General features: G+C 33.8%; 9 protein-coding genes, 1 long non-coding RNA gene and 1 other non-coding gene across 20 annotated transcripts; 3 read left to right on the top strand and 8 right to left on the bottom strand.

Moving 5' to 3' along the window:
* The first annotated feature begins 6294 nt into the window (after nucleotides 1–6294).
* Nucleotides 6295–7187, top strand: LOC109007762 (E3 ubiquitin-protein ligase RHA2A). Its single transcript, XM_018987592.2, has one exon. The coding sequence runs from the start codon at nucleotides 6415–6417 to the stop codon at nucleotides 6916–6918; it is 504 nt and encodes a 167-aa protein (XP_018843137.1). The 5' UTR covers nucleotides 6295–6414; the 3' UTR covers nucleotides 6919–7187.
* Nucleotides 7188–10008: 2821 nt separating this feature from the next.
* LOC109007757 (eukaryotic translation initiation factor 3 subunit J-like) lies at nucleotides 10009–20043 on the top strand. Its single transcript, XM_018987578.2, has 7 exons — nucleotides 10009–10324; nucleotides 10839–10909; nucleotides 12487–12605; nucleotides 17579–17715; nucleotides 19037–19184; nucleotides 19275–19434; nucleotides 19635–20043. Exons 2-7 carry the CDS (start codon nucleotides 10897–10899, stop codon nucleotides 19724–19726), a joined length of 669 nt encoding a protein of 222 aa, XP_018843123.1. The 5' UTR covers nucleotides 10009–10324; nucleotides 10839–10896; the 3' UTR covers nucleotides 19727–20043.
* A 10269-nt stretch (nucleotides 20044–30312) lies between these two features.
* On the top strand, nucleotides 30313–30386 carry TRNAN-GUU. Its single transcript has one exon. It is a non-coding gene; the product is annotated as a tRNA-Asn (tRNA).
* Nucleotides 30387–64354: 33968 nt separating this feature from the next.
* On the bottom strand, nucleotides 64355–69630 carry LOC108997604. The gene is made up of 3 exons (XR_004798048.1): nucleotides 69152–69630; nucleotides 65727–67665; nucleotides 64355–64688 (listed from the first exon to the last, which is right to left on the bottom strand). It is a non-coding gene; the product is annotated as an uncharacterized LOC108997604 (long non-coding RNA).
* An 8785-nt stretch (nucleotides 69631–78415) lies between these two features.
* Nucleotides 78416–81828, bottom strand: LOC109007647 (zinc finger CCCH domain-containing protein 15-like). Its single transcript, XM_018987409.2, has 3 exons — nucleotides 81749–81828; nucleotides 80568–81280; nucleotides 78416–78818 (listed from the first exon to the last, which is right to left on the bottom strand). Exons 2-3 carry the CDS (start codon nucleotides 81258–81260, stop codon nucleotides 78495–78497), a joined length of 1017 nt encoding a protein of 338 aa, XP_018842954.2. The 5' UTR covers nucleotides 81261–81280; nucleotides 81749–81828; the 3' UTR covers nucleotides 78416–78494.
* Nucleotides 81829–84920: 3092 nt separating this feature from the next.
* Nucleotides 84921–90574, bottom strand: LOC109007733 (zinc finger protein CONSTANS-LIKE 10-like). 4 transcript variants are annotated; one of them, XM_018987559.2, is made up of 6 exons: nucleotides 90468–90574; nucleotides 89094–89780; nucleotides 88259–88621; nucleotides 87222–87449; nucleotides 85988–86301; nucleotides 84921–85206 (listed from the first exon to the last, which is right to left on the bottom strand). In XM_018987559.2, exons 2-6 carry the CDS (start codon nucleotides 89616–89618, stop codon nucleotides 85080–85082), a joined length of 1557 nt encoding a protein of 518 aa, XP_018843104.1. In that variant the 5' UTR covers nucleotides 89619–89780; nucleotides 90468–90574; the 3' UTR covers nucleotides 84921–85079. The 4 variants fall into 4 exon arrangements, with proteins under 4 accessions (XP_018843104.1, XP_018843095.1, XP_018843087.1 ...); XM_018987550.2 differs by having other exon boundaries at nucleotides 89094–89755; XM_018987542.2 differs by having other exon boundaries at nucleotides 89094–89748.
* Nucleotides 90575–94135: 3561 nt separating this feature from the next.
* On the bottom strand, nucleotides 94136–104204 carry LOC109007697. The gene is made up of 7 exons (XM_018987488.2): nucleotides 104132–104204; nucleotides 103978–104053; nucleotides 103611–103675; nucleotides 103355–103503; nucleotides 102389–102599; nucleotides 95746–95918; nucleotides 94136–94551 (listed from the first exon to the last, which is right to left on the bottom strand). The coding sequence occupies exons 1-6, from the start codon at nucleotides 104132–104134 to the stop codon at nucleotides 95751–95753; spliced, it is 672 nt and encodes a 223-aa protein (XP_018843033.1). The 5' UTR covers nucleotides 104135–104204; the 3' UTR covers nucleotides 94136–94551; nucleotides 95746–95750.
* A 1202-nt stretch (nucleotides 104205–105406) lies between these two features.
* LOC109007679 (amino-acid permease BAT1 homolog) lies at nucleotides 105407–116091 on the bottom strand. Of its 3 annotated transcripts, XM_035684802.1 has the most exons (9): nucleotides 115906–116090; nucleotides 115148–115408; nucleotides 108917–109177; nucleotides 108228–108246; nucleotides 107899–108118; nucleotides 107610–107791; nucleotides 107114–107403; nucleotides 106894–107023; nucleotides 105407–105895 (listed from the first exon to the last, which is right to left on the bottom strand). In XM_035684802.1, the coding sequence occupies exons 1-9, from the start codon at nucleotides 116040–116042 to the stop codon at nucleotides 105548–105550; spliced, it is 1848 nt and encodes a 615-aa protein (XP_035540695.1). In that variant the 5' UTR covers nucleotides 116043–116090; the 3' UTR covers nucleotides 105407–105547. The 3 variants fall into 3 exon arrangements, with proteins under 3 accessions (XP_035540695.1, XP_035540696.1, XP_018843000.1); XM_035684803.1 differs by lacking the exon at nucleotides 108917–109177 and having other exon boundaries at nucleotides 115906–116091; XM_018987455.2 differs by lacking the exons at nucleotides 115148–115408; nucleotides 115906–116090 and adding an exon at nucleotides 109328–109818.
* A 5198-nt stretch (nucleotides 116092–121289) lies between these two features.
* LOC109007525 lies at nucleotides 121290–121706 on the bottom strand. The gene has a single exon (XM_018987215.1). It carries the CDS (start codon nucleotides 121704–121706, stop codon nucleotides 121290–121292), a length of 417 nt encoding a protein of 138 aa, XP_018842760.1.
* A 1836-nt stretch (nucleotides 121707–123542) lies between these two features.
* Nucleotides 123543–129463, bottom strand: LOC109007687 (lipid phosphate phosphatase 2-like). 4 transcript variants are annotated; one of them, XM_018987471.2, is made up of 9 exons: nucleotides 129287–129463; nucleotides 127211–127295; nucleotides 126011–126237; nucleotides 125812–125899; nucleotides 125602–125711; nucleotides 125416–125509; nucleotides 124908–125096; nucleotides 124710–124769; nucleotides 123543–123966 (listed from the first exon to the last, which is right to left on the bottom strand). In XM_018987471.2, the coding sequence occupies exons 3-9, from the start codon at nucleotides 126224–126226 to the stop codon at nucleotides 123746–123748; spliced, it is 978 nt and encodes a 325-aa protein (XP_018843016.1). In that variant the 5' UTR covers nucleotides 126227–126237; nucleotides 127211–127295; nucleotides 129287–129463; the 3' UTR covers nucleotides 123543–123745. The 4 variants fall into 4 exon arrangements, with proteins under 4 accessions (XP_018843016.1, XP_035539981.1, XP_018843009.1 ...); XM_035684088.1 differs by having other exon boundaries at nucleotides 126011–126232; XM_018987464.2 differs by lacking the exon at nucleotides 127211–127295.
* Nucleotides 129464–132720: 3257 nt separating this feature from the next.
* LOC109007669 (lipid phosphate phosphatase 1-like) lies at nucleotides 132721–136408 on the bottom strand. Of its 2 annotated transcripts, none has more exons than XM_018987439.2 (8): nucleotides 136039–136408; nucleotides 135428–135652; nucleotides 135013–135100; nucleotides 134813–134922; nucleotides 134263–134353; nucleotides 133716–133904; nucleotides 133571–133630; nucleotides 132721–133139 (listed from the first exon to the last, which is right to left on the bottom strand). In XM_018987439.2, the coding sequence occupies exons 1-8, from the start codon at nucleotides 136096–136098 to the stop codon at nucleotides 132937–132939; spliced, it is 1026 nt and encodes a 341-aa protein (XP_018842984.1). In that variant the 5' UTR covers nucleotides 136099–136408; the 3' UTR covers nucleotides 132721–132936. The 2 variants fall into 2 exon arrangements, with proteins under 2 accessions (XP_018842984.1, XP_018842989.1); XM_018987444.2 differs by having other exon boundaries at nucleotides 133716–133892.
* Nucleotides 136409–144179: the final 7771 nt, after the last annotated feature.

Below are 144179 nucleotides of genomic sequence, written 5' to 3'. Positions count from 1 at the left end.
TTTGAAAAAGTTAAATTATTTATTATATTTTATGTTGAAATTTAAAAAAATTATAATAATAAATTGAAATGAATTGAGAGATGTTTAGTAACCAAACGAAGCCGAATCGACCCACGTTGAGGGTCAAGTGACAAGTAGGGGTTTTCTAGTGCAAATTATTACTGTGCAACCTCGATGTTGTAAAATTAGGAAATGCATTTTTAACATCTTATATATTTTAATTTTTTTTTCTTTACTTTATAATTAAGAAAATAATTATTAGTGTATTAATTTTTTTTATATCTTTTAAAAATATTTTAAAATGAAAAAAAACATAAATTAAAAATTAAAAAAATAAAAAGATAAATTTATACTAAACCATATATTCAGCAGTCAATACTGAACAATAGTCTAGCACTACTTTAAAATTAATGAGTCGAAGGTGGCATGAATGATGAGGAGATCACGTCGTACGTGTCGGCAAGTGGATGGAGCATTAATATCATGTTGCGTTGCTTGTGCTGGTCGCACTTAATTAGCTTAATTCATGTGATCATCATGAGTGCTCATTATTTTCGGCATGAATTTAGGTTCATGTATGAAGCAAGTCGTGATCAAGTATTAATAATTTGGACTATTTAATTAACAAGTTACTTAAAATTTGGGTTTACAAAACATATTAATATTAATATATTAAATGATCAGTAATCCAAATAATTATATATATACATCGATATCTTTAATCTTTTTCAAAAGAAAATGTGGTTTAATTTGAAGCTGACCGATATGAGACTAATTTTGGGATTGATTGATTCTTGGGCTGAGAAATTCTGAAAAATGAATAGGGTGGAGGAGATCATCTTGCATATTGGAGGATATATATACCCTAGGGGGTGATATTGCATGGTTGGTGCAATTAAAGATAAGGGATTAAGAGAATTATCACATTCATCGAGCAATATGATAAAAATCAATATAGTGGGGTCATGAGATCTCTCAACCTAGAGATGGGTCGGGGAATCGATCTCCACTCGACATCCCTCCATTAACATGCAATGTGGGGCGAGGAAAGGCGGGGCAAGCGATCCACAATGTGTGAAAGAGATCTTCTCTCTTCCATGAGCGTGGCTTTCTTTATATTTTATATTTTCTTTTTTATCTTGGTATTGTACTAAAATGATCATCGATTAGTTAGAGTTCTCAAAAATTGAAGCTGATATTTTGATGTTTGACAAAGTAAAATCGCAATCTTGAAAAGAATTGTAGTACGTCAAAACACTGCCTAAGCTTTCTTTCACATGGTGCATCTTGATCATCATCTACTTGTTTAATTATATATTATAGTTCAATTATATATAGATCATCACTTAATCCTTGATTAATGGTGTTATTTTTTTTTAATCTCCATGTTTGTCTAATCATAACCTTAACTAATAATCGACCAGCTTGTGCTCTAAGAAACTAAGATCCACTGATTTGTGAGCAAGTCAATGTTTTACAGTACTGATTAATGAGGCATGATACTTGTGGGGTAGAAGCCAAGCCTTTCTGCCACCCACAACCATATTTATATATATTGGAAAATAGTTTTCTTATGTGCAAACAAGTTTAAGTATGAATCTGCGTATTAATACTGTTGTCTTCATATTCTAAATTTAAATTATCACTATTTTTAATAAAGTCTACTTTCCGACCAATCATATTGAATGAGTGTATAAATTAGTACGCATAATTGTTTACAACTAGATTTTTTCATTGGAAAATGCTAGTCCCACCAAGAGTACTGAGTATTGAGAGAATTCATCGATTTTTTTTTCTTTTTTTATTTAATGATTAAGTAAGTATTTTTTTAATATATATTATGAATTTTTTTTTACAAAATATTTAAAAAAATATTTAAAAAATTAAAATAAAAAGTATTTTGCACTATCGATACAATGGACCTCAACTTGCAAAAACACACATAATTATTATGAAAAACGGGAAGATAATTGATTATGACATTCCAATCAAAACCCATGCAATGCAAAGGTGGCAAGTGAGCCCCCCCTTGCCCCGGCCCTCCCTCAATGGGAAATTGGAAATTTCCAAGTAAATATATATATATATATATATATATATATATATAACAAGTTGTAGTTTCTTAAATATAGAAATATAAATATAGAGGATTTTTAATGGCACCAAGCATTTGGTCGGCAGATACGCGGATCTTCTTGGACGGTAGAGATTGAATGATTGAGGAGGCATGTCGTTTTCAAGTCTGAAGCATAATTATTTGGTTTGGTTTGGTTTGGTTTGGTTTAATCCTGTAATTTAGAAGATAAATCACCTGAGATCACGGAGAAATCTTTGTGTCAGAGTTGGTTCCTGTCTTAATTAATTATTGTCTTAATCCTCCACCGCCCAACCCCTTAGCTCTCTGTCTTTTTCTTCGTAATTTATTCATCACATTATGTTTGATCATATACGCTTGTTGGAAATCTTCTTGACATGAGTCTCTTTTGCTTATTGATTTTGCCACCTCCCCCACCTTTCCAAATCATCAACTAATGTATAGGTTAATCCTTTGCTTTATTTTCTTTAAGGGTGATGCTAGCCTGCCGCCAAGCAGTGACTGACGGGCGTGACACGCTAGGCTAAACTCATCTGTTTTATTTTTTACATTTTTTTATTTCATATTTTTTTAACATCTTTAAACATTTTTAAAAAACAATATATAGTCAATTCCTTAATTAGTAAATAAAAATAAATATATGAGCGGTCAAAATGAAAAGGCAAAGTGAAAGAATAAATTAGCATTATTCTTTTCTTAAATTTGATCCATTCTTTTTATAAAAACTTTTAATATTTTGTTATTAATATTAAAATAAAAACTTCAAAATTGTTATGAATATGAAACCGGATTTCAATTTTTTAAATTTTGAAATAGAATAACTCTTTTTTTTTTTATTTTCCAACGATTAATTAAATTTTAATATACAGAATTACTTACAATTAAATTTTTTCATATAAACATGATCATCAACAAGAACATGATCCACATGAAATTGCTCAATATTAATTATTAATACTGCTTCAATAATATTGAAATAATAATTATATTTATAACCTGATCTCTGTAACGCACATATACCTGCAAAATAGCTAGGCTACCTCCACCAATCTCATCATAGTCATTCTCATTATCTTATCCCTTCCCAAAACCATAACTAGATAGCTAGCTAGAATATATAACATGCATATATATATATATATATTGATCTCTGAGAATTATTATTGGAGTGGAGTGCCCAAATCAATCTATATGTAGTCGAATTAATTTTGGATTTTTTTTTTAATGTACGTAAGTTGGTTGTCTTGATCTCTATAGCTAGCTAGCTAGCTAGCGTGCACATGCAATGCAAGTACTGCTTATGTATATGCCTCTTGTCTGGTTGATTTAATATTCACTACCACCCATCAGGCAGCATATATTCTTACTCAGATGTACTAATTAATTATTTGTTTGAAGTTGATTTATATTATATATATATTATAAACATAAAACACCAAGTGGTTTTACCTAAAAAAACGGTGGAAATTAAGGAAACAGGCCGCTGGATAGCTAGCTAGCTAGGGAGATCATGAATTTCATGATCAGGATCAGAATCAGCATATATATATATATATATATAATTATCATAGTATATATGTATGTATATATGTGCATGTGCTGCTACACATTCTTTATTTTTTTTAAACATTTTTTAAATGTTTTAAATATTTTTTAAAAAAATCATAAATTTATTAAAAAAATATTTCCTTAATCATTAAATAAAAAATAAAAAATAAATGGTGGAGAAGTCTCCGTGGGAATATCATATATATATATATATATATATATTGGCATCTTTTTTTTTTTTGATGGGATATATATTGGCATCTGGATGCAGTAATTAATAATATTGCAAGTGGATCGATATATGAAGTACCCCACTTGTGATTTTACCCTCATATAAAAGAGATTAAGTAATGGACGTCAAGATCATCAGAGTGAGAACAAAATAGGGATGGAAATTCGTGCAAGTTAAGACTTTGACCTAAGAAACCGTCCAAAAACTGATGAAAAAAACCCAGCAGCCCCGTGCATGCATTGCAGCTTATGATCATGTTAATTAAAAGTCATAAATTAAACTAATTCCAACTTAGGAAATCATGAGTAGTGATGCAACTTTGATATATATATGATAATTTGCTCATGATTCATGAAGCTGCGTGCCACTTATCATTCCCAGTTTTTCATCTTCATCATGTGGTGCTGTCTATGCCACATTAGTTCCTTTTTATTTAGTTTTCTTATATATTCATGTTCTAATATATATATATATATATATATATATATATGCTTGCTTAATTTTCTCTTTTTGAATATTGGAGTATTTTTTGGGAGAGAGAGAGAGAGAGATCAGAGCAGTGAAGAAAAGGACAAGATATCATCGATGAGCAGTATAAAGATCCAAAAAAAAGCAAAAAAGGGCAATGGATGAGAAAATGAATCAAATTTAAAATGTGAAATGTTTGGCGATTTGCAATTTGGTAATATATGGGTGAAACTTGAAAGCGATGTCTATGGCTCTGCAGGACTCTGATCATTTTGTGTACTGTATTTCTGCACATGCATGCAGCGGCCTGCCTTTTCAGCTCTTATGAAATCCTTCAAATATTCCTCTTACCGCCTTCTATTTGCTTTCTTTCACTCAACACACCATATGGTGTGGGGCTTAGTACTGTCCCTCCAGTTTTTATTTTTAATATTGAAGGACGGTCCTTGTGACTTCTCATCATCACTAGTAGACTAGTAGTAGTACTAGCACTTAATCAATTGGCATATGATTAGAACTTGTGAAAAACGAACAGAGTAATGCATCTTTTGGTTATCTATGAGGATTAATCTTTCACATTTTGGTTATCTTCAAACAAAATGTGTCTCGCAACAAGACTTCCTTTACAAAAATTGTGATAGCCCGATCCCTTACATTAATTATTATATATATTTCATTGTCCTACAATTGTGGAGTTGATATTGCCACACAGAAATCACTACCCATCTTATTACCCTTTATATTTTTTTAACTCACCCAATTTCATCAACCTTACTTTGCTTACAATTTAACCTTTGGCACGAGGAGTTTTTTTAGAAGAACGTAAAAGTTCTTTGCGTGCTGCATACTATGATCTCAAATCCTAATATTTCAACGGGTTCGTTATGTTTACATTGTGTATTCTGATATCTAAAGTTAAGGAGACAAGTCGAGATATTTCTCAACACTGTAACTCAATCAGAATTAATATAATTTTATTTATTCAAGTAGTGACCCATTTTTCAACTTAAAAAATAGTAGTTATTCATGACTTGAACAAAGGGTGAAAACTCATAGAAAATCTCTCTTTCTACAAAACTAACAAACTTTACCCATTAACATTAACTCTCTCTCTTTTTTGAAACACATTAACACATTAACTCTTAATATCGTAAATCATTGTCATCTCTTGTGTTTCTTTTGTTTTTTGTTTTCATAAGCATCCAAGAAATTTAAACCACGTAGCAATGGTCCCTCTCCCTTAGTATAAGGAGAAATGGTTAATTGTCCTTTTCAGCTTCATCCCCAGAAGATTACAAAAGGTCCATCCATCGATCCTCCGAATGTTAACAAAATAACATGTAATTTAGAAAAATGCTCCAAGTCTACATACAGAACCGTGTGGTCACATTTCCCATGCTCATATTCCCACATTACTTGTTTAATTATAAGAAATTATTATATTATTTATATAAAATTTTTATTTATTATCATTAAAATAATAAATTTGCATAAATTCTTTTCTAAAAAGAAAGGAGCAGTAGAAACGAAACGAGAAAGTTGAAAGGACAGCCGGACCCCAGCACACATGGCCTGTGGACTCAATCGAACCCGAACTCTGGCACTGTTTGGCTCTGTATTATTATTAGGAAAAATTATATTCACGGTCTTTATACTGTATATTATATATAATTTTTTATATTTTTTTTATTAAATATATAATGTATAGATAATAAATAGAATTAAAATTAATAAAATTAAGTAAAAATTAAAATTAAAATTAAATAAAAATAATATATGATGTGAGAAGATATATATTCATCGTTCACACAGTATCTGTACCCTTTTCCCTATCTCCACGTAAACCCCGGGGCCCACACCTCCCCACCCCCCGCCCCACTTTGCATCTTTCTTTTACTCTCTCTCTCTCTCTCTCTCTTATATATAACCCCAAACAACCATTCCTCTCCTTCTCATCGTCCTTCTATCTCTCTGTAGTCTCTGCTCGTCCTTCTATCTCTGCTCTTTCTCTTCTATCCTCCAAAAGCAAAAAAAAAAAAAAAAAACTATAAATAAGTGAAAAATTAGTGAGATGGGATTGCAGAGCCAGCTGAACGACGTGTCATCGGATTCGATCCCACTTCTACTTCTGGCGCTCTTCGCCAAGTGCGTCAGCTACCTCCGTTCTGTCGTCTCCGGCCTATTCCACTCTCTCGGTCTCTCCCGATTCAACCCAGACAGCGCCGTAGACGATGGTTTCGTGGCCGCCGTTGGGTCGGGCCTTGCCGGCCTAATCGTCTTGGCCGATCAGCTCAACCTCAACCGGGTGTTTTCCTTCGAGTACGTCGACAGCGAGGAGTCGGACCTCGTCGGCCGGCCCGATTGCGTCGTGTGCCTCTCCGCGTTGAGGGATGGGGACCAGGTGCGACGGCTAGCGTGCCTCCACGTCTTCCACAAGGAGTGCTTCGATGGCTGGCTCAACCACCTCAAGTTCACGTGCCCTATTTGTCGGTCGCCGCAGGTGTGTGATGAGCGCGTGTCACTCACCGACCGTCGCGTCGGTGGAGACCTCCTCGCGTGGTTCTCCGTGCGGTGATTATGCACAACGAAGGATCATGATGTGGTCGTCATCCCAACCGTCGGTGGTTTTTTTCTTTCTGAAATTTACAGTTTTAACCTTGCTTTTATTATTTTTGAGGGTTGGTGGCACTTGCAGTTTTGAACGTCGAACTTTATTTTTATTTATTTTTCGTTCCTGTATTTTTGAAGAACCCGTTTAGCTGGGCTTCTTTTGTAACCGCTGTAAATTCTCCCATCTTTTGTAGTGCTTATATAATAAAGGAAGATGGCTCTCTTCTCTCTCTCTCTCGATTTGCATTCAGTCTAGCAACAATCATTTGTTTAGGCGATGATGATTGGTTGGCAAATATACCATACGTTCACAATTTATGATCTTTTAAGTCCTCAAGTTTTGATTGGATTATTATATTTTATATAAAAATTTTAAAAAATTGTAACGATAAGATAAGATTTTCATGAACTGAAATTGGATCAAAACCCAGATGGGGGCTAAAAGCAAACATCGTCTTGGATTATGGGTGTAAATTCATCTATTTTTTTTAGATCTTAGTGTATGATGTAAATTGTAATCAACACTCTAAATTGGAGGAAGTAAATAAGGTCCAGTTTATTATTAGAAAATATCTCATTTTATTATTATAATTTTTTAAAATTTTTATATAATAAAATAAATAATTTAATTTTTTAAAATTTTTAAATAAAAATAATATTTTATTTAATTTTTTAACTTTAATCTTAATTCATATTATCTGTAAAAAAAAAAAAAAACAAATTTGGAAATCATATTGTATAAGAGGTGAGAATTTAAGGAATATATGCGTACTTATTCAAGAGGATAAGGTAAAAAAGTGAATAACCATACTTACTACAAATATAGATTTGTCAACTATTTAGTAAAATTAAAAATAGAAAAAAAAGGGTAGTTTCAATTGATTGGTTGATTGATCTGGCGAGTAGCAGCGAGACTGGATTTGGACTGTTTTGAACTTTTGATTTGTCATTCATCACCATATGAAAACCTCCGTCAAAGTAGTTGCTATATAAGTCGGTGATACATGCATGATCTGTACAGCACATGGGCCCCTTTAATTGGGGCCTCCATAAATTAAAAGCATCCTCTCTTTTTTTTTTTTTTTTTTTACTCTATACGTTTGGATAGTGATGTGATTTGAAAAGATTTGTGAGTAATAAATATAACTTTAGACATAGTTTTAATAGTAAAATAAGATGAAATAAGATAATTTATAAATATTAGTAAAATGATTTCTAAATTGTAATGAAATAATTTGAATTAGACTGTTCATGAGGTTTTGGAAAAGGAGAAAAAAATTTAAATAAAAATATTATAAAATTTAAATATGATTAGAATATAATTTTTATTTTGAAAAAGTTGAATTATTTTTTGTGTCTTGTTTGAAAGTTTTAAAAAGTTGTAATGATTAAATGAAAAATTTTAAAATTTAAAAGTAAAAAACATTTATAGTAATATTTGGATATTGAAAAGATATGAGATGAACGTGATCTTACTATCCAAACTGGGTACGTTTGGAATTAAAACTCCTCTCAACTCATCATTACAACTTTTTTAAATCTCAATACAAAATATAATAAATAATTCAACTTTTTTAAATCTTAAAATAATAATAATAATAATAAATAATATTCTAACAATATTTTATTTCTTAACTCAACTCAACTCAACTCATTTCAACATTCAAACGCAGCTGCCTAAAGTTCTAAAGATGATTTATATGACAATTCTTTAAAATTTTTGTAAAAGGTGCGTTCAATGGCCTTCTGGCCCAATGGCATGATTCATGGTTCTTAAAGACTATTAGATCCATGGTTGAGGATTCAAAATTCCCTTTCTCCAAACTACTAGGGATGACGTCTTTAAAAATATAAACTAGCAAAAAATAAATAAATAAATACCTTTCGAAGAAGCTGGGGAGAAGATGTTATACTATTAATGGTAATTTTTTTTTATAAGCGTATACTATTAATGATAATAGAGATAGTAAAATTAAACTCTTAAACAATAATATCAGTGTTAACGAAATTGACTTATTTTAGATGTCAAATTCAAATAATGTTGTCTAATAAAAAGAAATTTCTTATTTTATATATATATATATGAGTTTTGCTATGTACAACTAAGCTTGTGTACTAATTTACGTATTAATATTGTTGCCTTCATATTCTAAATTCAAATTAGTATTATTTTTAATAAAATCTACTTTCTGACAAATCATATTGAATAAATGTACGTATTAATGTACAGAATTGTTTACAATTAAATTTTTCCTATATAGATAAGGAATTGAGGACATAAGAATTCTGAACATTTGTCATAAGAGAGATGTCAAAAACCTTTAGATTACAAGACAATTAATAGATTGCAAAATCAACTGCAGCCTAAAATACCTGAACATAAATATACAGGTTTGATGGAATATTTTGAAATTTTGAATACAATAAAATTACTCGTAACTATACCTTTCATGATTACACTTTTTCTTCCCGTTAATTACAATAAATTAGATGTGTATATATTACGAAAAATTATACTCAACCGTCCTATTCCACATACCTATTGAAAGATAAAAAATAAAAATAAAAATAAATGTGTGATGTAAGACTGCTGAGTAGAATAACTCATATATTATATAGTGCAAGCCGATCATAGAGCATACGATGAAGTTTCTCTCAATTTCACTTGAAAAATGGTATTATTTATTTAGAAATAATATTTACAGTTGTTGAGTGCGCAAACGTCGTGCAATCACTTTAAAATAAATGAATAAATACAGAATCCAGATAAAAAAAAAAAAATCATAATTTTTTAATAGTAAACTTCATTCTTTTTCAAAATGATTATACGATACTTGAATATCCACAATTATATGTAACATTAGTCATTTGTAATACAAGTCATGAAAATGAAATATCTTGATCATCATATTTGACATTTTTAATAATTATTGAATTAAAAAGAAATATAGGTGGGTGCAACACTGCAAGTTATAATGAATGCGCCGAAACAAAGGCCCAGCCCACTTACCAAAGGGCAATCTGATAAAAACGGGCCGAGCAGCTACCCCTCGTTCCTTTCTTATTGAGTTCTTTCAGCTTTCCCAGCCGTCGCTTACTTTCTCTCCGCGTCTTTTGGTCTGCCGCCGTTTCCCCTCTGTGTCTCTCCCTCTCCACCGCCGACCAGCTCACACGTCTCCGTTGCTGGAAAACGGCGTTGGTTTTGTCAAAACCCGAACCCGACACATTCTCTCTTCGGCTGGCTGCCCCTTCCCTTTCTCTTTTCCTCAGCCGAACACGCCACCTCTGGCCACAACCAACTTGGTTGATCGCACACCTGATTTCGGATTGCTAATCCCTCATATATTTTTGGACCATCGAGAGAATTCAAGGTAAATTCTATCATCTACTCCCTAATTCCATGAAGTTTGCTTGATGTATTGATGTAAATTTATTTTTTATATCTTGGACTTATTTTTTATGAGATCACTATAGACTTTAGATTGGCTTTGGGGATGGGTATGAACGGTTGGGATGATTGGAGGGAGGACTTAACATTTGGGATTTTAGTGCTTTTAAAGGATTTAAGTACTAAGGATTTTGTCGATTCAAAAATTTCCTTATATAAATTTTGGATCTTCATTTTATGAAAGGCGGATGGTAGAGGCTGAGTTATGATGTGAATGAGAGTATTTGGAGTTATTTTATGGGGGAGAAATCTGATTTAAGACCTTTAAAAGGGCTGGTTATGCCGGGGATGAGAATATGCCTCTATAGGGATTGTGGCGTTTTACTATTGTAAAGACCTGATATTTATCAATTGTATTATTACTTATCAAAAAATTTATCAATTGTATTATTATTATTTTTAATTATTTCCTTAATGTTTACATCTTTTTTATGCAGTATCACGCTTTGCTACGTAGAAACTATTTTTCTCCTAACAACTGGGTGACACAACTAGATGGAGGACTGGGGTAATTTTTTCTGCCCTCATTACCGAATTGGCATGCCATCAATTTGCTATACCTTTGCAATTAATAGATCTTGGTAGCTTTTTACAATTTGAGGATCAGAGAATCTTACTTTGGGATTCATTGGAACTGTAAAATAGTAGTACACATTTTACTTATATATATATTCTACTTATAAAAAAAATATATATATAGTAATGGTACCTTTTTTACTAGTTAGAATGATTATTCACTAGGTCAGCATCATAGCGTTTTCTTTTCTTTTGAATTGATGTGGTATGAGCAGTTCCCCACCCTCCCATCAATTCAATGGTCTCTATGTCATGCAAGAGTAGGATTTCTTTCTGATTCTTTTGCTTACTAGACTAAGTAAAGATGTAATCATGGTTGGTTACTACTGCTGCTTTATATTCCTTCCCCCTTGCCCCATCGAGAAATAGAGCTGACTATTTTAAGTCAAAGGGTCAAGAAACTCAAGGTCACTGTTCCACTTTTCGTGCGACTTCCTCACGGTCACTTTAAATTATCCCTTTTTCTTTAGGGTTGGGGAGACTGCTTTGTTAGGTCATAGTGGGGGTTACTCCTCAGGGGTGTGAATACAAAGGGCCCTGCTTGGTGAGGTTCCACGTCATCAAATACATGAACAGAAGGTCGCATATGTGCTCATATATTGCGATTGAGGATGCTGTAGTATAGCCAGATTCGTTGCATACTTTATAGAGCTTGTTGAATGCCTTAATGCCAATTTTTATATGTTTGGGAAATGAAGCTTTCTTGAGGCTTGCTGTCTATATGCTCCTAGTTGTGGATGTGGGTTTGGCTGTGGTGTGGCTAATGTGTGTTTTACTTCTGTAATATTTTTTATGATGAGGAACTTGTAGATATGCAAATGCAACATGTCTTTTACCTCGTGAGACCCTGGATCTATGTAGTGCGCCACATCACACTAATCAAGTAAATTGTTGGCTTTTCACCAATAAGACTTGGCCCCTAGAAATTGTTGTCCCAAGGGTTCGTACCTTAGACCTGGAGGGAGCATAGCCCCAAGACCAAGACCTTTATCACTTGAGCCAATCCTTAGGATTAAATGCATTCCAAAACTGAATTAGGATCCTGTGCTGCATTTGAATTCTGCCATTGTCACTAGACCTGCATTAAACAGAGCATTTGGAATGAATCCATGATTAATACTAGTCAAACAGGTTGATTGTAGATTTCTCTTATGTAGTCGCTGTAAATCCTCACTAAAAATTACTTCAAGGTTTAGATGGGACCTAACTTATCTCCGCTTCCTTTCAACTTCATATGTTATAACATGGAAGTGTCTCGTATTCTTGACATGTAAATCTACATTTAACTCTTTGTTAATTGATGGTTCATATTGGCTGATTGGTATGGATGGGATTTAAAGAAGTTGCTATAACTGGGTAATGTTATTTTATAGAAACAGAGTGCCATTATGTAATTAGTTCAGATTAATCCTAATTTATTCCCCTGGTAATTTTGTCTTGAAGTTTATCATTTGTTTTTCTGTTGGAGTCTGCTATCTAGTTTTACCAAGGCATATGGCTTAATTACAGAGGATGAGCAAATTCCACCTGTTCTTGCAAAGGAGCAACCTAAAAACAAATGGGATGATGAAGATGCGGATGACAATGATGTGAAGGATTCATGGGAAGATGACGATGAACCTAAACCGGTATGATTTATAACTGGACTGTGGTCTCTTGGCATTGTTTTCACTTGTCAGAATTGTCGATTGGAATACAGGACTAAGTATTGGTTGATTAATTATATGTCTTAAACGATTCATTTGCTGGATATTGAGGGAATGTTGAATTTGTGTTATTAATTGAACAATTTGTGGAACCATGGACATTGCATCATTTTTATGAAAGATACAGTTTCTTTTGGCCATTTCTATCTGATCAATTTAGTTGAAAGAATAAAAACATTTCTTGAATTGCTAGCTATTTTAGAGTTTGGCATTTGGTGTAACATATGGTTCGTATTTGGAAATGGATACACAAATTTTACTTTTTCTTGTATATTTCTATTATATGCAACGAGGGATTGTTGTTTTATGGGATAGTGAAGGCTCCGTAATGTGCGATTGTCTTGTTGTAAGGGGTATAGTCTATAGATCTTTTGAGTTTTATGTCTGTGAGTTGGCATTTTCTTTATCATGGCTGAAACATTTGAAATTGAAATAAACTATCTTCCATTTAAAAAAACTTAATACTATAAGCTTCCTAGGCAATGTTGGTATTTTGTTTAGAACATCTATGTGCAAGGGACTTGAGTATCACTGAGAGGTTTGGGTACATGACATGTATCTCTAGAATTTTAGTAGGCACAATACCCTATAATGCCCCAATGGAAAGCCCAAACCACATGGCCTATAGTCCAAAAGTACTAGTCAATGGTATAATTGGAGTCTCATTGGAACCTTATAAAGAGCAATAACTTATCTTTCCCAAGCAATGTGGGATTCTATATATCACCTACCCTTATCCTTCTCATATGGGGTATCACAATTTCCTCCCCTTAAATTTTCGAAGTCCTTGTCGGGACAATACATCGTAGGTGACACGGCTCAAGTCCAATATTTCTGGTTGGGATAGACTCTGATATCATTTGTAACACCCCAATGGAAGGCCCAATCCACATGACATATATTCTAAAAGGACTAGTCAATAATATAATTAGAGTCCCATTGAAACACTATAAAGAGCAAGAACTTCTCATTTCCAAGCAATATGAGATCCCATACACACCACCTACCCTAATCTTTATCATATGAGATATCACATATCCATAAAAAATCAAGGGTGCTTTGGTTGAAAGAGGAAGATAGTTGTACTAAGTTTTTTCACAAGATGACTAATTCACAAAGGCACAATAACACTATTGGGGTACTTCATTTTGGTACCAATGTGCTTCACACCCCTGATGAGATTCAAGATCACATAGTGCAGTATTATGAGGATCTTCTAACCGAGACAGAGGAGTGGCATCCTAAGTTGGATGGTCTGAATTTTGACCAGCTGAATTCCTGTGCAGTCAGCTGGTTGGAGAGACCTTTTGAAGAAAATGAGGTGCATCAGGTGGTGAATGGAATTTGTAAAGACAAAGCTTTGGGCCTGGATGGCTTCTCCATGGCTTTTTTTCAATAGTGTTGGGATATAGTGAAAGTAGAAGTTATGCGGGTATTTCAAGATTTCCATTCTTGTCAGAAGTTTGAGAAGTCCCTAAATGCTACATTCATTGCACTCATCCCTAAGATAGCCGGTGCTCATGAGTTGAAGGATTTCCGTCCTATTAGTTTGATAGGTGGGATCTATAAAATTATATCGAAGGTGTTAGCTAATCGTATGAGTACGATGATGGATAAATTCATTTCTAAACCTCAAAACGCTTTCCTTAAGGGACGTCAAATTTTGGACTTGGTTCTGATTACTAATGAGTGTCTGGATAGCCGTATGAGGATTGGTATTCCGGGAGTTCTTTGCAAGCTTGATATGGAAAATATATACGACCACGTGTGCTGGGATTTCCTCTTTTATATGCTAAGAAGATGCGGCTTTGGGGATAGGTGGTGTGGATGGGTTAGACATTGTGTTTCGACCGCTTGGTTCTCTACTTTAGTTAATGGCAACTCTTGTTGTTTTTTTCAGAGTTCGAGGGGTTTGAGACAAGGGGATCCGTTATCCCATTTTCTTTTTGTTTTAGTGATGGAAGCATTGAGTCGTATGGTGGAGGCTGTTGTAGGGGGGTTTTCTCTCTGGTTTTTCGGTGGGTAATATTAACAAGGGTACCACTTCAATCTCTCATTTATTATTTGCGGATGATACTCTCATTTTTTGTGATGCTGATAGTGGACAGGTTCAAGCTTAAGGGCGATCTTATTGTGCTTTGAAGCTGTCTCAGGCCTCAAAGTGAATTTGGGCAAGTCAGAATTGATACCGGTAGGAGATGTGAAGAATATTAACCTTTTAGCGGATTTGTTGGGCTGCAAAATTGTTTCTCTTCCATTGCAATATCTTGGGCTTTCGTTGGGGGTGTTGTTCAAAGTAAAGAACATATGGGATGGTGTTGTAGAAAAGGTTGAGAAAAGACTGTCAGGTTGGAAGCGTCTATATTTATCAGAAGGGGGAAGACTAACCCTCATTAAAAACACCCTTTCCAACCTTCCCATTTATTATCTTTCCTTATTCCCTTTACCGTTTGGAGTGGCAAACCGGATTGAGAAGTTGTTTAGAGCATTCTTATGGGGTGGCATGGGAGAGGAAAATAAATTGCACCTTGTGAGTTGGCATAGGGTGTGTTGCCTGATTGCGAATGGAGGCCTGGCGGTGCGAAACTTGAGTAATTTTAATAAGGCACTGTTAGGGAAGTGGCTATGGATGTATCAAATGGAAGGGGACTCATTGTGGAGAGAGGTTATTGATCGAAAGTACGGAGGTGATTGGGGGGATGGTGCTCTAAGGAGGGTAGGGGATCTTATGGTGTGTGTTTATGGAAATATATTAGAAAGGGGTGGGACAGTTTTTTAAAACATACTAAGTTTGAGGTGATTTGGGGGGGGGGGGTTCTACGGGGATCTTATGGTGTGTGTTTATGGAAATATATTAGAAGGGGGTGGGAAAGTTTTTTAAAACATACTAAGTTTGAGGTTGGAGAGGGTGCAAGAATTCGTTTTTGGTTTGATGAATGGTGTGGTGAGAGAGCCCTTCATTCTATCTTACCGGTTGTTTTCAGCTTGGCTGGAAATCAGCAAGCCGCTGTTTTAGAGATTTTGAGCCTTGCTAATGGGTCTGTGCAGTTACTTTCATCAGAAATGTACAGGATTGGGAACTTAATGGGATTGCAGATGTTTTCAGTTTCTTGTATTCTCTGAATTTAGGAGGAAATGAGGGGGATCAAATGTTGTGGAAACACACAGGGAGCAAAAAAATTTCTGTTAAATCTTATTATAAGGTGTTGTATATGGCCAGCAACAATTCCCTTTTCCGTGGAAGAGTATTTGGAGGGCGTCTATGCCGTCTATGCCGTCTAAAGTTGTTTTTTTCGCTTGGACAGCTGCACTTGGTAAGATTTTGACGATTGACAATTTGAGGAAACGTGGCATGGTTGTTGTGGAGTGGTGTTTCATGTGTAAGAAAAATGGTGAATCGATTAATCATTTACTCTTACATTGTGAGGTGGCTAGGGAGTTATGGGTTGGGGTTCTTAGTAGAGTTGGGTTGAGTTGGGTTATGCCAATGAGGGTGGTGGACTTACTAGCATGCTGGAATAGGCAGCACAAAAGCTCTTAGTTGGCAGCGGCGTGGAGGATGATTCCGTTGTGTATTATGTGGTGTTTATGGATATAATGGAACGAGCGGTGCTTCAACGACCAAGAGCGAACTGTTGAAGATATCTGGAAATTGTTTGTGTCTTCTTTGCTGCAGTGGTTCTCGGCTATTGTCCTCAAGGGAGGAAATGCTCATGAGTTTTTGTTTTCTTTTCAAGTTTCTAGAATGTAATTAGGTGCTTCTTTTGTATACTTCCTGTGTACATGGGCTTTGCCTAGTTTCATTAAATAAAGGTTTTCTTACTTATAAAAAAAAAACTTCTCAAGATTCGATGGTATTCTATTAATGATCTCATGGGGATAAGTACACCATCAAACCTCTTATGAGGAACCTTAGGCTTTACGAGTTAGCAGTGTATTGGGGAAAGAAACTGGTGTTCCGTCCAAGAGATTCATACACTCTGCTCCCTAGTAGTCTGGCTACATTGGCTTAGACTTTAAGTCAGCAATTAGGTTCTAAAGGCTCCATCCCGCATGATGAAGTGCGAGTGTCTAATCTGAAGAATCTTAGTGCACATTTGTTGGATTATATGAAACAGGATATTCCTGATATGGGTTACTTGTAGGACTGCCGATACTTGTTTTGTGTTCTTATATTTAAACTAGGGGTCAGACTACCAGATAATGAGGGGTAATTGGTTGTCTTTATTGTTCGGCCCAATTAAACCATCAGTGTAAAGAGCCAAGGAAGGTGGAGCACTGGCTCTCATTTCCAAAGTTCTTGAAACTTATAATACTTGAGGTTATGATTAGAGTGTGTTTGTTAGCTGTAAACTATTCCTCATTTTCTTGTCACATGTGTGAGTATGATGCATATTCACTTTCCAGATTAGAAAAATATTTTGTTTGTCACTAGGCTGTTTGAAAGAGATCCAATTTTGAATTAGCGACTGCTGCCATGTGCTCAATTCTTGAACATGATAATATCCGGGTTGCCTAATTATTAAAAATTATAAAATATTAGGGTTGCGTGTAACTGCAGTGTTTTCTCCCAGCACTAACATGGACATAAACAGAAAAACAAATTAAGTAGGTGAGGCATAGCAAATAAAGTAGTCTAGTGCAGTGATTGCGTGGGTGCTTCATTGCCTATGTTGTATATCGTTCCTTTATTTTAGAAAAAATTATTGATTTAGCTCTGGAAGTTTCCAATGTCTTCTACTGTGAACTTGTTGTATGCATATGTTTTATCGGACAACGGATCAGAATATGCTATTATGCGGTCATGGTGTTAGAGCAATGTAAAATGCCTGTTTATGACGTTTTGCTTTTTCATTTTAACGCAAAGTCTGTTGTGCTATATGTGATGGGTTCAGGCACCTGAATCAAAACCTCCTGCTGAAAAGGCCCCAAAGAAACCCACAGTGAAAGCTACTGAAAAGAAAGGAAAAACAGTTGTAGCAGTAAAGGAAGAGCCACTAGATCCTGTAGCCGAGAAACTTCGCCAACAAAGGTAAAGGTTAAAGGTTCAAATACTTCTTTCTACTATAATGGATTTTTCTTTTTGGGGAGCAGTAAATTAATTGTACGTAAAATATTGTTTATCTGATGATCGGCAATGTGATTCGCAAAAACAATATAAAGTTATGGAGCAGGGTGATGTATATTATTTGCTACTCCATGTGCCTTATGCAGTGTCATCCTTTAATTTTAAATTGTTTTTTGGTGAATTGTTTTTTGGTGACCGTAAAGATTGTGAACCTGTCAGATATATCACATTGTTTTGGATTAGGGTTTTCTTTAATACTTCTATCTGGTTCTTAGGAGCTCAGGCTTAACCCAGATTGTAGCTGTTGATGCAATTTCGTTTCTCTCTGTATTCTGCCTGTCTTATAAACCAAAAAGGTTCAAACTCATCTCCTATGCATGAAAAAACAAAGAACATTCAGAATGCAATTTATATGAAATTGTATCAACTGAGTTTTAATAGTTTCAGGCGAAGTTTTCAACCGAACTGACCCTTATTTGAGCTGTGATCACCCTAGCTGGATTGAAGCTTTTCTAGATCTTCATGTGTGCAAATAGCATCAAAGGTGTTGATGTTTGACATGTCCACATGTTAGACTTGGACATGGCTAAGCTATCTATGGGATAAACTATGATAAGGTGACCGTTTTTACAGTTATTGTTGGGTACTTGGCATTCACTTTAAAAGACTCTGTATGATCAAGTTACTTGTTCCTGCTTTGCTGCTTTGGACCTATAACTAAAATGTAAAACCCATTACAGCTACCTTCCATCTCTATGCCTGAAGAGTTTCTTATATAACTCTTAACAAAATGAAACCACAAAAACCTAATGCAGTTTTTGGCATTCTGAACTTGTTGGGCAACCTTGTTTGTCTCCCCCTAATCCTGATCAGCGTGCATAGTTGAAGTTGGATTTTGCTGATAGATCTAAATGGTTGACTCAATCTGTTTTTGCCTTGTGTTTATAGCTAGCACAATGTTCTGTTTCAAGTTGTGGACTTGCATGATTGTTTATTTTCCTATTGAAGTTTTCCTTTGTCTTCGTAGTCCTGTGCTTTCTCTTGTGTAAACCTTGTGTACTTGAGTTGCACTTTTAATAAAATCAACTTATTTATCAAAAAATTGAAGTTATTTCTTTATTGGAGCAAAATAAGTTTGAAAAAAAAAAAAAAAACCAAATGCAGCTTTTCAGCATGCTCTAATCCCATCTTGCTAAGAGCTTATGTGCTGATTTCAATAGACAATTTAATATGGAGGCTTCGAAAAACTTAATAGTATGCAATATTTGGCATTTTTCCCGTACAGGCTGGTGGAAGAAGCAGATTTTAGCTCCACTAAGGAACTGTTTGGTAAGACAGGTGATGAGAAGACCCTTGATAATTTTATTCCCAAATCAGAAAGTGATTTCTTGGAATATGCAGAGCTTATTTCACATAAGCTGCGTGCACATGAGGTGTGTTAAAATTTTCTTCTCTTTTCGACCAAAGGTCAAGGGAATTTCAAACTTTGCTAATATAAATATATATATGCTTCCTTGATACAGAAAAGTTATCATTATATTGGTTTACTCAAAGCTGTAATGAGACTATCGATGACTGCTTTGAAAGCCGCAGATGCAAAAGAAGTTTCATCTTCTGTCACGGCAATTACAAATGAAAAGCTAAAAGCAGAGAAGGAAGTGAATGCTGGTAAAAAAAAGACAGGTATTTTTGTATACTCAAACCTGGGCTGGATGCTTGGGAGCACTTATTGGATTGGTCTCGCCATTGTTTCTGTTTTTTGTGTTTTGAGCCTTTTATTTTGGCAACACCATTGCTTTTAATGTCCTAGATTGTTCTTTCATAAGGAATTTATTTATGAACAATTTATCAATCGGTGCTCAACTGATTTTCCTTGCTTGCAGGTTCCAAAAAAAGGCAGATCCATGTTGAAAAGCCAGACGACGATTTAGTTGTTACTGCCTATGATGCTCTGGATGATGATGATTTCATGTGAGTGTTTCAGTTCGTTCCATCTAAAGAAAAGGGATTCTCAGTATTTTGAAAACTGAAATAGAGAAAAGATCCTTCGGCATTTCCCTCCACAGATTGATACAAGTGCTATTGCTTTATTTTGTTTAATAATAGAGTTTGTCAGATTGCCATTTACATGTCATGGTAAATTTTGTTAGTTTTGGATGCTAGATCATCCACATTTGTCTACATATACCAAGTGCTGCGTTTTGCATGAGTCCTTCAAAGATATACGATGACTATGAAAAAAATGAAAAGACTGCTATTTATTGAGATTTGAGAGTGCTTGTTGAAGTCCCAGATCGTGTTGTCGAACTTTGTGGTTGGATGAATATAATGTGTATGGTTAAACGGCACTTTGAATAATTTTCATAACTATGCATAGAAAAGTTGGAAGCATGAAATGAGATGCATTTCAAACTTGGAAGTTCTTAACAGTAGCCTGAAATAACTGATTGAAAAACATATGTATAGATAGATAGATATGGCCAATAAGAAATAAATAATATAGCACTTAAATACACATTGCATGTCTATTTTTTGGGGGTCTTTTTGATAGTGCATTGCACGCTCCCTGTGCCCGGACTTGAGCAAAAGCTCTTACGGCCATGGGCGGAGGAGATGGACCAGTATGGTCTCAAGCATCAGGTACAGAATCTCAACAATAAGACTGAGCTTTGGCTATTATTTGTAATTCGATTGGTGACCAACAATTTCAAGCTGAACAAACAACTTTTTTGTGAAGTAAAGAGTACTTCATTGGCTCCTGCCTTCTTGTAGCAAAATGGCAACGTTGTATCTTTCCACATCCAAGGAGAGGCCTTAGGTTTTGATCATCTAAGGGAAGATTTTTATGCTCGCTGATATAGAAGGTTTTCACATAAATAATATGTTATGAAAAATTCTATTAAGCAGTTCTAAACTACACACCTCCTTTTTTATTTTTATTTTTACTTTTTCTTTAATAGGTGTGTGGTGTAGGACTGCTGAGTAGAAGAACTCATATGTTATAGGTATCGATAAGTGGGACTTACAAATAATTCTCTGTGTGATGTTATAAATTTTTTGGCCAGACTTAACTCCTGTATATTGAATTAAATTTTACAGGATAATTTCCGTGAAAGTGAGGGTCTAGAATCATAATTCCTTTCCTATGGATTCTAACTTCTCTCTCTTTATCAGGAAGAAACTGACAGTACTGCAAAAATATTTGACCTATATTAAAACCACACCCGTAATTACTGATTCTACAGTGTATGGTACATTCGCATATTCCTTTCATAATTTTTCTGATCAGCAGTCAGTTGATAAAGTAATGCTAAAGTGCATACAAATTTAAAAAGTGAATCATAAAATGAGTAGCTGATGGACCAAAAAGCTTGTGGGCATTGCATCAGCATGCATGACAGTTTTCTCTGCAAACCGGTCCCTTTTTTCCTTCACAATATGATGCAACAAGTGAATAATATTTAAGTAAATTTCTCAAATAATATTAAATGCTCAATAAATATGCTTATCTCTCTCACTTTAAATTCTAAAATTCAATTAAAACTTTTAAAAAATCTGAAAGTAGAGATCAGTAGAAGAAGATCATATTGATTCTACCTCTCAACATATATATTCCATGAATCTTAAGCACTAAACCTTCCTTCCAACAAAAAAAAAAAAAAAAAAAGCTTCATTGATTAGTTATTTATGATAGGGTGATGATTAAGTATCATTATAAAATTGAGGAAGGTCATGAGCGGTGTCTGATGTTAGTGCGTGCCGTTCATATAACGGAAAAAAGCAACCTTTTCCTGCTCTTGGAGAAGAGAAATCTCTCACTTTTATAGCTATAGCTCGGTTCGCCATAATGGATAATCATTCATTTAAGTTCTATCTTTTGCCACATATGCTGATTCTCATGTGCTCTGAAATCATTGCTGCAGCAGTTTAGTACTAATATAAGCTTTCTTCACAGTTCACACCCCTCTCCCCTCCCCAATTTGTCAAACATGTTTTGGTTGGTACTCACATTGCACCTTTTATTCTCTCTTTCTCTTTAACTTATTCAATATTGAAAATCAAAGGGGGAATAAAGTCCAAAAGTGAGAAAAGAAAGTGGAATTTTCCATGCTTCCAAACTTTACCAAATTAGCTAGATTTCACTTTTTTCGTTGACCAAGTTGGATCATGAGGATCTCTAAAATTGCTCGGCATTTCGACCAACTCTAGCTAAATCTGATCCAGGAGAGAAGAAAAGAGAGATTCATGCAAAGAAAGGAAACTCATGAAGTCATTAACTTATCTTAACTTCAACTTCATAAACAAAGCAAATACATGAAAGGTGTAAGGGATGCATGCCCAGCAGCATTACAGACTATTGCATTCCTCCAAAACTTAACACAAATGGAAGATCAAACTCTCCCTTCCAAACACAACCTTACCAAACCACAGCTAGCTAGCTAGCTACTTCGTATGCATCTCTTACATCCCATGTTTCGAACATTAAGGGAAAAAGAAAGGGGAAAAAAAAAACAGAGCAGGCAAAGACTTGAAAAGTACAATAACACATGGTTAAACAAAGGGGAAAAAGAGAAGAAAAAGACAATAATTAGACCTAAAGTTAAAGGTAAATTCGGACCATTACCCTCAATTCCCCGCAATGCAATAATGAGACGCTCTCCCGATTCTGCCCATTTGATCATCAATAGGCTAGAAACTCAGGAGAGCGCAATTGCAAAGCCTTGTTTAGGAGTTCTTTTGCTATCAGTTTTCAACCATATTTACAAAAGAACCATTCTCTGCAGTGCCGCCACAGCCCCCGAACCCGACTGCCGCTTCCTTCAACCCCACCACCCAACTCTACAAACCCCTGCCAATGGCCACCACTCATCTTTGATGTTTGCTTAGTTAGAAAAAGAAATAATGATAGTCCTAAAGCTGAGATCACGAGCTGATCTCAGAGTATATATGGAAGTAGTGCAGCAGCTACTATAGCTAACTAGCAAAGAAAGAGAGAGTGGGAAAGAGTGTTTTGAGTATAGGGCTGAGGGGACATTATGCATGGGTCGTATATAAAGGCGAAGTTGTAGCTTTTGGTTCAACTTGAGTGGGATTTTTTTTTCTCTACTTTTCTAATTTGGTAAATATTTAATGTGCATATGATAAAGTGAGGTTGAAATTCTTGGTCCAAGCTCTCGTTAGGGGCATGTTTGTGGGGAATGTAAACAACTCCACTAACTCGGTTCTCAAGGATCTTGGAGTTTTCATATTATTCTCATTGAGGTGAAAAAGATAGCACCGAGGGAGAAAAAAGAGGAGGGAGGTGCATGGGGATGGCTACAATGAGAGCACTCTCATCATAGTTGTGATGAACTCTCAGAACTTCCAATCAAATTTTAATTAATTAATCTCTCAAAAACATAATATATGTAAATGAAGGATAAAAGGGATAGTCGACATCATAGAGAGAGAGAGAGAGAGAGGGAGAGAGAGTCCATCTCTATTAGCATGAGAGAGTTCACACAGTAGAGTTGCTCGATCTAGGTGGCTTTGATTTGTCAATATATGTGAACGAGGATTGCTTACAGCCAAGAAAGGGAGAGGGGTGGGTGGGGTGAGAAAATTTTCACTGGGCGCAGGAAATGATGAGAAGTTTTCATGGCCAACCTTTTAGATTTTATTACCCTATTATTGAGGCTCGGAGTCGGAAAAGATGTAATATCTGTAGGATATGGTGGGGGCATTTGCCTAGGTGGGTGTGCATTTTAGAAAGCAAACCAATATTGGACCAAGTTTCAGCTCATGGCCCTGCATGCCTATATCTGTTCAGTATGCATTGATGATTGAGCAATGAACATCTATTATTACCCAAATAAATAGCAATGAAAAAAGTGTTGATCACTTATATTTGTTGGATATTATGAAAGAAAAATTATAAGAGTTGCAGTGATCAGCCTGTTAAATATCAAATATATATATATATATATGTAATTCTCATGCATATTATACATACGTATCTCTACTCTAAAAAAAAATACAGAAAAAAGAAGAAGAAAAAAATAGTTTCATTAATGCGCCGAACCCAAAAATAGCTTTATTTTTTGTGAAAATATGCAATAATAATTTAAGAGAAATATTATGCATCAGTTACTATTCATTCTCACATATCATACCAATAATTTTTTCATAGGATGTGAGAGTATTTTTATAAGGTGTGAAAATGTTTTTTATAAGGTGTAAGGTATGAGGTGGTGAATAGTAATTACTGAGAAGAATTTTTCATAATTTAAATATATAGAATTTCGATCTATCCCTGTATATTATCTTTGTTGGAAACATTATATTATATGCTTTTGTCCTTTGTCCTTTGTCCTTTGCGAGTATGGTAGCTAATTTAGAAAGCGACTTCCAATCTAATAGAATTAACAAAACAATATGGGTAAGCAAAATGTCTCTTTTATCAAATCACAAACGGATGAAATGTCAATTCTTCTAAATCAAAGGTAGGTAATTAATTGGTATATATAATTTCGCTTTTTACAAAACACATAAACGTACGGCACTTTCAATTAATGGCACAATTATTATTACTTTAATTGATATATTTGCTTAATTATGTAGCTAATCATGTGTCATTTCATAGACCATATGTTGGCAAAAAGAAACTATCCCATACATCATACATATATATATATATATTAGCAAAGTGCGAGCTAATTATGTTTTGCATTTTATTGATGTTATATAATCGGTTTGATTAATAGACCATATTCAAAAGAGTTTTATTATCTTGGCTTAGAAGGAACACTAGCTATATGCTTAAAACATGCAAGTCGGATGTATTGGCAAAAAGAAATAGCTTATATATACATATATAGACATACATCATATGCTAATAATAAATATTGTGTTTTGTTTTATATTATGATTATACTAGATAAGCTATCTAGTATATATATATATAAAATCAAAACTATAATAAACACCGTCAAATTTTCTAAAATTGCCATTATAAAGAATGATATTTATTAAAAATTATCTTTTAGATGTTCAATTAGATGGATACGTTAGTGAGATCGATACTCAGATATATAGCCTCGTTTGTTTTCGCATATGAGATGAGATGAGATGAGTTGAGATTAAAATTAGAAAGTTGAATAAAATATTATTAGAATGTATTTTTTAATATGATTTTTGTTTTGAAATTTGAAAAAGTTAAATTGTTTATTTTATTTTGTATTGGAAGTTGAAAAAGTTGTAATTATTAGATGAGATGAGATGTTTTCTGAAAACAAACGAAACCAATACTTTTCCATTAATAGATATGCATTTTAGAATATACAAGTAGTCCTTCAAATCTAAATTTTATACGTAGTAATGTTTTGTTTTGAGGTATTTGTTAGGATCTCTCATCCGATTTATTGTACTTTGAACTTTAGTTTCTCTAAATTATTGAAAGAGAAAAATGGAAATTAGATGTTTCATTTTGTCTAAATAATAGCAAAATTTGGTGATGAAGTAAAGATCATGCATAGAGATTCAAATCTCCTTTATCTGATCTTTGAAATTAAAATAACTTGTTAACAAAGTTATGCCTGCTTGCTTTGTCAAAATGGGTGGGGTAGACAGCCTTGAATTTGAAGAAATAATTGTGTAAAAGTCATTATCCGGAGAGACACACAGAAACATCCTTTTAGGTTTGATAGAGGCCGGCCATGGAAGAAGCTAGCTAATGGCCTGGGTATATAAATAAACAAACAGATCATGTAAATGGATCAGCTAAATCACTTTACCGTGGATTTGTCCATTCGCTCGCTAGATATCAAAAGAAAGCAAAGGCATAAAATAAAAGCTAGCCTATGCATAAGTCAGCGATTAAAATCCGCTTTTTCTTTTTGCTGTTCAAGTGATCACCCTCTATTTCTTTTCTTTTGATCTTCCTTTCTCTTTTTTCTTTTCACTTATTTGTTTAATTACTTTAGGTTTAGACGGGTTTATACCTTTTTCTTTTGTTTGTTAACCGATAGAAGCGGTAATTGATATAAGTTCAAACATGATCTTAGAATAATGTTACAAGCCACATGACTCTCATCTTTTTAGGTAAAATGTTGTATTTTTATTAATAGTACTCTTGAGTCAAGCATCCTTTATTTAAAAAAAAAAAAACAAAAGAAAAATTTTAAGGTTGCTGGATGATACCATTTCATTGTAGAGGATGGTGATCATGTAATTAGTAGAATTTTTCATGATTTGAAGAAGTATATATAGAATCTCTCGGATTTTATTTTACCCATGAGTAACAAGGTGTAGGTCGAGCTGATCACCGCCAAAAGTTCTTAGGGATCTGTAATTAGCTTGTTATTATAATTTATTATGTTAGCATTGATATCTATATATCTTTGTTGGGCAGCAAACAACAGAGATCTATACAGTTCTAAGCAAAACATGAAAAGACCGGAGATACCACTTAAGATATATAATAACAACAAGAACATGATGGACATGAACATCGTCTAATCTTTGTTGGGCACCGAACGAAAGAGATCGAGATCTAGACATGAGTTTGACAAAAACATTCAAGAAAAGACCTCAAACACTACCTAAAATATTAACAACAATATCTTTAGAGTACGTCATGTAATGCCAGACACGATCTCAATTATTACATAATTGTCTACGTAATTGTAAACTAATGGTTGGTGTATCAGTTTAAGAATACGTTTTACATAACGCTTAAGGTCTGATTTGTTTTTAAGACTAAAATTTAAAATTTTAAAATCCACTTATCTCATTATTACTAAAGGTGGGCAGCGGTTTCTACCCCACCCCACGATAGCTGGGCGGGGTATGAAACCCCTCCACCCGCATGGTGCGGGGCAGGGGGCGGGGAGGGGGTGCCACCTTCCCGCACCATGCGGGTAGCACTCCTAATCAATACAATATTTTTAAATTTTTATATAAAATAAAATAAAAAATTTAATTTTTTTAAATCTCAAAATAAAATAAATTACTTAACTATTGTTCACATAATAGGATGAGATGTTCTAATATTTCTTCTCATCTTGTTTCGTATCATCATTTCATTCTGTAGAACCTCGTACAGTCTTATGATGCGGTAACTACGTACAACTTGGACACCACCGTAGCTCGTGTCTCACATGATCACTAATTTCCCTGTTCAGAGTTGACTTCCTATGCTCCACATCATACTGCAATAACATATCACGGGACCCACCACACGAAGCCCAATAAGTTTAGACCTATGCACACGTCGCAGCAGTTACATCCATATCTATCTAGTGCTCCACTTTCCAATCAGTATAATCTCAGCCGTCCAATTGCATCAACAGTTATGCTTGATTGACACCTAGGGCCCCTCCATCAGTCACGTCAGTACTACGCCAATTCCGCGAAAGAAAACATGATTAACGGTGATTAAAAGAAATTAAAACTAATTTTTTAGCTAAAACCAAAAGCCGCCACGTGGCCGTAAATACCCACCACCTAAAAAATAACGGAATGATTGGATAATCGATGGGCACTCATGTATGTACGCCCAACGCCATCGCCAATGTTGTCTCGTGTGGGAAATCCTAGAAAGTGGAATGTGTCCCGTGACAGCCAGACACAGAGCGGCGCGTGAGGCCTCGAAAGTGTGTCTCAGCTAACAACAAAGTAGGGGACTGGGACCCAATGCAGATCGGGCCCCGTTTCGTTTTAGGCTTCGTTTGGAACCAAAACTACACTTTTGTTGGGTGAAATTCTATACTTTTGTCATTTTATTTATTTATTTATTTTTAGAGAATTGTTATATTTACAAAAATAAAAAAAATAATTACATAAAAAAATCTCGTATTTATTTATAAAATTATTTTTATAAAATTTATTTGTAATTAGAATATTTCTCTTATTTTTAATTATATCCTAAAATATGAAATTTTGGAATTGGCATATTAAATCAATAAATTAAAAATATTACTAATTATTAAAGAAAATTGACAATTTTGAGTTTGCATTACCAATTTTGTTACTTAAAATAAACGATGATAAATGATATGTAAAATTTAAATTCTTAATTTTTATATTAAAAACTTGAAAAAAGTAATATAGTATAATACTGATTGGTCTTGAATCATTTTAATGATTTTGATTTTTCTGAATAAATTTTTGGTATTTTTCGATTTGGTACGATAAACTCCACATTATTGGCATATATACATGATGAATTTGCACCGAATAAACTTACAATGGTATCTTTAAAATATGGGAATGTGATTGCTTAGAAAAAAATATATATGTGAATGTGTGCTCTACTAGTTTGCTTTTCGTGGGTCCGGTTGCTTCTTTTCTTGTCTTTAGACTTTGAGTGATTTGTCATCTTTGATTTGGCGCATCATGGTAGAGGGATATACCATACGTTGATAGTACTGCATCCTATAGCTAGGTTGTCAGTTTCAAAGTGTTGGAATAGAATTGAATGGATCCAGACCATTGCTAAAAATAAGTAAAGAGATCAAATAAAGAATTTAGTCTAAAGGAGATATAATAAGTTATTTTTATAATTAATCTCAACTCAATTAATCTTATTTTATTTTATCTAATTATTATAATTTTTTAAAATTTTAATACAAAATAAAATAAATAATTCAACTTTTTTAAATCTTAAAACAAAAATAATATTAAAAAATATATTTTAACAATATTTTATTTAACTTTTTAATTTTAATCTCAACTCTTCTCATCTCATATGCGAAAACAAACGAGACCTCAGACTTCAAAAATGAATTAGGTTTACAATGCAAGTTGGACTCAATTACTCTAAAGAAATATACATTTTTATAAGGCGGAAATCCTCACAACTGTGACAAGAGGTCCAGAGAAGCTCTTTACGTCCAAACTCCACCACACATAGCAACTCTAAATAATCTTCTCTAAATTCTTCAATTGTATTGTGAGATCAAATGTGAGGTTATGAGAAATTATAAAATCGTCAATTATAATAGATTTTGTCTCCAAACAACTCATAGACGTATGTATTATGCCGAACTACGTAAATTCTTGTAGTTCTGTTTATTAAATTTTATTTGCTTATTTATTTTATGGATGAATTTGAAAAGTACCGTATCGAAGCCCAAATCATTATCGTTGGTCGAAGATAATTATTTCTTCCCTTTCAATCTGTTATGTAATTTTTGGCATTAATACAAAGCATGGTTAACTAGGCTACCACTTTCTTTGTGCTCAATATTTCTTATTTTCTACCTATTCCAAACAAATAAGAAAAATTCTATTCCTAAGCCTCATACACCACACACCAATCTTTTTATGATTTCTTTAATTTTATTCTCTTACTAAATGTGTGGTATATGGATTATGAGTAGAATAATTCAATTATTTTAAGAATAATAAAACCAAAAAAAACTTTAAAAAAATTTTAAAAAAATAAAAAAATTTTGATATGTGGTGTATGGGCTTATGAATAGAAATGCTCAACAAATAAATATATGCGGAGTGCTACGGTACCGATACATCATATCAATAGTGTCTTTTTTTTAATTTTTAAGTATTAAAAAAGGGAGACTGCTACGTCTATCGAGAATTTTTAACAAACGTGTAAATTTTCTTTTTTAGCATTTTTCACAAATATTTTTTTAAACTGAAACATTTTTTTAATAGAAATTAACAAAATCATTAAAAAATATATACTTAACCATTACGGATATTCTCGGTTGGACTAGCATTTTTCTTAAAAAAACATACTATCAATCGTATGCATTGATACTCTAAACATTTTCTTAAATATATATAGTAATAATAGCAATATCCAGTACAACAATGTTATCTATTACATGTATGTGGCATTTTTTTCTAATCATGTGAAGTCGTGTCTTTGATAATTATTATGGGGCATTGCTTTAATTATTATGAAATAAAATTTAGAATCTAAGCTAACTATATATATATATATATATATATGGTCATATATAGGTCATATTTGCTCTAATCTAATTAGAGTTGTCAAAGTATATATGTTTTATTTCTTTGATAATTGTTTATGTGAACTAATTATATTCGTATTAATTAAACTCGGTTCGATCATGAACCCTATAAATTTAAATTGATTTTTGGTTGATTTATCCAAATATATACTTTAATTTTATAGCTGAACGCATATATACTAATTTAATTAAGATAAAAAAAAGTATTATAATTCTCAAGATTTGCAAGCACCATATATATATATATCACACGTGGTACGTACGTACCTTCGGCCATGTTGGCATTGTTCAAGTTAATTACAAGTTTTTACAATGCAATATAATTTAAACATATATACTCATCCTGCGCTCTTTAAATTCGAAATAAATAAAGAAACTGATCGAAAAAGGAAAATAATAAAATGAGAAAGAGACCAGAGAAGGGTGCGCCCAATCCAGATTATATCAATATGCATGCGTCGTGCATGCACGTTTACAAACAAATTCTCTGATCTGTCTTTTTGGTTAGCCTAGTTAATAAATTGCAATTTAATAGAGTAGAAAGTAATAGTTTTAATGTTATTTACTCATTCAACAACTCAAAGCTGGAATAGCTCAGTTGGCTAGAGCGTGTGGCTGTTAACCACAAGGTCGGAGGTTCGAGCCCTCCTTCTAGCGCTTTTTTTTTTTTTCAAATGGTCAAGAAATTACACCAACCAGTAACATTAAAGCTGGCTAATTAATTAGTCACATTGCAATAAATTGATGATGCATGGCCTTATTTGAATTATTATAATTTTGATAATGGGAAATTGCAGGACCCATTAATTAAAAAGATCGAGCCCAATATTAACCATCCAGTCGCATGGCATCGATCAGTTTATCATGTAAGAATGATCAGTGAAAGATGGAACGAATCTAGAGATAGTAAACTAACCTGCAGCAACCATTTGAAAAATATAGATAGGGCAATCAAGATAATAATTAGTAGGATTGGATTGAACAAGCTGCTTAAACGAACAGAAGCCCACCTAATTTCATGCAAGGGTGCCGCCTGAAATACGCCCACACTTTCCTCAAAACCTGACTAATTGGTTCAATGATTCAGGCCTTAGACGAAAGTAATGGGTAAACGAAAGACCAGCGGCCTCTCTCTGCATTAACTGATCAACACATGTTGGGATATTTATAACAAATAACAATTATAAATATCCCAATCACACAAACATTCGGCTTTCACACCAGAAATAGATTAGCGGAAGCAAATAACAAAAATTCGACAATCACACAAAAAATACCAAAATTTAAGTGATTCGGCTTAAACAATAGCATACGTCTACTGGTGGAGTCGATTTCAAGGAATTTACTATCACAAAGATGGAGTACAAGAGCACAAATCATTCCACAATCCCCAAAGTCTAAATACATCAATAAGCTCTCAAAATCTCACAAAATGATCAGTTCTCTCTCTTTTTGGCTGCCACTCACACTTTTTCTCTTTATAAAAATATGTTCATATATAAAATGACGCATGAACTAGGTTTTCTGAACGTTCGCTCGAGTGGACTGTCAAGAGAACAATCTACCTAAAATTCACTTGAGCCAGGGACAAAGCACAGTTAGGCCAAGTCTCTGAAATAACGTTTTCAACATGAAATCAAGCCACTATTCCAACACGCACACATATATATATATAAACACACCGGAAAGAATGAAACATTGTTATGGTTTTTCACACCAGAAACCATGTATGCATTATGATATTTATACACAAAATTGTTACAAATGTATAAGAGGATTTACATGTTTGTTACAAGAGATAAACAATAAGAAATAAGTTACCTAACAGATTTCTAACCAACATATAGATAAGAGCTGTTACAGAAATCAAATAGCCGTGAAGAACTAGAAGACTGGAGAGAGTCGAACAACTTGACCTTTATCTTGCTTGACCTTTATCACAACCAGCCTAGTTAGACTCACAGTAGGCATTAATCGAAAATGAACCAGGTGTGTAGAAGAGGTCATAATCCAGGGTGTTCTTCAAATAACGCAATACCTGTTTGGCTGTTGTCCAGTGAGCAAAAGTCAGGGTCTGCATGTGTTGGCAAAGCTGATTTACAAAGTAAGCTATATTCGAACGGGTGAGAGTGACATATTGTAAGGCGCCCATAGTGTGGTGATACTCTAAAGGATCTGGAAGTACCTCACTATCAAATTTGGACAATTTGGAGTTGGAAACATAGGGAGCATGATAAGGACAAATGCCAAGAAGTTTGACACGGTCCAAGAGACCAATGCATATTTTGTCTAGCGAAGATTTAGACCTGAGGAATAATGGTTGGCTTCAATACCCAGAAAATAAGACAACTGATCGAGATCCTTCATAGCAAAATCGAGTTGCAGCTTGGAGATTAGAGAAGTAACAAAGGACTGATCATTAGAGGTCACAAGGATGTCGTCCACGTACACCAGAAAGAAAACATGCACAATATCATAGTGATAAGTGAACGAAAAAGGATCAATATGAGAATTTCTGAAGCCAAGAGACAAAAGGGCAGTGGACAATCTATTAAACCAAGCTCGAGAGGCTTGTTTTAACCATAGATGGACTTATGAAGCTTACACACAAAATCAAGATGCGCAAGATCCTCAAGACCCTTCCGTTGAGTCATATAAACCTCCTCTTCCAAAAAGCCATAGAGGAAACATTAGAAACGTCCAGTTGCCGAATGTCCTAGGTGAAAGAAACGGCAAGAGCGAACCATGTGAACAGTAGAAATATGACTGGGTTGAACATTTCATGGTAGTCAATCCCACTATGCTAGAGATAGCTAACATCAACAAGCCTCGCCTTAAGGCGTTCGACACTCCCATCAGCTCTGCATTAGGACTTAAGAACCCATTTATTGGGAACCATGTTCTTACCTGATGGACGGGGACACAAGGTCCAGGTTTCATTCACCAACAACACCAGAAACTCACTCTCCATAGCCACACGCGACACAGGTATAGACACCGCTTGAGCATAGGTATGAGGCTCGAAGATGATGACACCTACATGCAAGGCTCAAAGAGGGTGACCAGTCCGAGACCTAGTGACAACATGATAGGGAGAGGGTACATATATAGTAGGCGGTAGGGGAGGAGGAGAAGGATCGGGAACTAGAGAAGGTTCAGAAGGAGAAGGCAAAATATGTGGAGGAGAAATGAGTAAGGGCTAAGATATACCTAAGGAGGTCACGTGGCTGCTAGAGTCGATGATAAGGGATTGTACACGAGCAAGAAATACAACTTTGTCAAATATCACATTCCTGGAGATATAGACACGCCGGGAGGAGGGGTCAAAGCACCGAAACCCTTTGTGATTATAATAATAACCAATAAAAAGGCATGGTGTGCTACGATAGGAAAGTTTATTGGGCATGTAGGGACGAAAGAAGGAAAAATATTGACAACCAAATGACCAAAATTAACCAAAATCAGAGGAGGATGAAAGAGATGTTCAAGAGAAGATAAAAAATTTAGAACTTGGGTGGCTAAACGATTAATGATAAAGACAGAGGCTAAGAAGGAATCAACCCAAAATTTCTTGGGTAAGCTAGATTGCAGAAGGAGGGTAAGTCCCATTTCAACATGTGGTGGTGTTTCTGCTCAGCAAGACCATTTTGCTGAGAGATATGAGGACACGATAAGCTTAAAAGTAATGGAAAAAGATTCACCACCATTGTCACTTTCAAATTGCTTAATGGGATAAGTAAATTGTTTTTCCACTAAAAGTTTGAATTTCACAAATGTAGGGAAAACATCGGATTTATTTGAATTGGGAAACAACCAACAAAAGTGACTAAAATCATCAGTAAAAATTAAATAGTAACGACAACCACTCAAGGAAGGAGTGGAAGTGAACCAAACATCTAAGTGAATTAACTACAGAGGAGCAGTAGATTCTCGTGAAGAATCAGAGAATGGCAACTGCTTATACTTCCCTAGCTGATAGGACACACATATGGACTATTTATTGAGCGAATCAGTAACATGAAGGGAGAAACTAGTGAGAACATGACGAAGAGTTGCTTCAGATGGATGCCCCAAACAATAATGCCAAGTGAAGGTAGGAGCCTTAATGCCAACTAGGGGTGTAAACTCAAACTGGAAAACCGGACCGGACCGGACCGGTTTTACCAGTTTTGAACCGGTCCGGTTCGGAACCGGTTTTTAAAACGTAAAAACCGGCCGGTTCTGGTCCGGTTCCGATTCTGGAATTTTTGGACCGGGCCGGACCGGTTGATTAAAAAAAATAAAAAATAAAATTTTTATATATAAGTTTTATATATAATGTATAATTATAAATTTTTATGTGAAATTTTATATATAATGAAATAATTTCTTATTATAATTTATAAATTATTACATAAAATGTTAATACTAAATCACTAAAAGTTTATAACTAATACTAATATATAACTTATAACTATACCAATAATCTAATATTAATAATATTATATAGTCTAATATATTAATAAAAGTATAAAATAGTTTTTTTTAAATCAATATTTTTTTTTTATAAACAAAATTTTAATGACAAATTGTGAAATTTACATTTTAAAAAAAGGGGACCGGACAGGACCGGAAACCGGAAGTATCGGTTTAGGAGGGTAATCGGTGCGTAATCGGTTTTGAAAAATACAAAACCGGTACATACCGGTTCGATCCTATATTTTATCCAAAACCGGACCAGACCGGACCGGTTACACCCCTAATGCCAACGATCATGGTGAGAGCATGGAACTTAGACGGAGATAGTTGACGAAGGTTGATCAAGTACAATCCATTATCACTTGACCCCGTTAGGAGCGTGACCCTCGTTGTGATGTCCTTCACAAAAAAATGAGAACTAGTGAGCTCAAAAAGAACATTATTGTCTTTACAAAATTTATTGGTGGAAAGAAGATGCGCATAAGCTGCAAGACAATAAGCGACATCATTTAAGGCAAGAGTAGAAGATGGAGTTTTTATGGAGGCATTGCTAGTGCGTGAGATGATCAAACCTACCGCATTACCTACGCTCACAAAGTCATCGCCTTCATAGGGTTGAGAAGTCGCATGGTTGGCAACATCCGAAGTGACATGAATATTGGCACCACTATCAGCATACCATTGGTGCTTATTCATATAGGTGGTATTGGCCTTAACAACCGTGGCAGCCAATTCTGTAGGAGGATGGCGCCCCTGATAAGCATAATTCATGCGGTTGAAGCAATCAAGTGCCTGATGATTCTCCGTCCTGCAAGTTTGATAAGGAGATCGAGGGCGAGAGTCACATGGCACAGATGTAGATGTCGAAGAGGGCAAGTGAGGCAGTGAGTGTCGAAACTGAGAAGAAAAAGAGGCTGGGCCATTAGGCTTGGAAGATCTTGAAGATCGGGACCAATTGTTGTTTGCAGGATCCTGGCTTGGAACCAGGTTTGTGAATATAAGGAGCATAGGGTCCAGTCTTGGGTTGAAAGGACTGGTTGTGAAACTTCTACACGAGATTATAATTCAGAAGCTCAGCATGAAAGCTGGAGAAGGGCATCGATTTCTCCTTAGCACGAAGCATGTATGTCGTTACAAATGAGTGAAAAGAGGAATTGAGCCGTTGAGAACGGAGAGAATTGAATTCAAATCTTCAACTAGTTTGCCAATAGCCGACAATTCATTTAAGAGAGACTTGACTATACTAAAAGGTGCAGCAAAATGCGAACCAAGGGCCTGCCAAGCAAGCCATGAGGTCTCAAGACCATAATGGTGGAGACCACCGAAGGAGATAAAGAGGAGACTATCCAGCCAAGCACCGTTTGGTCCTTATACTACCAAACCACATAAGCAGGATTAAGGACACACTGGGCCTTCTAATCATCACTAAAAAATTGAGGTGGACAAGGATCAGAACCATCAACGATTCCCATCAAACCATAGCTCTGAAAAAAAGGAAGCAATTGAGCACTCTAGGCAAGAAAGTTAGCACCATGCATCGAGCTTGATGGAAATAACTTGTGTTGGAAGATGAAAGGCAGCGGAAAAGGAAGATGAAGAACCCAAAGTAGCCATAAGAACAAATGAAGTGTGAGCTTGAGAGGTCTCTGGTACTATGAAAGAATGTGAAATTGTTCTAGTTTTTCACACCAGAAACCGTATATGCATTATCATATTTATACACACAAATCTGTTACAACGTATGAGAGGATTTACATGTTTGTTACAAGAGATAAACTAGCTAACCAATTTCTAACCAACGTATAGATATGAGCTGTTACAAAAATCAAATAGAACCAAGTCGTGATGAACTAGAAGACTGGAAGGAGTCGAACAGCTTGAACTTTATCCTAATTGAGCTTTATCACAACCATCGAAATCTGTCAGAAGGAGATGAGGCGTAACAGAATGATCTTTATTCTTAACAACACACACGTTGACGCACATACATATATATATATATGTTCGATAAAATAAGGTGTTTTTATTTTTTTCTGTGTTGGATAATATTGGAAATGCAATGGAAAACAATCAGAAAGATCGAAGTTATCTAGCACTATCACTACTTGTAATACTGGAACTGTGCAGCCCATACCCATGCATACAAGGTGATTAATTAATTCTGGCCTAGCTCGCATATTGCTAAACTCGTACTGCAATGAATATAAAACACAATGAATATCAACGAATACCGATGCATGAGACCTTTTTGCCAGAAGGTCGTATAGGCAAGCTAGACAAGCAAGAGAAACCAGTTACAACTTATAATTTGTTAACCAGTACATCTCTTTCTTATAAGCCAAATTTGCGATTTATTAACGTTATCAATTCACAAATAGACACCCAGATGATACGGAAAATAAGCTTTGACTCACTTGTGTTATGAGCCTTGGTTTTCTTCGTTTTGTTTCGCAAATTAGGGCATTTCCAGCCATCTCGATCGAGCCACCATGCACACCCGATCAGGGACAGGGGCGGCTCAAAGGGGACTGGAGTAGGCAGCTGCCAAGGTCCCCACCCCATCTATGGCCCCTCAAATGAAAAAAAAAAGAAGGAAGAATTCCATAGATGGATTTTAGTTTTCACATAGTTTTTCATTGGAAGTTTATTTGTTTGTCTAAATCTAATAAAAAAAAATGAAGATAGACTTGAAAAGTCAAAGAAAATCAGAAAATGTGTTTGAATCTTAAATTAAGAAAAAAAGAAATTGATAAAATAGCTCAATACAAAAAGTCGATAAATACTTATAAAAGAATATTTAATTGTTATAATGAATTTTTCTGGTAGGTAATTATTATGATAAAAATATAAATGCCTTCTTCTAATTTTTGCCTAAGGCCTCATTTGACATTGAGCCCGGCCCTGCCTCCTATCCGCCATCGCCAAGTTCATAGCAATATTATGATCTGATTTAATTTATAGTTTGAACTGACACCAAACAATTATGATCTAATCGGAGGCTATAATAAGTTTCAGATTAGTTGTGAACGAAGCGTAAAAAAGTGACGCAACCAATCACATTAATAGAATGAACAAAAAATATGTAAAAATAACTGCACATAAAATTTTTATTAGTAAGAACATTTGACAGGGAATCAACTAATTTTATTTAAATTCCCAAATATTATCCCGACGATTGTCAAAAGAAATTACACTATTATATAAAAATAAAAAGGATAACTAACAAATTAATGGCCAATTAGGCACAAATGGCTTATTCAGGAACTATTAAATAATATTACATACACTTATAATAAGATGTCCAAATTTCGTACAGTTTCTTATAAAATAATGGAGCCACCATTAAAGTAGGTTTTTTTCATATACTTAGACTTGTAGTCTTGTACTCTCTAAAATTGTAAAAGCTGACCGTCTTTACATAATAATTAGTGCATTATTATCCCCCGAGTGGCTGAGGGAATCCTTCCTTCATGGGCTATGGCAGATGCCTTGAGCGTCCTCCTGCCCGTGGAGAGGGAGGAGAGTGGAAATCTTCGATAGGTCTTCCTATAAATACCGAAAGGGGAAATTACCAAACCCTGTAAATGACGATGCTAAAACAAATCTCATTAAATAAATGTAGTACTAAAGAATTATATTCACCATCAAGGAGTCAGCTAATTAATGCCTCAAATCATCACTAAAACTTATTTCCCACGCAATAACTGAAAAATGAGGGGGAAAAAAAAATACACTTGTACTCTCATATATATAATCATAGTTTGTTTGATGAGTGAATGGTCCAATTGTGTGTATAAACAGAGCTTTATTTTCTTGGGAAAACTAAACTCATGAGGTTGAAAATGATCTGATCAAATGAATTCGATCAAAGCTAAAATCAAATCGAAATTAAAGAAGCTCGGGTGATCGATGATTAATTATGTCAGTTTATAGATTTATTTTTGTGAAATCTATTTATAATTGTTAACACTTCTCTTCTTCATGTAAAGTAAGATGAAAGAAGGACGGACCAATTCTTGAAATAGTAAAGTAATTACCTGCAACGATGGCCATTTGCATAAACATGATACAAATGGTGGCAAAAAAGATTAGTAGAATGGAAGCACGGGCGTTAAAGGAACGGGAACACGCCATTATTCTTAAAGGAACGTGAAATACCCTTTCAATTCCTCTTGCCACAGGTACCTTATTTATACAATGCCAAAACAACGTCTTCAATCCATTATTTGGTAGTTTGCTCAAAATATATAAAAGCATACACAAAATCCCAAAACCAAAAACAAAAAAAAAAAAAAACTCTTGCATGTAATGCACTTCGAAAGTGGAGTAGACCTAATTTGTCAATATTTGGAAATTTTACATGACATGGCGAGAATGTGTAAAGAGGGAAGAAATTGAGGACTTCGTAACATGACTTTATGTCATATGATAGATCTACTTTACAATAAAAAATAATTTTACAATTTGACATTCCGTAATAAGATACATCAATTTGTAAGTATTAACATGAGATTCGGCTTGGCATAACATGAGACCGTCCATGGTGGAGTACTGGCCAAAAAGAGAGGAAACAAAGTAAGTATTAACATATTGTGTCGGCCCGAAAATATATTATACACAAAAAGTTCACTAGTAGTCACTACTTTTCCCTATTATTTAGAAATTATTTAAGATCATCTCAAAATTCAAGTGTAGCCTAGAACTTAATGAGTTGAGATAAGTTGAAATGAAAGTTAAAAGTTGAATAAAATATTGTTAGAATATTATTTTTTAATATTATTATTATTTTAAAATTTGAGAAAATTGAATTGTTTATTCTATTTTGTGTGAAAATTAAAAAAAATTATAATAATTAAATGAGATGATTTGAAACCTAAATCTTCTTATGTCTAAGTTTCTCAAATCAATCTTTCTAAGTTTGAAACTATCTTTCTATCCAAACCTAGCTAAGTCTTTATGTCTAGTCTAGTCTTTATGTCTAGTCTTTATGCCTAAGTCTTTATGTCTAACTTTGAATTGACTTGAAGTTTAAAGTAGAATAAAATATTATTAGAATATTAGTTCAAACTCACCCAAAAAGTCTTTATCATGTGTTTGTTTTCCCATTCGATACTCTTAAGATTGGACAGCAAGTTGAGGACATTTTTCCATGAAAATTCGAGAAAATAAGTCATGATTTATGAAATATCCAAGTTATGAACTCTGTGCATATTGACCAACGAATCTTTTGTGCAGTCCAATTCTAATTTTTGGGGAGTCGAAATAAGGTGTTGTTAGTGCGACAATATTCAACATGTTCTAGGCACTAGACAAGGAAAAAAACGTTCTTTGCAAAAATCAATATTCAAAATTAGCATGCTGGTCAGTCAAGAAATATTTGAAATTCAGCAAAAGCTTTGTACCGTTGCTCTCACTTTAGTTGACATTGGATTCCAAAGATTGAGTGCATGCGTCTATTTTCTTGTATGCAACCACAATAATTAAAATAATTTAAGATAAGAAAATTATCAAACATGAATTAATAAAAAAATACTAATTAATTACGTACTATATATACGTTACATTCACCTTTGCATATCATTGATACAGGACATTGTTCAGTAAATGTATTTCATATTATGATCTTTATAAATAATATTAAAACATGTATTTCATATTATGACATTGTTCAGAATTAATATTGATTTTCTATAAGGGTGTGCCTTAAATGATTCACTTGATCATCGATTGCTAACTTTGAAACTCAGTATTGCAAACTGGCTCAACAAAAGAGGAAAGACAGTGGGAGTTGATGGCGTTCGATGCGTTGGTTTTGTTCAAATGAAAGAGAGGAAAGACAGACAGGTTTTATGCGTGTGTTTTTCTTTCACTTTTTCTTCTTGTGAAGGAGAGAAGCAAGCAGCGGGAAGATAATTTTTTAATCTAAGAATAATATTTGGGCAGTCTCTCGGACTCAACAAATTTGGCCAGTGATATAATATGTGACTAAAATTACTATTCATTTGTTGATTCCATTGTTACACTTTATTTTGCACCTTAACTATTCTTTGGCCAAAACTTAACTTTGTTAAACCCACTACTAATGCTCTAACTTTATAAGTTTGCTTGACGTTCATTACACAAACGCTAACTAGCTAACTCATTGGCATGGGTTTACTTCAACCATTGCAAGATAACAAAGGATCATTCGGATTCACTCATGTCTTCCATTTATCTTTGAATAATGCTATTATGTCTGCTATTTTTGTTGAGGAATAATCTCATATTGTCTGTAAATAACATCTAGCTTGAACATATTTAAATGGAATGAACAATCATCTATTATAGAACCGGTTTTATAAGATCAAATGCATAAGATAATCATGCATATTGTTAGGATTAATTAAATATCTAGAGACGCCTATGAAATTGATTAGCGGAAGCAAATAATAAAAATTCAACAATCACATAAAAAGCACCAAAATTTAAGTGATTTTGCTTGAACAATAGTATACGTCTATTGGTGGAGTCGATCTCAAGAAATCTACTATCACAAAGATGGAGTACAAGAGAGATCACAAATCACTCCACAATCCCAAAAACATCAATACACTCAATGAGCTCTCAAAATCTAACAAAAGGATCAGTTCTCTCTCTTCCTGACCGCCACTCACACCTTTTCTCATTACAAAAATATGTTTATATATAAAACGGTGCATGAACTAGGTTTTCTGAACGTTTGCTCAAGTGGACCATTGAGAGAACAATCTACCTGAAGTTCACTCGAGCCAGGGACAAGCCATAGTTAAGCCAAGTCTCTGGAATGACGTTTTCAACAGAAAATCATGCCACCATTCCAACAAACACACACTTATATATAAACACACACATGAAAGAATGAAAAATCGTTCTGGTTTTTAACACCAGAAATCATGTATGCATTATCATATTTATACACAAAATTGTTACACACGTACAAGTGGATTTTCATGTTTGTTACAAGAGATAAGCTATCTAATATATTTCTAACCAACATATAGTTAAGAGTTGTTACGAAAATCAAATAGCCGTGATGAAATAGAAGATTGGAGAAAGTCGAACAACTTGACCTTCATCATAACTAGCGAATTCTGTTAGAATGAGATGAGGCGTAACAGAATGATCTTTATCCTTAACATACGTTTGCAAATTGATAGGGAGATTAGAGATAAACAATTTGTGACGAAGAAAATAGAACCGATTAGCAGTATGCCCCTTAGTAAAAATATTAGCAAGTTGAAGAGAAGTAGAGATGTGATCCAAAAGAATGTCTTGGTTGGCAACTTTCTTACATACAAAGTGGAAATCCACTTCAATGTGTTTAGACAGTGCCTGGAAGATGGGATTAGAAGCAATGATAATGGTACTGATGTTATCACACCAAACAACAAGAGGGGAGTCAAGGGAAATTGTAGCTCACATAAGAGCATATGTAGCCAATAAACCTCAGCCATAACCAAGGTTAAATATCTGTATTTGGCCTCAGTACTAGATTTGGAGACCACAAGTTGCTTTTTCACGGACCAAGAGATAAGGTTGGGACCAACATAGACGCCATAACCACACTTCGATCTTCTATCGTCAAGATCACTAGCCTAGTCAGACTCACAGTAGGCATTAATCAAAAAGGAACCAGCTGTGTAGAAGTTGCCATAATCAAGGGTGTTCTTCAAATAACACAAACTTGTTTAGCTGTTGTCCGGTGAGCAATAATCAGGGTCTACAAGTGTTGGCACCGCTGATTCACGGAGTAAGCTATATTTGGACGGGTGAAAGTGACATATTTGTATGGCACCCACAGTGTGGCGATACACCTGAAACTCACTCTCCATAGCCGCACGCAACGCAGGTATAGACGCCACTTGAGCATAGGTATGAGGCTCGAAGATGATGGCACTTACATGCAAGGCTCGAAGAGGGTGACATGTCGAGTAATATAAATGGAAATTAGGGAAATAGTGGGGCTGAAGGTGACCAATCTAAAACCTAGTGACAACATGATAAGGAGAGGCAGGAGAAGGAGAGGCCGTATACTGAGCTTTAAGGGCGTCGAGAAGGGAGGGTGTAGTAGGAAGGGGAGAGTCTAAGAGAGGCTCGGGTGAGGCAGAGGGTACATATATAGTAGGCGGTAAGGGAGGAGGAGAAGGATCGGGAACTGGACAAGGTTCAGAGGGAGAAGGCAAAATATGAGGAGAGATGAGTAAGAGTTGAGATATACCTGAGGAGATAAGGTGGCAGCTAGAGTCAGTAATAAGGGATTGTACACGAGTAGGAAATACAGCTTTGTCAAAGACCACATTCTTGGAGATATAGACACGCCGGGATGAGGGGTCAAAGCACCGAAACCCTCTGTGTTTAGAATAGTATGCAATAAAAAGGCATGGTGTGCTACGATAGGAAAGTTTATAGGGCATGTATGGACGAAGGAAGGAAAAACACTGACAACTAAAGGATCGAGAATAACCAAAATCGAGAGGAGGATGAAATAGATGTTCAAAAGGAGATAAAAAAAAATTAAGAACCTGGGTGGGTAAACGATCAATGATAAAGACAGAGGTTAAGAATGCATCAACCCAAAATTTCTTGGGTAAGCCAAATTGCGCAAGGAGGGTAAGTCTCATTTCAACATGTGGCAGTGTTTCTGCTCAGCAAGGCCGTTTTACTGAGAGGTATGAGGACACGATAGGCGATGGAAAATCCCATTGGAGCTAAGAAATTGCTTAAAAGTAACAGAACAATATTCACCACCATTGTCACTTTGAAATTGCTTAATGGGATAAGTAAATTATTTTTTCACTAAAAGTTTGAATTTCACAAATGTAGGGAAAACATCGGATTTATTAGAATTGGGAGACAAAAAACAAAAACAACTAAAATCATCAATAAAAATTAAATAGTAACGACAACCACCCAAGGAAGGAGTGGAATTGGACCAAAGGGGACTGGAGAAGGCAGCTGCCAAGGTCCCCACCCCATCTATGGCCCCTCAAATGAGAAAGTAAATGAAAAAAAAAAAAAAGCCAGAAGGAAGAATTCAGGATAAAAATAAAAAGGATAACTAACAAATTAATGGCCAATTACGCACAAATGGCAGATTCAGGAACTATTAAATAATATTACATACACTTATAATAAGATGTCCAAATTTCGTACAGTTTCTTAATAAAATAATGGAGCCGCCATACAAGTAGGTTTTTCTCATATACTTGGACTTGTACTCTCTAAGATTGTAAAAGCTAACCGTCTTTACATGATAATAATTAGTGCATTATTACCCCCGAGTGGATGAGGGAATCCTTCCTTATCCATGGTGAAATTCTGGTGATGCATGTGGAGAGGGACGAGAGTTGACACCGTCGAATGGTCTTCCTATAAAATACCGAAAGAGGAAATTACCAAACCCTGTAAATAACGATGCTAAAACAAATCTCATTAAATAAATGTAGTACTAAAGAATTATATTCACCATCAAGGAGTCAGCTAATTAATGCCTCAAATCATCACTAAAACTTATTTCCCACGCAATAACTGAAAAATAAGAGGGAAAAAATACACTTGTACTCTCATATATATAATTGTAGTTTGTTTGATGAGTGAATGGTCCAATTGTGTGCATAAACAGAGCTTTATTTTCTTGGGAAAACTAAACTCATGAGGTTGAAAATGATCTGATCAAATGAATTCGATCAAAGCTAAAATCAAATTGAAATTAAAGAAGCTCGGGTGATTGATGATTAATCATGTAAGTTTATAGATTTATTTTTGTGAAACCTATTTATAATTGTTAACACTTCTCTTCTTCGTGTAAAGTAAGATGAAAGAAGGATGGACCAATTCTTGAAATAGTAAAGTAATTACCTGCAACGACAGCCATTTGCATAAACATGATACAAATGGTGGCAAAAAAGATTAGTAGAATGGAAGCACGGGCGTTAAAGGAACGAGAACACGCCATTATTCTTAAAGGAACGTGAAATACCCTTTCAATTCCTCTTGCCACAGGTACCTTATTTATATAATGCCAAAACAACGTCTTCGATCCATTATTTGGTAGTATGCTCAAAATATATAAAAGCATACACAAAATCCCAAAACCAAAAACAAAAAAAAAAAAAAGTCTCTTGCGTGTAATGCACTCCGAAAGTGGAGTAGACCTAATTTGTCAATATTTGGAAATTTTACATGACATGGCGAGAATGTGTAAAGTGGGAATAAATTGAGGACTGCGTAACGTGTCTTTATGTAATATGTTAGATCTACTTTACAATAAAAAATAATTTTACAATCTGACATTTCGTAATAAGACACGTCAATTTGTAAGTATTAACATGAGATTCGGCTTGGCATAAGATCGTCCATGATGGAGTACTGGGCCAAAAAGAGAGGAAATAAAGTAAGTATTAACATATTGTGTCGGCCCGAAAGTATATTATACACAAAAAGTTCACTACTTGTCACTACTTTTCACCATTATTCAAATATTGTTTATGATCATCTCAGCATCCAAATGTTAGTGAGTGGAGATGAGATGAGTTGAGATGAAAGTTAAAAGTTAAATAAAATATTATTAGAATATTATTTTTTAATATTATTATTTTTTTGAAATTTTAAAAAAATTGAATTGTTTATTATATTTTGTGTGTAAATTTAAAAAAATTGTAATAATTAGATGAGATGAATTGAGATGATTTGAAACAATCTTTCTATCCAAACCTAGCTAAGTCTTTATGTCTAGTCTTTAGTATTTTTTTTTTTTTTTCAAACAAACATCACACTACTTTTTTTTAATATATCCAAGTCTTTATGATTTGAAACACTACTTTATGTCTAGTCTAGTGTTTATGTCTAAGTCTTTGTCTAAGTTTCTCAAATCATGACTTAAAGTCTTTATGTATTTGTTTTCCCATTCGATACTCTTAAGATTGGACAGCAAGTTGAAAATATTTTTTCATGAAAATTTGGGAAAGTAAGTCATGATTTACGAAAGATCCAAGTTATGAACTCTCACCATTACCCGTAGCCGTGCAAATTGACCAACGAATCTTGTGTGCGGTCCAATTCTAATTTGTGGGGAATCAAAATAAGGTACTGTTAGTGCAACAATATTCAACATGTTTTAGGGTACGTTTGGGTAGTGAGAAGTGTTGAGAATGTTTGTGAATAGTAGTGAAAAAATAATGAAAAAATAATAATAAAATATTGAATAGTAGTAAAAAGTATGTGAAAAGTAATGAATAGTAGTAAAAAGTAGGTGAAAAGTAATAATAAAGTAAAGAATAGTAGTGACAGTACTTGAAGTACTCTCACTTGCCAAACATACCCGACACTAGACAAGGAAAAAAAATATGATCTTTGCAAAAAACAATATTCAAAATTAGCATGTTGGCCGGTCAAGAAATTGTTAAAATTCAACAAAAGCTCTGCACCGTTGCTCGCACTTAAGTTGACATTGGACTCCAAAGATTGAGTGCATGCGTCTATTTTCTTGTATGCAACCACAATAATTAAAATAATTTAAGGTAAGAAAATTATCAAGCATGAATTAAAAAAAATGCTAATTAATTAATTACGCACTATATATACCTTGCATTCACCTTTGCATATGATTGATACAGGACACTGTTCAATACATTTATTTCATATTATGATCTTTATAAATAATATTAAAACATGTTTATTTTTTAAGAATGATACCTCGATTTAGTATGCATTTAAGGTTGCTTCGATGAATCTAAAATAACAAAGTTGCTGGGACGAATTGAAGACCCATAATCATAAGTCTTGGCTAAATCTCAGCCACCTTGAAAGTATTCAGGCAGGCAGCCCCCAACTTCAGACATGCAAGTAGCTCCAGCTCCACCTTTATTAATCTTATTGGCAGGCATGCCTTTTTATATAGGAAAATACTATTATGCCCACTCTATTTGACACCTCTATTTGACCGCTTGTTTTTTTTTTTAATTTTTTTATTATTATTATTTTTTACTTAGTGATTAAGGAAGTGATTTTACATGTATTGATATATTTTTTTTTATTTTTTAAATGTATTTAAATATATTAAAAAAATGTGAAAAAAAAAGAAAAAAAAAAAAAACTACTTTACGCTGGGCGGTAAGCCCAGCAGTCAAGATGGGGCGGCAGAGTAGCCACACCCTTTTATATATATAGTTTCTAATTTGCTTTTCCTGGAATTACTTTGTTATGATCTCTTACTTGTAATTAGTATAGCTTATTCGATCGGCTATCGATCATTTCATTTTCATGGGCTCTAGTTTTGAGATCTTGTGAAAGGCTTTTCTTAGCCGAAAGGGAGGGTTTGAGTTTCATTTTCCCCGCGGCCATCAGCTCTTGCTGCCTTGTAAGAGCACTAAATAAGTGGCCTTATTGAACTTTGATCAAAATCTGATTAGAAAATTTATTTTTATAAATTTAGCTAGCCACCTTTCAATAACATGAAATAACAGGTCCAACAAATCAATCATTATTCTATTAAAATATTGATTTTGAGTTTTCATTTATTTTAATTTTAATATTTATTCGTTATTAAAAAACTACACATTAATTTTCTAGCGTTCATATTATTCCAACAAATAAAGTTTTCTAACGATTTTTTTTTTTTTTTACAGCAGTCTTATTTTTTTAGCTGATATATGGTTGTATTAAAATTTATGGTTGTATTAAAATTTATGATTGTATTATTGTTGTATTAATGTTTATGGTTGAATTAAACTTTATTAAAACTTATGCTTGTATTAAAATTTTTGGCTCTCAAAATTCAAAACCATAGCCCAAAAGAGGAAAAAAAAAAAAAATACACACGGAATCAAGAAAATCGCAAGGAAGAAGAACAAGGCTAGAAACTTAGTAGGCATTCAGTCAAGATGCCAAAATTCTAGAAGAATCCATAAATCAAAGAAGAATCCAGCATAAAGCCTATAATCCAAGAAAAAAAAAAAACAAAGAAAGAAAAATGGAGTTCAGCGTGGCTTACGCTGGCAACTATGGGAGTTGATGGCGTTTCGCGGTTGCAATGGTGGGAGTTGGGGCCTTTAGTGCGTGGGTTTTGTTCAAGTGAAAGAGAGGAAAGGCAGGCAATGAGTTTTGTTCGTGAATTTTTATTTCACTTTTTCTTCTTGCGTAGGAAGGAAATAGGCAGTGAAAAGCTAATTTTTTACTTCAAAAATTATATTTAGCCAACCTTTTGGGCTCAACAAATTTGACTAGTGATATAATAATTTGTGGCTAAAATCACTGTTCATTTATTGATTCTATTATTACACTTCTGTCGAATGTGCTGATGTTGGTGTTACAACTCCACTACATAGGAGTGACCTAGAACCATGCCCGATTGATGACTTAGCGGTGATGGAAAACATTAATGAGCAAACTACAGAAATGGCCTTTATAAATGACTATGACCTAGAGAGTGGTTGTGATGGATCAGAGGATACAGATTGCAATAATAAGGATTCTGATGATGAGGATCTATCGATCGATGAAGATTTCTTGTCAGACTAGACCATCTAACACGCCTAATCAATGTAAGGTGATTTTATTACATATCAAAGTTAAGTTTGATTATGTTTTCTATGAGAAATAATATTCTTTTTCTCAGGTATATGCTACTTCCCTCGGCTAGAAGATCACACTCAGGATCTTTAATGTATTGGTTTTGTTATGGCATTCAATGGTATGTTATTCTTTAGGGTACTAACCAAAGTCGACACCCTTGAGTGGAGGTGTTGCCTATGGGATTGAGTAATATTGGTTATATTTCTCAACCTTATAGTATGGAGGGTATGGGTTCAATGCTACTACGTTCTCTAATGTTGTTGCACCTTCTTTCTTTTGTTTCTACAGGTTTTTTCCAAGTTTTGGCAAGTTGGAGGAAGTTGATGTTAGGTTAAGCATTACTGCAAGAATGATTTGTGGTTCTATTTTGCTTCTACATAGCTTGTGAGAGCAATATATAATCCAGGAGTTTGTGGTTCTGATAAAAAAACCACCTTCTAGTTATATAGGCAAGTGGTGCAAAAATCTTTGTGATTGCGCTCAATTCCTGGATGCATGCCATCATACATTGATTAACCACTTCAATTGGGGCTTGGGGGGAACAATCAATGAGAATTAAGAATAATACACTAATCCCCAGCTTCTTAATTATGTGGCTATCTAAGGGATAGCTTGAGAGTTAATAATTTGAAGCTAAATGAGCAAGTTATTTCTCCATATATTTTAATTACTAATAATCTGGCCATGGACAGCTAAATTATTGGTATGCTAATATCCTGCAACTATAATCAATTAGGAAAAAAAAATAAACCCAAAATTAATATGGTCTTCGTGCATCTGACTTGGTTCAAGAAATACAATCTTTTTGTGAGAACAAGTTCTGGAACCTAGTTCAAGAATATTTAATTTAATTGAGGTTCTTTCAATTACAAATATCTTCTAATAAAATTTGGGAAATGTTTAATGTACATGTATAAATTGGAAATGAGTTAAGATTTGGTAACATTGCACAAAATTAACTCTGATGGAATTAAACTTAGCAATTTATGATGGGCGGGAGATATTGGCTCCCTGGGGGGAAAATAAGGGGTAAAAGTGAAAATTAACCCAGATAAAAAATCTTTCTTGACAGCAAAGTACACAAAACGGGAGTATATGCAGGCCAGTCACTTTGATTTCGTCATTGATGTGCTTAAGCAAGCTGCAGCTGGTTCCTTCAGCCATTTATCAGAAGTTCCTTCTTCTGAAAATATCTTGGAGATAGCTGTCATTAAAGGTTCCAACTTTCAAAAGCTAAGGCCCAAGATCATTCTACCAGCCTTGTCAGAGTATAGAACAATCTACTGCCTTCGTGATGAACTCGGGTGCTTCTAGATGTTGAAGGCCTAAAGGTATGGACATCCCTATCCTAACTTGTTATCAACATGCAAGCTAAAGTTTTCTGGGAGTTTTTTTGTTCAAATTTTAAGTCTCACTACAAGAAACAACCCCTTGTTTTCCACACAAATTCTTTAGCTTCTAAATGCTGAAAGCCTAAAGTTATGGATATCCTTACCCTAACTTGTTATCAACATGCAAGCTAAAGTTTTCTGGGAGTTTTTTTGTTCAAATTTTAAGTCTCACTACAAGAAACAGCCCCTTGTTTTCCACACAAATTCTTTAGCTTCTAAATGCTGAAGGCCTAAAGTTATGGATATCCTTACCTTAACTTGTTATCAACATGCAAGCTAAAGTTTTCTGGGAGTTTTTTTGTTCAAATTTTAAGTCTCACTACAAGAAACAGCCCCTTGTTTTCCACACAAATTCTTTAGCTTCTAAATGCTGAAGGCCTAAAGTTATGGATATCCTTACCCTAACTTGTTATCAACATGCAAGCTAAAGTTTTCTGAAAGTTTTTTGTTCAAATGATAAGTCTTCAGCAACCCTTGTTTTCCACCCAAAATTTGACCTTTACCATACATGAAATGTACATGGATAGATGGATTTTCTAAAGCATTTTCACAGTTTCTTCTGCTGTTTGAAAAAGGTTGGAACTTGAGTGATCATAACCTTTCAGTGGACAGCTTGAGAGGTGGAGCAGTTTTTGGTAGCTTTGTATGGATTAGAAGGTTCATGCGAAACTTTCTTATAGTGGAGGTTAGTGGTTGCTGAGGTCCTGGACTACGACTGAGGTAACCTTTCTAATCATAACCTTTCTTAAAGGTTGCCATTACCATAGTTAGACAGAAAATATTTTCTGCCTAAGACCCAACAACTTGATGATTTCTAGACCAATATGGTGTATCCAAAGAATTTTATACCAATTATATTGATGATTTTGCATTATAGTTACATATATAGAAGCAGTTGATAATATTTCCAAGCAGTACTATAGGTTTAGACATTTCTTATGGTTATTTGTGGAAAAAAAATTAACACTACAATATTTATAACATAGATAAATTATAACATAGCGCGTAATCTTTTGACAGAGATTGGTAATAATATTATAAATAACTTGTATTATCACTGTAAGAGGAAAAGTTAACAAAAGTTGGTTTAATCTATACTTACCAAATTTCTCGATATATCACAATCAACAACTATCAAAAGATGGCTCCAAGTGCAAGAGGTAGAGGGAGTGGGCGAGGTGCGGGTAGTAAACGTGTTTGGGCTGCCACTATTATACAACCACCACAAGATCCAAAACTTAATTCATGGACCCTTAGAGATGATCACAGTGATACTCTATCGGATGACTCAACGCAGCCACCAGATAGAGTATTGGACACTTGTTTCGACAATCCAATAGTGGTTGAGAATCCACATGTAGTACCAATAGTGGCTGAGAATCCACATGTAGTACCAAATAGGAATGACAATGGTAAGTTGGTATACACATAAATACTAATTAATATACTTCTGTTAATTAATTTATAGATCTGGTTATATCTTGTTCGCTCCTTACAACATTGAGTATCCCTCATACAGTTGTGAATGTTGGCTCAGTGCATGTGCCCTTAGTGGTGCCCCCAAAGAAACGTGGACGTGGACCCGCAAAGTGTACGGAGTTTGATAAGCTGCGTAAGCATGGGAAAATCCCTCTGAAAATAAATGATGGGCACACAGCACCCTGTTGTGAAAATGCAACCGTGTTTACCACTAGGGTGACATGGATATTGAAGCATCATGGGGACATGAGTTATGCTTGATGGAGTGATGTCCCCGAGGCTGAGAAAGATGAGCTAATTGATCGCGTGCGGGTAAGCATCGCCCATATTAATTTTCTGGTTTGATAAATGTATCATAATTTTCTAATATTCTACAATCTTAAACATAGGTTGATTTCATATTTGATTGGGATTTGAAGAACCACCAGAAAACTGTTTGGAAACAGCTTCGTAAAAGGTTTAATGCCTTCCATCATCAGTTGCACAAGAAATCTTTGGAGTATGCAACTCATGAAGAGGCATTGGCCAATAGGTGTAGCTTGGTGGAGCCCTTGGTTTGGGTTAAATTATGTGGTCGATGGGGAAGTGAGGCATTCAAGGTATTGGTCCCATCGTCTGATTGTGATAGACCTATATGTTATTTTGGATTATTTCTTAGACCTTATTACCATATAACTTCATTTGCATTGAATGTACAGAAAGTATCAATGCAAAATATAGAGAATAGAAAGAAACTAAAGACTAATCACACTACTGGAAGAAAGTCCTTCGTGAGGATACTGGAAGAGAAGGTATCCTTGTATAATAAATTAATCTGGTTATTTCAACTTACTTTCACCATTAAATGCATATTATCTAACTCAATTCAATGGGCATGCAGGGTCCTGGTACAGAGAACTTGGTGGAGTTCTACAAAGAAGTTCGTTGGTCTAAGAAAAAGGGAGAATTTGTGACCTCCACCACATAAGATCTTTATGTGAATTTTTACTGGAAAATACTATTCTGAACAATTGGATAGTTTTAGTTATATATAAAAAAAAAATAATAGTTTTTGTCATAGTTAGTTCTGATTTGAATTGTCCAACATGTCTCTATACTAAGTTGCTCACTTTGTTTGTGCAGAAACAAATGGTTGGAAAGCTGTCTGATTTAGAACCCGAGGTCCGACCTGCAGAGGCAGCAGCTGGGGTGTTTAGGGACGTACTAGGTCATAGATCGGGGTACGCACGAGGTCTTGGAGAGATGATAATACCGGAGTGCCCAAAAGTTGTTGACCGTGAAAACCATAAACATTTGGTTGAAGCTGTTGAAAAACATAAAAAAGAGGCTGAGCAGTACAAGACTCAGCTTGACGAATTGAGGGGAGATGTGAGAACCCTGTTGGAGAGACAAGTGGAGTATGACAAGTTTATGAACTCCTATATCTCTGAGAGGCAGTCCCAAGGAAGTCTAGTGAGGGAGACTCTCCCTAATGCTTAGGACACTAGGTTGAGAGATAGAAGTTTTTTGTATTTTGGTGGTTTTGAGATTGATATGCTAGCAAGGTTTATTGGAAGATTTTGTTTTTGTGCGGGGTAATGGGTACTGGCTTTTGCAGGCAATGGGAATTAGTTTTGGGATTTTATTATAAGCAATGTTTATTTTTTCGAGGATCTGGGCTGATGCAAGACACTGTGAGTTTAAAGTGGGTTGCTTCTCATCAGTAGCTACATATTACGTAAGTAAAGCCATAGTTTGGATGTTTATATGTTCATATGTTAAAGTGATGTGCCGATGTTTTGTTTAAATGGTGGAAAACCATGGATGGAGCTAATGACATGCAGTGGATGGTTCAGAAACTGATTTGTGAATTAAACGTGGTAATGTGCCTCACCAGTTATAGTAGTTTGACAGTTTTTAATCTATAATTTTGTGGCTGCTAAACTATTCTCAAGCTTATTGCATAACAATAGCTATACAATGGACATTTAATTGTATTGGATATGACAATAAGTGGTCCTGCTGTGATATTAGTTGATATTGAGTTTATTGGGTTGGTTGTGTAAATGCATCATGTGCATTATCTGTGTTTACATCATTAAATACACATTCATTCCTAAATCCTTATATAGACAATGCTATTAATCCATAGCAGTATCATTTTTGTGTGTGCTGTACAAATATTATGTTTCTTGCATAATCTCTTTGGTCCTTGAGTAATAGCTGGCAGTCATCATGCGTGGTTTATGATTGTTGTTGGATTAAACTATTACTGCATTATAATTAATATGTATTACTCAACATCCTACAGATTGTAGTTTGGTTTTTGTTGTTTGTTGATGGTCTGAAGTTAAGATTAATAGAACCTGGTTTGAATCTTGTAGGGATGATAGGCAGTATCGCTTCACTTGTTTTCATTTGCTGCTTGGAATTGAGGGTACCTGTCTGATCAAATAGCCCAGCTTATCCTGCTGCCCATAATGTTAATTATGCTAGAATGTCAAGATAGTTTGGATTCTGGGAATGATTCTCTGAATATGATGTATTAAGTTATAGGGTAATGCAAAATGTATAAGGTGTTACACTCCTAGTCAGCTATTTATATGGGATTATCATGATATATCATCAAATACTATGTGTCTGTTATATATATATTTTCCCTAGCTTTACATTCTCTGCCTCATTATTTTTCATTTAAGCCGTATATTTGGAAATTCCATGGTTGATGATGGTCACTCTTATTTTAGGCAACAAGATAATAATATTGTATTATTTTCTGGATTTGCATGGGATTAAGCAGTGACATATGAAATGTAAAAATACATTTTTTTTAAAAAAGCAATAAAACTGAGGACATAATTAATATGGCCTACAAGTATCCTGGTTTTCTCAAACCTCAACAAAAATTGAACATTTCCATTGAACTGTCGCAATAAGGTACAAAATTTTCACACTCTCAACAGTGCAAAAGATTATTTCCAGCAACAACTGTATATCGACGAAAATAAAATGCAATATTTTTTTCCGACAAAACACAACATTTTGCAACGGTGCTGTTACGCCACAAATACTTTATTCCAAAGGACTAAACATCACCACAATAAACTATTCCAATGAAAAATTGTTTGATACAAATAACATATTGATTTTTTCTAGCGCTTTAATGTCACCAATAAAACTCAATCTCAAAGGCATAAAATCGCCAAAATTAGTTTTTGCCAACAAATAATGTGGTTGCTGTTAAAATGTTTTCGGCGATTTTTTTTATTTGTGGCGATTATTTGCCACCAGAAAAACTCATTTGCAACGGGGTGAGCAGCTCTCCAACAAGTTTTCCTGTCGAAAATTTTATCCATTTGCCGCTAAATTCTATCGCGGGAAATAAATTTTTTTATTGGCGATTTATACAATTCGCCGCTTAAAAGTATTTGCCTCTAGACGTTGGCGTCCACCGCGCAGCGAAAAAATTGGGTGGGCAAAATTTAATTGCGGCGAAAAAAAGGCTTTTTGCGGCGTATAAGTGTCGCCGCAAAAGGACCTGTTTCTTGTAGTAGTTTGAAGTGACATCAAACAAATACGATCCGATCGGAGGCTATAATAAGTTTCAGATTAGTTGTAAACTAAGCGTATGTGATTAATGGATGAGTTATGTTGCATACAGTCATTTTTATATATTTTTTACGCATTCCACTGATGTGATTGATCAAATCAGTTATTTTATATTAAAACAATGACATAGCCAATCACATTAGTAGAGTGCGGAAGAAATACGTAAAACTAACTACACATGAAATTTTTGTTAATGGATACATCATGCTGCATTAGTAAGTACATTTGCCAGGAAATCAAGTAATTTCATTTAAATTCCCAAACATTATCCCCACGATTGTAAAAAGAAATCACACTAATATATAAAAAGGATAACTAACAAATTAATGGCCAATTATGCATAAATGGCTTATTCAGGAACTATTAAATAGTATTACATACGATGTCCAAATTTCATACAGTTTCTTATAAAATAATGGAGCCACCATAAAAGTAGGTTTTTCATATACATAGACTTGTACTTTCTAAAATTGTAAAAGCTGACCGTCTTTACATAATAATTAGTGCATTGTTACACCCCGAGTGGCTGAGGGAATCCTTCCTTCATGGGATCTGGCCTTTGCCCGTTCCTGCCTGTGGAGAGGGAGGAGAGTTGACACCGTCTAAAGGTCTTCCTATAAAATACCGAAAGAGGAAATTACCAAACCCTGTAAATAACGATGCTAAAACAAATCTCATTAAATAAATGTAGTACTAAAGAATTATATTCACCATCAAGGAGTCAGCTAATTAATGCCTCAAATCATCACTAAAACTTATTTCCCACGCAATAACTGAAAAATGAGAGGGAAAAAAAATACACTTGTACTCTCATATCTATAATCGTAGTTTGTTTGATGAGTGAATGGTCCAATTGTGTGCATAAACAGAGCTTTATTTTCTTGGAAAAACAAAACTCATGAGGTTGAAATGATCTGATCAAATGAATTCGATCACAAATTGAAATTAGAGAAGCTCGGGTGATCGATGATTAATCATGTCAATTTATAGATTTATTTTTATGAAATCTATTTATAATTGTTAACACTTCTCTTCTTCATGTAAAGTAAGATGAAAGAAGGACGGACCAATTCTTGAAATAGTAAAGTAATTACCTGCATCGACGGCCATTTGCATAAACATGATACAGATGGTGGCAATAAAGATTAGTAGAATGGAACCACGGACGTTAAAGGAACGGGAACACGCCATTATTCTTAAAGGAACGTGAAATACCCTTTCAATTCCTCTTGCCACAGGTACCTTATTTATACAATGCCAAAACAACGTCTTCGATCCATTATTTGGTAGTATGCTCAAAATATATAAAAGCATACACAAAATCCCAAAACCAAAAAACTAAAAAGTCTCTTGCGTGTAATGCACTCCGAAAGTGGAGTAGACCTAATTTGTCAATATTTGGAAATTTGAGAAAATTTGAGAAAATTGAATTGTTTATTCTATTTTGTGTGAAAATTTGAAAAAATTATAATAATTAAATGAGATGATTTGAAACCTAAATCTTTTTATGTCTAAGTTTCTCAAATCAATCTTTCTAAGTTTGAAACAGTCTTTCTATCCAAATCTAGCTAAGTCTTTATGTCCAAGTCTTTATGTCTAGTCTAGTCTTTATGTCTAGTCTTTATGTCCAAGTCTTTTTTATTAATAATAGTAAAAAATATTATTAGAATATTAGTTCAAACTCACCTTTAAAGTCTTTATCATGTGTTTGTTTTCCCATTAGATACTCTTAAGATTGGACAACAAGTTGAGGACATTTTTTCATGAAAATTAGGGAAAATAAGTCATGATTTATGAAAGATCCAAGTTATGAACTCTCACCAATACATGTAGCATGCTGGTCAGTCAAGAAATATTTGAAATTCAGCAAAAGCTCTGCACCGTTACTCTCACTTTAGTTGACATTGGACTCCAAAGATTGAGTGCATGCGTCTATTTTCTTGTATGCAACCACAATAATTAAAATAATTTAAGATAAGAAAATTATCAAACATGAATTAAAAAAAAAATACTAATTAATTACGTACTATATATACGTTACATTCACCTTTGCATATGATTGATACAAGACATTGTTCAGTACATGTATTTCATATTATGATATTTATAAATAATATTAAAACATGTATTTCATATTATGACATTGTTCAGAATTAATATTGATTTTCTATAAGGGTGTGCCTTAAATGATTCACTTGATCATCGATTGCTAACTTTGAAACTCAGTATTGCAAACTGGCTCAACAAGAAATCTCAACCACCTTGAAAGTATTCGGGCAGGCATCCCCCAATTTCAGACATGCAGTAGCTCCAGCTCCACGTTATTAATCTTATTGGCAGGCATGCCTTTTTATTTGTTTTCTAATTTGTTTTTCCTGGAATTATTTTGTTATCTCTTACTTGTAATTACCATAGCTTATTCGATTGGCTACCGATCATTTCATTTTCATGGGCTTTAGTTTTGAGATTTTGTGAAATTTCTCAGCCGAAAGGGAGGGTTTAAGTTTCATTTTCCCCGCGGCCAGCAGCTCTTACTGCCTCGTAAGAGTATTAGTAGTGGACTCAATAATTAACTTTGATCAAAATTCGATTAAAAAATTCACTTTTACAAATTTGATCAAAAGAATAGGTTTAACAAATCTATCACTATTATATTAAAATATTGATTATGAACTTTTCAACTATTTTAATTCTAATTGTAATTTGAATATTTATTCATTATAAAAAAACTATACATTAATTTTCTAACGTTCATATTATTCCAACAGATAAGATTTTCTAACAGTTTTTTTTTTTTTTTTTACAATAGTCATATTTTTTCAACTGATATATGGATTGTATTAAGTATTTTCTAATTGTGGGAGTCGATGACGTCCCGCAGTTGCACCAGTGGGAGTTGATGGTGTTCGGTGCGTTGGTTTTGTTCAAATGAAAGAGAGGAAAGACAGGCAGGTTTTATGCGTGTGTTTTTCTTTCACTTTTTCTTCTTGTGCAGGAGAGAAGCAAGCAGCGGGAAGATAATTTTTTAATCTAAGAATAATATTTGGGCAGTCTCTCGGACTCAACAAATTTGGCCAGTGATATAATATGTGACTAAAATTACTATTCATTTGTTGATTCCATTGTTACACTTTATTTTTCACCTTAACTATTCTTTGGCCAAAACTTAACTTTGTTAAACCCACTACTAATGCTCTAACTTTATAAGTTTGCTTGACGTTCATTACACAAACGCTAACTAGCTAACTCATTGGCATGGATTTGCTTCAACCATTGCAAGATAACAAATGATCATTCGGATTCACTCATGTCTTCCATTTATCTTTGAATAATGCTATTATGTCTGCTATTTTTGTTGAGGAATAATCTCATATTGTCTATAAATAACGTCTAGCTTGAACATATTTAAATGGAATGAGCAATCATCTATTATAGAACCGGTTTTATAAGATCAAATGCATAAGATAATCATGCATATTGTTAGGATTAATTGAATATCTAGAGACGCCTATGAAATTGATTAGCGGAAGCAAATAATAAAAATTCGACAATCACATAAAAAACACCAAAATTTTAGTGATTTTGCTTGAAATAGTATACGTCTATTGGCGGAGTCGATCTCAAGAAATCTACTATCACAAAGATGGAGTACAAGAGAGATCACAAATCACTCCACAATCCCAAAAACCTCAATACACACAATGAGCTCTCAAAATCTAACAAAAGGATCAGTTCTCTCTCTTCCTGGCCGCCACTCACACCTTTTCTCATTACAAAAATATGTTTATATATAAAACGGTGCATGAACTAGGTTTTCTGAACGTTTGCTCAAGTGGACCATCGAGAGAACAATCTGCCTGAAGTTCACTCGAGCCAGGGACAAGCCATAGTCAAGCCAAGTCTCTGGAATGATGTTTTCAACAGAAAATCAAGCCACCATTCCAACACACACACACACACTTATATATAAACACACACATGAAAGAATGAAAAATCGTTCTGGTTTTTCACACCAGAAACCATGTATGCATTGTCATATTTATACACAAAATTGTTACAAACGTACGAGAGGATTTACATGTTTGTTACAAGAGATAAGCTATCTAATATATTTCTAACCAACATATAGATAAGAGTTGTTACGGAAATCAAATAGCCGTGATGAAATAGAAGACTGGAGAAAGTCGAACAACTTGACCTTTATCCTGCTTGAGCTTCATCATAACCAGCGAATTCTGTTAGAATGAGATGAGGCGTAACAGAATGATCTTTATCCTTAACATACGTTTGCAAATTGATAGGGAGATCAGAGCTAAACAATTTGTGACGAAGAAAATAGAACCGATTAGCAGTATGCCCCTTAGTAAAAATATTAGCAAGTTGAAGAGAAGTAGAGATGTGTTCCAAAAGAATGTCTTGGTTGGCAACTTTCTTACATACAAAGTGAAAATCCACTTCAATGTGTTTAGACAGTGCCTGGAAGATGGGATTAGAAGCAATGATAATGGTACTGATGTTATCACACCAAACAACAAGAGGGGAGTCAAGGGAAATTGTAGCTCACATAAGAGCATATGTAGCCAATAAACCTCATCCATAACCAAGGTTAAACATCTGTATTTGGCCTCAGTACTAGATTTGGAGACCACAAGTTGCTTTTTCACGGACCAAGAGATAAGGTTGGGACCAACATAGACGCCATAACCACACGTTGATCTTCTATCGTCAAGATCACTAGCCTAGTCAGACTCACAGTAGGCATTAATCAAAAAGGAACCAGCTGTGTAGAAGTTGCCATAATCAAGGGTGTTCTTCAAATAACACAAACTTGTTTGGCTGTTGTCCGGTGAGCGATAATCAGGGTCTACAAGTGTTGGCACCGCTGATTCACGGAGTAAGCTATATCCGGACGGGTGAGAGTGACATATTTGTAAGGCACCCACAGTGTGGCGATACACCTGAAACTCACTCTCCATAGCCGCATGCAACGCAGGTATAGATGCCACTTGAGCATAGGTATGAGGCTCGAAGATGATGGCACTTACATGCAAGGCTCGAAGAGGGTGACATGTCGAGTAATATAAATGGAAATTAGGGAAATAGTGTGTTCTAAATTTGAAAATTAGTTTAGACTTTACTGTAGCTATATTCCAAATATTTAGAATATAGCTAATTCAATGTGAGAGATTTTATGACCTAATAGCTAAATTCTCATTAGATTTAGCTTTTACCTAATCCAATGAGAATGCTCTAAGAGCACTAAATAAGTGGCCTTAACAAACTTTGATCAAAATCTGATTAGTAAATTTATTTTTATAAATTTAGCTAGCCACTTTTCAATAACATGAAATAACAGGTTCAACAAATCAATCATTATTCTATTAAAATATTAATTTTGAATTTTCATTTATTTGAATTTGAATTTGAATTTTAATATTTATTCGTTATTAAAAAACTACACATTAATTTTCTAGCGTTCATATTATTCCAACAAATAATGTTTTCTAACGATTTTTTTTTTTTACAGCGGTCTTATTTTTTTAACTGATATATGGTTGTATTAAAATTTATGGTTGTATTAAAATTTTTGACTGTATTATTGTTGTATAAATATTTATGGTTGAATTAAACTTTATTAAAACTTATGCTTGTATTAAAATTTTTGGCTCTCAAAATTGAAAACCATAGCCCAAAAGAGAAAAAAAAAAAAACAAATACACACGGAATCAAGAAAATCGCAAGGAAGAAGAAGAAACCTAGTAGGCATTCAGTCAAGATGCCAAAATACTAGAAGAATCCATAAATCAAAGAAGAATCCAGCATAAAACCTATAATCCAAGAAAAAAAAAACAAAGAAAGAAAAATGGAGTTCGGCGTGGCTTACTCTGGCAACTATGGGAGTTGATGGCGTTTCGCGGTTTCAATGGTGGGAGTTGGGGCCTTCAGTGCGTGGGTTTTGTTCAAGTGAAAGAGAGGAAAGGCAGGCAACGGGTTTTGTTTGTGAATTTTTATTTCACTTTTTCTTCTTGCGCAGGGAAGAAATATGCAGCGAAAAGATAATTTTTTACTTCAAAAATAATATTTAGCCAACCTTTTGGGCTCAACAAATTTGGTTAGTGATATAATAATTTGTGGCTAAAATCACTGTTCATTTATTGATTCTATTATTACACTTTATTTTGCACATTAGCTATTCCTTAGCCAAAATTTAACTTGGTTGAGCCCATTACTAATACTCTAACTTTGTAAGCTTGTTTGCCGTTCATTACACAAATGCTAGCTAGCTAACTCAATAGGTATGGGTTCGCTTCAACTCTTGCAGGATAATAAAGGATCGTTTGGATTCACTCATGTCTTCCATTTATATTTGAATAATACTACTATGTCTCATTTTTGTTGAGAAATAATCTCACATTGCCCAGGATAAGGTCTAGCTTGAGTATGTTTATAAAAAATGGACAATCGTCTGTTGGAAAACCAGTTTTATGATATGAGTTAGACCCATAAATTTTTTCATAGTATTAGAGTCTGTCACGAGACGAATAAGAGCTCATACTACTTATCCTGTGACAAAAACCATGAAAAATACTAGGGGTGGGCAGCGGGCCCCCAGCACTAGGGCAGTGGATCCTGCCCCCGCCTCCTCAGGCCGGGGGGAAAACCTCCAAACCCCGCATGGTGCGGGGCGGGGTGCGGGGGAGGTTACCCCCCGCCCCGCACCATGCGGATATCACCCCTAAAAAATACAGGCATGCACTTGAGGGAGAATGTTAAGAAATAATCTCACATAGCTTATGGACAAGGTATAACTCGGACAATTTATAAGGAATGAACAATTCTCTCTTATATAATCGATTTTATGAGATGAATTAGGCCTATAAATTTCTTTAATTTTGACTGCTCATGCATTTATTTATTTATTTATTACTTATTGATTAAAGAAGTGACTATAAGTATATTGATGTATTTTTTTATTTTTTTTAAATATTTAAAATGTTAAAAAATGTAAATAAAAAATAAAATTTATACTAATAGTCACGCTAAACGATTAAAGCTGGACAGCACACTACTCAATCCTTTTTGTGAGTGATTGGTAACAAGAAGAAAAACAGAGAGCGTTTGGAGGTTCTGGAAAGAAATTCCTCTGTATATTTAATACTGTATTCTTACATTCAACAAGATAGAAGCCGTAGCCTATATACCCAGTGGAGCTCTAACAAACTAACAGAAAGTAAAACAAATATTAACAAACTTACAGAAAGTAAAAAGGGAACATGTATTTACAGCTGTGTATAATAAAGAATAAAGAATAAAAATATAAACATAAACGACATGTAGCTTATTTATCCTTTATCATCTAACACCCCCCCGCAAGATAGAGAATAAAGATTAATTATTCCCATCTTGGACATATGAGCTTGCATGAGATAAGAAGGCAAAGATTTTGTAAGTAAATCAGCAAGCTGTGTCTGAGAGGCTACATGTGCAGTAGTGATGCTTCCATCTTGGATTTTATCTCGAATTAAGTGGCAATCAAGCTCGATATGTTTTGTTCGCTCGTGGAAGACCGGATTGGCTGCAATATGTAAAGCAGCTTGATTGTCACAAAAGAGAAAGGCAGGCTGTGGATGATGTAGACTGAGGTCTTGCAATAAATACTGAAGCCAAGTTAACTCAGAACAAGTGGTGGCCATGGATCTGTACTCAGATTCAGCTGAAGATCGGGAGACTACATTCTGCTTTTTGGATTTCCAAGAGATAAGTGATTGGCCTAAAAATATGCAATATCCTGTGGTGGATCTTCGGGAGTCAGGACAAGAGGCCCAATCACTGTCACAATATGCTCTTAGCTGTATTTGAGATGAGGAGGAGAGGAGAATGCCTTGACCAGGGGATGTTTTGAGATATCTCAAAAGCTTGTACACAGCAGCCAAATGAGGGGACATAGGCTTGTCCATGAACTGACTTAGCAATTGGACAGCAAAGCTGATATCTGGCCGTGTGATTGTGAGGTACAATAGACGGCCAATGAGTCTCCTATAAATGCTAGGATCAGAAATGGGATTGCCAGTTTCTTTGCTAAGTTTGAGATTTTGTTCCAAAGGAAGTTTTAAAGGTTTACAACCCAACATACCCGAATCTGAAAGGATATCTAAGGCATACTTTCTTTGACATAAGTGGATGCCCTTGGATGATCTTGCAATTTCTAAACCCAAAAAATACCTTAGGCAGCCCAAGTCTCTTATTTTGAACTGAGTATTGAGAAAAGTTCGAAGAGAGGAGATGGAAGTATTTGAATTGCTAGCAACTAGGATATCATCAACATAAACTAAGATGGCAATATAGAAATCTCCTTCTTGTTTGGTAAACAAACTATAATCAGATTTGGATTGAACAAATCCAAAAGATAGAAGAGAGGATGTCAACTTAGAATTCCATTGTCTTGAAGCTTGCTTAAGGCCATAAAGACTCTTAAGGAGCTTGCACACTTGGTGAGGTTCACCCTTGGTGTATCCTGGTGGTTTTTTCATGTAAATTTCCTCAGTTAGACCACCATTCAAAAAAGCATTATTTACATCAAAATGATGTAAAAACCAGCCTTTAATAGCTGCCACACTAATTAAAAATCTGACAGTAACCATCTTGGCCACAGGTGAGAAGGTATCAACATAATCTACACCTTCTACTTGAGTGTAACCTTTAGCTACTAGCCTAGCTTTCAACCTTTCCAAAGTGCCATTAGAATTGAATTTTACCTTGTAAACATACTTGCAATCAATTGGTCTTTTGCCTGCTGGTAGATCAGTTAGTGTCCAGGTGTGGTTCGTTTTCCAAAGCTGTAATTTCAGCTTCCATGGCTCTACACCAAGCAGGGTCCTTAACGGCTTGTTTGTAAGAATGAGGCTCGGTATGCAATGAAATGGAAGAGGTGAATGCTTGAAAAACAGGGTTAAATTGATGATAAGATAAACAATGAGATAAAGGGAAAGGTTTACCATTGGAAGTAGGAGCCTGCTTGGAACTTGATTGCTCATAAGGGTGCTGCATGACATGGTGACAATGGTAATCCTTGAGATATTGGGGGGCTGTTCTAATCCGAGAGGATCTTCTAAGAGTAGGTTGTGGAGTAATGGCAGGATTTGTGAGAGGAAAAGATGAGGTTGTAGGTTCGGGTGATGAGTTGGGTTGTGTAAGTGTGTGGACAGGTGTAGGAGTAGGTGCTGGTTGGGGTGTGGAGGATTGAATTTCAGCAGTGGGGAGATGGTTGGGAAGAGTTGAAGTGCTGTGTGGGTTGTGTGAGAAAAAAAAAGGAGATGTGAGTGGTGAGAAAGGAGAATCAATTTGTGATGTGGGAGATGGATTGAGAGAAAAAATTGGTGATAAATCTGTGGGTGGAGAATGGTTAGAATTAATGGTGTGGAAAGGAAACACAAATTCATGAAAAATAGTATCTCTTGAAATGAAAATGATGTTGTTTTGAATATCTAAAAGTTTATATCCTTTAATGCCAAAAGGATAGCCAATAAAAACACAAAGTCGACCTCTAGGCTGAAATTTGGTTCTGCCTTGTGAAAGAGAGGCAGCAAAACATAAATATCCGAATACTCTCATATGAGTATAGGTTGGTTTTTGTTGAAAAAGTTTTTCATATGGTGTCTGGTTGTTCAAAATGGGTGAGGGAAGTCTATTTATGATGTAAGTGGCTGTGAGGACAGCATGATTCCAATATTTATGGGGCAAACCAAATTGGAAAATGAGAGCTCTAGTGACATTTAATAAATGTTGGTGTTTCCTCTCAACAATGCCATTTTGTTGAGGGGTTTCCACACAACTTCTTTGATGAATGATGCCCTTGTTATTAAAAAAATTCTTTCATTTGAAATTCAACACCATTGTCACTTCTTAAGATTTTAAGTTTCATGTTAAATTGTGTATCAATCAAACTATAGAAAGATTCAATGCACTTGCGAGTTTCAGCCTTGGTTTTGAGTAAATAAAGCCATGTAGAACGAGAAAAGTCATCCACAATAGTTAAGAAATATTTGGAACCATCATGTGCAATAGTGGGGGAAGGTCCCCAAATATCACAGTGGATGATTTCAAATATTCTAAAGGAAGCATGAACACTATCAGGAAAAGGTAATTTGTTAAATTTTGCCAAAGGACACAAAGTGCAAGGTATTTCATTAGTAAGAGATCTGTGAGTGTTTACAGGAAGATCATGAATTAATTGAAGCCTATTTTTGGATAAGTGACCTAGGCGACAATGCCATAGGTTGTATGGTGTGATATTTTGTGTAACAGAAGCAGAAAAAGTGGGATTTGTGTGTGGTTTGTGTTTATAAGTGGAAAAGTAATTGGTGAGGGCAGTAGATGGCACGGCAGAACAATGAAAATGGTAGAGTCCATGCAGCAGGTCACCCTTCCCAATCGTTGTCCAAGAATGTAGGTCCTGAATAAAACAGTGAGAAGAAAAGAAGAGGAAACAACAATTATTTGATTTTGTCAGCTTTGGCACAGAAATTAAATTGAAATTGAAGGAAGGAACAAAAAGAACTTCTGTGAGAATAATAGTATTGGATAAATGGACAGTATCAACATGTGTCACAGATGTTGAACTTCCATTGGGAAGCTTAACAGAGTATGAAACCGTGGAGTGAATAGAAGAAAACAAGGAGGTGCTACAAACCATGTGGTCTGTAGCACCAGTGTCAATTATCCAATTTGTGTTTGATGAATTCAAAGAAGCATGTGTGTGTGTTGAAAAACAATTGAGTATACTAGACATATTGGATTAGGAGGTAGGATTTGATGAACTGGAATGCAGAACATTAGCCGAGATAGGATCCTGCGTTTGAAGTAGAGCTAGCAGCTGCTGATATTGGAGATTTGTTAAACCCACCTTATCCTCACCAACACCAACAGATTCAGGAGCAATAGAAAGATTAGCATGAGAACTATGAGGCTGTTTGTTATGGAATTTGTGACCCGGTGGATATCTATTAAGCTTATAGCATTTTTCAATAGAGTGACCGAGCATATTGCAATGGGTACAAAGGGGAGGGTCGGCATTTCCAAGTTTGAAACAATTTTCCACAGTGTGACCTGAGATTTTGCAGTGAGTGCAATAGGGGCGATCTTTTCTGGGGTTGGTTTGATTTGTGGGAGATGATTTTGAAGGAGTATACGGTTTCTTGACAGCAAGGGCTAGGGTTTCAGAAGGTTGGGAATGGGAAGTGATTCGGTGGTGGCGCTCTTGTTGCTGTACAAGGGAAAAAACTTTGGAAACAGGGGGAAGAGGGTCTAATAGCATGATCTGGTCACAAATTGGAGAATAGCTATCATTCAAACCCATCAAAAATTGAAGAACACAATCCCGTTGGGATCAGTCCAAAAAAATCTTCATAGTGCCACAAGAACAAGTGGGGAGGGGGTCATAAATTGCCATTTCATCCCAAAGAGTTTTGAGATTGCTATAATAGATGCTTACCGAGTCATTTTCTTAGGAAAGAGAAGCCAAAGCTTTCTTCAATTGGAAGATTCGGGGCCCATTTTGGTGAGACAACCGCTCATGAAGATCCATCCAAATTTCGTAGGCATCGTCGACAAAGGCAACACTGGATTTGAGAGAGGTAGTGATGGAGTTTTGAATCCATGACACTACCATGTCGTTGCACCGATTCCAGAGGTCGATTAAAGGACCAGCGGGAAAATTGGGTTTGGTTAAGGTGCCGTCGATGAAACCTAGCTTATTCTTAGCGCGTAAGGCACGTTTCATCGAACGGGACCAGGTTGTGTAATTTTCGGTAGTGAGTAGATCGGCAACAAGGGTGATTGAAGGACTATCGCCATGATCTAAACGGTAAGGATTTGTAGGATCTGCAAGATTGAGATATCAAGAGGGAGGGTTTGTAAGGGGATTTGAGTGGGTTGGTGAATCGGGTGGAGTATTTGATTTGGAGAACTCCATTTTGCTCTCAATGGCTCTTAGATACCATGTGAGTGATTGGTAACAAGAAGAAAAACAGAGAGCGTTTGGAGGTTCTGGAAAGAAATTCCTCTGTATATTTAATATTGTATTCTTACATTCAACAAGATAGAAGCCGTAGCCTATATACCCAGTGGAGCTCTAACAAACTAACAGAAAGTAAAGCAAATATTAACAAACTTACAGAAAGTAAAAAGGGAACATGTATTTACAGCTGTGTATAATAAAGAATAAAGAATAAAAATATAAACATAAACATAAACATAAACATAAACGACATGTAACTTATTTATCCTTTTATCATCTAACACTTTTTAATATTCGAGTGCTTTTACAATCTGGTAACATTGTAATTAATTAGGACATGCATTTCTCAATTTTCAATATATTATATTAAATAGGACTCGCGCCAAGTGGAATATTGTAGAATTCTCAAATAGGGATGAATTGCAGGCCAATTGAATATTTTTTTATAAGTGTTTTTTTTTTTTTTAATGAATGACGGTTATGCAAATAATTTGAATATATATAATTTCTATTACATTAGTTAATTATAAACTAAATCTTAAAATATATAATTATATTAAATATCATTATCTAGTTCCCATCGATCCTGCATGCCGTACGTCATGGTTGTCCACTCCACTCTCGCTCTCGTTGTCGTGAAATTGGATGCTTGTGAGGATGAGAATCACCTTCAAAGTTTTTTATGTTCTCAAGGCCTAACATATGGTCTTCCTTCCTTATGCCATGAGTGCCTAAATAAACTATACAAATTAGCCTTGATTTATCACTTCAATTACATCCTTTACATATATAATAATATTAAAAATATTTATTATAAAATCACTACTTATTTCAAAAACTTTAACTAATTAAAAAATATAAATTTTATTATTTATATCATATTCTTAACGCACTCTCTCACATATGGGCCAATCTCTTTTTCAATGAGCAGGTTCAACTCGTAAAATATTTAATTAAATAGACAAATGTATAGTTAAAGTTCAAATTCAAAACTTCTATTCTAATGCTATTTATTTATTATTTATTTCTAAAACTGATGAAAAGTTAAATTTTATTATTTATATTATATTCTTAACATTTACAACCAGCCAATCTCTATCAATTATTGTGGTCCTCACATACAAAAAGTTAAAAAAAAAAATCCATTAATGATATACACAAAAGACATTATACAACACATTACATAATAATATTATAAAATAAAAATATTTTTATAAAATTATATTACTTTTATAAGATATTTTACAAAAATATCCATCATTTAAAATATTATTATGTAATATGTTGTACAAAATATTACATATAGATCATTTTCCACTCTGGATTTCCTCTCCTTTTGATTTTAAGATCTTGGTTTCCAACTTAAACCAAATCCTAAATGACGAGAACATTCTTGATATACCCCGAATCGAAACTGACAAAAAAAGAATGCAAATTAGATTTGAGGTTTTAAATTCAAAGTTCGAGGCAAATGAAAGATAATCAGTGCAAATAAAAATATAATGAAGGTGACAAATAACGAGAAGTATCCTGCCACGTCCACCAAGAAAAAAAACCATCCATGGTTTCTACAGATAGTGCAAAATTTATTTATTTATTTTTTAAATAATATTTAAACTCTTTAAACATTTAAAAAAATTATAAATTAATTAAAAAACACTTCCTTAATCAATAAGTAAAAAAAAAATGTGATAAAAATATCATTTCACTAAAAAAAATAATACACAAAAAAATCAATTTTTTTACTTAATAATTAAGGAAGTATTTTTAAATAAATTTATAAATTTTTTAAAAATGATTAAAGTTATATAAAAAATATTTGAAAATAAAATTTTAAAAAAAGTAATAATACATTATACTTTTCACAATAAATAATGTAAAATAAAGATATTTTGTAAAATAATATTACCTTTATATGATATTTACGAACGAGTTTTTATTAGGTACAAATAATTTGACACATCAAACAATATACCAATGCTAACATAAATTTTTAAATTAAAAAGTAGAAAATTTTTGAAAGAAGAATAAAATCTTCTATCAAAAATTATTTCTATTTTTAATTTACACCGTTTTAGTGGACGGATATTTTACATGTCAGCATGATTGAACGGTTTGATACGAATAATCACTTGTAAGAAAACTTTTTCTTTACAATAATATCACTTATTTTAAATCATAATAGTATTGTGAAAAGTATCATCTGCGACCATTTTTCCAAGGAGAAACAAGAAAATCTTATCAAACAATCCGAGCAATATCAAAGGCTAGCAGGAAAAAGTAGGTAAAGGGAAGTATGTCAAGAAATCGTTGGAATGGAAGGTCTAGGATAGAACTCTCTAATGGCCGTCATTCTTTCCTAGCTTCCCAAAACCAAAAACTCCGTGCACTTTCCTCTTCCCTTCCCTCTTCACCTCTCTCTCTCTCTCCCCGTGTGGGTTTAGATTCACAAAATATATTATCTACTCTCGTTTTATCATTATAATTTTTTTAATTTTTAAATCCACCCTGAGTCTCTTGTATTTACGCATGACTCACACTGAACAACAAAAGGAAGTCCAAAAGAATTAGAATAAAAGTAAATTATTTTGTCCACCAGATCTGGATTTCTTTTTGGGGGTAAGAAGCCTGAGCTGAGTTTTTCTCGCTAATATACTGAAAATTCTCAAACAGACACCCAGATGATGCAGAAAATAAGCTTGACTGACTTGCGTTATGAGCTTTATCCCATCAAATTAAAGTCATGGATAATTGAAAAAAAATTATGAAGAAAATGATATTCTTACACACTTCTTGATTATCATATCAAAATGCATCATTATCCCAGCAAAAAAAAAAAACAAACTTTGAACTTGATGAAGCAACAAAAATTAGCCGAGAGAGAGAGAGCATATACTTACTAGACTGAACCAATCAACCCAAGCAGGAAAAGTAAGCGAAAGGGAGGAATAGCAGGAAACCAATGGAATGGGAGGACTAGGAAAGAAAAAATATGTTTCTGACGAACAGATTTATTTTCTTTCCTGCCATCCCATTCCGAAGAAATTCCATAACTCACTTTCCCCTTCGCTCTTCCTCCTTCACCTCTCTCAACAATCACCCTCTATATATACATAGAGAAAGGAACAAAGATATTGCAGTTTTTCATATGAGAGTAGAGAGTAGAGAGGAAAGGGAGAGGAACCACAGGAAATTTGCGGAATGGGTGGTTCGGGAAAGAAAGAAGGTGTACCGAAAACGCCTGGTAATTTCCTTCCCCACCTCCCCATATCCATGAACTTCGTGCAGCCAGCTCTCTCTGTCTCACTCCCTTTCAGAGTTTGGAAATTAATAAAGAATCAAAGACGCGTTGATGTCAGACTTGTGGAAATGGGGAAGATGAAACATCCATCGCATTGATTGATGAAAACAAAGAAAAGTTTAAAAAGAAAAAGAAAAAAAAAAAAGGAAAAGATCCTCAATAACTGTGCCAATTGGGAAAGTGGGTCACGGCGTGACTTTGAGGACAAGGACAAGGAGACAAGCCACGTAGTATTCACGCCAAGAAGGACAATAAATAAAAACGTAGGCTACACGTTAGCTCGAAAGATTCCATCATGTGATCTGCAAATCCATTAATGTACTGACGCTGACATATCTTACTTTTCCGACAACGTATTAATATTTGCAGATCGCATTAGCTTTTTTTATTTAAAAAAATAATATATATTTTTTAAAGAATAACAAGTTGTTCTATTCTTATTCAAAATTATTTTCGTTTTTAATTTGTATTATTTCACTAAATAAATGTCTTATATTTAAGTTTGATGCACAATTTAACACGTAAAATCACTTGTGGAAAAACTTTTTTTGATATTTTGAATAAGAAAATGATGTATGGAGGATATTTCGGTAAGGGAATGCGCACCAACGGTCCACGTGGAAAAGAAAATGATGCGTTTACAAATCTCAGTTCTGTTTGAGCAAGCCTCTTAAGAGTGTTATGGGATGTTAAAGTGAATTGAGTTGAGTTGAGTTGAGTTAAGATGATAAAATATTATTAAAATATTATTTTTTAATATTATTATTATTTTGAGATTTGAACAAATTGAATTGTTTATTATATTTTATATTAAAATTTTAAAAGATTATAATGATGAATTGAGATAAATTTAACAACCAAACTCACTAATCTCACCTCACTTTCTCTCCGAAAACTTTCCTAGATCTCGCACAAATTCACTGTGTTTTTATTTCCATCTCTCCCAAATTTTTTCTTCCATCTAACTCTCCTCTCGGAAGTATTTTTCAGGTGAAATGAACCTACCATTCTCCTCCATCTTACTCTCCTCTCCTAATTTTTCCCGGGTCGATATGGCCAGTTTTATAACATTGCCCAGTTTTCTATAATCTACCCTTCTCCTCTCCGAAGATTTCCAATGGATTTCTGAACATTGCCCCGTTTTCAACATTAAAGTTACGAAATTAAAAAAATAGAAAAATTGTTGAAAAATAAAATTTATGACTCGTTTATTTTTATATATGAAATGAGATTAAAATTATAAAATTAAATAAATTATTGTTAAAATATATTTTTTAATATTATTTTTATTTTGAGATTTAAAAAATTTAAATTATTTATTTTATTTTATATTAGAAGTTAAAAAAATTATAATAATTAGATGAAATGAATTGAAATATTTTCTGAAAACAAAATAAGCCTAAAATTTGATTTGTTAGGATTTCGTGGATGGAATAGGTTTTTTCGGTTAATGTTATCAAATGAGCTAATACTTCATCTTTTATAAATGAGTTGAAATTGATTGAAATAGTTTGTGAATAGTAAAATAAAAGTTGAATTATTTATTATATTTTATATAAAAATTTAGGAAAGTTATTTTAAAATTTGAAAAAATTAAATTATTTATTATGTTTTGTATGAAAATTTGAGAAAGTTATAATGATAAAATGAGATAAATTGAAATAGATTGAGATGGATTACAAATATAAATAAGATCTTAATTGTTAAAAAACCTTACTCTTTCCACTCAAAAAGTACAAAAAAAAAATAAATAAATAAACAATCCGCATTTTATCTTAAATCAACTAGGGAGATGGGCAAGAAACGACGAAGCACTCTTAAGCCTAGTTTGTTTTGAAAAAATATCTCATATCATATCATCTAATCATTATAACTTTCTTAACTTTTAATACAAAATAAAATAAATAATTCAACTTTTTCAAATCTTAAAATAAAAATAATATTAAAAAATATACTCTAACAATATTTTATTCAACTTTTTAATTTTAATTTCATCTCATCTCATCTCATCTCATCTCTAAAAAAAAACAAAGCCTTAAGAGCCTCATTTGTTTTCAGAGAAAAGATGAGATTAAAGTTAAACTAACAATATTTTATTCAACTTTTTAATTTTAATTTCATCTCATCTCATCTCATCTCATCTCATCTCTAAAAAAAAACAAAGCCTTAAGAGCCTCGTTTGTTTTCAGAGAAAAGATGAGATTAAAGTTAAAAAGTTGAATAAAATATTATTAAAATATATTTGTTAATATTATTTTTATTTTAAAATTTAAAAAAGTTAAATTATTTATTTTATTTTGTATTGAAAGTTAAAAAAATTGTAATAATTAGATAAAATAAAATGAAATATTTTTTCAAAACAAACTTGGCCTAATTCCATGTTTTGAACTTTTGTGTATTTCCCTCTTTAGTTCCTCATGTGTTTCGTTTCAATCTCAATTTTTTATTCTCTTTTTATTTTTTTATTTCTTTAATAATAGTTGATCTGGAATAAAATATTGTTTCCTGCACACTACCTACGCAAACTTACCTGCCCGTAGAAAGAATTGGAATGAATAATGTTACTTGAATCGATAGATGATTGATCCATTTTTATTTTTTTTTAAAAAATTCTAATTAAATCAATATTATTATATTTATGAATTTTTTATAAAAAAATATTAAAAAAATAAATATATATATATATATATATATATATATATATAAGATCCGTTGGATTGCTGGTAGGGATATCGTCCTGATATTTTATAAATTTACGAGAAAAGATTCTTTTTCTAGCATATAAAAAGAAAATATACTACAAAGAGGGGTTTTTCTAGAAAAATAATTATATTTAAATTAAAATAAAAATTAAAAAATATTTTAATAGTTTGAATTGTGTTAGAGCATTGGCAATGGCCTAGCCATTGCCAAAGCCAAGTGCAAATTTTACCTTTTTTTATCACAAAATTCCTACATTGAACTAGCTATAGCCATATATTTTAGTTTTGAGCTACAGTAACTTTCCCCACCTAGCTATATTTGGCTATACACTATTGAAGGACCAAATGAGTTTTTTATTATTTTTTCTCAATTTCCCTCCTTTTCCCTCCCTTTTTGATAATTTTTCTTGCCAAATTACTTTTCTTTTATGATAAAGTTTCTAATTGAGGGTACATTTATTTTCTATCATTATTAGCTTAATACACGATATAAAAATATAAATAGCAAAAAAAAAAGGTTAGCAAAAATTAATTTGTTGGTTTCAAGAATTGTTGTATAATTTTTTTTTATCAAATATTATTAAAATATATGAAGTATATTTACAAAATATGAAAAAAAAAAATTTATCAAATATTATTAAAATATATAATATAATAATATTATTTTGACTTTAAAATGGCTAGTCCAATGTGGACTTAGATAGTCAAAAGTTAATACAATAGCCAAAATGTAAGATTTTAGCCAAATTTTAGACTTGGCAATGGCTAGTCCATTGCCAATGCTCTATAGTTGATTTGTGGAAAAGTAGGTTTTAATTGGATGGACATAGATAAAAAATATTTTATTTCATCTAATTTTAATTTATTATTATAATTTTTTTAAAATTTTATATAAAATATAATAAATAATTTAATCGTTTCAAAATTTCATTCAATTTTTTTCAATTACCAAATAATAATAATAATATTATTAAAAACTCACAAATTCGAACTCAAGTAATCAGTCCGTTTAGATTAAAAAAATATTTTATTTTATCTTATCTCTTTATTATAATTTTTTTTTAAATATAATAAACAATTCAATATTTTTAGATTTTAATTTAATTTTTTTAAATCATAAAATAATATTAATATTAAAAATAATATTTTTTTAAACTCTCATCTAAAATATCTTATAATCCATACCAACCTTTATTCGACCCTAAAAAGCGCAGCTTTGCTAAAACAAATAACCTGGTGAAATAGATCTTACAAAACGAGGTAATTCTTCTTCTTCTTCTTCTTCTTCTTCAACAAAATAGAAGTCGAAAATACTGTCTGAAATCTGATTTAGATTTCAATCACTCGATTGCCACAAGTTGGGATCCGGAGAGACAAAACAGGGATACCAAACTACAAAAAAAAAAGAAACAAATCTGGGAAAGGAAAGGAAAGGAAAGGAAAGGAGCAGAGTAAGAACAAACAAATCTTGCAAGATAACTTTCAGTGGGGAGCAAAGGGGAAAGAGAGGAACCAAAGGAAATCCTTGGAATGGGTGGAATTGGCAAGGGAGTGAGCGAGCATATATCTTTTCCTTACCAATTCACCCATGTCCAAAAACTTCCTCCAACTCGATCGCTCTTTCCCCCTTCTCTCTCGTGGCTTCCTTGTTAGAACGGGAGATGCGCTTCTTTGTGATTTGTGGTACAATGACAGTGAGACGTTGGACAGTAATATAAGGAAGAAATTTGGAATTCTGGAATCATCCTATGCGCCTTGAATTTTGTAAAGGGACAAAAAAGGAAAGGAAAAAAGTGGGGGGACGGCACAGCTCACGATGAGGTAATGAAGGAGCCTGACTGAAAGGTTTTGCACTCGTGTCTTGAACGGCAACTTTCATGGCATATTTTTATAAAATAATGTTTCTTTTATAAAAATATTCTTTATTTAAAATATAATTATATAAAATATTATAAGTGGGAGAAAATAGGTTCCGTACTCACCTCTCTTTTCTTTTATTCGCGCTCTCTAGAGAAAAATATACTCTCACCGACAGTCAGTCACGATTGGATACCGACAATTTTATTTTTTTAACTTAATAATTATAAAAGTGATTTTTAATAATATTATACTTTTTTAAAAAAATATTTAAGAACATAAAAATAAAAAATCTTTTTTACCCTTATCGGACCCTCTACCAAATCTAAAATACTATTATTCCTATTAATTAAATACCCAAATTTTATTAAGCCAATTATTATTTTTAACATATTCATAAATTTTATTAATCTTTTGATTCTTTAATTGCTTATTTAAAATTTGGGTCAAATTTCACCTTCACCATATTTGACTATACACTACGTTCTAGACATCCAAACTGATTTCTAATCCATTAAAATAAGTTTATTGTATTATTTTGGTGCACCAAGTTTTATATTTCAACCTACCATCTTATATTTAAGAATAATTATTTTGTTACATAAATATTGTGTAATTATTTTAAAAAAAAGTATAATTCATTATTAAAAAAAAATTATATTACAGATGTGGATTGCACAAAGTACTGTATAATTATTTTTAAAAAAATAAATAAATATGAAAATTAAGTAAAAAAAATTTAATTTTTTAAAAGTAGATTTTATTTTTTTTAAAACAATTTTACATTGATTACATTTTACGATTAAATATAATATTATTTATTAAAAAGTAATTTTTTATATAAATTTTATATTTATTAATTTTTTTTAAAAAAATAATTATACAACATTTACGTGGTATTATATATCATCGAGATTTTCCTAAATAATTATGTAATGTGTTGGTAATGTGTACCTCATTATTCTTAGATTCAAATTAGAAAAAAGAAATCATTTAAAAAGCAAAAGTCGATCTTTCCTCGAGAAGGCAGACTGCAAAGCGATAGCACATGGCAGCTCTGCCGTTCTTTATGATATCTTTTTGGAATAAAAACAAAAGAAAAAAAGAAAAGAGGACGGCTACCGTTCCACCAACCAGCCCATGTGATTGACGAATAAAAATTAAAAAGACTACTGCCAGCGGCGCGAATGTGTTTTTTGATGTATTTTTTTTATAGTTATTTTTTATAGAAATTTTTTAATATTTAAAAAAAAAGTTATAATATTATTAAAAAATATTTTTTTAATCATAAAGTAAAAATAATTATTAAAAAATATTTCTTTAATCACGAAATAAAATAAAATTTTTTTTTTACTTCATGATTAAGGAATTATTTTTTAATAATATTATAAATTATTTTTTATTTTTTAAATATTTAAAATTATTAAAAAAATCTATATAAAAATAACTATAAAAAAAAACATAAAAAAACACATGATAAAACCAATAATGACTCCAACAGGAGCCACCGGCAGTTGCTCTATCATTTTCCAATTAAAAAACCTTCATGCGCCTCTTAAAAACTTCATTTTCTCTCATTTTTCCTTATTTTTTGAAACATCATGTATCCATAATCCAGCTATCTATTATTTTCTAAAGAATAAATCTTCCTAACATCCTCATATTTCACATTCTATATTTTTTTTTTAATTTTTATTATTCTTTTCTTTTATCAAATATTTATTATATGAATAATAAATAGAAAATTTAAAATAATTTAAAATGAATAAACTAAAAAAAAATTTAAAAAATATATTAAATTTTTTTTAAAAAATATAAAATGTAGAGGATGTTGTATAGCAAAGAGTTTTGCTACGTATAAACAAGTTTGTGTACTAATCTGTATATTAATATTATTACCTTCGTATTCTAAATTTAAATTAACGTGTTGCCTTTTCCAAAATCCGCCCATTCCGAACGGACGCAGGTACAGACGATTTGGCAGACGAATTCACGTACGAAGTTGGTGAGGCCTGTTGCTGCCAGAGAAAAAAAAAAACACGGTGTGTAACCTGCTGCTATCAAAGCTATATTTATTAAAAAAAAAAAACGAAAAGAAGAAGAAGACGACCCATGGCTTCCCAGATCCATTTTCATCTCCCCTCCCCCAAATCCCAACTCGATTGTCTGCCAACACCCCTTTGTACACAATCACTCCTGCACCTCTTCCTTATTTATAATCATAACTGCAAAAAATAAAGATGGGATAGCTGCAAAAAAATCAAACACGTTCTGGCATAGACCAATTCGGATTCACACCCTTAAGACAAATCGGTATGATTTATCATCTTATATCTTGAAAGGCACGAGCAATTTCTGCCAATACTAGGAACATAACTACATATACTGTTAGCCTCACAAACACCATGAATCATATTAACAATTGCCCACAGCCGGCTGTCGAAAATGTAAATTTATCGGAAGAACTAAAATTTTTGAAGGGTTGGTCTGGCTTTTATCATTTCATTTTTATCCACCCAAAACTCGGTCAGTTGAAGTGGCAAAACGAGCTGTTTCATTTAATGGGCCAGGTGGATTCGTGTGCGGATTAGGAGCAATGCTACACAACCTCTTCAACCTCCACGCACCATATTTTTTTTAATTTTTTAATTTTTTTTTGAATTTATTTTTTTAAACTAATTCAATTCTTCTATTCATATATTAAATACTTGATAAAAGAAAACAAATAAAAATTAAAAAAAGTATAGTGCGTGAAGGTTGTGTAGAATTTTTCTTAATACAGTTGTGCTCTTATTTTAAAAAAAGTATGATCATTATTAAAAAAATTTAAAACTCTATGTAAATTATTTTTGTGTACTCTTTACACACTTATTGATTTGATTGGCTGTGTCACATTTTTTTAATATAAAATAAATACTGACTTCCGTCACATTAGTAGAGTGTGTAAAGAGTACGCAAAAATGATTATATGTAGCAAAATTATTAAAAAATTAAGTCTCGTTTGTTTATGCAGTTCAAATGAGATGAAATGTTTTGTTGAAAGTTGAATAAAATATTTTTATAATATAATTTTTTAATATTATTTTTGTTTTGAGATTTGAAAAAATTGAATTGTCTATTATATTTTGTGAGAGTTTAAAAATGTTATAATGATTATATGAGATAGTTTGGTTTTATGTAACCAAACTAACCTTAATTTTTTAATGAGAATCTCATATTTATTTATTTTTTAATTATAAGACAAAAAAATCAGCAACCGTGTTCTATTTTTTTTTTCAATTTTCAGTGTTATGCTTTAGGAAATAAGTGCTGTGAATAAAAAAGAATGCTACATGTTTTTACAAGTCTTATTTTTAATGTTATAAAAAGTCATGCGAGGTTTTTCGACATAAAAAAAAAATGTTATGTCGTCTGAAATACGCTAAAAAAGGGCCGTATGAAAAATAATTTGGAATGAAAATGTGGTACGACACAAAAAAAAAAAAAAAAGAATATTCCTTACGGAAAAAATCCTAAAATGATAATTGGAATAATAAGAACATTACTTGAAATTAAAAAATAGATAAAAAAAATTTAAATGAACTCTATATATATATATATATATATTTTAAATGAGCTCTGTATTTGGAAGAGACGGATGTGAAGTTTTTTTGTAGTACTTTGCCAAAAACTTTGGTTAGAAAGATAATTTAAAGAGCCCCATGAGAATGCTGTGTACTCTTTTTTATTTTTATTTTTTATTCTTGGGTAAATCGCAAGGCCAGCTCTAGAGGATCCGTTAAGTTAGGGAGGTTAAGGCCCATTAAGGAGGTAATTGTGGTTTTTATCGGGCTTCTAATAGCATCTCTGGGCTCTCCAACCTTGGTTGGGTAACTTGGGCTGGGGCAACACCATCATCAACTGGGATCACTGTTCCCCACAAAGCTCATGCCTCATTACATCTCTACTTGGGCCCGTGACTGTAAACTCCTTTCCCTGCCCCGGACTGGATCAGAATCAAGAATTCATCATAAAATCGGCCACGATGACACGATTATGCAGTACACAAAATCACCTCCTAATGGGCCAATGGCATATGTTTGCATGTAAGCATAGTGTTTCAGTGATGTCATTTTAAACGTGGCACACGTATATCAAAAGAGCACCATCTCTCTTCATAGCCCCCTTTCCAAACTCACCTTCCCGTATTTTTTTCTTTTTCCGCTACGGCCTTATCACACTATTATATTCTGATCTTTTGTATGATCTATATTGTAATTACTTGTAAACATCAATGAGTATTATTATGTACTGTACCATTCTTCTCATCTTTGCTTTACTGATCAAGTACCACAATTTCTCTGATTTGTCATTATTTCTTGAGTGATAATGCTACTTTACCTATCAAGCTTTATTGTCTTGAGCATAGCCGGATCCATATATGGCTCTCTCCTGCTCGGTGAGTGCATGACGGAAGTGGCACCTATGACCGTATGGGCAAGCAACACCAGCAAGGACCATCCTGCAGACCTCGGTCTTGTAGCGGGGGTGACGGAGGACCGGGCGGAGCTCCTCAACACCGTGGGCGAACTGGCAGTTGTCTCCGTAAGGGCAGGCACCTGTATCTTGCCATTTGTTACACAGCTCCGTCTTGAACATGCCTTGGTTGTACACCTCTAGTTCAAGTGGCTCTTCTTCTTGCTTCCCTCCTGGCACGTACACCTTTTGCTGTACAAAACTTATACAATCAGCAGAAGAAAAATAAGACAATCATCTCCGTGAATAAAAGTCATTATCATGTTATTTGAATCTGAATTCTTTCTTTCCAAGTAGTAGATGTTGCTGGGTACTGGTGGTTTTATCCGGTCTTGATGGGAGGGTACGTATTAGTGGGCCTATATGGCCGGGCATCCTACCAGTTTCTGTGTCTTACACTAAGCTGGTTTGGGCCCTCGTGACCCGGAATCCAACTTGTCTAGAGCTGGATCTTCCTTCCAGCTGATGGCATTGTCTAAGACAATTTACAGCCGACTTACATGTATCACAACATGAATTCTTTCCATTTATTAATGCAGATGGCTAACCATGCTGGGTGGGGAACCTACCAACTGTGATCAAAATTAGAAGAAGATCAAAGATTCAGACATTAGGCCGTTTGATTGTTGTCTGTAGGCTATGAATTCATTCTTTTTCGTGCAATTAAAGCTTTGCATTCAAACTAAATGGTATTTTATACTTTACATACCGAATTATCAAAATTTACACATTATATCTTCAAATTATTAAAAAACTATATGTGCATCAAACCATAAAGATTATATATATAGCATCACATGCCTTTTCTTATTATTACAACAATTTTATTAATCGTTTTTAGTTTTTAAAAGATGCAATGAGTAAGTTTTGATTGCTTGGGATGGAAAGTATAAAATGTCCAACAGTTAAGGGTTGTCCTTCAGATTTTATAAAAATGTACATGTTATAATTATCATGCAGTATATAACTTGTTTCACCAATTTATGCAACTTCATCTTTTAAAAACATATCTAAAAACCCTTCATGGTTGTAACCTTTTCTTTTAGAGCTCTGACTCTTTTATTGTAGCTTACTCAACACTCATGAGAGACACGGTAGAGAAAGAATAGAGATATTTTTTAATTACCTGATTGAATTAAATGATCTAATTTTATAATAAGTTACTACATAATGTGAGTAATTTAATGTTGTGAATATAAGACTTTAAAACAGTATAAACCTCATATGAGTATTTAATGTTGTGCTATTTTTTTTATTCAGATGAAAGTGTTATATAGTGCGCCTTCCTCCCAGTACTTCTATCGTATTGTGTTGTTTGATCCGATATTATCTATTAATTCTTCAAAACAAAACTAATCTAATGATTGATGAACAATACCAATGATAATACAGTAAGATAAGAATAGTATATAAGATATATTCTTTCTTATGAGAAAATACTTTAGTTAAGGAAATTCTATAAAAGTAAAATTATAAATTAACGTGACTTTGTGTGATATATCATATTAAAAAATTATTTTTATTATGAAATATATTTAACGTATCATATAAAATCATATTAATTTATTAATTTAGTTTTGTTAAATGGCACTGTGGCAATATCATTCTCATTTCTTATATACTGCACACAGTATAATTGAAAAAAAAAAAAAACCAACCAAAAAAAAAAAAGGCACGGCTATTTCGTAATAATAAAAAGTGGGATCTTATAAAACTGGTAGGTCTGGCTCGCATCTCCTGTTACTAACTAACGTGAGGTCTCCTTTTCCTTGATTAAAAGCATGCGGTACGTCAACACCCATGTATCAACGTTAGGGATCAAAACAAAGTAAATCTCGTGGAACGAAAGAAGCGAAACGATTCTGCTGCGAAAAATTTCAATGCAAAACCGGAAACTCACTCTCGATCTCAAGAAGGAGAAAAGTGTTTGTGTTAGAGTACCGTAGCATTGAGCGGGTTTGTGGTGCGAAGCCGATTCGCGCTCCGAGTCCGACCGCCACCAGCGGCATTGGCCTGAGTCGCCGTCTTCAAGTAACCGTTTGACCGCACAGAGATACTTTTCGGCAACGAGAATCGCTCCACGTCAACATTCTGGATCCTTCTGTTCTCGATCACGCTCGTCGGGCTCCCATCCGCCACGTCATCCCAAGCACTCCCCTCATCTCCGATACTCAAACCGCGAAAGGCGTCCAGAGCCTCAAGCGACGCCATGTAGTCGGTGGGGGACGAACCGAGCTGGTTCCGGACCGAGGCGTGGATGAGGAGGCTGAGGTGCTTGTTGAGCTCGCGGTTCACTGCACGGAGGTGCGTGTTTTCGAGGCGGAGGGCCTCGGCTTCTCTGTTGGCCTCGCGGAGGTGAGTGAGGCAGAGAGAATGGCGGTTCACGATCTCCTGGTGTTCCTGTACTGTCTGGGAGTGGCAGAGGTGATTGGAGACGACGGTTGAGGTTGAGTCGGAGAAGCCTGAGTCTGAGTAGGAGTTCACGGAGAGGGAAGCTTTGGTAGGGAAGATTGAGGAGTAAGGGGAGCTGTATACATCGCCATCTGGATGGAATAGAGACTTGAATGAGGAGGATATGCTGGTTGTAGCTGTGGCGGTAGGTCCGCCATGGGCAGAGGAGGGGTCCTTTTGCATTTTGAGCTCTTGGAGTATTCCTGCACAAATAATCGGAGGAAAATGATAGTTAAGCCAATGATATAATCAACACAGCTTTTGCGATTATTATTTGCTTCCTTGTGTTTTTCAATCTATTCTTTCTTTTTCCTCGAATGTTACAGAGGACTCTTAAGAGTTTCTGTTGCATTCAATATTCGGATATACATCAATTTCTCAAAAAATGGCGAAGACACAGAAATTTTCCAATTGATCAGAGAGGTGAAAACTAATTACGGATAACTGATTATATGTTAGAAACAGATCAACAAAACATAAAATGTAGAGAGGAAATGGAAAGGAGGAAAAGCAGAGATTCGAAATAACTAATTTGTCTGTAAACCGAACCAAAACAGAGATTGAAGCAGCAGTTCGTCTCTGGATTCACGAATGGAAACATATAATATAAAAAAATACAGAATTTTATAATGAAACAAATATAGTTGAAATTAGAGAAACAAAAAGCTCACCCGGAGAAGCCAAGATCAGAAAGAGAGAGTGCCTCTTATCTCTGGTTTCTGAGAGAGAGAGAGAGAGAGGGAGGGAGGGATTTTGAGGGAGGGGGAGGGTAGGGCTGGTTTTATATGAGAGGGTTTGGAGGGAAAGAGAGGAGAAGAAACAGCGAAACTGAAACCGTTTGGGAATTGGGAGACAATGCTAACAGTCCCGCAAGGTGCCGTTTCTACTTCCAAGGTACGAGCTTCTTCGTGTATTACCAGGGACATTTCAGTAATCCCATTGCATTTGAAGCTAGCTCTACTCTCTCTTTTGCGATGGTAACAACTAACAAAGGCCAAAGGGAAAAGGATAACAAACAACTCATTCTTTGGTTTGCAAAAACATACCACTTTCTTTGGAAAATCAAAACTCATAAATTTATAAACTTTTTTTTTTTACTATAAAAAAATTAATATATCGCATCCAGCTAGATTAATTTATAAACTTTATTATTTTTGTAAGATTTCTTTATAAAATCAATCATTTTCATATAAAAAAGATTTATATTTGATATTTTTTTATAATTATAACGAGTTAAATAGCATAAAGATATATTTTATAACTATATTTATATATCTTTTGGAAATATTTATTTAATAAATCTTATGAAATCTAATTCATGTACGCACCATTTTCTCATTTTAAGATTTTAAATTTAGATACAAACTCTAAAAAATCTTGATCCCTCTGCACATTTCTTGAAGATTTTTATATTACATACCGTTTACATAACATAATTTGATTTATAAGATTTAAATTTTTAAATTTATCTCCAAAAATAAATTATGTGACGTCGATAATATGCAATATAAAGATATTTCAAATAGAATTATTAGATGTTTGCTAAATTGGATGGTCGCACCTTGAGGAGTGCTTGAAATCTTGCAGCAGTCTCCTCTTCTGATACCCATTTTCTTATGTATGCAGTGTGTACTTTATTTGCAAAAAAAAAAACACACACACTCACAATAGGTGTATCTCTTAAAGGGAAAAAGAAATATGTCAATAATATATAACACAGAATTTATTAAAGGCCCGTTTGGATTCATGTTAATATAATTTTAATTAATAATCTTATTATTATTCATAAATTATCTCAATTCATTTCATCTCATTCCAGCCTCTCAATTCCGTTGTTCACATCAAGGTCAAGCAGGACCCATCATATAACTTATTATTTTCTCTTTTTAGGACGAGCCGACGAGGTCCATCAATAGTTGGTGGTAGATTAGTTACCCAGAACATCAAAAGCATCCGTCGATTTCCATAAAAAAATAAATCAATGAAACGAGGAGAACGGAGTTGTTAACCAAAATGATTTCTTGTTATTTAAATATAGAGTAAACTATCCAATGATGATAACTGTATTATATTTTATATAATAAGATAAAAACAAGAGTATATAGAAATTTTCTTATATATTTCTCATCCTATCAGAAACATCGTGTCACTAAAAACAGTAATTATTCAAGAAATTATAATTTTTAATTTTTAATAATTCAATAGATTGAGATAGCTTATTTATATATCAAAATTATCTAATATCTCGACACGTACATTTACCAAATAAATAGCCAAAAAATTAAAAAAAAAAAAATAAGTTGAGATGAGATAGATAAAATGAGATGAGATTTGGATAGTAAGTTGAGATGAGATAAGTTGAGATAAAAATTAAAAATTTAAATAAAATATTATTTTTAATATTATTATTATTTTAAAATTTAAAAAAATTAAATTATATATTCTATTCTACGTAAAAATTTAAAAAAATTATAATAATTAAATAAAATAAAATGAATTAAAAGCTTTTTGTATACAAACCCTTTCGTAGAGGCGAAAACTAAGTAGCATGATAATCCCAAAGAGAGGGGACCCATTTATTCAATCATATTATCTTAGTATTGGACAATCATATCATCTTAAGAGAAGGTGGTGACAGACACCGCGACACAGGCCACAAGGTCCCGTTGCGGTTAGAGAGGCATTTGATTATGGCGTTGCTTTGTTTAGAAGCTTTTAAGGGTGGTTTTGGGGTTTCATGTCTTCTTGTCATGAGGCAGAGATTAAGACACAGACCATTTAGGAAGAAAGTGCCATCATATGTTTTCGTTTTTGTTTTTGTTTTTGTTTTTTTAATTTTCTTGCTGCTGGGGGTTTGCTTCTTTGTCACAACTACAACCACCTCTTTCCATTTTCCCAATCGTTCTGCTATCAATATCTATTATGAAATGTTTGGTGCTTAATAATCCCATGATGCTCATGTTCCCTGTCTATATCAAACACTTTTTTCCTCCCCCAGATGGGATGGTTGTTAAGCCAGGCACAAGTTTTCTGTAAGTGTAACCTATTATAATGAATATGCTTTGTTTCTCTTTCATTTTCGTTACACTTACACTCGACTAGTCGTCTTTATAAAATAATAATAATAATAATAATAATATTTTTAATTATTTGATGCCGAAAATAATTTCAAATACGATAAAATAACATTTTTCTTTATCAAGATCGATGGATGGTGACTGGTGTAAAATAATTTCAAATATAATAAATAATCTATAATCATCTAATATAACATATTATTATATTTTATTTGTAAACTTATCATCTAATGCCGCATCATAGGATGATGAGAAGATAATGAGAAGATAAATAAACAAAAAATTAATTAATTATCATAGAATTAAGATGCATTTTACTTCTAGGAGTTTGTATTGCTCCTCTTATAAATGTAAAACTTACAGGGCTCATATGTGATTCAGTCTGCAAAAACAAGCACATATACACATTGAAAAAGAAGATGCGGTTCAATAAGTAGAATATTTAATCAAATCAGATAGAGTGTAGATTCAGGATTTGAACTCAAAGACCTTTGCTTTCATACTATGTTAAAATCATCACTTATCTCGAAAGTTTAAACTAATAGAAAGATGTAGATTTATATTTATTGTAACACAAGCGAACAACAGGCAAATTGGACTCGTTTCAAATGTCACATAAACCATCATGGATTTAATCAATTACACCACCACCACCATCATGGATCTTTTTAAACCAGCAATTAATCAGTAAGATCTGTCTCTTCACCAAGTCGCATAAATAACTTTCCTCGATACAAAGCCTTCAAATTTAAATTTTACCTCAGTAAGAACTTCAACAGAGACTAGGGGGATTGGAAATGTAATTAATTGAAGCCTTACAAATGAGAGTGCCATTATTTGGCTACATTTCAGCTCAATAAACATGAGAGTACCAATACGCTAATTCACTCCAGAACTGTAATATGTACAAGATCAAGACGCAATGCTAATAGCTTCGTGTCACGTCAACTGTATCAGAGTCATAGCTCTCTGTCTTTACAAATCTTCCTTTTACCCGCTTCCGAATATCAGCTCTAGCTTTCCGAGATGGGTATCGAATTTGTTTTTCATGCCTGAAAAAAGAACTAACTTTACCACAAGATAGCACAGCTAAAAGAAACATAATTCACATTTATTACCAAAACCTTGAGCTGCATCTACTCAACAGAGATAAGTTAAAAATCAAATTACAAAGTTTAGAAATAATAGATCATGCTCTAAGTATAGTCAAAGTTAAGTTACTTTTGCTTGGAGATTGTATTGGGTCTACTAGCTCTTATTTAATTTTGCAATCATCATGCTGTGTTCCGATCTTGAGCTAGGGTATTTCATGGGCATTGGTCATAGCAGGAAGTTTTATTGTAGTAGTAATCTATACCTTCATTCATACAGTTCCAGTGAGATCTCCTGTTATTTTTTGTTTGTTGGAAGTTCAGCTAAATAATTCTGAGGCCAAAACAGAATCTTATTCTATTGACAATATTGTGACTGTGCATTGAGGTTTTGAAGTTACTAGGACTATAAAATAAGCATACTTAAGAAGTGGATACATATGGCTGGGAAATGACAACCAAGATCTCATAGCATTGAGTCATTGACTGATCTCGCATCATTTTATGGTATTCATTGTACTTGGGATCACTACCCATGAAGTTTTGGGGGGTAACTCCATGGTAAAGTTTTTACAATTTTCAAATTTTACCACCTCAATATATTACAGAAAAGTCAAGAACATTTTAAAAAATGATATGCTGAAATGATAAACTATCAACGTGTAATTTGAGAAAAGGTTGGCGTTTAAGGTTGCGGGTCTTCATTCCAAAACTTGTTAAAAGAAAGAAATATAATACTCACATTCGAGACTTCTTCTTCTCCTTGTACCTCTTCTTGGCAATTTCTCTAGCCTTCAAATGTGCACCGTCAAGCTCGGGTGAATCACCTGTAGGTTTTCCTATAATGTAGGGAGAAAGTCCGCTATCAAGACAATCAGTGCCATGGCTATCGGCACTAAACCTTGAAATAGAGAATGACAAAGTTGAATAAGATGTTCGAGTCGGACGGGGACAATCTTCACTTCCCGGAAGCCTGTGAAGTTGGTTAGAAGGACCTATGTCATTGTCCATGTGAGGTGACCGGGTGATATAAAGAGAAGAAGCCACTGAGCCATCCTGTCATGACACAAAAGGAGTAGAAGAAAAAAAATATTTTATATTGAACTGGAGACATATCTCATGTTACCTTAAAATATCCTGAATGTCTGATCAATGCTAAACTCGTCATCTACTTAGACAAATAGTCCACGAAGGTCCATGAATACATGTAACACAATTGATGGCCAAAAACTACAGTAACTCATGTGCTCATGTCAAAGTTATCATGATGAGTAAGAGCTCAGGGAATTGCCAGCTTTGTTTCACTGTGCCACCCAAACTCGAGTGAGTCCCAGCATAACTTTGTCCAATTTTTATAACATCAAAAACTTCCCTTGTAAGTCCAGAAAAGAGAATAGCTCTCCTTCGTGCTTACTTGGAAGGTTACATTAGTATTAGATCGATATATTCACATATTGTTAGACAATTTGAAAATACCATAGAAGTATATTTACAGGGTATTTGAAGAGTCAATCATAAAAAAGTACCAATATTATCGATATTTATGATCAGAAATCAACTAGCTAAAATATGAATATGTTCCATGCTCCAGTTTAGCAACAGTATAGTACCAACTGGTTTAGCAATGATGTAGCCCTCTAAGGCAAGATAGTGATAGCAATTCCAGAAACCTGAAAGATCCATGTAATATTGATTCCAGTACTAGTTATTCTAATTAGGATATCTTTGATGTCACCAAATATTTTCATTCTGCATGGGAAGTGACAACATATGCAGAGCAAACCCATTCATACATGTTTACGTTCCATGATACTTGGTGCTCCACGTGGTGAAACTGTATGTTTTCCAGATCTACAGTCTAACCTCGATGATGATGTTTTTATTTAATGGCGAGGTTTTTGGAAAAAAAAAAAAAAAGATTCAGCTTACAGAAGTTAAAAGAGAAGAAAAAACAAATAAAGAGTCATGACTCAGACCTCCATAGCTCTTGCATGGCTATTATCTGATGTATTACGGGACAAATCCTTTTCAATGGAAGAGCATGAAACATCTTTATCATCAAGCAGAGCCCTGATTGGATCTTGATCACCTGCAAATAGTTCTTCGAAACTTTGGAACGTTAAATCAACATCAGGTATGTTGAAATCATCGTCACAAACAAGTTCTTCACAAACCCCAAGGTCTTGCATATTTTGAGACCATAACTGCAAAGTTCAATCAACAATAATCAGTTATGTACAATACTCTCTCGTTGTCAAGTAGATTAATGCTCATTGATTGGGATCAGGACCTCATTGCAGTCATACATATGGTCGCTCGCAGAAGCTGATTAAGTCAGAAAGCAAGCAGGAGAAAATCTCACTGTTGTCATGATATTGTTGAAGTAATAAGTGGAGACAGGAGCGTTGAATATGAAATACAGACTGAACTTCAGGACATGGGGTTTTAAACTCGAGTTAGGTAAAATCGACTCAACAAAACTTTGTTCCAGATACTGGAGTTAGTACAAAGACCCTAATATACCAATAAACACTTCTCTTGCAACAAGTCTTGTTGCATGTGAAAAGGAACTATTAACTGTGCATTGCAGTTTAATATTTCAAAATATATGAGGCACTTGTATGAAAAATGTGTCCTTTTCTTTTCCTTTCCACTTCCAAAACATCCTAGAGATATGAAGCTAGCCTACCAAAGTTCTAAGCAATGATATATTCTAAGTTAATTGAGGGCATACTTGTCCCAATTGAAAATTCCACTTGCTTGATTTGAATTACAAAAAGTGTCCATTAATCACATGGGATGCCTGACTTCTGCAGTCAAATTATCAAGCCAGTGCCCCTCTAGTGAGATGTAGTTTCAGTTATTCTACATGCATATGCTTATATTATGCTAAATGCAAAAGAAAATTATAGTGCTTTGGCACTGTAAGCAAGAATGAATCGTCAGTGTGGCAAATCTACAAGTGGTTCATGACACAATGATCTATTTAATGAAGTGATAATACTGAACAAACCTGACTACTTTGAACAGGACTTTTGCATTGCCAGAAAGATTCTCCCTGCATAGGAAGCCCAACATTAGAAGATGAAGGTATATGTTCCTGTTGAGAAAATTTGAATGGCAAAGTGTCCACGTTCAGGTCCTGCAGTGAACTGCCCCTTTGTTGATCGGTACTAAGATCCCGGGAATGTTGTAAATGCTGATCAAGATTTCCATCAAACTTTACTGGAGGATATTCTATTGAAGAATTTATTTCCATTTGTTCTTGACCAGATATCAAAGGTGAAAGGTCAGAACCATCAGTGAGCTGAAGCCTTTTCAGGTCAAGAATCTGTTGCAGAATATAGCTAGTGTGCTGCTGTTGACATTTATATACCTGCAAGTGAGGCAAAATACTAAGAAGAATCATAGAGTTCTTTTACATAAAATTGTAATGCACCTCAAACTAAACTCTTTAAGTAAAATTTTCACTTGGGGTAAGTGGTTTTCTATTTTAAGTAGCTAAAAACAGCATATCACCATCAGATGCACAAGCAATTTTATCCTCCTATTTATACTACAACTCATGCGTAAGTTCAACTCATGTGTAATAACCACACCAAGACATGGACAGGGTAAAATAGGTAGGAACCTCCTGAAATCTAGCACTCTGTCCAATATCAAGGATTCATCCAATTGTAATTTGCATAAACTTCCTCCCAATTTGCCAACAGTATGACCTCTTATTTGGGAATGAACATCTTAAATTGTGGAAGAATTAGAGAATCTAGACATAACAATGGCCTGTTATAATTAGAATCGGAAAGGAAAGATACACACACACACATTGAAGCCTAATTCCTGCCTACCTTACTTTGTTGACTGGTCGATCCTAATTCTGGTCCTACATTGGAGACTAGAGTTGCACAACTCTCTCTGGATGACACTGAAGGGCCACCGAATTGTGAGCAAGATTGTCTTGGAATTTCCAAGTTTACAACACTGGAATCCCCAGAACCAGGAGAAATGGACACAGGCTGATCTCGAGGAGTACTATTGTCTTCTTCATTCAGTTGAAAATCCCACAATGCTGCAAAATCCTTAGCCGAAGGGCATCCTGTGTAACTGCTGACTGCCTGTTTCTGATGCTGGGAAGAGCTATCATGCAGGCTTTGGTCACAGCTGCAGCACATGGACATTCTGTGTACTGTACACCGAACATAAGCTGGGCGGTATCTGCACAAATCACATAGGACGCTTCGCATATGTCGGTTGGAAAGTGCATTGGCTGAATGAACTTTGGCATCGCAGGAAAGGCAAAGATGTGCTGCATCAGCGTTACAGTAAACGACTGGCCTCGATTCTGTGCAGAATTCACAGATTTTCTCCATCATAAAGAACTACCAAACTCCAAACTCTCACGAGTTGAGGTTTCCTGGTCGAGTTTCAATTAATAAGGAAGTCAATTCGCTGATCTCTTGTAAGCTCCGAGACTCAACTTTAAAGAAGATGATAGTATTCCCCCTACAACCTCAAAAGTTAAAAACAGTACCAACCTGACAAATTTAATATCAATGCATTTTTTTCTGTAAAAATAGTCAATAAGTACATCATACACCTTGCAAAAATAAAATCATTAAATTCCACATCTAAAACCTCAACAGTCAAAAAATTAAGGCTGTGGTTTTAAACAGATCTTTTACTAGGTTTTTTTTCGCCCTAAATTTCAAACAATTAGGGTGTCCCTTTTAACGAGTCTTTTATTTATTTTCAATTTTTCCTAGGTCATATACACTTCTTCAAGGATGGGTGGTTCTGAGGATCCCCCCACATATAATAGAGGCCTATATCTGAATTTCACAATCAAAGGCTTGTGAAAGTCAGATATAGACTTCAAAATAAACTATCAATTGTATTTTTTTCATTTCCAAGGTTCTTTTAAGGCATTGGAATGAAGTTAGAGTTCTAATATAGGACCACTGTTCTCATAGAATAATAACTACCACTTGTTCATGGAAAATAGTGAGTTTTACCACTTAAATTGTACTGAATTGAGCTAAAAGCCGATCTCTGATTTTAAAAAACTGTAAAATAACGCCAAATCTAGTCCAAATCCCTTCTCGCTTCACGGATTGACCCAAAACTTGTCCCAACTTCGCTTCACGGATCAAATTAGTTAAACGCATTGAAATTTCAAGGATCACAGGAGCTTCAGAAACGGATAATAAAAGAAAGAAGAATACCTGTGTTTTGTACAAGAGATTCGAGGCAAAGACAAAGAGTTCAGCCTTTATCTTCTTCGGAATCCATGGAAACTTTTCCGGTCGGAATCTTGGAGCTTCCCTCTATCTTTTTTTTTTATTGCTCTCTATCTATCTTTAGGCTCTTTTTGGTCTGACGTGTGCGTTATTGAGCGTGAACTTTCCAGCGTGGAAGTGGGCACGTGGCGTGGGGTAAGGTGGGGCCCGCCGACGTTATCCGTGAGTTTTGCATGTGAACAAGCGAAAGTGGTGGGCGGTGCGAGTTGGGTCATGTGATCCAGAAGTCTACCTGCTTCCACCAATGGTAATCCGCCACGACTTCACGTCTGTTTGCATTGCGGCTACGGGAGTATCGCGATGGGTGGGGACCCCACACGCGGGGTTTCAATTGTCATTTCACCGTGTTGTTGCTTCAAAATTTATGGAACGTAGTTTGTTTAGAGCATTGGCAATGGTCTAGCCATTGTCAAGTCTAAAGTTTGGCTAGAATCTTAATTTTTAACTATAATATCAATTTTTGACTAGGTGAGTTCACATTGGACTAGCCATTATAAAGTTAAAATCATAATATAATATTATATTTTTTACTTTTTTTTATTTTTTATTTGCAAATACAATTTATATATTTCTTAAATCTTCATGCTTTGTAGAAATAATGTGCATGCCATGCATATTTTACCATTCAAAGAGAGAGGGAAGTGATAAAATAATTAAATATTGCTTTCCATTGTGAATAGTAGCTAGCCATATTTGGAGAAGACTTAAGATTTACTATTCATCAAGTCTTAAGCTTTGGACCATTGGCTAGTCCAATGTGGAGACTTTTTCTCATATCTAGCTAAATTTTAGACTTGCATTGGTATTTAGCTAGTCTATTGCCAATGCTCTTATACGCTACTCATACGAGAAATATGGGTAGGTTTGGGATGAGATGATAATTTTGTATTTTATTTTAGTATTTAAAATATTGTATTTTAATATTATTATTGTATTAAAATTTAAAAAAATTAAATTGAGATTTGAAAAAGTTAAATTATTTATTATATTTTATATAAGAATTTGAAAAATGTGTAATGATGAGATGAGATGAGAATTTTGTATATCATCCTACCCTCCAAACCTGTCCATATTTTTTATAGAATATGAAGCAATGAATAGTAGTTGATGAAAAGAATTTTTCTTGATTATAGAGATAATAAGAAATTTATAAATAATAATGAGATAATTTTTTAATAGTATTGAAATAATTTGAGTTATTTTTTATAAATGAGAGAAAAAAATTGAATAAAAAATTATAAAATTAAAAGAGTTAGAATATAATTTTTATTATTTTTATTTTGAGATTTGAAAAAGTTGAATTATTTTTTATGTTTTGTTTGTAAGTTTAGAAGAATTTTAATTATTAGGTAATAATTAGATAAAAAAGTTGAAAATCTAAAATTTTAAATTGAAAAATATTTGTGTTTAAATGATATTTAGATGTGATAAGATAGTTTAAAAGGTTTGTGAAACTAGGCCTAAAAAGTTAGTATTATATAGTTTAGATTAATAAATTTAAAAATAAAATATTTTGTTACGCCACTAAATTAGATACTTTAATTTTATGAAATCTTTATACATAGAAGCCTTACAACAGTACATACATCTATTTAATTAATATGTGATTTATATTTTTTTTCTATCTTAATACTTAAATATGTATATATTTAAATAGATGTGTCTTGTGTAAGACTTTCTTATAGTATTTCTCTAAACATTTAATATTGCCGCCTATTTCTATTGAATTATACAATTCGGTCTAATAATTCTAGAAAATATAAATATTAAATTTAGAGTGCGAATGAATATTACTATTTAACTTTGAATCTAACTTGAATGAAGTAGATAAATCTAGTAGAATGGCCAACTTTTCTTTTACCTACCAATTATCTCTGACCTTGGTAGCATTTAAGTGTTAAAGCATATTCTTGTACGATTTGGCGAATTGAAAGTGATGGGTTTGCCCTAAAAAAACAGAGAGAGAGAGAGAGGGTGATGGGTTTGGGTCTAATTGTAAGAAGAGAAATGATATACTGTGCAAACACACGTAATTTATTTGAAAATAAATAAATAAATATGTGATTTATAAAAATTAATTAATTTTTTAATAATAAATATATATTTTTTTAAAAACGATTACGCGGTAATGGAATATTCTACAATTATATATAACAGTACTATTGTAAGAAAGGTATGGATTTGGATCAAATTGATAGGCTTTTTTCCGCTATATATTTTTTACGGAATTGGAACCAAACCATGACTTGATCTCATTGACTATAAAGCTCGGCGACCGTACACCAGTAATTGTCTAAAACCTCTCGTAATATAGGTGGTTTGAATTTTGAAACGGTAAAAAGGTACAAGGCACAGAAAGGGAGTTTCAACCTTCTAAAAATCTCTTCTTGCCCTGTTTTGGTCATACAAAAACAGAGTCCTCCCTCCATCGACATCAACGAGATTAGAAGGCAGCCTTTTTCTCCATCCAATGAAGCTTCCCTTTGTTCCACAAGGTTGTGACCAACAGACAACAAGGATATCAGCTCAAAACTCAACTCAGCTCCGAAGACTTGTATGGGTGAAGGTAGCGTGCTGTGTCTTTGCAATAAATTTTATGGGGGAGCCCCAACCATCCAGTAGGTGCAGAGTACTCAATTCAAACCAGCTGACTCAATATTACCTATGTTATACGGATCTACATCCTTGTCATTCTTAGGATGATTGCTTGCTGCTTAACCATTTCATTTTCTTCTCTCTTTTTTTTTTTTTCAGGGGATAAATAGCCTCAAAATGAATGAAAGGTGTACTTCATCTGTAATGCAACATCTTTTAACTGATTTAACTAACTTAAGAATCTAAGATGAAGAATGTTACTACTCCTGACTACATAACCATGACGCTAATTGGTTTAGAAGAACCATAGCACTTATACAAGATGTAGGTTCAAGAAATGTCAGATTATGTTTTGCAATGTTCTTCAAACCCTTCATAACAAAATTAAAACATGTTATCTGAATTGTCGAAAACAAAAAGCAGAACACTTTCCCTTGCCCGTCACTTTTTCTGAAAGAATGCGTTGGGTAAAAGCAATTAGGCCACTTAGGCCACCACCACCCCCTACCATGGCTGGTTGCAACCCACACGAAACATCCTTATGAATTGACTTCAGGGTAAAGTCCTATGAGAAAGGACACTCGCTAAGGAAATACACGTCATGACAACAGAGCTGCGCTCACCAGAATGCCTATTGTCCACAGACATACTCGATGATGTTTAACTGGTGCAGACTTAAATGGTCGGAGCCATCAGTATAATCAATCTATAGCCTTTTAGGTGTAAGGATTAGGAACCCCAGCTTTGGCCAAACACATTTCACATCGGCTGCCAGAACTAAACAAAAAGATGAGAAATCACCGAAACATCATGATCCTATTATTTAATGAGATCCAGAATATAGAGAATGCATACCCCACTAAAAAGACCCTATTAAATGTTCTCATAGCCATATCCATTTTAGACAGATACAATTTATATTGTAATCAACTACAGTTCGGTTGATGTCCCCTTCCAATTTAAATTCTGTACTTTAGACAAATGTAAGACACAATATGGACATTCGCAATATGCTAAAGCATCTGCATAAACATTCGTTGCATTCCATTGTCATAAAGCTTGAGCTAGTCATGAAGAAAAAAGTTCCCATAAATACAAGGGTAGACATTACAATTGGCACTCTCTTCTTTTCTCAATTTGTTGTTCACGACCGAGCTGCTTCAGCTTGTAGCAATAACTGTTGTTCCTAAACGATTTCAGTAATATCCATGACACTGTACAATTGAAGGCTAGATATCATACAACCAAAAAACAGAAAAGAACTATAGTTGTACAAAAGGATCTGAAGAGTAACCCCACTACCAGCCACCAGGCCCAATTCTTTTTTTTTTTTTTTAATCTGTATCACTACCAGGAACATTATCTCCCAAAAGTGGCACAAAGACGATTCAAGTGCCGTGACTGAAGTATGAACCTGAAACAAAGCAATGCAGTTCGAAATTCGGAAGGTCAATGCTCAAAACAAACCCACATATACTAAGTTCCATGGTTAAGTAAAAACCCAAGTTAAAACCAGAATAAATAGACATTAAGGGCTGCTGGAGGCCATTACCCCACCCCCAAACCAACCCATATCTTCAAAACCTTTCCCTTCAACAAGATTCTAACTGTGCTCCACTACCATTGTAACAGGTTCTTTTTTCGTGAACCAACAAAACAGTATGATGGCTGATTCTCTATTTTCAAAATTGTGCCAATCACTAACAAAAAAAAAAATGTGCCAGTCACAAAACATACCAAAGAACTCCACTTCAGCCAGCCAACGCCAATGCATTGAACGTATCTCATCAAAACTGCATCTTATAAATTTATTTTGCATGTTCATGGACTACTTGAACACTCAAAGGCTTTTCTCCTAATGGAGCTGGAGGTTTAGATAGCGAGTTGAGATGAGATAAAAGTTAAAAGTTGAATAAAATATTGTTAGAATATTATTTTTGTTTTGGGATTTGAAAATGTTGAATTATTTATTGCATTTTGTGTGGGAGTTTGGGAAAGTTATAATGATTCGATGAGATGAGTTGAGAGGCTCTCTCAATCCAAACAATAAGTGTTAGTTTTCTATTTGATCGCTCTTTTAGTGATATCCAACAATGCTATATACCCAAGGCACCTTATCTCACAATGATATCTCAAACCATAAATAACCAACTTCAATGCTTATCAATTTGTTTTAATAATAAGCATAGATTATTTCTGTAGAAATAAAAGCTCAAAACCAACCACTTTTTGGAGGCATACTTCAACAGGAGGTTGGTCACACAAACCTCCTCAATTCTATTTGCTTGAAAAATTATTCGTGCCATAAATAAAAAAATAATTATCTACGAAATGCGTCATATGCTTCTGAAAAGTCGGCAAACATGTTGCTAAGAGTAACATTGAAAATGTTAATGAGCTGAATCTTGAAACAACAATATGTGTGCTCCCCATATTGATCCCGCAGGTTTCTAACTTTTCAAATGCCAATTTTCCTAAAGATTTTTATATGGAAAATTTTAATGCCGATCTAGGGAATGAAATGGCTATAATATTTGAAATTAAAATGGCAATTAAAATAAAATAAAAGGATCAAAGAGGAGAATACAAACTATACTAAACATCTTACCTCAATCAGCTTGGCTTTACATGTACCTCAATAATGTCATTGTCCTCCATACCAAGGCCATCAGGGGTTTCTGCTGGACTTATTTTATTCCCATCAAAACAAAATACTAAGCTCTGTATGTCAAGCTTAACTTTATCTGCATACATTTTGAAGAGCCGCTCAAAGTGGTCATCCTATGAGATTAAAAGAAATCAACTTACATATTTGAAATAGCTGAATTCAGTACCACTACAATACAGAAAACATAAAGCCAAAAGAGGAATGGAAAAAAGATAAGATTTAAACACAAAAAAATGCATATATTCTTGTATGAATAGGCAGAATGAAAAACAAGAAACATCCAGAGATAAAAATAATTAGAAAGATTTTAAATAGATACTGAAAAATGAATTAAAAAAGATGGTAATAGCTCAATTAAAACAAAATAATATTGATCTTAAACCACCATATGGTTGAATAAAAGATCAGAATTAAGCTTCCCATCAGAAATGATCATCAAACCTTTTAAGAACATTCGATATACAGTTGACATTCACAAAGAAGTTCATGCACTATACTGATTTCAGCCCTATGATTCATCAACAAATTACTCTATCCAGCAGTAAGTATTGTGCTATCTGTCTCCTGGTACATCTCAACATTCTTCCCTCTTTTTTACTTATAAAAAAAAAAAAAGTATTGCAATGCATCATGAACAGTACAGAACTTTCACCATAATTACATTGAAATATATATATCATTTTTCTCATCAGAAACTGATTGACAGAATTGTGCAATGATCCGGGAGAATAGCAGAGAGTATAAGTGCATAATAATAGGACAAAAGATGTTTCATGTATTTGATCAAAAGTTAGGTGTTTCTCTCCGTACAGTTGAGGAAAAAAAAATGTTGTTTCATCTCGTTTCTGTTAATGGTGGTTGAGCTCAGTGGTGATTAGTTTATCCCTATTGCGATAAGAGTGTTTGCGTCGTGATGAGGTCGAGTAGGAACGTTATCGTTGATCAAAAGTGTTTTGAGTTTAAGATGGTTAATGAAAGATGGTGGAGGATAACGGAGAGCAGTTGTCGTGCGGTGAATCACATTTCCATGGACCATTTATCGTTGGGATGGTTGGCTGCATGGTGAAGGAAGGTGCAGCCTTTGGGGGTCCTCCTGTTTTTCTTAAAACACGGAGAAATGGTTCCCAGGTTTGGGTGGTGCAAAGGCAGCGTAACTCTTACGGGAGTTTTTTCACCTTATCGGAGTTCAGTCAAGCAAGGCGGTGTGGGTTGCTAGTGATACCAGAAGGGAGGAAAGGAATAGGATGGAGAGATTTTGGAGACTTGTTGGAGGAGCTTTCTGCAAAATCCTCTTTTTTGGGAGGAAATAACAGAGAGACTCACCCACTGAAGCCTTCTCCTCCGTCGCAGGGCCACCAAGCTCAGTCTTCGTATAGAGAGGCCTTGTCTCGAGCCCCAGTACATGCAGAGAGGGCAGACGTTCCTTCTTCTTTGGTGAAGGCGCAGCAATGTGAAGGGAATGGCAGGAGTGTGTCAGGGACGAATTGGGCATCTCTATTGCACGCCTTGTCTGAAATGGAGATGCAAGTTGGTTGCTTGCAGACTAATTTAAAGTTACTGAAACGCTGCATTGAAGAGGACTGGGACATGGGCTAGGAAGAAGGCCTTGGCAACGGGCTAGGAAAGGGAAAGGGAAAGGTTGTGGCCTCAAGCGGCCCAAGGGCCCCATCAAATTCTCAATTGGCCCAGTGGCTTTTCACGTAGGCCCGTGTGGAGCTCCAGGCCCGGCCTGTCATCTAGGCCTAGGCAGTGAAGCTTGTCTGGAGGAAGCAGCCGCAGGATCTTGGTGGCCCGTCGACGTGTCGGCCCGCGCCACCGTCGCCGACGATACCTCAGACGACATCATCGAAGGTTGTAGAGGCTCCGACGGAGGTCCCAGCGCCGGAGTTTGCTTCATCGGAGGCTGGAGGAGGGCTTAATGTTTCCTTGTCGGCTCGCATTGACTTGCTACTTGCTCTGACCACCTCGCCGGAGCCCGTAGGTGCACAGACAACTGCGAAGAGGCCTGAGATGGTGTCTACGAGCAGCGACCAGGTTGTTGTCCCCGAGCTTGCCACGGTCAGCATCTGCGATGATGTTTTGGCTACTGTTTCCAAGCTTTTGACTTCACCCCAGGCACAGAAAGCCCCGATAGCCTCAGAGGAAGTCTCGAGAGGACTACAGATGGTGTCTGCGAGCAACAACAAGGCTGTTGTTCCCGAGGTTGCCGCGGTCAGCTTCTGCGATGATGTTTTGGCCACTGTTTTGACTTCACCTCGGGCACAGAAAGCCCCAATATCCTCAGAGGAAGTCTTGGGAGAACTAAAGATGGTGTCATATGCGTCGGTAATTGAGGAAGGGGAAACTGTGGACGTATTGAGGTCAGAGGAGGAGGGGACTAGCCTATGGAAGCAATCCTTGATTTTTGAAGACAGTGAGGGTGAGGACGAGGAGATGGGTAGTCTGTCCCCTCTACAGACTCTACCCCCTCAGATCGAACCTAGAGCATCAGATTGGGTGTTAAAAAAAGTCGGGGAGCTTCAAGGGTGGGTAGGTTTGACATGCAATGGATATGAAGAACAATTCAAGACTCTCCTAATAGCCATTGAAGCTGGCAATTCTACGGCCATGAAGTCAACTCTTAGAAAGGAGAGAGAGTTGAGACGATTGCAATGTTTTATCAATTATGATAACAAGGAGGGAACCTCGGGGAGAGTTAGAACAAAAGGGAGGGACTCCGTATTTGTTAATGAAGCCTAAAATACTGTCTTGGAACGTAAGAGGGATCAATGACGTGAATAAACGTCTTCGTATTAAATCTCTTCTACGTAGTTGGAAAGTGGACATTGTTTGTCTACAAGAGACAAAATTGAGTGGTGTTGATAGAAGTATAATCCGCAGTTTGTGGGGTTATTCCTTCGTGGGGTGGTGTTATTTAGCTTCATCGAGAACTTCGGGAGGTGTGTTAGTGATGTGGGATAGGAGAGTGGTGGAGATGGTAGAGGATTGCATCGGGTCCTTTTCTATGGCCGTATCTTTTAGGAACACTGAGGATGGTGGAGGTGGGCTCTTGTGGGTGTGTATGGGCCTAATGTGGATAGTGATAGAAGCTTATTGTGGGAGGAATTGGTAGGTCTAAATTCTTTATGGGATTTACCTTGGATTTTTTGTGGCGATTTCAACGTTGTTTGGTTCCCTAGTGAGAGAGTGGGGACATCTACAACGACAAGAGCAATGGAAAACTTTTCTGAGTTGATTTTTGAGTTGAATCTCGTGGGTCTTCCTTTGGTTGGGGGGGGGCTATACTTGGTCCAACAGTCGAGGGTGGTCAAGGTTGGATAGATTTCTAGTATCCCCTTTGTGGGAGACGCACTTTCCGGAACTATGTCAGAAAAGGTTGTCACGAGTATGTTCTGATCATTTTCCAATTCTGCTGGATTGTGGTGGCATTCATGGGTGTAGGCGTCCATTCAAATTTGAGAATATGTGGCTGAAAGTTGATGGATTTGTGGAGAAGGTAAGGGCCTGGTGGGAAGCTTATTCCTTTGATGGAACACCTAGTTTCATAGTGGCGGGCAAACTTAAAGCTCTAAAGGTTGACTTAAAGAAGTGGAATGAAGAAGTATTTCGACATACGGAAGTGCAAAAAAATATTCTTTGGGATGAGTTGCAAGTATTGGAGGGAGGAGAAGTAAATGAGGAATCTTTGTCAAGAAAGAATGTGGTGGTAACCGAAATTGAGAAAGTGTTGTTGATGGAGGAAATATCTTGGAGGCAGAAATCAAGGGCACTTTGGTTGAAGGAGGGAGATAAAAACACTAAGTTCTTTCACAAGGTGGCTAATTCTCATAGACGCCACAACGCAATTGAAGTCCTTCATTCAGGCTCGAATGTGTTACAATCTCCCGAAGAGATTTAAGATCATATAGTGCAGTACTATGAGGAGCTCCTAGCTGAAAAAGTTGAGTGGCGCCCCAAACTGGATGGTTTATTTTTTGACCAACTCGATTCGGAGGTAACAAGTTGGTTGGAGAGGCTGTTTGTCGAAGAGGAAGTGCATCTAGTGGTGAGAGGCATGTGCAAAGATAAAGCCCCGAGTCCGGATGGTTTTTCCATGGCATTTTTTCAAGAATGTTGGGAGATAGTGAAAGAGGAAGTGATGCAGATTTTCCATGATTTTCATTCTAACCTTAAGTTTGAAAAGTCATTAAATGCTATTTTTATTGCTCTTATTCCAAAGATAGTTGGTGCCCATAATTTGAAAGACTTCCGCCTATTAGCTTGGTAGGTGAGATCTACAAAATTATTTCAAAGGTGTTAGCTAACCGCATAAGTTTGGTGATGGACAAAATCATTTCCAAACCTCAAAATGCTTTCGTTCAGGGACGGCAAATTTTGGACTCCGTTTTGATAGCGAATGAATGTTTGGACAGCCGGTTAAGAGAAGGCACTCCGAGGGTCCTTTGCAAGTTAGACATGGAAAAGGCTTAAGATCATGTGTGTTGGGATTTTCTTTTTTATATGTTGAGAAGGTGTGAGTTTGGAAACAAGTGGTGCAAATGGATTAAACACTGTGTTTCAACCACTCGGTTTTCGGTTTTAGTTAATGGAAAATCTTGTAGTTGTTTTCAGTCTTCAAGGGGTCTGCGACAAGGGGACCCATTATCACATTTCCTCTTTGTTTTAGTAATGGAGGCTTTGAGCCGCATGATGGAGGCTACCGTTAGGGGGGGATTTATTGCTAGTTTTTTGGTGGGCAACAACAGCAATGGTGTCAGTTCCATTTCTCACCTATTATTTGCGGATGATACGCTTATCCTCTGTGATGCAGTTAGTGACCAGATTCAAGCTCTAAGGGCAGTGTTGTTGTGTTTTGAAGCTGTATCGGGACTTAAGGTAAACTTGGGAAAGTCAGACTTGGTACCGGTGGGGGTTGTGAGTAATATTGTTTCTCTAGTAGAATTTTTGGGTTGTAAAATTACCTCACTTCCTATGAAATATCTTGGACTTACCCTTGGGGGTGTCATTTAAAGCAAAGAGCATTTGGGATGGGGTGGTAGAGAAGATTGAGAAAAGATTATCGGGGTGGAAACGGCTATATCTATCAAAAGGGGGGAGGTTAACACTTATTAAAAGTACTCTCTCTAACCTTCCTACTTACTATCTTTCCCTATTTCCATTACCGGTTGGAGTGGCGGACCGTTTGGAAAAGTTGTTTAGAGCTTTCTTGTGGGGTGGCATGGGGGAGGAAGTCAAATTTCACCTTGTTAGTTGGCAAAGGGTGTGTTGTCCGATTGTGAATGGGGGATTAGGGGTGCGAAATTTGAGCATTTTTAACAAGGCCCTTCTTGGTAAGTGGTTGTGGAGATATCAAATGGAAGGGAACTCATAATGGAGAGAGGTAATTGCACACAAGTACGGTAATGAGTTGGGGGGATGGTGTTCCAAGGAGGGTAGGGGGTCATATAGAGTAAGCTTATGGAAATTTATTAGAAAATGGTGGAACATCTTTGAAAAAAATATTAGGTTTGGAGTGGGTAATGGAGCAAGACTCCGCTTTTGGTTCAATGCTTGGAGTAGGGAGATATGCCTTTTTCCATTGTTTTTCCAGTCACTTTTAACATGGCTGGAAATCAGCAAGCGGCAATCTCAGACTTGCTGTGTTGTGCCAATGGGACGATAACTTGGAATGTCACTTTTACTCGAAATACTTAGGACTGGGAACTTGATGAGATGGCAGCCTTTTTAGACACTTGTACTCAGCAAAGGTAGGAGGAAATGGGGGTGACTGTATGTTGTGGATTCACACGGGGAGAAACTAGTTGACTGTTCAATCTTTTTACAAGATTTTGACATTACAACAACCCACCTTTTTCCAGTGGAAGAGTATTTGGAAAGCACAAACTCTGTCTAAAGTTGTGTTTTTTACTTGGACAGCTGCGCTTGGAAAGATTTTGACAGTTGATAATTTAAGGAAGCGGGGTATGGTGGTCATGGAGTGGTGCTACATGTGCAAAAGGAATGGAGAATCAATAGATCATTTACTTTTACATTGTGAGGTGGCGAGAAAATTATGGGATGGTATCCTCGATAGAGCAGGATTGAGTTGGGTAATGCCTAAGAGTGTGTTGGAACTACTAGCGTGCTGGAAAAGGAGGCATATCAGTGCACAATTGGTAGCAGCGTGGCGTATGATACCTTTGTGCTTAATGTAGTGTTTATGGTCAGAAAAGAATGATAGGTGTTTTAGTAAAAAGGAGCGTACGGTGGGGGAAATCTGAATTTTTTTTGTATTCTCTCTTTTACAGTGGTTTTTTGCTATTTTATTAAAGGGTGGGAATGTCCATAAGTTTCTATCTTCTTTTCAGCTCACTAGAATGTAATTAGGTGTCTCACTTTGTATACTTCCTGTGTACTTGAGCTTTGCCTAGTTTCATTCTATTCAATAAAGCTACTTCTTTACTTATAAAAAAAAAAAGTGCATAAGCTAAACATTCATCCCACAATTCTGTTGACAATAAATGAGGGAATAATTATTAATAAAAAAATGAACATTAAGATTGTACTGAGTAAATAATTCCAAAGTTCTTGCACGAAGATATACCATGTACATGCGAAATTGCTTCAGCCCGTTCTTGTCTTGAATTGAAATAACTATCTTAACTCTTTTACCGAAAGGCTTTGATGATTGGTCAGCGACAGTCTTCAAAGAAGATTGAATTGAATTGCCAAGTTCTCTTTTTGCAGACTCCTCCACAGCTCGCAACACATCTTCAGCTGATTGTGCAAATGACACGAGCTCTTGCTTCTTTAACCTATATGCGAGGACAAATTTTGATAGGAAAACATGGGAAGGGAGAGGTGTTAATAAACAAGAAAAAAAGGTGCTCATGATTTTATAACTCTAGGCAAACTGCTCGTGATTAAAAATTCAAAAGTTTTCTAAAAATTTCCACCAGATACACGTACGGGTGCAGCCTAGTGGTGAAAGGGGACTTAGAACAAGCTGTATACTTAGACATCCCAGGTTTGATTCTACACTAAAAGTTCTCCTGGATTACCTGATAGATGATGGGGTCGTGTATCTAGGGATTACTACCAAGGGGTGAGTCCTAAGGGCCCGATCTTGGTGAAATTTGGAGGCATAAAAAATAAAAAATTGTCACCAGATAATATATACAAGGTTGTTTGATTGATTATAACAACTTAAACGTCCACATATGGTCAGTATAACAATAGTTATCAACTACATGTTGCATGACATCATCCCAACAGCAGTGCAAATTACATGTAGAAGTAAAAACGTTAACGTCTCAACATATGCATCTAAATGCCAAATAAATGAAATACAGGTGCAAAGAACAAACTGTTGACGCACAGCACTAAAGATTTTTTACTTATGTCAAATAAGATAGTAAGAGTTGTCATTTGCTCTTACGAGGTATGGATTTTAATAGGCATAGATACTGGGTATATATTGTACGGATGCAATGTTTAAATAAAGTAACCTTTTAGAAGATTTTTGAAGTTTCTACTTTAGGAAGAATATGAAAAGAAAGGAGAAAAATACCTTAGATTCATGATGGTAGGATCCTCCTGAATCATCTTCTGAATATCGGTTGAAACCTTTGGTGGAGGAGTTAGCCAATCCAACTCTTCCTTTTTGTCAGAGTCCACAATATGTATTACCTTCGGATTTTCCTCCACATCCTCGACAACCTAAACACCCAAAAAAAAAAAAGATAATAATCAAATTCAATTCTCACACAATATACCACACAGGAGGTACTGCACGTATACATGTATGGGATTGAAGAAAATCTTACAATAGGTTCGGAAATCTTCCTCCGTTTAGAGGATAAAGCTTGAGACGCATTCGCATCATCATCATCTGCCGGAAAAAAGGGGAGAAAATGCAAACAGGTTACCTAGAAAAAAAAAAGGTGAAAGAAGAATAAAACTTCAAATATCACGGTTCAATTGTTTCAATATCTATAAAACGCAGTCGAATAAGGCTCAGACGAGATGAAATTTTCATTTCCCCGAGAGGTATAGAACAAACGAAACACCTAAAGTTCGAAAATTTAATGATCCCACCAATTCCTCCATCTCATTGGAGACGAAACAAAAGCGAAGAGTAATAGAGAGCCGAAAAGGATGCGTGAAGACATTCTAAAAGGAATCGAAATTCACCGTCGAGGCACACGAAATTGAGAAGCTGAACGCGGCTGTAATCGAATAGGGGCTCGAGTTCTTCGGTGGAATCTGCCTGAAACCCAAACTCAGAGTCAGAACATGGGAGAGAAAGATCACGATTTGAAAGCGACTTGAAGAAAGGGAGCCTCACCATTTTACTCCGCGCTTGCTCTCGTACGGTCCCGCCCAAACACGAAGATTTGTTAAGATATGATGTGTAAAAGCCGGAGTCGAATCGTGATGCTTATCCGAGACATGGGCTTTTCATATTAAGCTCATCACCGCAGGAAAAAATGAAACCTGTACAAAAGCCCATATAGAAATCATATTCACTAGAATCGCTACCCAATTAACAAATTTTAAACGAAAAAATCTATACAACTTCTTATTATTTATATAATTTTTATATATAATATAATTTTTATTTTTTTATTAAATATTTAATATATGAATAATGAATAAAAAAATTAAATTATTTTAAAAAGAATAAACTCAAAAAAAATTAAAAAAATATGATATTTGAAAGTTTGTGTAGCGTTGCTCATTTTAAATTGGGTATTCAACAAAAAATAAAAATAATAAAAGGACAATAATTTTTAACCAAAATGCATCGATATTTTAAATCAGAGCCGGCATAAAAGAAGATGTCAACAACAGTATGATTGCCATCTTTTTTACTATTTAATGGTTTGAATTAAAATATTTTATGAAATTTTGAGAAAAAAGATAAAATATTAAATAAAAATATTATAAAATTAAAATATAGTTAGAATATAATTTTTTAATATTAGTTTTGTTTTGAAATTTGAAAAAGTTGAATTATTTTTGTGTTTTGTTTAAAATTTTGGAAAAGTTGTAATTATTAAGTAATGATTAGATGAAAAAATTAAAAATTTTAAATTAAAAAATATTTGTATTTGTGGTGTTTGAATATTGAGATGAGATGGGATGAAAACGAATGTTTAAATCTTCATAACATACATGACTATATTTTAATAGTAATACTACTCATCATCCTTTCATTCATCATCTTCGCATCATCCTATAATGTGATATTATATAATTGATAAATTATTTGTTATATTTTACTTGTCTACAAGTTATACCATATCGAAGAATGTTGAAAGGTTAAAAGGATGATAAATAGCTTTTCTCATATTTCAAAAACTTCATGTATTATATATTCTTCATTAACTTCTTTATCAATACCAATTTATCTCTGATGTGGTGTTAAAGCCTGGGGAGGGCAATCAAGCTCAATTTATTAACAAACCCTTATATTTAGATGATAGAGTTTATCAATAAATTTCCAATGGACTGTATTCTGCGGTGTTTTTCACTGGAAGAGTTATCCACAAACGAATTACACAAAATTAATCACACAAACTGATGAGTCATGAGAGAAAAGAGAAAATATAAGAGTGCGTTAAGAAAATCTCCATGTTCTACTATGTTTCTAAGATATGAAAACATAGACAAATTGCTCCAACTCCAACCATGAGTGGCCATGAACTACCACCCAAAATAATATTTTGCTTGGATATGAAAATCAATGTACATTCGAGTTTCAGGTATCTACATTGGTTATAGGACCTCTAAACCAGTGACGAGCACTGAAGATCCAAGAAGAAACGGTAAGGACAAACAAACAGCCAACTGCTACAGGAGTATAGTTTAGAGTCTCATTGGTAATGGGATAGGCTACAGGCAAGGAGAAGAGAACTGAGATGGTTACCACCCAAAGAACGGCAACCCATCCAACAATGATTCCATAGCGACCCAAATTGAAGGGTCCCGGGATGAATGACTTGCGTGCTAAAGTCACTCTGAAGAAGATGGGCAGGGCATAAGCAATGTACAGTCCTATAGTTGCTATGGATACCATAGCCTGAAATGCCACTAAGCTCCCAAGAGACTGCAAAAAAATTGGTTAGAATGAATAATTATACAATTGACAAGTTCAAGGAATAGCAGAAACAAGCAAATTCATGCAGACCCAACCCAATCAAGTTTACATCACATCTATAATATAGCATTTTGTCTACCTCTTAAGGACTAATCTATCTTTCGAACTGTCATCCTGTAACCAATGATGAAAAAAAGATGCAGTCGTGAGTCGTCACCAATAATGCAGTACTCCTAAATCTAAAGCTTTCTTGTGTTTTTCACAACTCTTGACACATGCAAATAATGCCAGGGTTTCTTTTGTTTGCTGTTAACTAGATAGACCTTATTTTTTCTAAGCAATTGCATAGACCCAATTCTTAATTAAAATCATCTTTCTTTCTTTCTTTCTTTGTGGTCACATACCTTCGGTGCCAATATGCATGCGGGCGGGTTCAAGGAAAACAAATATAGTCAAGCTTATTCCCAATAATATGGATCCAGACAAGGGGTACATCTACACTGTGGCATGGATACGCCAATACTGAAGTCTTGAAGGATTCAGAAAAGTGAGAATACACTATACATTATTGAACAAATATAACTCTTCAATGTATGTCAAATTTGTTATTCAGTACCAATGACTTCTCTAGCTGTTCTTTTACCTAAAAAGACTATATACTATCATTCAAGGAGTATCCAATTCTTATCCTAGAATATGTTTAAATTTTCAGATATATTTTCAAAATTAATATGCTTATTGGATAAATGTTAGGAGGGATTTTAATGGTATCATCTTCGCTATTGGTATGATATGAATATGACTCCCCTGTAGGTGTATCCAGATATATACCATCAATTCTCATTGGTATCAAACAAAACAGTGACAAAATTGCCTGCACTAAATCAGCAACTCTAGTGCATACCATAAGCAACAAATATTTGTTCATAATGTTATATTGGCCATGATGATTGCAAGATCAGAACATCTTGTTTCTTATTTTAATAAAAAAAAAAATGTGTGCATACCGTCAGTGCCATGCAAAATGATATAAAGGCAGAGAGCCACACTGCATTTATGGGGACCTCCTGCTTGTTCACTTTATGCCAAACTGATGAAAATGGCATGGCTCCATCTCTAGAGAAAGCATAAGCCATCCTACAAATGAATATTAAACAGTAAGTACCTAAGGGTTCAAAACTCTCTTGTTGAATCCTATCAAATGAAATAGGTCAGAAAATAGCCTACCTTGAGTTGCTAGTAACTGAACTCATACCACAGAAAAATATGGCGACGGCAACCACTCCCAAGCAAATAATTCCCCCAACTCCATTGCCATATCTATTCTTAAATGCTAGGTAGAATATTTCAGCAATGGCATAACCACCGGCATCATTGGTTTCATCTAGAAGGTAGGAAATGTTAGTTACTGCAAAGGTGATTCCAAGTATGTAACCCCATCCAACAATAATAGATATCCCAATGGAGCTTATTATTCCTCTTGGTCCATTCTTATCAGCATTCTTAGTTTCCTCTGTCTAGAAACAGAAAGTCAAAGGAAAAGATTTAGTTACTACAAAGGTGATTTGCATATTAACATAACATAACAAAACAAAACATCCATGGTAAAGTTAAATAACATCTGGAGTTCCCTTGATATAGTGTGAACAAAGCAGTGCATTTTATTTTATATTGAGGAGATGAAAGGGGAAAATAGAGGAAAAAATGACAAAAAGAAACTCACCATATGAGCAGAGGCATCATACCCAGTAAGCGTGTACTGACTCATTAGAAGGCCCAGAATGAATATGTATAATTTATTATTGATTCCATCACCATTATCGGTGTTGAAGTGAGTGAAAACGAACTTGGCACTAGCCCTTTCCGTTGCAACACAGGGAATGAGAATCATAAGAACAAATACACCTAAATATACCAAGAAACATCAGAGGTCCAAAAAAGAGACTGCCCCAAATAATAACATGGGGGAAAACTAGAAAAAGGAAAGAAAAATTCTGGTAAACACTTCATACCTACAATGTTCCATCCTGCAGCTAACTGTCCAAATAAAGATAACCAAGAGATTGGAAGACTGTTAATGATAGCATGTAGGAATAAAATTCCCCCGTGGAAACCTATAACAAGATATTTAGATGCCTCATATCCACCTCCATTCTTCCCACCTGTGCTAAGTAGAATGATCACTTGAATCAGCTGTGCAAGTGAAAAATCTACACTCGTTGTAACAGCCCACTGCAAATGAAAAAGTATCCAAAGTGGTTAATGACATCCAAAACAAGCTTGATCTCCCTGTACATTTTGAAGGACATGAAACTCCAGGATACATGAGGCTGAGTAATACCTGACCAACAATGTTAAACCTGCATAAACATAAAAATCATGTACCGTGCATCAGATGTGCAGCAAGAAACTTATCCATATTTTATGATTAATTTGAGATGCTGCTTAAGCAATATATCTAAAGTTTTAGGCTCAGTGACAACAAGAAAACGAAACTGGACACTACACTCATTTGTTCTGAGAACAATAGAACTCAATCTAATATGAGCTGGTAAAAACACAAAATGTTCTGCTTTGCAATTCATTCCATAAAATCTTACACGTCAAAGAACTTCTTCCATCAACGTTTCCCGCTAACAACTTCTATATTGGTGGATTTTCCCAATTGTAGTCTAATTTTATAAGGAAAAATAAAACCAGAACATACCCTCCACACCCTCTAGAAAAAGAAAAATAAAACGAGAAACAAAAAGAAAAGAAACGAAAAGTAGCAAAGTTTAGACTTTGTATTCCTAAATCTGATTACAGATCCTCAGAAACAGCGATTTATAGCAATTTTGCTTATGACAGACAGTGAACACTGTAACAAGAACCTAATTACCGATTATGAAAAATGGAGACAATAGCAAGCAGTCAGTTCTGAACTTATTTTAGAGTTAACCCATTACTTGAAATCAATGTTTATAGGTCAAACTATCGAAGTAATTGAAAATTGAACTTCCTGAGGAAACTACCTAATAAAAAGATTACCAGCCAGTTATCCATGAGGCAAAAGGTGCCCAGCCTCGGCCAGCAAGCTTAGCGCTCCAATAGTAGAGACCCCCAGACGTTGGGAAAGAGGAACAGATCTCAGCCATGGAAAACCCAACAAACATGGTGAAAGTCCCGGCTATTAACCAGCCATAAGCAAAAGACACTGGCCCACCAAACTTTAACCCAGTGTTGTAAAGGGTGGTTACACCAGTAAGCACAGAGATGATAGAAAATGAAAACGCAAAGTTGGAAATCACCCTGCAATTCCCAACAAAACCCTTAAACCAAAAAACCACAACTAAAACATGTCAACCCGATTGACCCAGTTCATTTTCCGCTATGAATTGGGGATCAAACGGCATAACAAAGCAAAAGAATATAGAGAAGGGTGCAGTCGAGAATATTTACGAGAGATCACGCTTGAGCTCTTGTTTGTAACCGAGCTCATGGAGACGGGTATGCCCTGAATCAATCAAGACGTTTCCATTTTCATGATCCAAACCCATCTTCTCACAGTAGGAGACAGACGGGTAGACAGAATACCGCAACAGAGAGATTGGTTTTGGTTTTTTCAACCAAAAACTAAAAGCCAATCTCTTTCCCTTCTTTCTCGGAGATTCCTCTCTGAAACTGATGGTCTCCTTCTCTGTTCAGAGAAGCAGTCCCATCACATGAAATATTATTGGAAAATAATCTGTGTGCTAAAGAAATGGCGAGTGTTGGACCGTAGGTTCGCTCCCTTCCGTGGTCAAACAAATCCGCCGATAGCGTGATTACGCAACTTGGATAGCAGAAGCAGAAGGTGCCGACAACGTGCTTTGGACTTCCCAACCATGCTTGGCTTCCTGTCACTCGACTGTCGAGTTCCTAATTCCCATTTTTGCTTTCTTTTTCATTTTTTTTTCCTTTTAACACTGTCCGTAGATGTAGCAATACAATAAATAACTTTTGGGACTGCTTGAGTTGCCCAATCACAAGGAACACTTGAGTGACCAAACATGGATGACTTTTATAGTTTTATGTTCCAATAATAAGCTGAGGTAAGCAACATGTTTTTTTCTTTTATATAATTAATTTGTCTTGTACTTTATAGAACTGTCCTCAACATCTTCTATGGAAAAAAAAAAAAATATATTCGAACAAATTTTAAATAGAAAAATCTTACATAAATCCTTATATAAATATAGACCACAATTTAAAAAAGTATAAAAAAATTATTCTTTATTAGTGAGATCTATTTTTTTTATAAAAGACTTATATAAAATTTATCTATTTAAGATTTATATCTAGCATTACTAAAAAAGAAAAATATATACCTACCTAAAAACTAAGTTTGGTTTACTTTTTAAGACTAAAATTTAAAATTTTGAAAATTTTAAAAATCATCTCATTAGTATAATTTTTTTAAATTTTTACATAATAAAATAAACAATTCAATTTTTTTAAATCTCAAAATAAAAATAATATTAAAAAATATATTCTAACAATATTTTATTCAACTTTTTAATTTTAATCACATCTCATCTCTAAAAATAAACGAGGCTAGTCGTAAAACATTGAATCGTTTGTTTTCACAAATAAGATTAGCTAAGATGAAAGTTAAAAATTAAATAAAATATTATTAGAATATATTTTTTTAATATTATTTTTATTTTGAGATTTAAAAATTTTGAATTGTTTATTTTATTTTGTATAGAAATTTAGAAAAAAAAAATGTAATAATTAGATGAAATGAAAAGAGTTGAAATGAATTGTGAAAACAAATAAGACCTAAAAGTTAGATCTTACATCAAATTTTTATTTATTCATTCATCCACTTCGATTCAATTAACCTCATCTTTAATTTATATAATAACATTATGGATTCAATCTTATTGTTCATTCAAATCAATTTAATCTTTCATTTTAGGATTCAAAATGGGGATTTCGAGACCTCTATTTTTTATACATAATATTTTATTTCGAAACTTAAGAATATATGTAAATTATAACTTAAATTTTTAAATGGATATGTAGTTTGTAGCATTAAGATTAAAATTGAATTTCGTTTAAGTACTTATTCGAATTTGAGGATCTCAAGATCAATAAATAAAAAAAAGATAAAAATATGAATTATTCTAATAATATTCATTACTGCGGGTGTAAATTTTTTGGACATTATTAAATGTTGAATAAAGACTTTTAAATTCATAAAAAAAAAGGAAAAATTCATAAAGGTTAAGATTAAATATAATTTATTGATGTTGTTTACATTTTGTGACCAAATGGGAACCAATTAGAAATCAAACTTGACCCGCAATCGTGCATGAACTATCATCCCATCATGTAGTATTAGATGATAGGTTTATCAATGAAATATAATAAATAATTTTTAATTATCTAATGACACATTATAAGATGATAAGAGAATGATAAAAATAAAAATAATGAGTAGCATTACTCTTTAAAATATTTATTGATTGTCATTTCATTTATGAAGAATGGAACCCCACCTCTCGAAGTGGGCAAGCAGAGAATTAATTACCACGTTTGTCGAAGATGGATAAGTATTAAGTTCAGCTAGTTGCATGGAAATTTCAAAAGGAAAGCCAGACAAAATATCTAATTTTGACTTCCACCTTTCAATATGCATACAATAAATTGGATTTTTCAACGAATTCGGAAGATTTTTCAAAAACATCTAATTTGTTTTCTTGGGCACTGTGCTGTACCGCAAAAGCTGGATCTAAGTATATTAATTAATCTTCCCACCATAGGTAGAATCAAATTTCTTTTTTCAAATTTTAAGATATAGAATAAGATAAATACATGTAGAAATTAGATATTACTATATTTATATATAAAAAAGTTAATGCTATCTAACGAAGAAATTCATAAACCTAATTCATCACATAAAATCGGTTATATAATAGAATATTATTCATTTTTTATAAACATGTTCATGACCTTGTTCATAGGCAATGTGTGATTATTTCTCAACACTCTTTCACGTACAGATCAGTATTTTTCTTGATCATTGTCACAGGATAAATAGTGTGAGCCCTCATTCATTCTGTGATAATTACTCATCTCATAAAATCGATTATACAAGTGATAATTAATCATTTCTTATATACATGCTTAAGACTTTATTTACAGGCAATATGAAATTATTCTTCAACATATAAGAAATCCACAAGCCCGACAACAAATTCTTAATAAATATTAAGCGATATATTTCTTGTGTCTATCTATGATCTCTTCACTATTAAAAAAAAAAAAACTCTAGATATCTTAACTTTAATATAATAACATTATTAATATATATGGCAAGAAATCCGCTATCTAATGAATATCTTTCTCTATGATCCTAAAGTTTGGAGTAAGGCTGGCTCCACATGAAAAGATTTCAAAATCAGATTCTGCACATGAAGATAGTGAGAAGATTCGAATCCTTAACGAATCTCATTTTAAAGGAATATTAAAACAAGATATTGACAGCTTATAAATAAGTTTGCATGCTTAAATATTCTCAGATTGGAATTTTCTTACTTTCTTTTTTTAATTTGACTTTTGAGGAAGGAATCTAGCTAAGACCCAAATTACAGATCATGGAGTAGTACTTTGGAAAAATAAAATAAGAAGAAGATGACGTGTCTTGTATAAAATAAAACACGCACTCTTTCTTTTTCTTTGACCATTTGATGAAGTGATATCATTAGAAATTTAGGATATCACGCCAAAAATCTTTTCTCGAGGATTCATAAACGGCACGCAATGCATCTAAATATATATAATACCGAATTTAAATTGAGGCTTAAGGCAAAAATCTTAAAATGCTTTTTAGTTTCGATATAATAACGTATTAAACCATTATGTTGAAAAAAAATACTACAAATTTTTACTTTTTTTTTTAAAATTTTATAATTAGCCACTAATTCTATTGTAGTTACTTCTGTTTGTCTTCATTTAATTTTTTTCTTAATTACAGTAACAATTTTTTCTATTATATGAACTAATAAGCTGGTTGCCAGTTGGTTATTATTTATAATCATTAATCATAAATAGTTTTCTTAGAAGTTTTTTTATTTTCAAATAGTCTTTCTTAATTTCTTTTTCAGAGAATTTCTTTCTTGGGAGCCTTCTAATTAAGAATTAAGTCTTTCATGATGACTTAATTCTTGATAGAGGCCATTAATATTTTTTTTTTTCCCTCAAGAGGCCTAGTAGTGGAGGTCTTAGGCAATTGCCTAACTTGTCTAGTCATTGACCCGATTAGGGGCATAATCAATCGGTTCGATTCAGTTCGATTTTAGATATATATTTTGAAATTGAACCGGTCTAAATCGGTTTTGGATTTTTGATAATCGTAACCAACTGGTTAATCCAAGAAATCATGACTTTCAGTTTTGGTCCAATTTACAGATGTGATTTGGTTTTGGACTTTTTTTTATGGGATGGTTAGCTTTTTTGACCCAAATACAATGCATATAACCAATTAACCAAATAAATGTTAAAAATAATTAACCAAAATACAATAATTAGTCTAATTAAACCACGCATTTAATATCACTATATTATATATGTAAGTATGTAACTTAATATGTACAGATCATAAATAATAACATGTTAATAACTTAATATTAATATTCATGTTTAAGAGTAAGTTTATATCAAGAAAACATAAATAATAAAATTAAAATCTCATGTTATATTAATTTTATAAAATATATAATATAAAAAATAATATTTATATATTTTAGTTCGGTTCTGTTCGGTATTCAATTCAATTTTCATGTCATGAAAATCGGAACCGATCGGTTTTTCAGTTTTTTTCTTACATCCCTAAAGCTGACCCTAATATATTTCAAACTTACCTACATCGTTAGCAAGACATACCATACCTGTCTTGAACACTCATAAACGTCGTACCACGATGATGATGATCTATTGTTAAACCAAATTCATGTTAACTAATCTAGAAAGGTCTAAAAATTGCTCTTTGATATGAGCAAGATGCAGGTATTTTGATGTTTACAGGCATAGGATGATCAGTTTTTGGATCTGAAGTCACTAAGATTGAGAAAATTACAACTCAAGTATATATATCAGCTTACAAAAAGAAAGAATCTTGTTTTCATTTAAGGAGTTTTTAGTTTTGTTATAAAGAATAATGCTAAACCTACAATCCACACCCTCTCCAAAAGAGTATATCTAAGTGGGGGGAAGAGTCTCAGCTCCTCCCTCCTTCTCTCATCCCCTCTCCCTTTGTTTTCCAAATTTACATGCGATGCATTATCAGATTCTCTAGCTGCCAATCTACAAAGAACAACAAGCGGTGTTGCAAAACGGTGAACGAATAGGTTACACTCATCGTCCAAAATAGCATATGGGCCTCACGCACTGTCCACCACCAGAGCTCCAAATGCCGCATGCATGTGCTGCTCCATTAGATTCTTAAGTCTTAGATCCTCACAGTCAGTACGTGGGTACAGATCTACGTGCTTCTCAGACACCTACGAAGCATTGATCGAATTGATTCTCTATTCTCGCCTATCTTATTGCTTTCTCTAAAATCTAGAGTACTCGTACTCTTCTATCAAGTCTGTGGAGTAGAAGAACAAGACTTTCTTTAATTGCAACAATTTGAGGACTGTCTATAAACCACCTTCATGATTGATTTTGTCTTGAGCTATATTGTAGTTGGCCAAGAGAGTATGGGATTTGTGCTACTCTGTTAATACTAATTTCCCTATCCATATATTCTTATACACTTATTTAATTGTATAACACTTATGCTACATTTACATTTAGATGTTGAACTGAATTGAGTTCTTTATGAATAATAATGAGTTGAGTAGGTTGAGTGCGTTATGTGTGGCCCATCTAATATGAGTTTAGATGTTAAGATAAGTTTAGTATTATTTATGAAAAATTAAAAAAAGTTATAGATCTCAAATATAAAGATATGTTATGTTGAGAAAGATTGTGAGTCTCATGTGTAAAAAATTTTTAAGTTAAGATGAATTTAATAATTTAAAAATTAATTATTTAAATATTAAATTCAAATTAAAATTAAATTGAATCGAATTAATCTCAACTTAATCTAACAACCAAACGTCGACTTAGTTTAATAATTTTTAGACGATTGCACGAGTGTCCGAGAATATTTTTGTACTTTGATTTTATATTGAAATCATTTGCTTTTAAAAAAGAAGAAAAAATAATGGTACAAGTACTAGTGCGTACCAGCCAGTGAGCCAAGAGGCGAAGGGGCCCCAGTCATTGCCGCAGAGCTTGGCGCTCCAAAAGTAGAGTCCACCAGAAGTAGGGAAAGCAGAGCAAATCTCAGCCATGGACGCACCCACAACCATAGTCAGCATCCCCACAATTGGCCACCCGTATACCATTGTAACCGTCCCACCGTACGTGAGACCCGTACCGTACGTCGTCGTCAGACCCGTTAGCACTGATATTATGGAGAAGGTCACCGAGAAATTTGCTATTGCCCTGCACAAAAGCAAGTATGATTAGAAAAAAGAAAAGAGGCGAGGCATTGAATGCAGTTGTTCCAACTTCAAGATGGATTTGGATGTCGATCTTGAATTGGTAAGTACAAAAGTTATTAAGATATGTTTAGCAAGTGGGATGAAATACAAAATTCATGTCCACTTCAAGTAAAATGATATGATTTATTGTCATCTAAAACCATCAATCTCCATTCCAAATAAAAGATTCCAATTTCACTTTCATTTCCCAAGCTGTTTATATTGTTTTTGGAAACCTCAAGAGTTATACTCTCATAATTATAATCATTGAAAAATTCAAAAGCTTAATTACGCCAATCAAACATGGGAAAAACGAAGAACATGCAAGAGATATATAATCATGCAGAAACAAATAAAACAACACTGGGTTCTGAATTGAAAAGCTGAATCGAGATTCCAAAAACAAAAAATACAGAAATTAAGGAGAAAAAACAGAGGGAAGAAGAAAGAGAAGCGTACGAGAGGCCCCGGGTGAGTTGACGCTTGTAACCGAGCTGCTGCAAGCGGTCATCATCGGAAACAATGGAGTCTGCAGAGTCTGGAAGAGGGTGATAGCAAGAGCCTCCGTCTTCACTAATTCGAATGTTACCTTCCATTTTTTTCCTTTCGAATTCCCTCGGAAAGAAAGATCGTATCTTTTCTGGGCACAGAAGTTGATTTTAATTTATATATAAGTGATTGTAAAGTATGAAGAGTTTGTTGGGAGCAACAGAAGTCAAATCTAACAGTCAAAGTTCATACTCTAAAAGAAAAAGAAATTAACAAAAGATATAAAAAGGAGTGGAGGGAGAGAGGTTTTGACATGTCGATGGTGGTGAACGCCGAAAAGGTTGGCCTCCAACTTCGGTATTGAATGAGTGAGAGAGGTGAGACGTACGCGCAGTATGTTTGTTAATTAGTAATAAGGTAGACTAGGGAAGAAGTAGATGGGCATTTGTTCGCCACATGTACCCGGCATTAATGCAATTATTGAGGCCATTATTGTCCTTCCACATTAACACCCGCATGCATTAGTTTGATAGTGGTTGTAAAAATTTAGTTTTGCCTTTGGATGATTAGGTAATTTCAGATGATTTATAAATAATAATAAAAAATAATGATTAATTTATAAATAGTAATAAATTATTTATAAATAATAATAAATATATAATAATAAAACATACTGCACATTAATTGTTACGTGAGTTATCATACCTTCATTTAGCGTAGGAGAAGTAGGTCGGCTAAATTTTCTTCTTCAATTAATACTGACATCTAATACTAATACATGATTATTTTTTATTCAAGTTTTTCTATTTATGAGTTGATGTGGAGAACGCATCAACTTGCATATATATATATATATAATATTATTACTGATGCATTAGATCAATTTGACTTGAAAGAGAATTGAATTATTTTATTAATTTTTAATTTTCTTATCAAGGGGATTTATGCAAAGTTTTTAATAATCATTATTAGAGGATATAACTTGTATAAAATCTGAATCAATTAGTAAAAGTTTGTATAAACTCTTATAACTACGTATGCGTTAGTTTTTACAATATCATTTTAAACTTTATAATGAGTACCATATCTTAGGTATTTAAATCGATCATTGATTAATATTATGTAATTCCTTATGATCTAACCATTGATATATATATATATATATATACAATTATATAAACTAGATAAAGATATTTAAAAAAAAAATCAAAGTAGGTTTGTTAAAATTTGTAGATAACTTGACAATTAGATATATGATACACAATACACATGATGATTATATGTTTTGTTACAATTAAAATTGTGAAATATGTTTGAACTTATTCAATAAATAAATAAATTGTTTATAACCATGAATATAAGTATATAACTCAATGATAAGTTTGAATTAACTAGATTCGTGTTTGAATAAAAGTAAAATGAATAGAGCCCGACTACTTGTGCTATTTATTTGAATCGGTTCATCTATAATTTTATGAGTAATAAGTAGAAGCCTTAAAGAGACAAATCTCGTGTACATCTTTTGTAAAAAAGTGAATCCCGTTTAAAAAGAATAATTGTTTTTTATATTTTTTTAAGGTGGAGTCTACTTTTTTTACAAAAGCTTTGTCAAATTTGTACAAATTATTTCTCTAACCTTATTACTAATTTCTCTCCATCACTCTTTTTTTCTTTTTTTTTTTTTTCAAATTAGTGTTCTTGTTAAAAAACTTTCACATGCATTAAAATAGATAGTGGTTTCAAAGTAAAGGTATATATATAATTGGGTTTAGTTCTTCTTCTTCCAATTGACAAAAGGAAGAAGCGCCATAGCAGATTTGAATCACTGTACTCGAAAGGATCAATATTGTATATAAGAATACTTGCAATTTGCGTTACAACGCTTTTCTACGTACTGATCATCAGGGAGGCCATGCAAGTCATAGACGTCTCAAATTAACTTCCACAACTTTCAAATAATTACCAACAACTAAACCCAAAAAAGAAATCAATTTTACAAATTACATATACAATCCGCTGGAGATTGCATCAATTTCGCGAGTAGACGCCATCCTCTTATACATTTCCAAAACAAACCTGCCGTCAACTTCCTCACCATTAGAGACCATGGAAATCTGTCGGCCTTTGGGAACCCTCTTTCCTCCAAACAAATCAACGTTGTTCAAGTTCCCAACGTTGCCAACCAAACGAATCATCATGTCAACATATGAATCATGGAACTTTGCCAGAAGCTTAATCGGTGAAACAGCATTAATATTGTTGTTAAACCTGATGAGTTTTTGGCTTGATCTTCTTACCCTCCAAAACCCCCGGCGAGCAGCAGTACTCCGGATTCCGAGCCTTATAATCTTGAGCTTCCTTTTATTGTTATTTGCAGTACCATTAATCAACCTTTGGTATCTCCTCCTCCTCCAATACCTCTTCAAGCTTTCATAATATGCAGAAGGATTAACGATCTCCATTTACTACTATATGATCAGAGAGAGTACTGATATGTTACTATTAATTACCTGCAGAAGTTTGATGTGGAAAGAGGGCAAGGGACAGAGGCTTTATATAGATTGGGAAGCGAAGACTTGGTGCGAGGTTTGAATATGGGATTGTTGTTATCGACAATTCCTGGAAAGAACATCAATCATGTGGATGTAAGAGACAACAAGAAAGCTGTATGTATTTGTTCAGTAGTATTAATGCCTTTCTCATGACCAGGTAAGCGTTAATAATTATGAGTCGAATAAGTTAAAAAGTTTTGATATTCTAATGCATATATATATATATATATATATATATATGCATGCATGGTGTGATTAACAAGTCCAAGTCAAGAGTCTATGTAAATATTCTAGTGCTTGTAATTTTGAACTGAATATTGGAACGTCTTGCATGCGCCCTGCCCCAATTTTGAGCATTTAAAAAAAATATCTAGCCTGATCATGCAGTACCCCTAGCTAGTTGTTTCATCAATTTACCAACATAAAAGGTTGAATTTCCATGATTAATCCATCTTATGTAGTTATCTGATGCAGAGTGATGACCCTTTACGCAGGTGATCTGGGTCAGGCGGTACGGAATTGCTACGTATAAATTAAGAAGAAAAAAACAACAGTAATACTAAGTAAAAACCTCAAATAATTACATAGGGACTGCACGTATGTACATGACTTGTCTATATATTTAGAACTTAGACAAATCATTTTTCAAATAAGAAAAAGATGGTAGTATTTGTGTGAGAATGAGAGTACTCCTGATCTATATTTATATCAAGCTAGCTTCTATACCGCGTACAAGTACAACAATCAATTAGCTAGCAAGACTGGACAGACTGGTGATCTTCTTGATCAGTATATCTTCATCAAACTTGCATGGCCGGGGATCTAGATCTAATTGGAGATAATTACGTGCTAGCTGGATTAATCGAATTTTCATGATCGATCAAAGTGGTCAACTCTTCCAATAATTACCAGCAAATAATTAAGTAAGAACTGGTAAACCCAAATCACAATTAATTAAGTAGTTCATAAACGTTGTCATGTGTTGACCAAGGAAATTCTGGGATTTCTCTCCCAATAGCAAAAAGTCCAGAGGGAAACGCCAAAAGTTCTTTTTTAATTATGATATATATATTATATATATATATAAGACATGCATGGCTTTAAATAGCCATGGTGATCCTCTGGATAATAATATTCCAAACTACTACTAAATAAATTATTTCTTATTAATTTATTTATTTCACAGAATACACGAAACATTTAATTTATGTCTATGATCTCTTTTAATTATTTATATGGATTTACGAATCAGTCATTAGTACTAATTAAATGACCCCGTTCTCCGCTAATATCCATGTTTTTAATTCCTATGAAATATTGTGATCGTACGTCAGTCATTCGGTGGTCACGATGAAATGCTAGCTAGCTAGTATAAGCTGTTAGATCTCTACTTCAAAATTTAAGTAATGGTAGATCATACAGTGTTAAGAGCGTAAATCTCTTGCACTTCATTTAAAAGTAGAAGTCTAGAAAAAATTTATATTAGACTTATCCATTAAAACTGTATAAATCATTTTTCGTAAAATTTTAGAATTTTTATTAATTTGTTTCAAACAAACGAAACAACTTAAAATGGAGCTAGGAGTTAGTATTAGTAGTATCTATAAAGAGAGTTATCAGCTCAAGCAAATTATCGATGCTTAGCCGCGCGCAAAGATGGAATTATAATTATATGAAAAATTCTTCTCTTCAATTACTATTTATTATTCCACACTTCACATCTTATAAAAAAAAGAAATATAAGTATATAGTGTGAAAGTGAATAGTGACGGATGTACGTAATTGCTCTTATTATATATTGTGTGAACTCACTGTGAAGTCACCTGTATGACTCATGCATGCATGACTTTTTCTTTGTTATGTTTGTTTTCAACATGAAAATGTGCACGGCGTCTAATATTTATCAAAGAAAAAAGAATACGAGAAAAGTACTCAGAGATTAAGCCGTTTTTCCTAATCATTGGGCCGGCTTTTCTCTGAAGGTAAGTGATGATGAGAATAATGAGGTCTGACTTCTCAAGCTAGCAAGCTTAGCTGACACATTTTCTAGCTAGCCAGAGAAATGAGTAATATCGATCGAGGTCGATCTTGGTGGGGAGGAGTACTACTGGCCTAGCTTGGGCCAGTGAAGGATCATGCGTGGTTAGATATGGAGGCGTACGTACTGAGAGATGGAGGAGAAACCTTAACCTAGGCATGATATATGCAAAGAGCTGTGATCTTTGACACAAGGAGATCAGAGGTCGATCGTTATTCAGCAAATCATCACAAACTATATACAAAATGTTATAAATAATGTAATATTGATTCAATTCTCTAGTTGCCTTCCTTCACTCAGCATGTGCATGCAAGCTGTGCGTATATACGTTCGTTAGATATATATTTGATCACCATCTAAATTTTCAGTGCACTCACATCTGCTTCCTTCTTAATTTGATAACTAGATTTGAATGCTTTGGTACTTAATTAATGATAAAAGGAACCAAGAAAATTAACCTATATATATACATGCGTTCTTTCTTTCTCTCTAGTTTTATCTTAAAGAGGAACGTACGTATCATGTAAAAATGAAGAAAATCATGCACGCATGCATGGCAGATCATAACCTGAATCAGTACTTCACTTGAAAGCATGCCATAAAATCTAAAGAAACATATAAAATTGTAAACTTCAAGTACACGGTTGAGTTTTTTCATAAATTTCCCGCTAATTCTAGGAGGATTGCAAGAGGAACAGCTTCAACATAACTTTCAAAGAAATCCAAAAAACACGACAAAAAATAAATGAACGTCCTAGGTTGCATTAAAAGGCAGCAATTTCCCGAGTAGACGCTATCCTTTTATAGATTTCCATCACCAACCTGCCGTCAACTTCCTCACCCCCAGAGACCATGGAAATCTGTCGGCCTTTGGGAACCCTCTTTCCTCCAAACAAATCAACACTGTTTGACTTGCCAACATTGCCAGCCAAACGAAGCATCATGTTAACATAGGAATCGTGGAATTTCGCCAAAAGCTTAATGGGTGAAACAATAAAGCTCAACCTCAGCTTTGGGGTGGATCTTATCCTCCATTGCCGCCGGCGACCAGAACCCCCAAGCCTTGTAATCTTGAGCTTCCTTTTATTGCTATAATTTTCACCATTTAGCCTTTGGTATCTTCTCCTTCTCCAATACCTCTTCAAGTTTTCATAATATGCAGAAGGATTAACGATCTCCATTTATTACTTATATTGATGTGTGTGTGTCAGTGTGTGCGAGAGAAAGAGAGAGAAAGAGATGTTAACTATGTTTATCTGAGAGATGTGGAAAGAGAGCAAAGTGAGAGAGGCTTTATATAGAAGGGATTCTAATGGGCCGTTTGAAACTTTGAATAAGGAATTGTTGTTATCGATATTTGGTCAATATAATCTGTCCAATTAAATGGATAATACTCATAATTAATTGACCTCGATGTAACCTTTTATAATATATATATATATATATATATATATAATCTATATATATAACGGATGGAGTTTGGTCAATAGTCAGCTCTCAAAAACTAATTGCTGAAATAGTCAAATTAACGAATTTGTACAAATTGATGGATCGAATATACGAATAAGATGTATTTTGATATTGTATTAAAAAACACTGAAAAAATGATAGTTAAGAAGATGAAAAATAGTTTTTTTTTTAATCTTAACAACTAAGATTATAGATTAAGTTTAAATTGGAGAATTAAACCAAAACTTTGATAATTAATTAGAGATCATATTACGAAGTAATTTTCACTCGTACAAGTGTATACTCAACGACTAATGATAGGATTACTATCATATTACTATCCATCTATTATTTTTTTTTGTATTTAATTCTTTTTAATTTTTTATTTGACTTAATGATTAAGAAAGTATGAGTATTAGTAAAATTATATATTTTTTAAATTTTTTTTAGTAATTAAAGATGTTAAAAAATTACTTAAAAAAACTTAAAATACACTTGAGTAGTAAATGAGTAATAATAGGATAGTAACATATTACAACCTAGTACTTCATTGACCAACATCCATCACAGCTGAATTAATCTTCTATTGAGCATTGACTTTAAAAGTATTTTATCTCATCTCTAAATCCATCCAATCTAGCTATAAAATGCAAGTCCAATCTTTCTAGAGTTCACTTTCTATTACAGGGCCCTACAAAAACTGGTAAACCCATATGATCTGAGGAAATATTTAGCTTCGTCATGTTGACCAAAGAATATCTGGGATCGATTTGTCCCCATAAGCGCGAAACTCTAGAAAGGCATTTTGTCACTAACATGAAAGAAAGTGTCCCTCCTTTGCAAGTACACTTGTTTGTTCTTATTATCAAGAAAGAGTCATTATGTGGTCGGTCGGTCAAAAACAATGTAAAATAATAACAGAGAACATTAGCCAGGGAGGGAGGGACGGAGTCAAATCCTGGAATAATTTTTCACATTTTGTACTACTTTATAATGCTACTCCCACAGCCTCTTGTATTCTCATCATATGTTCATTTAATTGAGAAATCCTACAAACATTGTTGAGAAACCAAGTTAAAGCAGTTTTACAAACAATATTCCACCGATTTCAGATGGTAGGAAAAGAATTACCGACATCTTTTACACACCAAATTAAAGTTTTTTTTCTTATCTCTAAATAAACATTCATACAAACTTCTCTCTCAACCATCATTTCAACGCATCTTACCATTTTTCAAACTCAAACAAACTAAAAACATATTTTAAGGCTAATTTGAATTTAAAAAGTATTTCATCTCATCTTATATTATTTAATCATTATAATTTTTTTAAATTTTCACATAAAATATAATAAATAATTTAATTTTTTCAAATCTCAATTTAATTTTTTCAAATACCAAAATAATGATAATATTAAAAAAATAATATTCTAACAATATTTTTTTCAACTTTCATCTACTCTCAATCCAAAAATACTTTCTATATGCCCACCACTTTTACAAAAACTTTAAAAAAAAAAAAAACCACGTTTTAAAAATTTTCCACATAATCTCATGGAAAAAGCCATGTTAAAATGCTAACATCATCAACTTCAAAACCACGTTTATAAATCCAGTTGACAGAACCAACTCAAAACCCTATAGGCGCAAAAACGCCATTATTCCCCGATGCCCGGAAATTTTGCAAGCAATTAATCATCTGTACATGAAAATGAGAAAGACGAAAACAGTATTTACTTCTGTATGTCGAGTTCTTTGCAGTCCAAGCCTTTTTAATTCAGGATCTCCAGTCTCCTCCCATTTTCTAATGCATCCAGCATAGGGCTTGAGTCCCTGGTACCGATTTCTGATATTCCAAGGCCGTGCTGAGGTCGCATGTATGCACTTGTAAGTTCTGATTGCAGCACGTTAAGACTATTCGCATTTGTTGTCGAGGACTGAATCCCATTTGGAGACTCTATTAATGTCTGGAAATACGCATGAGGTCCCCAACCTGCACATGTTACAAAAAGACATCAGACACGCCTGAATTAACATCCAGAACGTTACGCCTTTTTAAACTAGAATGGAAAAAAATGTACGGCAGTGAACACCTGGCATCTTCGTTGTCTAGGCTAAATAATATGAAATGATGAGTGTTAAGAACTTATACGGGAGGAGCCGGGGCATAGATGCTAAATCCATGCTGAGCAGCTGAAATGGAATGAGTGAGAACCATACTCCATTACACATAGTGTGATATTATCACCGATTTCGTCACGGAAGAAGAGAGTACTTTACCACCATATTGTCTCTATTCTAATTAATTTTAACAATACAATGAAGTAAAAACATTGTCAAAATTGTTAATCAGGTACCCCATCAAATGCTCTTTATTAAGTATGAACTATGCCGAGCAATCTATCTGGTCTAAAGTTTTGTGTGCTACAAAATGTTCATATCAACCTTCTAATATCTTTCTTCATTTTACAGGAAACCATTGCTAAAAAAAAAATATGTCCCAGCAACAAATTCTGCTATCCACAGATTTCTTATCAAGTTAAAAGGCAGCATTGGACATTCATTCAGTTAAAACCAGCAATAGACATAGCATAATGGACTTCGTTGAACTATCGTTTGCTACGTGTTCTAGGATGTTGATCACCAAATGATTAGATCATAGCACCAACATAGACAAAATAATAATAATAATAATATATTGTACATAACCATTGATTAACAAGATGAGATCTTTACCATCTACGTCATATGGGGGTGGAAAGAATTGCAAATAACAAAATGAAGCAATTGTCATCCCTGCATAGAAAATTTAAATAAGAAAAAGCATAAAAGATTTCATTCAAGGGGGCAATGGGAAGGATGTCTAAACAAACAGCATAGCACAAAACGAAAAAGAGAAGAAAAAACAACAAAATAAGTCCTTGATAACCAGACCTAGAAGACCTCCAGCAAATACGTCTTGCCAGTGATGCCAATAGTCATCAACTCGTGAAACCCCCACTAGAACTGCAAGCAGTATTGGCATGAAAACAATACAAAGTTTTGCAACATGGCCCCTATGATCAAATGCCCTGAATTTCCCTGACAAATACCAAGCAAGAAAGCCAAGACCTGCGAAGGACCCTGAAACCAATAGCCAGAATTTGTTTAAGCTAGGTTCTTGTCGTACAAGGAGCTCAAGATATAAAACTGAAAATGAACTGCTATTAACTCTAAGTGTAACCAAATCCCTCTCTCAACCCTCTCTTCTTTGCGGTGTGTGCATGCGTGAAAAGAAATTATTACTGCTAGCACCTCAATCATTGTTTCCAGCATGAGCGTGTGCTTGTGTAATTACAGTCTCCAGGGATGTAAACAATGCATTGAACGAAAGGTAAAATGAAGAGCATGACCACTAAGCTAGCAACATAAAACCTTTCCTGCAAGAGATCAGACTGCTTACAAGATGTATGCCCACTTGGGAAACTTTTGTGTCCTTCCTTAATGACACTCTTAATCCCAGTACACAGAACTTTCCTTGTGACAGGATCAAAGAACTGAGGAAGAGCAAAGACTTTATCATAAAATATTGAAGTAAGCATCATTGAAAAAAGAAAAACCAAAAGAGTAGGTGAATTTGAAAACCAACCGCTTTGCCATCAGGGAAACAGCGCCAAAAGAAGTCTGGACGTGGACGACCAACTCCATCTTTGATTGCATCGGTTATAACTGCAGTTATAAGTACAGAAAATAGAAGACCTGGACAGGCATGCAATATCAATCTAATGTTATCATATACTAAAAGAACATGCAAACAAAAACCTGCATTACAAAAGTTTCAGAAGGAAGGAAGAGCTACCCAATACAGCTTGATGCAGATCGTAAACATCCCTTCTGATGAAGTAGTAGATTAAAATGACAATAAAAGGCAACAATATCCCAAGAATCTGTCAAAAAGGGACACAAAGATTGTTTCTGATGTTTCATGCGAGTAACACCCAATTGCCTCATGCATGAAAAATTGTTTCAGATTTACTATTTCGAAGGGCCAAACTTACTGGAACAGCCCAAAAGGGAACAGTATTGCCTTTCAATGGGTATCTGAGGTCCATCATCATTCCCTCTCCGACAAAGCGATGAAATGGTTCTATAAAGTTTAAAATGAGGTCTATCACCACAAGAAGCACAAGACTTAGCCAATCATGCATATGTAGTCTTGCCACTGCAACACCATGTGATCTTATTGTGTGAGCACCCAATTGAGCTTCTGGCATTTTTCACTGATCTGAGAGCAAATTATTACGTTATTTAATGAAATTAAAAATTGAATGCACTTCAACTGAGCAAAACTATGAAAAAAGAAAAAATTACAAATAAATAATGTACAGTAATAAATGCTAATTATACTAAATCTTCAAGCTTTTGAAAAGGGAAGGAACAAAAAAAGAAAGTAAGAAAATTATTTCCATTGTTAGACTACAACTCAAATGATAACATTGATTCATTTCCAACAGTTTTAAGTTCAAACTGTCTCTACTCTTCATTCTGCAGTTTAGTTAAATATTCTACGTGTCCAATCTTGCTTGTTGAGGGAGAGTTTGGAGCTATAAATGAGGGGCAGTGTGTGAATATTACTTAAATGATTAGAATCGTCCCTTCCCCATCGACTTAAATTTTTGAAACATTGGTTATTTAACACCTTCAAATCCATGAACAAAATATGATAAGAACAACTACGCTAATATCTGTTCAGAAGTAAATTAAAAAAAAAAACACTCTGTTCCGAACATGATCTTCTCCAGAATGCAAAAGGTGTACTTTTCTTGGGACAATCGTTTCCAACATAGTAATGAAGCAAATGAGTACAGTAACTCCAAAACTATAACTGAGTGTGTGTTTGGATGTTGAAGTGAATTGAGTTGAATTGAGTTGAGATGATAAAATATTGTTAGAATATTATTTTTTAATATTATTATTATTTTGAGATTTGAAAAAGTTGAATTGTTTATTATATTTTGTATTGGAATTTGAAAAAGTTGTAATGATGAATTGAGATGAGTTGAGATGAGTTTAGGATCCAAACTCACCAATGTTACAAAAAGGTCTTCAAATGGATTCTAAGGTGGTATAGATCCACAAGCAAGCAGAAAAGTAAAAGGGTATTTTAAAGGTTCTATATGAACTGGGACTGCTGCCTAAGCAGTCTCAATTAGCATCTAACCACAGACAACAAGACCCAAACCATAGGTTGTACGAACCGTGGGAAGCCCAATATCAAGTATAGATCCACACATAGCATGGCTGACCTAAATCATGGTCAAGATTAGGTAGGATCATGAGGTCCTGCATAAGTTCAAAAAACAAGGCATTACTCAAAGGGAAATTTGATAGCTTAACCTTTGAATGTGAGCCTCGTTCAATTTGGTCATTTATGTGGGTCTGACTGTAAGTAGTGGGAAGAAAAAGACCAAAACAATTAGGGCAATTCCTCATTTGTAGAGGTGCAAACTGCCTAACTTGGTCAAGGTGAAGATTTATTGCTCACTTTAATCAGGAAAACATCTGTATGAATGTGTTACTAGTGAATCGAACCATTTATCATGGAGTATTTATTAATGGAGAACAGATAAAATCTTAGCATCCGAACAGTGGAGTTTAGCTGGCAAAGGAAAGTGGAAAGAAACTTTAATAGTTAATTTTCTGAAGGCAACCTACACAGACAATTACGATTTATGCAAAGTGATATACTTGAAGGCAGCACCTACAAAATTGAAAATATAGATAAATATGGAAAGCAAAAAGAAAAATGACAAACATACAAATGCGTGCTAGTGGAATGAGCGGCCCAATGGAGACATGACATAATAGGAGCAAAACAATTCTCCAGCTTGAGCGAATGTCAAGTGGAAAGTTTTCAGATTTCCCCTCCAAGTTCCAGTTTGAATAATATAATATGCAGTTGTAAAAAAGTTTTGGATCCCCACCGTGACACACAAAAGACCACGGACTATGAATAAGCACAAAAATAAGAGAGAGGCAGTTGTTCATCAAAATAGGAATCAAGTACTACCATGTGACAAAGAAGATCGTCTAACAGAGAGTTGAATGATAATCTGGGTTGCCACGCTCCAGCAGAAAGCTAGGAGGTCTAGACGGGCAATCCACTTTCGACATTTATTAATGGCATTGGAATACAATCGTTTTTTTTTATTTTTAATCGGTTGTAATACAATCATTAACCAAACAGCTGTTGCATGACTAACATTTAAATTTTATAAAATGACCAGACGGGTGACCTTTACGGCACTGTAGCATATAGAAAACATTGAGATGAGGAAACCAAAAGTTACGTCTACAATTTTTCTATAAATGCAACAAATTCCACCATTGCTAGGGAGATATTCTTTTTTTTTTTTTTTTTCTTTTTTGAAGTGAAAAGAGTAGAAAGGTATATCATCTCATTTCATTTAATTATTATAATTTTCTTAAATTTTTATATAAAATATAATAAATAATTCAAAATTTTTAAAATTCAAAATAAAAATTATATTATAATAATATTTTATTCAACTTTTAATAAAATATCTTATCTTAACTTATCTTAATTACGTAACCAAACTAGCCCTAAGTACAATGAAAACCCAAATACGAGAAGAAAACTGATACTGGCTATTTGAGACGTTCAACGTACCTTAAAAAGCTACATATGTGAATAAATCTTACAACCAAACTGCCTAAAAGTGAACGTGATGTAACATACTTCGAGTATAAATTCGGAGAGGATCAGAAAAGGGAGTGAATTGTTGTACTTCTTTTTATTTCTAAGATTACTAATCCTAAACAGATTGAACGACTCAAACTAACCAAAGGCAAAAGGCTAGGGTCTGTTGAAGCATGTTTTCTTATATAAACCCTGTTTGGAAGCTAAGAAATTGAAGAACAGGAAAAGAAAAGAAGTCGAACTTCTAGATACTATACGGAAAGAGCAAAATAAACGAAAAAGAAACTCAACTCAACTATGCATAAACTTCAAAACGTCAGCTTAAATTCCATTTTTTATTCTGTTTAGACGAAAAAAATAATTAAATTACTAAGAAATCTGATTTCTTCGCATTCCCTTCCTTTTCCGGAGAACGAAACGGAAAAGGCAACCAGGGAATTCCACACTCGGGTTGACATGTAAAAAAAAATCTCCGAAACAAATGTGCACGAAGAACACAATAGGAACAAGTTAGAGAAAGAGAGCACAATGTGAGTAAAGATAAAAAAAAAAGGAATGGATTCACACACACAAAAACACAGATTCACAGACGCTATTGAGATTCCGTTATTACCTGAAAATACAGGAAAATGAAAGGGAGACTGGGGGCGTTTCCAGAGATCAAGAGAGAGTATGTGCAGATTGTCTCGCGGAAAGAAACTAAAACTGAGGGGAATGAGTGAGTAAATGCGAGATTCGGAGAGATATAAAAGGGAAATATGTATTTGGCTTTCACATTACAGCACGGAACAAAGAGATACCCAAAAAAGGAAGAAGAAGAAGAAAGAAAAGACGCGGTTTTTGAATATATATGAGAGGTCTTTTTAGTTTTTCTTGTTTTCAAATTCGAAGGCGATGGCTTAGGTGACGACAAATTTCTCAAAAATAATTTTTAGTTATCATTTACTCTAATTTTGGTGATTAAAAAAAACTAAAAACAAAATAGTTCTTTAAAAAAACAAAAAACTCCTATAAAATATGACTGTTAGGTACACTGTACACATAGGCCTCGTTTTGATGGAAAAAACTTTTCAATTCGTTTCATCTCATTTTAATATTTAAATACTATAAATATGAATACTTTTAAATTTTTTCATCTAATAATTACATAATTATTATAATTTTTTCAAACTTACAAATAAAATATAAAAAACAATTCAAAATTTTCAATTTCAAAATAAAAATAATATTATAATAATAACAATTGATTTGTACAAATTCTAAATAGACAAGTCTCATGTAAGATTTTGTAAAATAGCGAATCCCATCTTAAAAAAGTGTAAAAAAAATTATTCTTTATTAGTGGGATCAACTTTTTTACAAAAAACTTGTATGAGTCTTATCTATTTGAGACTTGTATCTAGATTACTCTATAATAATATTTTAACTTTATAATATTTTTATTTAATTTTTTTCTCTCATTTTTTAAAATCCTATAAAGCACATTAACTCAAATATTTTACTATTATTCATAAATTATTTTATTATTGTCCACATATATTTCATATTATCCCACTATTCAAAAGAGAAGTAAATGTAAACTTTATAATCATTCCAATTCTTATGAGATAATTGAATTTTTTTAATCAAATCAAATCCAATTTTCTTATCTGATTCATTGTTGTGCTTATATAGATTTTCAGTTACCACAACCTTTGATTTACGTGTTCATTCTTCATCTACCACCATTAATGGTCCAAAATAATGCAATTAAGTGCCAATAAAGTAAAGTTTTGGATTCCTTAATAAAGAATAATATTTTCCATTTTTTTCCAAATTAATTAGGATACATAGCTAAGGTTGTTTTTTTTTTTGTTTTTTGTTTTTTGGTTCCTTTTGCTTGAGAACATTAACTTCTTCATATCTTTCCTTTTTTTTCCCTGTTAATGTCATCCATAATTTTTAATTAGGTGATATAGTCAAATACTCAAAGCAAGCGTGTTGGGCATTATATTTTAGCATCCATTCTTCTAAAACATCTTATTTTTCTCTATCTGACTAAAAAAGTAAATGAAGATGATTCAAACTTCCAAAAGCTACACGTCGTTTTCAAATGGAGCTTTATTTTATGACTTTATTCCTTTATTTTCACATCAATATGGAGCTAAAATACCATTTGCCTCCACTATATTATGTTTTACTTAGGTCCCATTTGGATTGCGAAATCATCTCAACTTATCTCATCTCATCATTACAATTTTCTTAAATTCACACATAAAAATAATCAACAATTCAACTTTTTCAAATTTCAATTCAATATTTTTAAATTTTAAAATAATAATAATATTAAAAAATAATATTCTAACAATATTTGATTTAATTTTTACTTTTATTTAAAATTATCTCATTTCATTTTAGCTATTTAAAATCAAAGAAATTCTTATTCCATGATGATGCTGACATGCATTTATCAAATTCTTTGCTTGTTCTTCGTATTTTGCTTTTATCCTTCCCTTCCTATTCAGTGCCTCTTAAGAAAAGGTGCGGGTGGCGGAATATTTACATGTGGATTATTAGGAGAAAAACAGATTTAGATTAAAAAACAAGTTCGCAAACCTTGCTTATAATTTATTGGGAGATAAATAATTTATTTCACATTATATTGTTCCTTTTATTTTTCTTATACGGTACCCTTGTGCCCTTAATTTATGCTCTTCTCGAACAAGATTGTGCCTAGCTAGAGATTTTGCCTTAAAAAGGAGATAAATATTCAAAATTGGAAAGCAAATAAAATTAATAATCCTGAAAATTGATTTAGATCCTCTAGTTTTTTAGGTATATTTATTATATGATGAAATCCTTAAAATATAAACAAAATTTTAATAAATTGAATCAGATTTTATCATCAACTCAAGCATTCAAATGATCGTAGTCTTTAGAAAATTAGAAATCCTTCTCTTAGGGCTAGTTTAGATTCAGAGATGAAATGAGATGTGTTTTAGATGAAAAATAAACGTTGAAAAAAATATATTATTAAAACATTATTTTTTAATATTATTATTATTTTGAGATTTGAAAAAATTAAATTATTTATTATAACTTGTGTTAAAATTTAAAAAAATTATAATTATAAGATAAAATAAGATGAGATGAGATAAAACATTTTTCAAATCCAAATGGGCTTAATATATTAATTGGCTATTTAACGATGAATTAAAAGAGAAAGAAAAATGAGATATTTTTACAAAAAAAAAAAAAAAAATGAGATAATTTCTTTCCAATTGGGATCCACGCAGAAACCATAATGCAAGAGAGTGATGGCGTGACATGCAGTCATCAATCATCATAATTCATCGCATGAAACAGGAAATTAATTTCCATCATATAAACTGAATAGAAATAAAAATCATTATCTGGGTAGGTGTCTTCTAAGTTTGTTTGTGACCTGGGAAACTTATTATTAATTCAAGCTTCTTTTTCCTCGTTACTTTTTTCATGATGACTTATAGCAATCAAACAGATAAAATTAACATGTTCAGAAATATTTTACAATTTTCTCCGTAAAGAATGGATTGTGGAGTCGTGGACTGAGAAAACTTTTTAAAAAATATTGCCTAACCAAGGGAGCCCACTAAGCATGACAGCAAAGATTATCCCAAGTGGCTCATTATGATTACAGATTGTCACCTCCCAAAGAAGAAAGTCTTATCCCTGAACACATCACAATTAGTTAGAGAGGGTCCATTGGGATCTAATCCCAGCCAATATATATATTTTTCAATGTGTTGAATTTATTTTATCAATAAAAAATAATAATACTACTGTTTACAAAAATTAATCTAAAATAAAGAAAATATTTAGCGTAATTTATCATCTATAAATACAGCAAATAATGCATTGTGAAGGGATAGTATAATTACTGTTATATACCACTCTTACATTTTACTTTTATCTCACTATATAAGTTGTGACACATTTAACACCATTAGATAATAAAGAATTATTTAATAAAATATCATCTAATGATGATAAATATGCCACATCTTTTATACTGAAATGAAAGTGGGATGGTAGTATAATATATAGAATTTTCCATTCTAACAATTTGACATTAATTATGTTCAATACCTATGTCTCAGTATTATTACTTTATATATCTCACATCACCTAGTGTAACTGATGAGACATAATTCCGAAGAACATGATTTTCCTTAATAAATACACAAGTCAAGGGACGTGGGTTAAACTTCAAAAGGCACAAGATATGAAAAATCTATGCGATTATCACCTCCTCCCTGATTCCATTTCATCCAGCGATGAGCTCAGATGTCCATTCAAAGCAAATGCCTCGTTTCCATTTTGTCTTGCCTGTTGATTCACGACCTGAATTCCCGTAGCCTGCACATTAAGCGCATCCATATGATACACCGTGTTTGTATTGGTACGTGATTCCTCCAATGCTAGGAAATATGCATAAGGGCCCCATCCTGAAACCAAAATATTAGCTCAAAATAGTAAGGCAGAAAACTAACTAATGGCAGTCTGAAAGCAAGAGCCGAACCATTGAAACTGTTGTTTTTTGTTGTAAATAAAGAAACTCTTCATATATGATGGTTAAGCTCCCAAGTGAAATTTGGCATTTGCCAAAGTCTATTTTAAAAGCAGACTCAAAAACTTCAAAGAATAGTTTACTTGTTGCAAGTTAGTGATGAATTCATAATCACTGAACTATGAGAAGTGGACTCGGTAAAATATTTATACATGCATCATGTATTTCTCTAACTTTTGAAATGTGCAGTGAGTTGATCTTAGCTGAAAATATCAGTTCCTAGTCCACAGGACAAAGGTAACAACATTATATAGAGCATTTGAAATTCCATTGAGTTCTTCAAAGAACAAAAGAGAGAAGGATGAATACCATCGTTATCATAAGGGGGTGGGAAAAACTGCCGATAGCAAAACGCTGCCACAACTAGACCTGCAAGAGATGAGACATATATATAAAGCTGCAGAATCATGCAGAAGATGCAATTCCAATTTATTTTCTCTACAAGTGATATTACCTAGAACACCTCCAGCAAATACGTCTTGCCAATGGTGCCAGTAGTCATCAACCCGTGAGATGCCAACAAGGGATGCAACGAGCAGTGGAAGAATAACAATGCATAGTTTTGCCGCATGCCCTCTGCGATCAAATACTTGAATTTTTCCAGACAGGTATAATGACAGAAAACCTAAACCTGCAAAGGACCCTAGGGAGCAAAATCATAAACTATATCAGATCAGTAGATCCATGCACTGTTTTTAATGATTTCGTTAACTTTGACAACATAATATATTTTTCAACCTTCATAATTCAAGTCTCTTCAGAAACTGTCTGCTTGGTTCAAAATAGAATATGGAAAAGGTAGAGCTAAATTTACAAGCATGAGAAGATCATCGAAGGTTTTATTGACTAGTATTTCAAGAACACTTTCTAGCCTTCTTAAGCCAACTTGGTTTAATAATTATATTGTTTGTTCTTTCAGGTGTAAAATTTATGGATTCCCTTAATTTTTCATATCAATTCACCAAAACCCTTAAAAGCCTGTAGTAGGAAGTGTTGCTTACATGAAGTATGCCCGCTTGGGAAACTCTTGTGTCCTTCCTTGATGTCACCATCTTTACCATGACACACCACGTCGCCCAATTGATCGTAGAGCTAGAAAAAGGAAAAAGCATACAGATCAGATCAACAACGAAGAGAGCTTTGGAGCAGATTCTCATACTTCCATAAATGACATAATGGATATTCGGTCAAGAAAAAAATCTAAACAATGAAATGTTTGAAGTCCAGCAACGACCCAGGTAAATGCAAGAGTTTCGCAACAACTCACAGAAAAATAGTTAAATTTACTTGGTCATTTAAATCCAACAAAACATTTAACTAGCGAGCTAGCAAGTAACCACTCCACAACCCCCCTTCTTTTTCTTCCTGTAGGTAAATGTAGAGAGCAACCCAAACAATTAGAGTGTGCCTTGTTCAATTCCTTGAGAAAGTTTGATTAAACTGATTTTTGAGAGTGACACAGAACACAAACCGAGTTGAGGAAAACCCTTACAGATATAATAACAACAAAGATGCGAAGAATTTGGAGGAAAATAGAAACTGGGAGCATACTTCATTTCCATCAGGAAAGCAGCGATAAAAGAAGTCTGGTCGAGGCCTACCAACTGCATTCTTTATTGCATCCGTAATAACCCCAGTAATCAGCACAGCAAATAAAAGACCTGCACTTCAACAGATATGTTAGTCATTCCTTTAACAGGTATACTAAAAAAAAAAGTTATAATTAAATACCGACTGCAAAATAAGATTACCAAGAATGCTGTGGTGCAGATCGTAGACATTTCTCCTACGAAAGTAAAAGAAAAGGAAAATGGCAATAGGCAACAAAACAGCATACATCTGATCATAGAAAGAAAAAGAATCCGTTATCTATGTTAGGTTCCAGCAAATTAACACAGCTAAGTTAGAACGATCCATTTTGTAGTAGCACCACCTTAAGGCCAAAATTTAGATTTTCCGTTAAAAAATTACAATAGAAAGTGTCCCTTTCCAGACAGCATACTGTCACCAATGAAGAATCCTTCAATAAGATTGCATAAACATTTATCGCAGAGTAACTGAAAACAGAGTACAATTGTCGAAATGCTCTAAGGAAGTAAATGAAAATTAAACTAACAACATTTGATCCGAAAAATCAAAGGAAGAAGAACAATGAGAAGTACTTACAGGAACAGCCCATACGGGAACTGTGCTGTCTTTCAAGGGATATTTGAGGTCTGTCATCATATCCTTTCCCACAAAGCGATAAAACGGATGAATGATAAATAAAACTATTTCTATCCCAGCAAGAAGCAGCAATATAAGCCAATCATGCCTGTGATTCCTAGCAAGTACCGCACCATGAGATTTGATGGTGTGCGCCCCAAGCTCCACCTCTTCCGTTCTTCGCTGCTGCAACATTCACAAAACACCAAACTAGCCGGTGATAATTTCTTTTGCATCATGATTCACTGCTCTAAAATTAAAGAAAGCACAAATTTCCATCGATGAAAGATGAAAGCTGAACTTTGTCTTAAAGCAAGTGTTTCATCTCATCTTCCGGGTGTAAGAAATTAACTAAAATGATCAGAAGATCACATGAAAAAAACTTTGGTTTGCCGGAAAAAGTCCATTTATAGCTTTCTGCAAGCAATATTAGCATCAAACTGTAGATCAAGTTAATTTACTCTCAGAACTAGATAACCTGTTTTATGCACCTCTAATTATTCAGAAATAGAGAGATTAGATTAATCTTTGATTAGATGACAACCATAACTTAACAAAAGTAACTTACAAACCTGAAAGATACTGCGGAAATTCCCAAAGGAACAAAGCGATGCTACAGCCCTCCACGCCATGGACGAACAAACGCAAGAATTTACAGGCCACAGTGGTGGAAATTCTAACAATAAATGTTGTATGATCTTAAAAATTGACCAGAAGAAAATGAGTGATTGCACAGATAAGATGAGGCAGTGCTGAAAGTTGCTATGTTCCCTGAAGAAGTTAGAATGGTAACTATTACAGAACACAACAGTTATCAGAGAGGATGAGAAGACCGTTTGAAATTATACGATTTGCCGCCGGACGGTTTCATTGCTTGGATCGCCGCAGTTAGCGGATTAATCAAATAAGCGTTAGTAACGAGTTAAAGACCTCTGTGAACAAAAAAAGAAAAAGAAAAGGAAGACTAGTTATTAATCCTAAATTTTATATTTATAAAATCTAAAATAAAGAATATTATTACTAGAAAAATAAAAATATGTAAGTTTTTTATTTTCTAAAGAGTAAGGGGTTGTCTGGGGAAGTTAGATCATCTCATCTCATAATTTCTTATAATTTTATTTTTAAATATTATTTAAATATAATATATTTTTTAATTTCAAATTTTTGATTTTTTCATCTAATCATTACCTAATGATTACCAACTTCTAAACAAAATATAAAAAATAATATTATTTTTTTAAATTTCAAAATAAAAATAATATTTAATCAATTTTTTAACTTATAATATTTGTATTAAATTATTCTCTCATTTCTCAGTATTCAATAAAATATCTTAACTAAATCTATTTTCATTTACTCTTCACAAAATTAGATCATCTCATCTCATCTCATTATCCAAACATGTCCTAAAATGTTAAGATGAGAGATTAATGTTACTTTTTTATAAACAGAGATCTTCTCAAATTGTTTGATTGAATGGGATGATCTAATTTTTTAGAATGATAATACTTGTGTAAAATTTTCGAGATGTATGAATTCCATGCTGACTATTCAAAAAAAAAAAAAAAAAAAAATCTCTGATTAGACAATTCAATTTGAATATAGATCATTTAAGCGAAGAAAAGATAGACATATAAAGGTCTAGATTGGTAGACGAACAAATCAAAATCGAATTAAGTGTGAGGCTGATACGAAATTAATGGTCCATTACAGAAAATGGTCCCTTGTGTTGCAGAAGACTATGGAACTGGCTGATAGGAAAACTCAACTGTGAGGAAGTTGAACGGGTAGTTGTCATTATGTAAAAACTGTGTGGTTTTGCTTAAATGCTTTAAATCTTTGAATGAGATGTCCATTTTACAGAGAGTTATGAGTAGGGGGTGAAAGTTGGTTCGGTGGACCTACCCGGGACCAAGACCGTCTCAGCCATTGAAACAGAGGATTGAGACTTCTTCTCATTTTAGATAGGACCAAATCGATCGAATTTAAAAAATATATATTATTTATATAATAATTATATAGTTAATTATCTAATTTTTATTTAACTTATCACCAGTAAAAATATAAAATTTTAAATATGTTATTAACAAATTAATATTCTATCAATTAACTAATTATATAAGTTAAGAATAAAATTTTCATCTAATTTATTATTATTAACCATATAAAATAATTTTTTATTGAGTTAGTTACATAATTCACATTAATAATTCACTTAATTTTAATCTAGTATTTTAAGTAATTTTTTTTATTAATTTATTTAAAAAAAGAAGAAGAAAAAAATTAAAAAAAAATAATTGGGCCAGACTGATAACTACCGGTCTGGTCCCTAGGGATGTTCGATTCGGTCCGGTCTGGAAAAAATGGATCGAAAATTTCAGTCCATCATCCCCCAATCTAGATCGGATCGGACCAATTTAAACCCCAGTTAGGAGTCCAGAAGGCTGTTTATGAAAGGGAATGCCCAATTGAAAATATCAAGCTTGTGCTGAGTGAGCAGACGACATGGAGGGTACAATATTTGCAACAAGAAGAAAACAAGACGCGCCCCACCGGGATGATGCCTAGCCTTTGATCTTCAAGATTACCAAATTCGGCCTCCATCGGAGTGGAGCGTAGCCCACATGCACAGGACGAAGTTTCTGAATCTGTCGGCGCGTGGCCATCACGCGCCTTTAAGGAGACCTCTGTCGACACAACGCTTGGCTTCTCTGGACTCCATGACTCCGGGGCTTCCAATATTGACCGTCGACTTTCCTCCCCGAGTGACCAATGCCCTGCATGCGCCACTGTAGAAGCATCGTGTGCTGTTCATCTTTCTTTCTTTTTTTTTTTTCCTCTATTTGTTCCATTTTCAGTGTTTTGCTAGTGTTTGTCTTTCTATTTTTCTGTTCTTTGGCTGACCTGAGTGAGGTGTTGAGCCTTTGAATCGGAGGCAATCTGGGGCAAGAGCTATTCGAGAGTGGTGGGCGATGTCACGGTTGGGAATCGTACGGCCAATGCTCACGCTCGTAGGTGCTACCTACGCAGTGGAAGCTATTTTGTCGATGTGTGAGCTGGGTGCTCGTGCCGTCAAGGCTCGATATGCCGATACTTGCGATAGGCGTAACACCCGGGGTCACACCAGTGCTTGTGGTTCTGTAGTTTAGTTGGTAGCTAGTTTTGTTTAGTTGTTAATAGATTTTATTTGTAGTTTTATTTGTTTACTTTAGTATTTAATAAAATAGGAATAGGCTATTGAATTTAGTGTCCATAGCAGTGTCTCATACTTTTCGTCCCTGGGAGGATAGAGGGGGCCTTCAAGTTCTATTTTACAAAGCGCTTTCTCTGTTATGAGAGAGTTTATTGAGAAGTTAAGACAAAATCGACCATAAAGAAATTTATATGTGGGGAAGTCGCAGAGTTGATGTATAATTTGGCTTATAATCTGGATTTTTCTATGTATTGATAAGTCACAATTATAACTTCAGTTCATTAATGAAATGAGTCTGTTTTAATTAAAAATAAAATAAGAATAAGAAAAAATAAAAAAGAAGAAAACAAGACGGCTCATACTCATAGTTTGGCAAGAATGTCACTGACCAATGAACAACGGCACATAGATTGAAGAAGGTTTCAATTTAATTTGTTTAAAATATGCAAATATAGATCTTTACACAAACTTATCGAAGAAAATTTATTCGCTGAATTGACTTAACGTAATATGCCATATTTATTTTATAATAAAAATAATATTTTTAATCTAATAAATCATATTATACTACGTCTGCATGTAAATTTTCTTTCATAAAAGTTTTGTGTAGACCAAATATTTTTTAAATTTTGCACAAAATGAGTCGTAATGTTATACACTATATTACCATTTTATTTTTATTTCATTATATGAGATGTGAGATATTTATTATTATTAAATAATAAAAAATTATCTAATAAATTATCATTCAATAATAATAAATATATCACATTATATATAATAAGATGAAAATAAAATAATAATATATTGTATAAAATTTTCCTTTTAGATGAATGGAAAAATACACATAAGTCAAAAATATTTATCTAATGGTCAGGTGGCGATAAGAGTTGGACGGTTTGGTGACCTGACCAGAGGTGTAATACATGACACATGTTGTCTTCTTTCTAGCTTTAGTGTCCATTGGGGTTGGCGGGTGGGGGCATTGAGGGCTGTGGGGGCCTGCCTGCCTACCATTGGAATTGGAAACCAAATTAGTCATCTGAGCCGACAGTGCTGATGCATGTAAATCCATATCCAAAGCGTTATGATTGAACCCTTTTAGCCAACTTACTAATAAAGTCATCAACAATTAGAGAGTTATTTGAATATGATTCACATTTTTGTATTGCAGTTTTACATACATACTAGTGTCATTTTACCATCCTAATCAACAAATCAATTTCCAATAAGCAATATTCATTAGCAGTGTTCAACCGGATCCGGATCTGAATATCCAGCCATAACCAGATCCAAATCCAGACATTTAGATCCGGGCGGTTATCCGCCCGGATTAAATACCCGATCCGGTTGCATACCCTTAATATTCATAACATTCAAAACCAAAATTACTCTCATTACTTATCAACAAAATGTTCTAAAAGTGGAGTGATGTGTGCAGTTGATGCCTCCTAACTGATGAGTAGACTTAAACCTTGTTTCTACATGACCTGATCATGAATTCAATCAGGCACTCACCATCTATTTTCATTGTTGAACTCTTTAACAACATGAAAAATGACATGAGTATTTATTAGATAATTTCTAAATATAGATACGTGGTACTCTCATTTTATATTTATATGTTATATCATTATAATTTCTTTTATGATATTAATTTATAGAATTTTTTTACAAGAGTATCAATAGTAAAATGGAGCATTCTTTGTGTCACTTTCTTATTTGTCTTCTCCATTGCATGCATAATCCCCGGGTTACAATTTTCTGTGCCTCGTGGTGGCCGTAGTAATATTAATGCATATAAAACATGAATTCCATGCGCCTAGAGCCACAAATATGTTGGCCCAGCCGCATTAATAACAAATAATATTGAGGCTTAGTTAGGATACCAAACATTCTCATGTGTAGTGGTTGATACTTGGTAGCCAATAAACAAAAAATATATAAATTAAGAAAATCATGCATATACTACTGCTTGGTTAAGCAATCATAAGATTGATAATTCGTGTTACTAATGCTATGATCGCGTTGAGTTTGACTAGGATGTATATGAATTAGTCTTCATTTGACCTTTTTAATCGAACATTAAAAAAAAAAAAAAAAATCTCTTGACTTTATTTCGATTGGAAGAGTTAATATTGGTCTGACCCAAATTGAGGGTCTCAAGGCCCATCATCCATGAAGGGCTCAAAGGAGTCGTGCAACTTAATGGAAATCCTATCCGCCGCCAATCTATTAGGAAGGGATAAATCTCACGTTATAAGAAGGGATAATTAGGTAATTTTGATACATCAGGGATAAGTCTCATAATGGCTGAGCATAGTGCAAAGTTAATCAATTTGTAGTACTCATCCTATATTCTCTTTGCCTATATATAGGAGCAATAGGTAACATTCGATCTCTCTAATTAAATATTTTCTCAAATCGTTATTTCTCATTTATTGCTAACTTAAGTATTGGAAATGTCACAGGCACACCATGCTGCCTACTCAACGATTTGCAGGTGAACGATTACGACCGATGGTGGGACACGTCCTTAACATCAATAATATTGAGTTATAGATTTGTAAGCTGTGACAAATTAAATTATGTCATATAGATAGTATGTGATGTATATGTCTTAAAATATCATTACTCTTCGGATTGTGCCAATGAATTTAAACAAAAATGTCAGAAGATTGAAATCCCTTTTTTGGATTGGATTGTTGAAGAGTAAGAACTAAGAAGTCGGATGGTAAAAAAGATAACAAGGTACGCGTCCTCTCGAAATAGCAGTTACTTTTACATGTTAGAATCGAAACTTTCTCAATTTCTATTATAATCTCCTTGGACGCATTTAAGTTATAAAATAAATAAAATCTACCTATTCTATTAGTTTGGATTTTTAAGATAAGTGATAATTTCACATAATATCATATAAGAGATTTTAAGTTCGAATCTTAACTCTACACTCGATCTTATTTAATTAAATATTTTATATATTGATCACATTCATTGAAGAGGAATCTGGCTCACATGGAGACAATGCTAAAATATAAAATAAATAAAATATATATATTTTTTATTAATTTAAATTTTTTAGATAAATAGTAATTCTATAAACACGAGCTCTCCGAGAAAAAATAGTAACATAAATAATAGATTCAGTAGTTTATAGTTTTTCGTTAGTTTAAACTTTTAGATCAATTAGTTAGTAACAATTAACTACCCTGATGAGCTTAGTCATACAATTGAATATGACTAGTAAAGCTATTGTCCCTATGCCCTATGGAAGGGGTGGAGGCTGCCAGGCTGGAACCCGTGGAGGTCCTTTTAAATATTTAAAAGCCTTAAAGTGGATGAAAGATAAATATTTAAAATAGATCATTTATCATATATCACTCATTAATTATATAGTTCCTCTTCTAGTCGGTGTCTCCTATTTAGTGATCTTATTGGAGATCAATAGCAAGCTGCCACGTAAGCCTTCCTCCATTCCTACTTTGGGGATGCATAGTAGGGAATCATGTTCAGTTCCTCCTTCCCACTCGACTCTCTCTCTCATGTAGGTCAATCTTTCATGGGAAATGCCTCCCAAAAACGTTTGAAGCTCTCTCTCTCTCTCCTTTGATCTCTTACCGAACTGAAATCTCCCTACTCTCTCTCTCTCTCTCTCTCCTTTCGATCTCTTACCGAACTGAAATCACTCGAAACTCTCTCTCTCTTTCCATCTCTCACGGGATCCCGAAATCACTTGACTCTCTCGATCTCTCAGTTAGCTGCCCACCTTCTTCATAACCAATATAACCAGGTGGAATCCCAACGAGTCGTGAAATTGCATGCTTCTCCATGTACTCACTCATATTGATTCTGACAAGAGCATTTTCTATGTTAAAGAGATAACCGGCTAAGGCTTTTGCAAGTTCTGATTTCCCCACACCGATAGGGTCCATGAACATGAAACTTGTTATGGGTCTAAATTTGGTTTGTGGGAACATGAAAAGGTTCTCATGACATTTGGTTTCAGTCTAAATCTGGCCACACATATCCCCTTTACAAAAAAGTCATATTTGTTTGGATAAACTTAGTCTGCGTTTGGGTAGTCAACATACCTCAACAATTTCTAAGTATTCTCGTATTATTAGAAATATTCCACATGCCAAACGCAATAAATCATCTTCGTATCAAAGTCTTTTCAAAAATCATTATAATATATAAATAAAAAATAAAATCACTATAATATATAAATAAAAAATAAAATCACTATAATATTTATCACTATTATATATAAATAAAAAATAAAATCACTATAATATTTATCACTATTATATATAAATAAAAAAACAAAATCACTATAATATATAAATAAAAAATAAAATCACTATTTATCACTATTATATATAAATAAAAAAATAAAATCACTATAATATATAAATAAAAAATAAAATCACTATAATATATAATAAAAAATAAAATCACTATAATATATAAATAAAAAATAAAATCACTATTTATCACTATTATATATAAATAAAAAATAAAATCAATATAATATATAAATAAAAAATAAAATGACTATAATATTTATCACTATAATATATAAATAAAAAATAAAATGACTATAATATTTATCACTATAATATATAAATAAAAAATAAAATCACTATAATATATAAATAAAAAATAACATTACTATAATATTTATCACTATTATATATATGAAAATAAAATCATTATAATATTTATCTCTATTATATATAAATTAAAAATAAAATCATTATAATATTTATCATTATTATATATAAAAATAAAATAAAATCACTACAATATTTATTAATATTAAAAACTCACTATAATAAAATCACTATAATATTTATTACTAAAAATAAAATCACTATAATATTTATAGGACCCACACTTTTTTCAACTACCTATCCAAAAGTCAATAACTCAACATACTTAACACATCAAAACAACTCAAAATACTCTCAATGAGACTTACAAACTCATTCCAATATCTACTCATAACTATTCACAAACATTCTCAACACTTCTCAAATATTCTCACTACCCAAACGTACTCTTAATCCATTCCCTCCAAATGCAAATACCCAGCCGCAAATATCCAAATGTACAGAAGAATCATGCCTTGGCTGAAAGCTAGATATTGGGATAGGTTGAAATTAGGAGTAATTTCTTTTCGATTTTAATGGTTGTGATTGATATCTCGTGTTGCCATTTTTTTTTTTTTTAATTTTGGGTCTTTCCTTTTGTGTGTGGCTTGCAGAAAACACAAGCAAAATTTGAAGTGAGTGCAAATGGAATCGAAGATAGAATATGGAAAGGGAGAGAGAGAGAGAGGGGTATGTAGCATTGCAAGCTATATTGTGGATACGTGCTTACATTTCACAATTTTTGAGACTCCAGGAGTTAATCAGGAGAAGAAGAAATGAGAGAAAGAGAGAGAGAGAGAGAGAGGGGGGGATCGAGAGACAGACAAAGAGAGAGTGAGAGAACTTATTCTTTGTTTACGCAGTCTCA

The sequence above is a fragment of the Juglans regia genome, chromosome 13, assembly GCF_001411555.2.
Source record: "Juglans regia cultivar Chandler chromosome 13, Walnut 2.0, whole genome shotgun sequence".
Lineage (NCBI taxonomy): Eukaryota > Viridiplantae > Streptophyta > Magnoliopsida > Fagales > Juglandaceae > Juglans > Juglans regia.
Note: the sequence above shows the minus strand (reverse complement) of the source record. Positions and strands in the feature narration are given on the sequence as shown.

Bases quoted from the DNA above. Each gene is read 5' to 3' on its own strand.
- LOC109007762 (XM_018987592.2), top strand. From the start codon at position 6,415: ATGGGATTGCAGAGCCAGCTGAACGACGTGTCATCGGATTCGATCCCA.
- LOC109007757 (XM_018987578.2), top strand. The intron at 12,606-17,578 runs GTATGATTTATA...TGATGGGTTCAG, and splicing joins ATGACGATGAACCTAAACCG to GCACCTGAATCAAAACCTCC. The intron at 19,435-19,634 runs GTATTTTTGTAT...CCTTGCTTGCAG, and splicing joins TGCTGGTAAAAAAAAGACAG to GTTCCAAAAAAAGGCAGATC.
- LOC109007647 (XM_018987409.2), bottom strand. From the start codon at position 81,260: ATGCAAAAGGACCCCTCCTCTGCCCATGGCGGACCTACCGCCACAGCT. The intron at 78,819-80,567 runs GTACTCTAACAC...AGTTTTGTACAG, and splicing joins CAAACCCGCTCAATGCTACG to CAAAAGGTGTACGTGCCAGG.
- LOC109007733 (XM_018987559.2), bottom strand. From the start codon at position 89,618: ATGATGGAGAAAATCTGTGAATTCTGCACAGAATCGAGGCCAGTCGTT. The intron at 88,622-89,093 runs GTAGGCAGGAAT...CCTCACTTGCAG, and splicing joins CGACCAGTCAACAAAGTAAG to GTATATAAATGTCAACAGCA. The intron at 86,302-87,221 runs GTCTGAGTCATG...GTGTCATGACAG, and splicing joins GCCATGCAAGAGCTATGGAG to GATGGCTCAGTGGCTTCTTC.
- LOC109007697 (XM_018987488.2), bottom strand. The intron at 103,676-103,977 runs GTGAATTTCGAT...TTTTTCCGGCAG, and splicing joins CAATTTCGTGTGCCTCGACG to ATGATGATGATGCGAATGCG. The intron at 103,504-103,610 runs GTAAGATTTTCT...TTGGGTGTTTAG, and splicing joins GGAAGATTTCCGAACCTATT to GTTGTCGAGGATGTGGAGGA.
- LOC109007679 (XM_035684802.1), bottom strand. From the start codon at position 116,042: ATGGAAGGTAACATTCGAATTAGTGAAGACGGAGGCTCTTGCTATCAC. The intron at 107,792-107,898 runs GTATGAAGTGTT...TGGTATATTTAG, and splicing joins TGCAGGATGGAACATTGTAG to GTGTATTTGTTCTTATGATT. The intron at 107,404-107,609 runs GTGAGTTTCTTT...TTCTGTTTCTAG, and splicing joins ATGATGCCTCTGCTCATATG to ACAGAGGAAACTAAGAATGC.
- LOC109007525 (XM_018987215.1), bottom strand. From the start codon at position 121,706: ATGGAGATCGTTAATCCTTCTGCATATTATGAAAACTTGAAGAGGTAT.
- LOC109007687 (XM_018987471.2), bottom strand. From the start codon at position 126,226: ATGCCAGAAGCTCAATTGGGTGCTCACACAATAAGATCACATGGTGTT. The intron at 125,510-125,601 runs GTTGGTTTTCAA...GCTCTTCCTCAG, and splicing joins GTTTCCCTGATGGCAAAGCG to TTCTTTGATCCTGTCACAAG. The intron at 124,770-124,907 runs GTCTGGTTATCA...TTTTCTATGCAG, and splicing joins ATTTGCTGGAGGTCTTCTAG to GGATGACAATTGCTTCATTT.
- LOC109007669 (XM_018987439.2), bottom strand. From the start codon at position 136,098: ATGGCGTGGAGGGCTGTAGCATCGCTTTGTTCCTTTGGGAATTTCCGC. The intron at 133,905-134,262 runs GTAAGCAACACT...TTTGCTCCCTAG, and splicing joins CCCAAGCGGGCATACTTCAT to GGTCCTTTGCAGGTTTAGGT. The intron at 133,140-133,570 runs GTATTCATCCTT...TTTTGGTTTCAG, and splicing joins ACCCCCTTATGATAACGATG to GATGGGGCCCTTATGCATAT.